General features: G+C 49.9%; 7 protein-coding genes and 1 long non-coding RNA gene across 25 annotated transcripts; 5 read left to right on the forward strand and 3 right to left on the reverse strand.

Moving 5' to 3' along the window:
- Window positions 1–2191: 2191 nt before the first annotated feature.
- Window positions 2192–12407, reverse strand: CDH16 (cadherin 16). Of its 3 annotated transcripts, none has more exons than XM_053603586.1 (18): window positions 12273–12407; window positions 11517–11574; window positions 11164–11247; window positions 9525–9680; window positions 9318–9456; window positions 8842–9000; window positions 7885–8081; window positions 7136–7258; window positions 6828–6978; window positions 6383–6610; window positions 6224–6300; window positions 5961–6149; window positions 5617–5858; window positions 4888–5021; window positions 3989–4231; window positions 3711–3818; window positions 3305–3421; window positions 2192–2531 (listed from the first exon to the last, which is right to left on the reverse strand). In XM_053603586.1, exons 2-18 carry the CDS (start codon window positions 11559–11561, stop codon window positions 2434–2436), a joined length of 2490 nt encoding a protein of 829 aa, XP_053459561.1. In that variant the 5' UTR covers window positions 11562–11574; window positions 12273–12407; the 3' UTR covers window positions 2192–2433. The 3 variants fall into 3 exon arrangements, with proteins under 3 accessions (XP_053459561.1, XP_053459564.1, XP_053459569.1); XM_053603589.1 differs by having other exon boundaries at window positions 12251–12355; XM_053603594.1 differs by lacking the exon at window positions 12273–12407 and adding an exon at window positions 12243–12263.
- A 2420-nt stretch (window positions 12408–14827) lies between these two features.
- RRAD (RRAD, Ras related glycolysis inhibitor and calcium channel regulator) lies at window positions 14828–18720 on the reverse strand. 2 transcript variants are annotated; one of them, XM_053603599.1, is made up of 5 exons: window positions 17894–18720; window positions 17307–17691; window positions 16610–16683; window positions 16291–16495; window positions 14828–15492 (listed from the first exon to the last, which is right to left on the reverse strand). In XM_053603599.1, exons 2-5 carry the CDS (start codon window positions 17674–17676, stop codon window positions 15215–15217), a joined length of 927 nt encoding a protein of 308 aa, XP_053459574.1. In that variant the 5' UTR covers window positions 17677–17691; window positions 17894–18720; the 3' UTR covers window positions 14828–15214. The 2 variants fall into 2 exon arrangements, with proteins under 2 accessions (XP_053459574.1, XP_053459576.1); XM_053603601.1 differs by lacking the exon at window positions 17894–18720 and having other exon boundaries at window positions 17307–17887.
- Window positions 18721–24516: 5796 nt separating this feature from the next.
- CIAO2B (cytosolic iron-sulfur assembly component 2B) lies at window positions 24517–26755 on the reverse strand. Its single transcript, XM_053603690.1, has 5 exons — window positions 26572–26755; window positions 26341–26418; window positions 25986–26111; window positions 25487–25532; window positions 24517–24728 (listed from the first exon to the last, which is right to left on the reverse strand). The coding sequence occupies exons 1-5, from the start codon at window positions 26713–26715 to the stop codon at window positions 24631–24633; spliced, it is 492 nt and encodes a 163-aa protein (XP_053459665.1). The 5' UTR covers window positions 26716–26755; the 3' UTR covers window positions 24517–24630.
- A 24-nt stretch (window positions 26756–26779) lies between these two features.
- Window positions 26780–45103, forward strand: LOC128594691 (cocaine esterase-like). Of its 7 annotated transcripts, none has more exons than XM_053603618.1 (12): window positions 26780–26826; window positions 38559–38763; window positions 40297–40438; window positions 40987–41120; window positions 41232–41490; window positions 41740–41838; window positions 42121–42261; window positions 42390–42470; window positions 42719–42848; window positions 43244–43381; window positions 43866–43938; window positions 44348–45100. In XM_053603618.1, the coding sequence occupies exons 1-12, from the start codon at window positions 26817–26819 to the stop codon at window positions 44532–44534; spliced, it is 1599 nt and encodes a 532-aa protein (XP_053459593.1). In that variant the 5' UTR covers window positions 26780–26816; the 3' UTR covers window positions 44535–45100. The 7 variants fall into 7 exon arrangements, with proteins under 7 accessions (XP_053459593.1, XP_053459605.1, XP_053459602.1 ...); XM_053603630.1 differs by lacking the exon at window positions 26780–26826 and adding an exon at window positions 26829–26844 and having other exon boundaries at window positions 44348–45099; XM_053603627.1 differs by lacking the exon at window positions 26780–26826 and adding an exon at window positions 26852–26972 and having other exon boundaries at window positions 44348–45099.
- A 4550-nt stretch (window positions 45104–49653) lies between these two features.
- CES3 (carboxylesterase 3) lies at window positions 49654–62525 on the forward strand. Of its 4 annotated transcripts, XM_053603639.1 has the most exons (14): window positions 49654–49816; window positions 52152–52356; window positions 52462–52600; window positions 52771–52904; window positions 53381–53534; window positions 53628–53732; window positions 55090–55191; window positions 55584–55724; window positions 58700–58790; window positions 60121–60264; window positions 61458–61607; window positions 61763–61841; window positions 61951–62147; window positions 62389–62525. In XM_053603639.1, exons 1-13 carry the CDS (start codon window positions 49735–49737, stop codon window positions 62144–62146), a joined length of 1722 nt encoding a protein of 573 aa, XP_053459614.1. In that variant the 5' UTR covers window positions 49654–49734; the 3' UTR covers window position 62147; window positions 62389–62525. The 4 variants fall into 4 exon arrangements, with proteins under 4 accessions (XP_053459614.1, XP_053459611.1, XP_053459616.1 ...); XM_053603636.1 differs by lacking the exon at window positions 62389–62525 and having other exon boundaries at window positions 61951–62311; XM_053603641.1 differs by lacking the exon at window positions 62389–62525 and having other exon boundaries at window positions 58700–58780; window positions 60123–60264; window positions 61951–62311.
- A 6307-nt stretch (window positions 62526–68832) lies between these two features.
- On the forward strand, window positions 68833–81985 carry LOC128594797 (cocaine esterase-like). 4 transcript variants are annotated; one of them, XM_053603658.1, is made up of 12 exons: window positions 68836–68993; window positions 74464–74668; window positions 75784–75925; window positions 76500–76633; window positions 76714–76972; window positions 77350–77448; window positions 77731–77871; window positions 78001–78081; window positions 78330–78477; window positions 79187–79324; window positions 79855–79927; window positions 80340–81985. In XM_053603658.1, the coding sequence occupies exons 1-12, from the start codon at window positions 68921–68923 to the stop codon at window positions 80524–80526; spliced, it is 1680 nt and encodes a 559-aa protein (XP_053459633.1). In that variant the 5' UTR covers window positions 68836–68920; the 3' UTR covers window positions 80527–81985. The 4 variants fall into 4 exon arrangements, with proteins under 4 accessions (XP_053459643.1, XP_053459633.1, XP_053459638.1 ...); XM_053603663.1 differs by lacking the exon at window positions 68836–68993 and adding an exon at window positions 69005–69090; XM_053603660.1 differs by lacking the exon at window positions 68836–68993 and adding an exon at window positions 73514–73565.
- A 3780-nt stretch (window positions 81986–85765) lies between these two features.
- LOC128594772 (cocaine esterase-like) lies at window positions 85766–105541 on the forward strand. Of its 3 annotated transcripts, none has more exons than XM_053603650.1 (12): window positions 85768–85921; window positions 98533–98737; window positions 99859–100000; window positions 100911–101044; window positions 101125–101383; window positions 101764–101862; window positions 102144–102284; window positions 102414–102494; window positions 102743–102887; window positions 103292–103429; window positions 104065–104137; window positions 104552–105541. In XM_053603650.1, exons 1-12 carry the CDS (start codon window positions 85840–85842, stop codon window positions 104736–104738), a joined length of 1686 nt encoding a protein of 561 aa, XP_053459625.1. In that variant the 5' UTR covers window positions 85768–85839; the 3' UTR covers window positions 104739–105541. The 3 variants fall into 3 exon arrangements, with proteins under 3 accessions (XP_053459627.1, XP_053459625.1, XP_053459630.1); XM_053603655.1 differs by lacking the exon at window positions 85768–85921 and adding an exon at window positions 93034–93188; XM_053603652.1 differs by lacking the exon at window positions 103292–103429 and having other exon boundaries at window positions 85766–85921.
- Window positions 91153–92924, forward strand: LOC128594848 (uncharacterized). Its single transcript, XR_008382639.1, has 3 exons — window positions 91153–91288; window positions 91578–91738; window positions 91820–92924. It is a non-coding gene; the product is annotated as an uncharacterized LOC128594848 (long non-coding RNA).
- Window positions 105542–116122: the final 10581 nt, after the last annotated feature.

Here is a 116122-nt window from a genome sequence, read left to right on the forward strand (position 1 = left end):
GGTTCGAATCCGGCCCAGGCCAGCTAAAACAACGACAACTGCAACAACAACGATGCAACAACAACAAAACATAGCCAGGCGTTGTGGCGGGCACCTGTAGTCCGAGCTACTTGGGAGGCTGAGGCAAGAGAATCACTTAATCCCAAGTGTTGTGAGCTATGACACCACAGCACTCTACCCAGGGCAACAGCTTGAGACTGTCTCAAAAAAAAAAACAACAAACTGAGCCCTTGTTCCTGGGGAAGGGCTTGGGGATCTTGTGGTCAGCTCCAGCGCTGACTCAATCAGGGAGTGGCCTGGGGCCTGGAAGCCCAAGGAAGAAGCCCTCACACTGGGGCAGATGCTTTCATTTAGCCTGGTATCCTGTCATCCACACTTTTCCTTTTTTGGTCCCCTACCTACATGCCCACCAACCCACTCATCCACCTTACTACCAGTCCACCCATTCACCTAGCCATCCATCTATCCCCTCACCCACCTATCCAGTTATCTATGTATCCATCCATCCAGTACAGAGTAGTTCCAGCTCAGGCAATACATCTTACTGACTGATAAACCTAAGAGGCTCCCTCCATCTCTGTGCAATTTACTTTCCTACCTATACAAGTTTGGGTGATCTCTAAAACTCTTCTGGGGGATTTTTTTTTTTTTTTTTGCCGGGGCTGGGTTTGAACCCGCCACCTCCGGCATATGGGGCCAGCACCCTACTCCATTGAGCAACAGGCGCCACCCCTTCTGGGGGATTTTGTGGGAGCCTGAAAATTGGGAGCCAGCTGAAGATTGTAGACATTTACAGAGAGGTAACATGGACCTTGGCAAGACAGTTCTATCTTGTGCCCTGGTTCCAAGACTCCCAACTACATCCCTTAACTTCCCTGATCTTCAAGATCCTCCATAGAAAACAGGGAAAATTAGCTGTCCTTGTAGATTGATGAGAGGATTAAATGAGTTGCTACCTCAAAAGTGCTTTACAGACTGAAGATTTTGGAGAGAGTGCAGGCTGATCAGAGGATTGGGGAAAGAGGCAGGGAAGGCCTGGTGGGGCTAGGGTAGCCAGGAGAGCCTCCGGGGTGGGGGTGGGGTGTTATGAGGGCCAGCCCCAGAGTTTGTCTCCTGAGCTGGGGATTCTGGCTGAGTCTCCCAGCCTCCCAGGCAACCAGGTTGCCTGGCCCCATCTCTCTCAGCTGGGCTTGGCCCCTCTCCCACAGAATCTGCCAACAGTGGGGAGATTATCTCCTAAAAATAGGGCTTGGGCCACACAGAGGTTGTTTTTCTCCCTTCCCCGTGATTTACCATCATCAGCTCAGGGTGCCTGGGATAGCAAGCTCCCCTCTGCCTCTCCAGAGATCTTATGGAAGGGGTCGTGGGGAATCAGCACATATCTAGGGTCAGTCAAGGGTCAGGAATTGGAGGTCAATCTGGAAGTATGGTCAGGGTTCAGCAGGGCAACAGGGACATGGCTTAATTTGGGGGCAGGGGCAGCGTTTCACCCTGGATAGGAGCATCTATAGGATAAGCCATGGTGATTCCTGTCCTTCTCCAGTGGTGTCCGTCTGAGGGACTGCCTGCCCTGACTTTCTGCAGATGCACCCATGCACTCACCAGCCTGTGTGTGAAACACAGAAGTGCCCTGGAGCCTGCGCTGGAGCAGAAGGACAAGTCCCCAGCTTCACCTCTCCTGTCCCAGCCCTGTGGGGCCCTCTAGACTTCTGTCCAGACCCCTCCCGAGACTGAGGACCTCTGACCACCCCTGTGTTCAGGCGACTCAAGCACAGGGACACAAGGTGTTCCCGCATGAGCAGAAAACACAGACTCATAGGTTGTGTCTATGACACAGGTGACATCCAGGAAGACACAGAAATGACACCCTCAAACACACCTCTTCTCAAAGATGCCACTTCTCGACTATCACCTGCAGAGTTAACCCACCTGGGGTCTATGGTTGGTAAGCTCTGGATGCCCAAGGAAATGGCCTGTCTTGCTGAGGCCCCAAGATCTCACCAACAGCCCATGTGATACCCCTATGTCCTTCCTCACAGGGGTCCCCAGTCTTGTTCTTCAAGCTCCCAGACCCTTTCTCAGCATCAGGAGATGGGGAAGGCATGAGGGGTCAGGTGTGGCACACTCACACACACAGTCACATGCACACATGCATGCTGGAACATGGGCAGAACAATCCTTAAGGCCCAGCCCAGCTCTCCGAGGTTTTATTATTGGACAAACATGCTGCCGTTTGGAGCACTCCCATGGGCATCACATTAAAGTCTGTGTTCAGGCTCTGGGATGTGTCTGGTTACAGTGTCTCCACCTGAGAGCAAGTGGTGAGGCTTCTACTCTGTCCTGGCCGCTGCTGGATCTCCAGCGCTCGACCTTCTCCCGTCCTTCTCAGATGGCGCTAGAGGCCAAGCTCCCAGCTAGGCGTGCCTGGACCATTCAGACGGCTGCTTTCAGGGGCACGCTGTCCGCTGGCTGATCTAGGTCCTTCTTCCTTGCCAGGGACAAGTAGCTGAAGATGAGGATGAGGAATAAGCCTGAGGGGCCCAAAAGAGATGGATCAGCCCTCACAAGAGGCTGTGGGACTGCTTATCATGAGGGACTCCCTGCCCTTGGTATTGATTTAATAAACAGAAGAAGTTCCTGAGGCTGGGCTGGGTATGACTCTGGTCCTGGTACTTAGAGAAGTTTGACTGCTTGGCCTGCTTGGTCCTCTCCAGACCCTCACCCCCACAAGGCCACTCCAGTATACCTCAGCCTCTAAAGTCCCCTTCTCTGTGGGACAGTTTAGGTGGAGCTCATCTAAGAGCCTCTAAGTTGTTTCCATGGACCTCCAAGAGAAAGGCACATCACAGCATTGTGCTAGAACCAGCAAGGAAAGTATTTAGAGGGGCTGAAAAAATAAAGGAGATGGAGAGGGTGGCTGAGACCAAAGGAATTCAGCTAGAAAGACCTGGGCTCTGCTGCAACCTGGCTGTGTAAACTTCAGCAAGTCACTTAACCTCTCTGGACCTCAACCTCATCTGCAAAGTGGGGAGATGCCAGGATTTACCTCGCAGGGTCAAAGGAAGGATTCTATGCAGTAATTCACATAGTGTGTGTGGTAAGGACCACAGAGTCCATGTGCCATCAGGTAACAGTAACACGGTTATCAATGATGAAATAATGACTATAATGACAGTGGGCAAAAACAGAGTTGGGAAGTCCTTTTTCAGACCTGGGGCACCAGGGGACAAGGGGCGCTGTTTATTTGGAGGCTGTGGCTCAATCAGCCATCACCCTCCCCTATGCATGTGCCCCACCTCCTTACCTATCCCTGCCAGGGTGCCCATGAGGATGCCCACTGCTGACAGCTTCGTGGGCATGCCCTTCAGGCGGCCCACCTTGCGCATGCACTGCCCCTCCACGTTGCAGCGACACACAATCACTGAGGGGAGAGGGAGAAAAATAAGGGTGGTGTGGGAGCCCCCAGCCTGGCCAGCCGGCTGATAAGTGTGCTTTTGTGTGTGTGTGTGTGTGAAGGCACGTGTTCCTCTGCATCTGTCCCTGTGTGTACTCGAGTCTAAGTGCCTGGCCACAAACGTGCAAGTGTGCACCGGCACATGTTGTCTGCGTGAGCCTGCATTGTGCGTACCCAACCAATCCCCCTGCATCCCGGTGGTCCCCTCAGGCACTGCAGGCTGCCAACCTTGCCTGCACTAGAGCCCCAGCCTCACCTCGAACCAGGAGCTGCCACATCCGGGCATTGTGTCTGACCACTACTGGAACCATGTGTTCACGTGGCTCCACCCAAAGCAGGGCCAGGGTGAGGTAGGCATGGGAACCTGTCAGGAGAGTGGGCAATGACCAGGGTCACTAGCCTGGACAGGCCCTCTGGTGGGTGCTCCCTCTAGGCCCAGATCCACCCCACAGTGGAAGGGCATCTCTCTTCCAAGTGTCCCCCATACCCCAGCCACCCAACCACCCAGCCTCCTTCCTTTCCCCCATCACACACCATTGAGAGGCTGCAGGCGCCAGTCCCGCTGCACCGTGGGGTTGGGCCCAAGGGCAAAGCTATAGGGACCATGCCCACTGGCCAGGTCCAGGTCCTCCCTGGGTCCACTGACAATCACCCCATGGTCCTGGCGGGGCGTGCAGAGGTGTTGGGAAAGCACAGGGGCTGGAGTCAGGGCTGGGGCAGGAGGGGCCTTCAGGAAGTGGACCACGAGGGTTGCAGAGGTGCTCAGACTTGGCTCATCTGCAGAGGAGGCAGTGCTGAGCTGACCCAGACGTTGCTAGGGTGGAGGTGAACTCCGGAGTCCTGGGGCTGATCTGTCTCCCTACATCCCACAAGACTCACCTGCCGCTCTCCCTCCATTCTTCTATCCATCCCTTATCATCCCCTGCTAATGTGGAAATGCCTGCACCACAGCCCAGCTTGGGCTGAAGCCTGCCTCCCTGCCTCCCTGACCTCCCCATCCGTGGGCCAGCTCTTCCCCTGTCAGAGCCAGTTCAGAGCTCAGCTCATCTCCAGGCACACTTGCCCCAGCTGCAGCCCCTGGACCTCCTTCCAGCTCCTTACCTCTGTACCCCCTCTGCCTCCAGCCTGGCCCTGCAGTGATAACCGGAGTGGCCCTCCTGGGGCTAAGGTGCAGGGCTGGGACTTGTGAGTGTCAAGCTAGGAGGTTGGTCGGGGAGGGTAGTAGGAGAGGACAGGCAGAGGCCAGGCCTGCCCACCTGGGGGGTAGACCCAGTCTCAAAGAGGGACACTGGACCCAGCTCCTTATCCCTTCTTCTGTCTGGCGCTTAGGGGACGTGGGCAAGAGCCCCAGAGCAGAAACTCAGTCCTGCCCATCTGTCTATCTGAGGTTTGTGCTCCCTCCTAGGGGGAGGCCGTACCTACAATGGCCATACCTGCATCCTGGACCTCCACAAGCACTGTGTATGTGTCCCTAGGCTGGGTGCCCTGCAGAGACTGAGCTGTGCGCACCTCTCCGGAGGCATTCCCAATGCAGAGCCAGCCCTCGGAGTCATTGACCAGGGAGAACCTAAGATCTCAAAGAAAGGGAGTGGTTGGAAGGTTCTGGGACACATATGGAATCTTGCCTAGAATCTCCTAGGGCCGTGTGACCTGTGCAAGCCCCACGCTGTCTCTGTGAGACAGCGCAGTTCCCCAGGCGCCCTGTTTCTCTCCCCAGCTTCAGGACTTGTGGTGGTGGTGGTGGTAGGGGTTTCAACAATGGGTAATGTGACTGGGGAAGGGACGGGGAAGGGACTGACAGAGCCTGGGGGGCTGGATTCAACTTCACTAATTTCAGGTCACCCTGCAAAGGGGTTCGGGTGGGTCAGAGCCTGGAAATAGCCTATCTGTGCTGCAGTGTGGGTGGGAGTTGGAGGAAGCCCTGGTCCTCCCTCCAGATGGTGAGGTATAACCTGAGCTCTCATGGAGTCCAAACACATGCCTCCATGCCCTGCCCAGTCTATCTAGCCCTCATGACCCCCAGGCGACACAACCTAGGAATCAGCCATAGTTTGAGAAATAGTCCAGGTCATAGATACTAGAAGTATCTTCCGAGGCCCAGAGATCAGTCCTGGGGAGCCAGAGAGATCCAGCCCAGATAAGGGGCCAGGCTTTCTGCTCACCTGAGGGATCTGCTCATGGGGTCTGCAGGCTGGACAGTCAGCAGGAGGAAACCAGCTGGGGTGCCGACTGGAACTGTGGTCTTGTAGCTGTCCTGATACAACTTGGGGGGTGGCAGTACTCTTTCCACCAGCACAGTCACTGTGGCTGTGGCTCCAGGGCCAGGGCCTGGTCCCACCAGCTCTGCCACGTTCTGCACTACAACTACCACCTCGTGACTTGGAGCTTCTTCATAGCTGAGGTTCTGGGACAAATGAGCCTTGGGTTACTGGTGGGCTGCAGCATAGTGCATTGTGCATGCACGTGCTCATGCGTGTGCCCCTTTACCACCTGCCCAGCCCTTTACCTTGAGGAGTCGGAGTTGGACGTGACTAGAGCCTGGCTCCCAATCCAAGCCAAAGATCCCATCCATGTTGCCCCCATCAATAGCAAAGTTCATGAGGCGGAAGGCAGGCTCAAGGTCAGCATCAGTGGCCATGAGTGTGGCCACTAGAGTCCCAGGTTCCACATCCTCAGGAATGTTGATAGGCCCAATCTGGAGAGATGGGGAGGGGCGGTGAGCACCTCATTAACACCCGACCCAAGATCTCCTCCCCTGCATCTGCTTACCTGGGAAGTGGTGAACTCAGGAGCGTGGTCATTGACATCTGAGATTGTGACTGTGACCTCACACGTGCTGCTGAGGCCTGAGGTAGGAAAGCACTTACTGGTGAAGCCAGGATAGGAACTGAGGGGCCAGGGGACCTGGGTCACCATCAGGGCACTTACCACCCTCTGCTCCTGCTAGGTCAATGGCCAGCACTTGAAGCAGGGTGTTCTGGCCAGCTTGAAGTGGAACAGACCCCAGTGTCACACTGCCTGAAGTGGGGTCCAGCTCAAAGGCTCTCCCTGCTGTCCCTTCCTCGGGTTCAAGGCTCAAAAGCCGATACTCAATGTGGGAATTGGGAGAGCTGGGAGCATCTGCATCCTCTGCAGACAGCCTGGTCACTTCAGTACCTACAAGACAGTATCCACCCAGGTGGAGGCCAGCCTGGAGGCCTTACCCTACCCACTCCTTTTTTGTGCTAAACCAAACTTGAGCTCTTATGTGTGTCTTGGGGAGGGACATTGATATGAGGGCCTGACACTGAGCCCCCATTGCAGAGAAGAGCAAAATAGAATGGTTTATAGGGACCCCACCCCTCCCCCATCCCTGATAAGGCACATAGCTCACCTGGGGGGCTGAGCTCAGGGATGTTGACTGGGGGGCCAGGTGGGGAGCAGACAGGCACATTGTCATTTTCATCCATCACCGCCACACGCAGTTCCAGTGGCTCTGCATAGTCCTCACCATGGGAATTCTGAGCCCACACTTGGAGCAGGTACTATAGTGGGCAGTGGCGGGGTGGGGGTGGGGGTTCAGGTCAGGCCTCTGCACTCTTCCACTGCCTCAGTATCTGTAGGGGATATGACATCCCCAAAAGCAACTGGACAGTGAGCAGGTACCCTCAAGCCTACACCCTGGCTCCCCTCTCACCTCACCTCAGCCTGGGCTTCTCGGTCCAGCTCACTGGTCACGTAGAGTTTCCCCTCTGAGTCCACATCAAAGGGCCCAGGGGGCTGGCTCTCCAGGCGATAGTGCACATTCCCCCCACTCCAGTGTACCTAAGAGGGGGGACACAGAATGAGGGCACCCTGGATCAAGGGGTGGGAATAATCCATGTCAGCCCTTGTGACCAAGCTGATTCTTAGGGGAGCAGCCTGGACTCAACTACTATGTGACCCCAAGCAAGTTGCTGCCCTCCCTGGGCTTCGAGTCCAGGTAGGATACTTCTGTGAAATGGGACACTCATTTGTGGTGGCAGCTCCATAGTGGGCTTGCCCTGGTCCAAGCCTGGACCCTGCCGAAATTGCCTGAATGACCAGGTTATTTTATTTTCTGCTCTATCAGCCTGGTCCGGACCCAGGGCATTCCTAGAAGAGGCCTGAGACATTCCTGGCCTAGGTGACAATCTTCATGACATCAGGAGGTGGCAGCTGTTCTCCCTGAGGAAGCCTTATGCACACTGGAAGGTCAGAGCGTAGAAACACGCCTATTAGAGGATGGCAGGTAGGGGATATAGGCCTGGTCCCAGGCCTTGAACACCCCACACCACAGTGAGAAGTGATGGGGAAAATGGAGGGAGGAGCAGAGATCAAGCTGGGTCTCAGAGCCATCCTCCAAATGTCCACAAGTATCAAGACCACCTTCACCATCCGTGAGGCTGCATCTGCTACTGATGGCCACTTACCTGGGCAATGTGGTGTGGGTAGGGGACTTTGAGATTCTCCGCCAGGTGGATAGGCTCTTGGGGCACCCAGGTATTCTCTACTATGGAGACATCTACGGTAGCTGTGGCCTGGTGGCCTGAGACCTGGTCACCCATGTCCTTGACCTGTACCAACAGCTGGTAGGGCCCCTCCAGGGCATGGTCTAGGCTGGTGCTCCCTAAAAGGGGTAGGATGGTCAACTGAGAAAGAGACCAGGGCATCATTCTGAGCAAGGTGCCAAACACAAAAGCAATCGTATGGCAATTGTTCAGGATGTTCTCTTGGCCAAGGGATGGGAGGGCTTTTTAGCACCATTGTGAGCATCCAGCCAGGACTTGACAATGTGCAGTCACTTCCATATCTGTCCGCATAGGGGATGGTTGATGGGCTGAAGGAGTAGGTGGATGATGAGGATGGGGAGGTGGGTAGATGATCAGCTGGATGAATGAATGGTTGACTAGGTGGATGGATGGGGGTTTAGGCGAGTGAATGGGAGTGTTTGGATGAGTGAGTGTTAGCAGATGGGCTGCAGGGGTGGTGCAGTGGGAGGTGGGTGGCTGCCTAGGCTGATGTCTGATTCACTTTTCTTTCAATCCCCAGCCTGTGGCTCTGGTCTGAGCTTCCAGATCCTTATCTTTCCTGCCATCAGTCCTGAGGTCTCCCGGCAATGTCCTAAGATATAACTCCAGAAACCACTACCATCCTTGTCCCTTTGGTCTGAGTCTCCAGAGTGTAGAGGTCAGGCACTCCATTCATACTATTTCCTAGCCCTCCACATGTGGTTCTGCCTCGGTGGTCTTCTGCTTTGCTTGTCTCCACCTACAACGCCCTTTCCTCCAACTTTGCCTCTCAAAGCCCATCTTACTCTCACAGCTCAGATGTCATCTTCTCCAGCTTTCCCTGACCCTCCCTCCCTAGCATACCCAGCTCAGAGTCACCCTTGGGGCTGAGGGCCAGAGCCCCCAGCTGAGGCTCCAGCTGGAACATGTCTGGGGAAGGCTGGGCTGGGGCCTGGCTCAGGATGTGGAATCGCAGATCCGAGTTGGCTGTGCCTGGTTCATCCCCATCTGAAGCCTCGAGGAAGAGGAAGGGGATACCTAATGGGGGTGGGGAGGACAGAGTAAAGGAAAGAGGAGGTGAGGAGAGTTTCCCAAGCCTCCCCTTCTCTCCCTGTTCCTTCCTTCCATGTCCATCATGTCAGGACCTTGGCAACAGTGTTTTATCTCACTTCACAGATGAGGAAACTGAGGCCAAGAGTAGACGGGGAATACAGGAATGGGACAGAAATGGAAGAGGACAGCTTAGACCCCAGCTGCCCTATCCCTGTGCCAACTGTGTGGCCATCTCTTTATTCTCTGCTGTCCCATCAGTACCCACCTGACCTTGTTGTAAGTTGGCTGCCCTGGTCACTCACCAGGCCTGGTGCCCTGGCTCAGCTGAGCTCTGTAGATGGCTTGGGAGAAATGGGGCACCTGGTCATTCTCATCCTTCACATGCACGTGCACAGCTTGTGGGCCCCACAAGACATGTCCATCCACGGTCTCCAAAGTGACCTTGCAGGGAAGAGTGATCAGTGTCTGGCCCTGCCTTGCCTGGCCTCCCCTGGCTGGCTCAGTCATACCTGTAACTGGTACTCTGCCTGTTCTTCTCGGTCCAGGGCCCTGGTCACCAGCAGGAAGCCAGACTCTGGATCCACTGCAAAGAGGTCCTCAACTGCCCTGCCTGAGTCCCCTGACAGCACAACCTGGCCCTCAGCCTCTTCACGGGGCAGTGGCAGCTGGTGGGGCAGAACAGAAGTGAAGGAAATGGTGCCCAGGCCTGGGGGAAGCCTCCTCCATGGATGGCTCCATTATATATGTGAAAAGACTGAGTCTCAGACTACCGAGCCTTCTCCCTGTCCTTCTGACTTCCGTTGACACCCCCACATCCCAGGGTTTTAGAGTGTTCTTTTCATTTTTTATAATAAAGTTTCAGGCTTTTCTTTCATGTAAAAAAAAAAAAAAAAGAGAGAGAGAGACTGAGTCTCAGAGATGACTGGCACCTGCCTGGGGTCACACAGCCAGTAAGCCCAGGACCGAGATTCAAAGCCAGAGCTCTTTGCCCTGTACATTCTTTCTGAAGCTCTAAACCTCACCACCAATATTCATTCTTTAACTTAAAACTCTACTGTCTGCTGGTATTAAAATCTTTTTTTTTTTTAATTTTTTTTTAAGACAGAGTCTCATTCTGTTGCCCCAGGCTAGAGTGCCATGGTGTCATAACTGACAGCAACCTCAAACTCCTGGGCTCAAGCAACCCTCTTGCCTCACTCTCCCCAGTCGCCGGGATTACAGGTGTGTGCCACATGTCTGGTTAATTTTTCTATTTTTAATAGCTCTTGCACAGGCTGTTCTCTTGAACTCCCGAGCTCAGGCGATCCACCTGCCTCAGCCTCCCAGAATCCTAGGATTATAGGTATGAGCCACCACATCCACTCCACTGGTATTAAAATCTTCTTGGTCATTCACACTACAGTTTGAGCATCCCTAATGTGAAAATCCGAGATTTTAAACTTTTCAGCACCAACATGATGGCTCCATTCAAAAATTCCACACCTGACTTTATGTGATAGGACACGGTCAAAACTTAGTTTCATGTGCACAATTATTTAAAACATTGTCTAAAACTACCTTCAGGATATGTTTATAAGATGTGCACAGAACATAAATGAATTTTGTGTTTAAATTTGGGTCTCCACCCCAATAATATCTCATTATGCAAATATTACAAAATCTGGGATAAATTCAAAATTTGAAACACTTGTATTTCCAAGCATTTTGAATAAGGGACACTTCACCTGTACAACACACAGTTACTCTCTGGAAAGCAGAGTTTGAAAGAGAAACAGGCTCGGCACCCATAGCACAGTGGTTACAGTGCCGTCCACATGCACTGAGGCTGGCAGGTTCGAACCCAGCCCAGGTCAGCTAAACAACAATCACAACTGCAACAAAAAAAATAGCCGGGTGTTGTGGTGGGTGCCTATGGTCCCTGCTACTTGGGAGGCTGAGGCAAGAGAATAGGTTAAGCCCAAGAGTTGAGGTTGCTGTGAGCTGTGATGCCAGGGTACTCTACCAAGGGTGACATAGTGAGACTCTGTCTCAATTAAAAAATAAAAAGAAGAAAGAAAGAGAAACACAGTAAAAAAGAAGAAGGGTGTCAGCAGCATGAGCAGCAGAACTTGGCAGAAAGGGCGGGCAGTCACAGGCCCTCAGGCTCACCTTGGTCAGGTACAAAGGGAAATTTCCACCATAGTTCTCTGGGACTTCCACAAGCAGCTCTGCAATCTGGGTCTCAGGGAGCACCTGCGGAAGGATTCTGCCCCTTCACCAAGCTCTAGGACCTCACAGAAGAGGAGAATTTCTGCCCCTTTCCTTGGCCTAGCCATACCCCATCCACCCTCTAGCCTTTGACCTCCTGATCCCACAATGGGCCTGTAGCCCCAGCTCTGGACACCCCACCCCAAGACCAGCACTGTTCCTGTGGTCAGTGAAATTGGTCCAGGTAGATTCAGGGGCAAGGGTGCCAACCCCCAAGGCCAGAAGCTAAAAGAGGGGCATGAGGTCCTGCTTACCTGGGGGACGGAGAAGCAAAGGAGCCATAGCCAGGCAGGGACCATGGTCAGTACGAGCCTGGGGGATGTGGGAGTGAAGTTGCAGCCCAGATCAGAGGGTAGGGGACTCCATCCCCTACATATAGCCAGAGTTGTCTCACTAGACACTAGATTTCTCTCCCTCCCCTGTGAAAGGCCTGTGGCTCCCTCATCACCCACAGGGTAGCATCAAGCTCTGCTGCCAGGCTCATGGAAACCCCAACCCTGCCTCTTGGCTCTTGTCCCTACAAGGATTCTGCTAGAGTTTTACCTCCAGACCTTTACTTCTTCCTGTCACAACCTAACCCAGCTCACAGACCCCAAAGTGGTAATTTTCCTAGCAGCCCCCCAAATCACAAAAGCTTGAGGCTAGAAAGACCCTGATGACTGCGAGGGTCACTTCCTGTAGTCACTTCATGTTGCAGGCAAGACCTGAAGGACAGAACCTGGCCAAGGTCACAGAGGACTTGACCCAGGAATGGTCTCTGGGACTGTCCTGCTTCCCCCTGCCACCCTCCAGATAAGGAATGCCTGCAAGGCAGAAGCCCTGCTCTCATCGCCACATTTTCCAGCACTCAGCATGGAGCTGGGCACACAAGACATTGACAAACTGACAACTACTTTAAGATGAATCCCTGGGAACTCTTCCCCAGATGGGGAGAACAGGGCAGTGTTCCGCCTCCACCCCCGCCAACCCCAGCCTCAGACCTGCCTACCCGGCTGCTCCCAGGCCCTCACCCGCTGGTACCAAGGCTGCCTCCCTTGGTCCAGCCACCAGGCAAGAGGGTTCCGTCTCCAAGGATCTCTGGCTAGGCTGGGCAGGGTGGAATAGGGCAAGGTGGACACTTGAGCTGGTAGGCGGTTCAGCCTCACTTGCTCAGAAGTGGAAAACACCGCTGGGTCCACAGCTACAGGCCTGGCTCCACCCAGCCCCCCAAGTTACTCATTGACTTTGGAAAGCTGGGTGCTGCTCAGCCTCCGTGACTGCTAGCCCAGGGAGGTGGGCAAATCATTGGCCTGGCGCTTTCTCTACCTCAATACAGCCAAGTGGGTGTTCCTTGGCTCTCTGGGCTTGGACACTACCTCTGTTTCTGTGGCTCCAGACTTGGTCCCACTCTTCCCCAACGTTCCAGCGTCTGCAGCTGCACCTCTGCTTGCTCTGTTCCTTTTACGTGGCATACTCTTCCCATCCCTTCATCTGTGTGGTGAGTACCTGCTCATGATTCAGTTCTCAGCTCACATATTCCTCCCTCTAGGAAACTTCAACTGTATTCACTGTATGGAATGCCCCCAACTCTGGGAGTGCCCCCCCATGCCATGTGCTACCTCTATAAATGCACAGAGGACACCAGATTGCCGCTGCCTATCTTCCATTAGACTGGGAACTCCTCCAGAGAAAGACTCAGCAATGACCTGGCTCTTGCCTTGTCCTAGCAGCTCCTAACTGGCTTGGGGAATTAAGATGAGGAGTCAGAGGTTGCAAAGGATGGATCATGACCTGGACCGGATATTTGGGGCTCCAGGTCACCCACCAGTGGGACCAGTAAAGGGGTAGTTAGCATCCTGGGAGCTCCCCTGTGTTCTCCAAGTCCTTATACTAGCCACTTAGCCCCAACAGGGCTGGGACAATGGGCTGTCTTCAGCCCCTGAAAGGCAAAGACAAGATTAAACCAGCTCAGGTGACCTTGAGGGAGTGGCTGACCAGGAGCCCTTCCCCCAGTGAGGCAGCCAAGCAGAGCCAGGAGAAGCTTCTGGGGCCTGGGAGAATGGGAGGAAGGGAGAGAGTGAGAAGGGTGGGAAGATCCTGGTCTCTAGGACTCCCTACCCTTGAAGCTGCCCATGTTCTCCCCGAGGTCTTTCCCACTGTATATCTGTTTAGTCTCCCCAGGCCAGGACAACTCAGTCCCTCACTTTGTCACATGCTGAGTGTCTGCCTCAGGGATCCTGGAGCAGCGCAGTGCAGGGATATTGGGGGGTGCACACATGTTGTTCTACTGTGCCCAGCACTGCTCTGAGAACATACTTTCATTACTCCACCCACTGCATTCTGAAGGGGCACTGTCACATACTTGGGCACAGGAAGGCTGTAGTTTCCTCTTCAGCCCTAGGGACTCTCACTTGCCCTCCACATGCCTCGAAGCATTTTAGGGGGAGGAGAAGAGTTGCAGCTGCTCCCAGCATTACACCACCCTGGGGAGCACGTGGGTGAGTCTCAGTGCATACTGAGAGGCAACCCTCAAACCTCCTCCTGCCATTCATTGAACAAGCTGTGGTCAGGATTCTAACCAGGTTGCAAGGGCTCTCCTGGGTGTGTGGAATGAATAAATTGAACTAAAGCAGGAATGTATGGACCCCTCCCCAAACCTGTTATTAGTGAGAAGAAAAAGAAAAAGGTACATATAAACCCTGACTCAGAACCTTCTAATAAACTGCTTTCATTGTGCCCCAAGCTGCCTCCAGGCTTTGGAGATGGGCAGACACAGCTGTACACCAGTCCCCACTCAGCTATTTCCATCACCAAATGGGGATGATCATTCCTGAAACCACAAAGTTCAACTCCTAACAAGCACTTGTACCAAAGGTGAGAGAGTCATAGGCTCCTGTTTACTGGGTGGGCAGGGAGACAGGTGTACCTCTAGCCACAAAGCACATGGGCACACAGTGGCAGACCTTTCATTCTAGGCAAAGAACTCCCTGGAGTTATTCCCACCAAAATCAAACTAGCCAATGCTGATCATGGAATGTTCTGGCCTGGCCCCCTCACTAGCCCAACTTTAGCCAAGAGATGTCATCAAGTCTGCCTAAGCATGCCTCATTTATATCCATGCGGACCAAAACATCCCACAGAATCTCTTAAGTCCCTCCCTTGACCCCCACCTCAGCTGATTCCCAGCCCCTCAGGAGGGAACAGGGCAGAAATACCAGTATGGAGCTCAACATGGAGTTATTGCTTGGCTGTGAGACCCAGGGCAGGATGTATTCTGTTAGGCAACCTCAATTTCCCTCTCTGTACAGTGGGATGATTAAACCCTCAATCATTTCGGCAATACCAGGTCCCAGTGCAGAAGAAGGATCTGGATAATAGATGCTGGGATGGATTTGTGTCTCCTCCTGCTCCTTGAGTCCCCACCTAACCCTCCCCACTGTCTTATTACAGCTGGCTATATCTGAGCCCAAACATTAGAACAGTCAGAGCCACACTTGGTGGGGGTAGTAAGATCCCATCCTTCAACTTCAGAAACCTTCCCTACTCCTAAGCTCTCAGACAGAGGACAAAGTCAATACCCCTGACATATCAGGAAATAGTCTTTATTACAAAAAATCTGTATGTAAACAAATACCCAGGACACTGAACAGCTTCCCTCCAGAACACCCCCATCCCAGGTATAGAAAAAGGCAGAGTCCTCTCCCCATACACAGGCTACTCCACCAGCTGGGTCGGGCTGCCACTTGGGACACACATGAGCCTGCACATGCATCTCTGTGGGCCCAGCCCTCACTGGCCACTAGGAGCCACCTCCCTGGGCAGCACTGTATGTCCATGACCATGAAGTGGGGGATGTCTGGCTGGCAGCTCTGAGGGGCTCAGAGCACTGGCCCCCAAGCACTTAGGACAGTTGGCTGGGCCAGCCCACCAACCCACCCATCCGTCTGCCCACCACAGTGAGAGCTCCCGGGGCCTAGAGAACTGAAAGGTCATGGCAGGACTTGGATTTGGCGCGAAAGGCCATCTTGCGGCTGTTGCGTGCTACAATGCGGCCCAGGAAGCGCTTCGCTTTTTTGCCAAGGCTCTCTCGTCGCCGGGTACCCGCTTGCCTTCTCGCATTGGCCTCTTTGCTGTCCCTTCTCAGGCGTATCTGGCGCACGACACCCTCAAACAGAGCCTGGACGTTGTGGTGCAGCGCTGCTGATGTCTCAATGAACTTGCAGTCAAAGACCACGGCGCAGGCCCGGCCCTCTGGCAATAAACAAAGGATTCGCAAGAGATGAGCCCTTTCAAAACCTGGCCACTCCATGACTGCTACCATTCAGTAATCTCCAGGATCTTCCCCAGATACACAGAGACCCCAGCTCCTGTACTGTACTGTACTGAAGGAACCAGGCACTGCTGGGTCACCCAAGAGGCAGAGTGTACCTCTCAAAAAGGTAAATCTTCCACAAAAGGCGATTCATTTATTGAAATAATCTTAAGTCTGATATTTAAATAAAGTACTGGAGAAATCAACAGGAAAATGAGAACTACGTTAGACAGTTTGTATTTGATGTTACATCATGATGAATGACCCGATGGACTGGGGAAGGGGAAGCAAGGTCACCAAGTCACTGCTGGGTTCCTTTGAGGGGCTCAGTCCTGAAGGCCACAGAGGAAGGTGCTGAGTGGGAAGGGTCCGACCAAGGCCAAGCCTATTCCAAGATGGGCCCAGGCCTGGAATCTAGGATCTGACCTCCTGGCTTGGTTCCCTGCACTCTCTGCCACCCACTCACCCTCCATTGGCCAGGCCAGGACCCAAAAGGGCAGGAGAGGAGGGCCCTGAGGTACCCCAGCTGCCCTAGTGGATCTGGTTCTCTCCCAGCCCTCTCAGGCCTTTGGGAGCCCTGAGGGCGGGCTGCAGCTCTCCCTCTTCCCTCCCCTCCAAGTTTTCTTCCTGAACATTTTTAGGCCTTGATGATCCCCCAGGGACTTGAGCTGGTCCAAGACTGCCTGGACCACAGCCCAGTCAGGCTCTCCTCCCTTCCCAGCCCGATGCCTACTCACCATCCACGGAGACCTCACGTGAACGCACCAGATCGCTCTTGTTGCCCACAAGAATGATGGGCACGTCGTCTGTCTGCCGTGCACGCCGCAGCTGGACCCGCAGCTCTGAGGCCTTCTCGAAGCTGCCCTTGTCCGTCACTGAGTACACGATGACATATGCATCCCCCATGGCCATGCAGTGACCAGGCAGCCAGCAGCCCCCATCCTGGGAAACACAGACATTTGTACCGCAATCCTCACGCCCCAGCCATAAGCCTGTCACTCCCAGTAGGCCCCTCCCCCTGCCCATCCCAACCCTGGACCTCAACCTGCAACCTACCTGCTCCCAAATGTCATAGACCATGAGAGATACCTCTTCTCCGTCCACTACGATGGAGCGATCATATGTGTGCCCTAGGTAGGAGGCCATAGCCAGGTTACCCGCAGGCTGTCAAAAGTCCCCACTGCCAGGTTTCCTGTTCTGGCCACACCCTCCAACTCCCCAGAGCCCCCTGACCCTCCTCTCCACCTGCCGGTGGCTGCTATAGGGCAAATGAAGTACCAGGGCAGGGAAGTGGAGGATGGGGGCCATGGCTTGCCTGACCTCCACCTACATGCCCTGCTCCCCAGATAATAATATCCTGCCCTTTGCCCTTCTGCTGCCTGGGGCCCAGGCTGGCCCTAACCACAGTAATTATCAAAATAGTGACTATCACACTTTCCGGGGTCCTTGGCCTCTGAGGGCTCTTCTAGAAACTCCCTCTGATTGTGTTCCTGCCAGCTCTGGCAGGGAGTGATGTCCTGTCCCAATCCCAGAGTGGTCATATCTATGCCCTGGGCCTTCTACTCTTGGCATTTCTTCTCCTACCAAAGACTTCTCCCTTAATTTCCCCTTCTATGAAATGGGTAGAGGCGTGATTCTGAAAGTGCCTTTAGAATCCCATGACATCTGCCGCTTTTAGTCCAAGTCCCCACCCCCAGAGGCCCCAGTGCAAACCCTGGAATCACCCCACCCCTGAATAGCCCCATCCCCTCACCTGCAGCCTCTGCTTCAGGCCCGTCCTCTACACCAGCGAAGATGCGTGCCAGAGCGCTCTTGCCCACGCCAGGTGCCCCCAGCAGCAGCACCTTGTAAACGCTCTCGTCTGAGTCGCTACCCCCTGAGCTGAGCGAATCCGAGGAGCCCTCGGGCCAGTCCGGCCTTGGACCCTCTGTCCGGGTCCCGGCCGCGGCTGCTGCCAGGGCTGCCGGAGCCAGTGCTGCCTGCAGGTCGCGCTCGTCCACCGGCATGCTCCGGCGGTGCAGCGGGAGCGCCGGGCCCCAGGGTGTGCTGCCCCGACGGCGCTCGCGCTCCCGGCCCCCGCCGCCGCTCCCGCCCGCTCCACTGCAGCCACCGTTCAGAGTCATCACGTCCGAAGCCGTCTGGGGAACCAGGAACAGGATGGTAGTGTAAACTGCGAGGGAGCCGGGACCTGGGACAACTTGCCGGTCCAGAGTCAGGCAAGATGCTCGCCCCTAGCCCTGAGGGTCCTGGCGTCCTAAGCCGTGACCCATCTATCTGGCCCTTCTATCTGCAACACAGACGGTGCGGCCACTGTTCACCCCGCTTCACCTGGACACTCACCCACTCGCACACAGGCACGGTCGGGACTAGGATCCGGGGTCGGATACAACCCACTCGCAGACCCGGACTCTCGGATCCTCGGTGCTGCAGCAGCTGCTGCCTTCTTACCCCGCTCTGGGTCGCGGCTGGAGAGCCGCCTATTTAAGCTTCTGCCCGCCCCCGCTCCCGCCCCCGCTGCTGCGGAGGCTGACGTGTCCATCCCCCTCCCCTGGGAATCCCCCGCCCTCCTCCTAGGTTCTCACACCCCCGCCCCGTAGCTGTCTGGGGGTAGAGGGGTTGAAATTGGGGGGATCTGCCGACCACCAGTGATAAAAGAATTGGGGGGCCTAGGGGGAGATCTTGTGAACGCGGGAGTGTGGTGATGGGGAGGCGGGCATGGGGTGAACGAGACCATCCAAGAGCCGCAGCTCGCCTCTAGGGAACTATTAGATCTGGCCCTTTAAGAGTGAATTCGCTCTCCCCTCTCTCCCAGTCCAGCGAGTGGACCGGTTTGGGGCTGGAGAGAGATTCAGCCTTCTTTGTCCAGACACCTGCTGTCCACAGACCCACGTTGAGTTAGAATTTAGAGGTCCTAAATCATACCCTAAGTCCTTCCCTCTGCCATCCGTGTTCTGGAGTTGAAGATTCTCCCTAATGAGCCTACCCTTCAGGGTGAAAATTAGTGTCACACCAAGGGGGTGGGGGTGTTGCAGGTGGAGGTACATGCTTGAACCTGGAGAGGAAACTCTGGCCCAGAGAAGGGAAAGGATGAACTCAGCCTCCACCCAACCTCCCAACACTCACCAAGCAGCTGCCAGCAACTCTGCTAAAAATATCTGCTCCTGGCCCTGGCCCTGGTCATTCTGCTGGTGGACTGGAGGTTGCCCAGAGTTGGGGAAATCCAGGCCACCCAGTGTTCCTGCCAGCAGGAACTAGTCACTTCAATCTTCAAGGTCTGCCTCATTCCCAGTAGCCCAAGCTCTGGGAATGAGGCAGACCTTTAAGGCCTGCTGTTAGGGTGCATGCAGGGCCTCCAGGTTCAGACTCCCCCCCAGGAGAGGCATAAATGCAGAATGTGGTCAAGAAGTGGGGAGAGACTTATCCACCCCTGGTGCCACCACTGCTCAGAGCTCACCCCCTCAATCTTAGACCAAAAATGGGGGCCCAGAGCAAGGAGGAAAGGAATGGAATGGGGAAGCTTTAGTCCTTGGCTTCTACTCCTGGCTCTGCCTCCAGCCTACTGAGTCTGGCCTCTCTCCCAGCTTCAGGGTGCCCAGCTATAAATTGGGCATCATGACCTATTCCCCTCTTACTCAGCTCTGAAGGGTGGGAAGGCTAGGGGTAGATAGACTGTGAAATATCTTGTAACAGGGACCTCCTAGGGGCTCTGACGTTTGATTATGACAAGTGTAGTGGAGGTGGGAAGGCACCCATTCTGGGCTCAGGTGACATCACAGATGAATGGACCCTGGTGGGCTGTCATAGGTTGTCATGGAGACCTGGGCCAGGCTCTCTGGCTGCTGCATCCGTTTCCTTGGCAACACCTAAGGAAGCCTTGGATTGAGAAGGGCCTGGCTCAGTAAGGTTAGGGGGTTCATGCAGAGCCCTTTTGTTCTTGAAGTCCCCAAAGTAGGCAAGAGGTGGGCTGAGGGGTGTTCTGCCCATTTATGTACTCCCCATGGTCCTGGGGATCTTGGAGGCCTGGGCAGCTTCACACTGGCCCTGGCTTCCTGGATGAGGTCTAATGGGAAAAGAGTTACGGGTAGAGCCTTCTGTTAGAGGACAGAAATCTAAAGAGCCAACACAGCACTTCCCATCAGGAATCCTGCCCTCTTCCCCCACTGTGCCACTGGAAAGGGGCCCTGGGTGCCCGGCAGAGGGTGGGGATTGGGGGGTAACTGTGGTCCTTCCCAGCAGGTGGCCATGCAAGGAAACAGGGCTGAGTTTCCCTTTTGGTAATCTGAGCTCTTGACCTCAGTAGTGTTTCTTCATTGCCAAGGGAACTGCATCCACAAAGGGCCATTTAGGTCCCAGGCATTCTGGTGGCTGCCCCAACAGGCCAGAGACACTCACCACAAGTCTAGGTGTGGTCAGGGGCTCCAGGGACCCAACACCAGGACATGACCTTTAGACACCCCCACTCCCACCCTGTGGTCCTCCCAGCTCTCTGGGCTGAGCTTGGCTGCCCAGATGAAACAAACTGAGGTTGGATCCAGTCCAGGACAGCCTGGGCTTCAAATCCCAGCTCTGCCCCTTGCTAGCTGTTTCCCTTTTGTCCATTTATATTAGCTAAGCCTCAGTTTCCTCCTGTGTACAACAGGAATGATGTCTTCCAAGGGATTGTTAGGACATAAATATCATGAAATGCAGAGGCAAAGAAATTGGCTCACGTCCACCACATAGTAATATCTCAGTAAAACTTTTTTTCTTTTTATTATTATTTTTTGTTGTTGTTAAATCATAGCTGTGTACATTAATGCGACCATGGGGCACCATACACTGGTTTTATAAACCGTTTGACACATTTTCATCACACTGGTTAACATAATCTTCCTGGCATTTTCTTAGTTATTGTGTTAAGACATTTATATTCTACATTTCAGTAAAACTTTTATTGTCATCCTTGGTGGGATGGAGTAGCTTGAGTGAATCAGAGGCTTCTCCTGCTTCTGCAGATGGTGGTCTGCCCAGGAGTGGGACAGATACCTCTCCCCTATCCCCTATTCCGATCTCCCTATGGGATCCTGCACCCTTCCTCCTCTCTCCAGTAACAAAATGTTGCAAAGAGAACTTAGCTGAGCTTTGGTATCCCCACTCTACCTCACACCACAGCCCCCCCAAGTCCCATGGCCTCTGCTCTCTTCTAAGGCTCCATTCATTCATTGCACTGACTTGAAGTTAAGTACCTACTGTGTGCCAGGCCCTTGTGCTGGGGGCAGGATGATGAGCAAAAATAGACATAGCTGACCATGGTCATGTGTCAATCACATTTAGCTGATTTGTTGTTCCCATTTTGTTGACTTGGTAACCAAGGCCTTAGGGGTCACAGACCTGAAACAGCAGAGCCAGACATACCTGGTGGAGGATTTCAGGGACCTCCCTGTAACTCTGTGTCCTCAGACAGCAGGTAGGGTTCCAGAAGATTCCCTGGGTGCTGGCCAAGTATGCATATATGGCATCCCTGCAGGCAGTCAGGATCCAGGCACTGATGAGTCAAGACTAACAACAGGCTTGATATGTCAGCTGTGGCATGAGCAGTTTGGTGTCCCTTACCCACTGTGAGCTGGCTGCCAGGAGGGCCAGATGAATGACTCAGTGACACCTGCCTCCCTTCTGACCCCCTCCAGCATCTCCAGCTGAACACAGACACCAAGGCTACCTCAGACAGATGAGGACTGTCAGGGCAAAGGTCTACAAATGGTGAGGCCTATAGCTCAAGAAAGTTCCTCGGGGTCTGACTAGAGCACTCAGCTTCATCTGTGGAAATGGGGGATATGATATTTGGATGATCATCTGAGATAGGGCCAGAGCCATTTTAAATCTCCATAGAGCAGTCCCAAGTGATTGCCACGACCGTGCCCATGTCACAGATGAAGAAACTCTAAGCAACCTGGGTTGATGGCTTCATTTCTCTGACCTTGGAAAGCCAGATCTGGAGTCTCTTCTTAGTCATTAGTAGTAAATCCACTCCCCATTCCCTCCTAGAAGTAATCTGGAATAGCAATGGGAGCTGGGGGTTGGGGTGGGCATAGGAAGGCAACAGCACCTCCTGCCAGCTGGGCAGCACCTGCCCAGGTTTCTTCCTTACTCCCTAGCTAGAAGTCTTGAGAAGAAGGAATTGTTTCTTGGTATCTGTGGGGGATTCATTCCAGGATCCCCCATAGATCCCAAAATCTAGGAATGCACAAGCCCTAATATAGTGTAGCATTTGTATATAACCTACACACATCCTCCCACATACTTTAAAATCATCTCTAGATTACTTATAGTACCTAAAACAATGTAAATGCTATGTAAACTTTGCTGTTTACAGAATGACAAGAAAGCTTGTATATGTTCAGTACAGAAACAACCATTGTAGGCCTAATTATTTTATCCACTGTTTGTTGTATCCAAAGATGTAGAACCCCTGAATATGGAGGGCTGACAATATTCTAGAAGCCCATTTCCTCATCAATAGCAACTGCTACACAGGGCTAGATGGACAGCTGAACAACTAGATGGCAAATATAAAGCCTAGGCCTAATGCCCACTCTCAGGACAGGCTCAATGTTGTCAGCAGGCCCTCAGTAACAGACATGCCAAGTGCCCAGGCTCCCTGATGAAGAGTTTTCAAGTGTCTGCTTACAATCACATCTGATCTTCAGCAGGGATGAGGTGGGAGGTTGGGTGAGGGACCTTAATATTTGTCCTCAGAATGAAGAATGAAGCAGAGAATCTTCCCCAGAAAGGGCTCCTAATTGGCTGAGCCAAGGTCTAAACCCCATGGTCCATCCAGGTGACCAAGTGCACTCTGGACACAGGACAAGGGGTAGGGAGAGGCCCCCAACCTGAGCCCGCTACTTCATGGTGCTGAGCTTCCCTGTTACCCAATACCTGGGAGACATATGCCTTTGAGAGGGCTGATGGAGAGGCTGCCTCAGATTCCCTTCAACAGAAAAATCTGATGTCACTATCTTGATCAGGGGACTAGTCTGAGCATCACTAACAGCTGAATGAGGTGGCATCATAGACATACTGGTGGGTTTATAGGATATATACGGTACTTTTGGGCAGGATTTTCATCAAAAATCTCAAACCCAAGCTCATTTAAGCCTTCAGACCAACTCCTAGTTTACATGCAATGCAGCAAAGAAACAGATCAAACTATGAAGTTGGGACTTCTCCAGGACAACTTTCCTGAACTTTTTAAAAAAACTTGGTGTCAAGAAAGACAAAGATGGGGGAAAGGAGAGACCATTTTTAAAAAGATTAAAGAGAGATAACAATGAAATGCAATACATAAACCAAATTGGAACTTTAAAAAAGAACCCAAAAACTATGAATGATATTTTAGAGAAATTCATATACAAGGTTAGACAATTAAGTTTGTGAATTCATCCTATAAAAACTGCTCCATACATCATTACGGAGTATCGCTATGGTCAGCAGATGGCCAAGAGAAATACTTTGAAAGTGACCACAGTGATATTCAGCAATGAGGTATGGAGCACTTTTTCTAGGATGAGTTCGAGAAATTATCAGACCTTGTATGACAACAACTCTAATGGTCATTCCAGAAAAAGTTTCAAAAATTGCCTTGAAGAGTGGGTTAGGCGCTGGCATACAGAGCTTCCCAAAAGTAGTACCTCAAAGGTGACTGTAGTGATATTCAGCACTGAGGTATGTAGCACTTTTTCTAGGATGAGTTGGCAAACTTAACTGTCTGATCTCATATGACTGGCTATTACGTGGTGTTGAGAAATTACTCACTTTCTGACCAGATAAAAGAACTATGGTTACGTAGACTTGCTCTTATATAGATGGAGGATGTAATCAAGGGTCATGTCACTCAATTATATATATATGTATGTGTGTGTGTGTGCGTATATATATATATATATATATATATTTTTTTTTTTTTTTTTTTTTTAAAACAAGGTATCACTCTGTTGCCAGACTAGAGTGCAGTGGTGCCATCATAGTTCACTGTAGCCTTCAACTCTTGGGCTGGGCTCAAACCATCCTCCTACCTCAGCCTCCTAAGTGGCTGGAATCACATATATGAACCACTGTGACCAGCTGACTTTTATTTCTTACAGAGATGGGTCTTGCCAGGTTTCCCAGGCTGGTTTTGTGAACTCCTAGCTTCAAGTAATCCTCTTGCCTTGGCCTCCCCAAAGGATTACAGGCGTAAACCACTGTGCCCAGCCCTCTCAAATATGATATATTTATATACACACAACATAAATAAGACTAGTGTTGCTATGTGTCAAAAGCTGGTCAAGCTAGTGGTGGTGGTAGGTCTACAGGTATATAGGAGCACACACCTGTAATCCTAGCTATGAGGGAGGTTGATATGGGAAAATCACTTGAGTCTAAGAGTTCCAGATCAGCCTGGGCAATAAAGTGAGATTTCATCTCTATAAAAAATAAAAATTTAGTCGGGCGTTGTGGCAGGTGCCTGTAGTCCCAGCTGCTCAGGAGGCTGAGGCAGGAGAATCGCCTAAGCCCAGGAGTTGGAGGTTGCTGTGAGCTGTAATGCCATGGTACTCTACCAAAGACGATAAAGTGAGACTCTGTCTCTACAAAGAAAAAAATAAATAAATAAAAATAAAAATTAGCCAGCTAGGGTCCCAGCTACTCGAAAAGCTGAGGCAGGAAGATAGCATGAACCGAGGAGTTTGAGGTACAATGAGCTATAACTATGCCACTGAACTCTAGCCTAGGTGACAGAGCAAGACCCTATCTCTAAAAAAAAAAAAAAAAAAAAAACAACTTTAAAAATACAGATATATTAATACACTACTCTTTCAATTTTTACTTTACTTTGATTAGGGAAAGTTGCTAGTATACCACCTTGCACAGGCACTCACTGCCACCACCCCCATCCCAAACTCCAAGTGATTCCACCAACATGAAAGACACTGAGGCATGCTGGGAAATGAATATAAATTAAAAGTTTATTACAAAATGTTAGTTTCTCATTGTCAGTGATTCAAGAGAACACAGCCATGAGCCAGGACACCGTTGTGCAAGCTGGGGGCCAAAAGCCAGACTCAGGAGCGGGCTGACAGGCACTGATTCACAACCTCCAGAAGGTGGGTATTCTCCAGAGCAGCTGCCACCCGCTCCTTATCTGCAAGCTGCTTGTTCACTGGGTGGAAATAAGAGAATGGGAAAGGCAGGGTCAAAACCAGGCTCTGTGGGGAGGTTATGGTGGAGGGAGGGTAATGGGTGGGGCCACACCTACAGTGCATCTTAGAATGGGTACAGGTGAAACTTACTAAATGCAGAATACAAATGCCTATGTACAGTGACTAAGAAAATGCCATGAAGGCTACGTTGAACAGTTTGATGAGAATATTGCAGATTGTATATGAAACCAGCACATTGTACCCCTTGATTGCACTAATGTGCACAGCTATGATTTAACAATAAAAATAAATAAATTAAACAACAACAAAAAAAGACCCCAGGCTCTGGCCAGGATGCTAGCCAGCTAGCCAGCCTCACCTCTAAGCCTTGTCACCTCCTTCTCAGGATCCCAAAGCTTGATCAGGCTACCCCAACCATCTGAGCCCACACCTATCCTGCTTTCTTGGAATCCCTCCCTCAGCTGCTCATGCCTGCCTCCTGTACTGCTGAATCCCAACACACTCTGTGTACTTGGTTCAGTGGGGGTGGGGTGGGGATGGAGGTGGGGGTGGGGAGTGCAGGAAGGGAGGACATTGTAAGCACAGGAGACTCAATTCAGCTTTGGTCTAGGATATCACCTTCACTAAGGAGTCTCTGGCAATTTCTCTCACTCAGTCTCCCATCCCCACTCATGCCCCATAGACCAATGTGGCAAGGGGGAAACTGCAAACAGCTTCCTGCCCCAGGCCAACACCCTCACCATCAGCCCAACCTTACCTGCATGTTCCGAGGCATGGGTACCTGGTGTAATGTGCACATCCATCTGGGAGGGAGAAACCAGAGCATGGCACCCACCCACTTGCCCACTCTTTTGCCCTCTCCCCCAGACCCTCAGGTACCACCTCCAGCTGATCTTTTCTCCTAACCATGCCTTTGGACTGTGGCCCTTCCATGATGCTCCAAACCCACCCACAGTCACTTCAACTCTACCCAAATAACTGGCCAATTACTACTGACTTAAAGGCCTGCCTATTCCCCATCGCTGGTCAAACCCATCTATAACTCCCCACCCTGCCATGCTCACTACTTTTCTATATTTTCCACTTCAGGTCTTTATCCTTGTTGTCACATCAACTTGTAACTCTTTCTCCCAGTTTCATCTCTGCTAGTTCCAGGCTGCACTCTGACATTCTCTCCATGTCCATGCTCTTTCTGTCCCCCTCCTCAGGAGCAGACTTTCATGGTTGTCCCACCCCAGGACTCAGCTTCAACTGACCTTGAAACGCTGGGGAAGGGAGCGAAGAAGTTTGACTTTGATGGACAGACCAATAAGAGTGGCCATGCTGCAATGTGGAATGGTGGGCGTGAAGGCCACAGCCACTGTGCTCTCGGGGTCGCTAACCTGGTTGTAGGAGGGAGATGTCAGGGGTCACAGCCACTCCCAGCCCAGAGTCCATCTTACGTTTATTACTTTGGACCAGTCATCAAATCTCTATGGGCCTGAGTTTCATCATTTATAAAATAGGCACAAAGATACCCCAAGGTGCCCTTAAGCTGACAGAACGCCTGCTCCTGGTGTTCAGTTGAACCTTTCTGACTCTCTCTCCCCTTAGACGCCAGGAATGACTCACCTGAACCCGGACTTGCTCTACTACGTTCAATTCCTCTAGTGTCAGTGGATGCTCCGGGTCATTGATGGAGCGAATAAGATGTGGCAAGTGAAGGAAAAGGCACGCCTCTGCCCACTCAGAACCCTCTGCCAGGAATGCCCGGCCCGAATACTGCTCCACCAGCTGTTGGACATCGCTTCTCCCACTTAACTCGAGACCCCACAAACCCGCCCGCGCCCAGCAGCAGTGGATATCGAAGATCTCACGTGCGTCGATGCTGTCGGGAACCTGCTCGTCCTCCTCGCCTGCCGTCACGGGCCGCTCCCCAGAACGCTCATAGATGAGCGGGTTGGCGTTCTCTAGGAGGCCGCCCCCAGCCCCACCGCCGCCCACCATCGCCGGACCGCAGCCTACAGTAGTCGACTCGCACTTCCGCTCCCACCAGAGCACTTCCGGAGTACGGGCTGGGGGCGTGGCGACGGGATCGCTCGAGGGACATGCACCGCTGTGGGTACTCGTCCTGAGGTTTGAAGGAAGCGATGACCTTGGAGTGTTGGCTACTCCAACTCAGGATAATGCTGATCGCAAAGGCGCAGAGAAGGGCTGGGGGCGTAGTTATGCGAGCTGGTAGAGTGTTGGACGCCGTGGCCTAGGTTGGTTCTCAGGGGGGTACTAAAGGCTGTCTGAGGTTGATCCCGACACCGTTTCCTCCGGGAAGCCAGACTGGCCAGGCGCCATGGCCCAGGCGGGTTGCCTCTAGCCTGGCAGAAACCTGTTTCAGAAACCTCGCTGGTGCACCATAGGTCCAGAATGCCCAGACCCAGCGCTCAGACTTGCAGAGGCTCGTTAAAGAGTTTGTCAAGTTGCGGCGCCCGTAGCTCAGTGGGTAGGGCGCTGGCCACATAACACGGAGGCTAGCGGGTTCGGGCCGGGTGAGCTAAACAACAATGACAACTGCAACAACGACAACAACAACAACAAAGCCGGGTATTGTGGCGGGCGCCTGTAGTCCTAGCTACTTGGGAGACTGAGACAAGAGAATCGCTTGAGGCCAAGAGTTTGGGGCTACTGTGAGCTGTGACTCCACGGCACTCTACTCAGGGCGACAGCTCTGTCTCAAAAAAAAAAAAAAAAAGTCTTAACACAATAACTAAGAAAATGCTGTGAAGGCTATGTTAACTAGTTTGATGAAAATACTTCAAATTGTATATAAAACCAGCACATTGTACCCCATGATTGCATTAATGTACACAGCTATGATTTAATTTTTAAAAAAATAGCAAAGAGTTTGTCAAGTGCGTAAATGACCATGAACTTGAAAACTGAAAGAAAGACAGAGGGTGGGGGAGGAGTCCTCGGAGACCTTCAGAGGTGGACTGCAAGGAGACGACAGACCATGAAAAGGGGACTCAGTAATTAGTGAGTCCTGAAAGCCAGGAGGAGTGTCCAGGATGAAGAGCACAGTTACCCCTTCCTCCCTTGGCTCAAACCCTTCTCTTCCCCAGGATCTCATGCCTGTAATCCTAACACTCTGGGGGGCTGAGGCAGGTGTATGGCCTGAGCTCAGGAGTTCTAGACCAACCTGAGCAAGACCCCATCCTTTTTTTTTTTTTTATTGTTAAATCATAGCTGTGTACTTTAGTGCAATCAAGGGTACAATGTGCTGGTTTCATATACAATCTGAAATATTCTCATCAAACTTCAACGTAGCCTTCATGGCATTTTCTTAGTTATTCTATGTAGACATTTATATTCTGCCTTTAGTAAGTTTCGCCTGTACCCATTCTAAGATGCACCATAGGTGTGGCCCCACCCATTACCCTCCCTCCACCCTAACTTACCCCCTCCCTTCCCCTTCTTTGGCCCTTTCCTCATAGTCTTGTGCTATTGGGTTATAGCCTTCATGTGAAAGCTATAATTTAGCTTCATAGTAGGGCTGAGTACGTTAGATATTTTTTCTTCTATTCCTGAGATACTTTGCTAAGAAGAATATGTTCCAGCTCCATCCATGTAAACATGAAAGAGGTAAAGTCTCCATCTTTCTTTAAGGCTGCATAATATTCCGTGGTATACATGTACCACAATTTGCTAGTCCATTCGTGGGTTGATGGGCACTTGGGCTTCTTCCATGACTTAGCAATTATGAATTGGGCTGCAATAAACATTCTGGTACAGATGTCTTTGTTATATTGTGATTTTTGGTCTTCTGGGTATAAACCTAGTAAAGGAATTATAGGATCGAATGGCAGGTCTATTTTTAGGTCTCTAAGTATTCTCCAAACATCCTTCCAGAAGGAACATATTAGTGTGCATTCCCACCAGCAGTGTAGAAGTGTGCCCTTTTCTCCATATCCACGCTAACATCTCTGGTTTTGGGATTTTGTTATGTGGGCTACTCTTACTGGGGTTAGGTGATATCTCAAAGTAGTTTTGATTTGCATTTGTCTGATGATTAAGGATGATGAGCTTTTTTTCATGTGTTTGTAGATCGTGCATCTGTCTTCTTTAGAGAACTTTCTCTTCAAGTCCCTTGCCCAGCCTGAAATGGGATCACTTGTTATTTTCTTGCTAGTACTTTTGAGTTCTCTAAGGATTCTGGTTATTAGACCTTTATCAGAGGTATAACCTGCAAATATTTTCTCCCATTCTGAGGGCTGTCTGCTTGCTTTACTTACTATGTTCTTGGCTGTGCAGAAGCTTTTTAGTTTGATCAAGTCCAAGTAGCGTATTTTTGATACTGCTTCAGTTGCCAGCCGATTCCTTCAAGAGTTTTCCCTGCACTTTCTTCAAGTATTTTTATAGTTTCATGTCTTAAGTTTAAATCTTTTATCCAGTGAGAGTCTATCTTAGTTAATGGTGAAAGGTGTGGGTCCACTTTCAATCTTCTACAGGTTGCCAGCCAGTTCACCCAGCACTATTTGTTAAATAGGGAATCTTTTCCCCACTGAATGTTTTTAATTGGCTTGTCAAAGATCAAATAACTGTAAGTAGCTGGATTCATCTCTTGGTTCTCTATTCTGTTCCAGACATCTACTTCTCTGTTTTTGTGCCAATACCATACTGTTTTGATCACTATGGATTTATAGTACAGTCTCAGGTCTGGTAGCGTGATTTCTCCTGCTGTGTTTTTTTTTTTTTTTTTGGCCGGGGCTAGGTTTGAACCCGCCACCTCTGGCATATGGGGCTGGTGCCCTACACTTTTGAGCCACAGGCGCCGCCCCTCCTGCTGTGTTTTTATTGCTGAGTAATGTTTTGGCTATTCAAGGTTTTTCTGATTCCATATAAAACGAAGTATTATTTTTTCAAGATCTTTAAAATATGACAATGGAGCTTTAATGGGAATTGCATTAAAATTATATATTGCTTTGGGTAGTATAGACATTTTAACAGTGTTGATTCTTCCCAGCCATGAGCATGGTATATTTTTCCATTTGTTAACATCTTCAGCTATTTCTTTTCTTAAAGTTTCACAGTTCTCTTTGTAGAGATCTTTCACGTCCTTTGTTAGGTATACTCCCAAATATTTCATCTTTGGCACTACTGTGAAAGGAATAGAGTCCTTGACTGTTTTTTCAGCTTGGTTATTGTTGGTATATATAAAGGCTACAGATTTATGGGTGTTGATTTTGTAGCCTGAGACATTGCTGTATTCCTTGATCACTTCTAAAAGTTTTGTAGTAGAATCCCGAGTGTTTTCCAGATATACAATCATATCATCTGCGAAGAGTGAAAGTTTGATCTCTTCTGACCCTATGTGGATACCCTTGATCGCCTTTTCTTCCCTAATTGCAATGGCTAAAACTTCCATTACAATGTTAAAGAGCAATGGAGACAATGGGCAACCTTGCCTGGTTCCTGATCTAAGTGGAAATGATTTCAATTTAACTCCATTCAATACAATATTGGCTGTGGGTTTGCTGTAGATGGCCTCTATTAGTTTAAGAAATGTCCCTTCTATACCAATTTTCTTAAGTGTTCCGATCATGAAGGGATGCTGGATATTATCAAAAGCTTTTTCTGCATCAATTGAAAGAATCATATGGTCCTTATTTTTTAGTTTGTTTATGTGCTGAATTACATTTATAGATTTATGTATATTGAACCAGCCTTGAGACCCTGGGATAAATCCCACTTGGTCATGGTGTATAATTTTTTTGATGTGTTGTTGGATTCTGTTTGTTAGGATCTTATTGAGTATTTTAGCATCAATATTCATTAGTGATATTGGTCTATAATTTTCTTTTCTTGTTGGGTCTTTCCCTGCTTTGGGGATCAAGGTGATGTTCGCTTCGTAGAATGTGTTGGGTAATATTCCTTCTTTTTCTATATTTTGGAAGAGATTTAGTAATATAGGTACTATTTCTTCTTTAAAGGTTTGGTAGAATTCTGACGTAAAGCCATCTGGTCCTGGGATTTTCTTTTTAGGGAGATTTTGTATAGTTGATGCTATTTCAGAACTTGATATAGGCCTGTTCAACATTTCCACTTCATTTTGGCTAAGTTTGGTAGGTGGCATACTTGCAAGTATTGGTCGATTTCTTTCAGATTTTCATATTTCTGAGAGTAGAGTTTCTTAAGTATTCATCAAGGATTTTTTGAATTTCTGAGGGATCTGTTGTTATTTCATCATTACCATTTCTGATTGATGAAATTAGAGATCTTACTCTTTTTTTCCTGGTTAGGTTGGCCAAAGGTTTATCTATTTTATTGATCTTTTCAAAAAACCAACTTTTAGATTTATTGATCTGTTGTATAATTCTTTTGTTTTCAATTTCATTTAATTCTGCTCTGATTTTGGTTATTTCTTTTCTTCTGCTGGGTTTGGGGTTAGAGTGTTCTTCCTTCTCCAGTTGCTTGAGATGTCCCATTAAGTTATTAACTTCCTCTCTTTCCGTTTTCTTGAGGAAGACTTGCAGTGCTATAAATTTCCCTCTTAAAATTGCCTTTGCAGTATCCCGGAGGTTCTGGTAATTCGTGTCTTGATTGTTATTTTGTTCCAAAAATTTGGTGATTTCCTTCTTAATCTCGTCTATAACCCATCTATCCTTCAGCATAAGGTTGTTTAGCTTCCATGTTTTTGTATGGGTATGTAGGTTCCTGTTGTTATTGAGTTCAACTTTTATTCCATGATGGTCTGAGAAGATGCAAGGAATAATATCTATTTTTTAAAATTTGCTGAGGTTAGATTTGTGGCCTAGGATGTGGTCGATTTCGGAGTATGTTCCGTGGGTTGATGAGAAGAATGTGTATTCAGTTTTGTTGGGATGAAATGTTCTGTAGATGTCTGTTAAGTCCAGCTGTTGAATGGTTAAGTTTAAATCTAAAATTTCTTTGCTTAGGTTCTTTTAGGAGGATCTATGCAGCATTGCTAAAGGGGTGTTAAAATCTCCAACTACTATGGAACTGGAGGAAATCGAGTTGCTCATGTCTGTTAGAGTTTCTCTTATAAATTGAGGTGCATTCTGGTTGGGTGCATAAATATTAATAATTGAAATCTCATCATATTGAGTATTACCTTTAACAAATATGAAGTGTCCATCCTTATCCTTCCTTATTTCGGTTGGTTTAAAGCCTATTGCACCTGCAAATAGGATTGCAACGCCTGCTTTTTTCTGCTTTCCATTTGCCTGGAGTATAGATTACCATCCCTTCACCTTCAGTCTATATTTGTCTTTTAATGTAAGATGTGATTCTTGTATGAAGCAGATATCTGGCTTGAGTTTTTGTATCCAGTCAGCCAACCTGTGCCTCTTTAGAGGAGAATTTAAACCATTCACATTAATTGAGAATATTGATAAGCCTTTCGAGAGTCCGGCGGACATTTTTTTTTTTTTTTTTTGGCTAGGGCCAGGTTTGAACCTGCCACCTCCAGTATATAGGACCGGCGCCCTACTCCTTTGAGCCACAGGCGCCGCCCTCCGGTGGACATTTTTAATCCTTTTGCGACTGTGGTAGTTGGAATTTGATCAAAATTTTCTGGGTGGGTTTACTTTTGTGGTGGAGGATTACGCTGGTCTTTATGGAGGATAGGTCTGAGAATATCCTGAAGAGCTGATTTAGTTACGGAAAATTTCTTCAACATGTGAATGTCATTGAAGTATTTAATTTTTCTGTCATAAATGAAACTCAGTTTAGCTGGATAAAGGATCCTGGGTTGAAAGTTATTTTGTTTTAGGAGATTAAAAGTCGATGACCATCCTCTTCTAACTTGAAGGGTTTCAGCAGAGACATCTGCAGTTATTCTAATATTCTTGTCCTTGTAGGTGATGGTTTTCTTTCGTCTGGCTGCTTTCAGAATTTTTTCCTTCATATTAACTTTAGTGAAATTGATTATGATGTGTCTGGGCGATGTCTTATTTGGGTTGAGTCATGCCGGAGTTCTGAAACTGTCTGCTATCTGAATTTCAGAATCTCTTGACATGTCTGGAAATTTCTCCTTCATAATCTCATGGAGAAGAGACTCTGTACCTTGTGAAGCAAATTCGTCACTTTTGGGGGTCCCTATAAGACGAATATTGGGTTTTTTCGAATTATCCCAGAGCTCTCTGAGAGAGTGATATATTTTTGCCCTCCATTTCTCTTCCTCTTTGAGAGTTTGGGAGCATTCAAAAGCTTTGTCTTCAGTGTCAGAAATCCTTTCTTCTGCTTGCTCCATTCTGTTACTGAGGTATTCTACTGTGTTTCTGAGATCTTTGAGGGCTGCAACTTCTTGCCTCAATGTGTCAAAATCTTTGGTCATTTGGTCTTTGAATTCGTTGAATTCTTGAGATATCTTTTGGGTTACTGCTTGGAATTCTAATTTGATCTTATTTGCTATCCAGATTCTGAATTCGATTTCTGACATCTCAGCTATTTGTTTGTGCATGTGATCTTGTGCTGTGTCTGTCCCATTGATCCTTCGGGGAGTTGATCTATTCTGATTATTCATATTCCAGAGTTTTTCTGTTGATTTCGCCTCATGATTGTTTTTCACCGTTGCTTCTGGCTGTCCTCAGAGTTGGGGAGGTGTCTCTCCAAGATTAGACCCCAGCGGGATCACTCTATTGTCGCTGGATCTTTGTAGGGAGTGACCCTGTGTAGTTCCTCTGGGGCTGCCACAGCCAGGGAGTTCTGGTTGTGGAAGCAGCTCCGGAGTGTGACACACCTGGATCCAGCAACAGGGCGGGAAGTGGTACGCACAGTTCTGGGAGTGCCTGGTGCCCAGGCACCAGCAGTCTCTGGCCAGGAGAAGGGCTCTGTGCAGAGACAGGGAGGGCTCCAGACGGCACGTGGCTACCAGAGTCCCTGGCCAGATGAGTGGGCCGGTGTGGAGGCAGGGAGGGTACAGGAGGGAGGACGCAGGGTTGCACAGCTCCCGCAGTTCGTGGTCAGGGCATGCGGAGGCCTGGCAGGTGCAGGTTGTGTGTTGGGGGGTCACAGCGCAGCTCTTACGGAGGTCCTGGCGGCGCCAAGCCCAGGAGTTTGGGGTTGCTATGAGCTGTGACACCGCGGCACTCTACCCAGGGCAACAGCCAGAGGCTCCAGTGTGCCAAAACCAGTCTCACTCTGCCCCTGAGGGTTAAGGCTGTAAGGCAGCTTAGTCCCCGCCTTTAGGCTGCTCAGTCACTAGGTTACTAGCTCTCACCCGATCTTTGCTGTGCGACCCTGAGGGTGGAGCTTGCCAGGGCAGTTCTCTCACAGTGGCTCCCTGCAGCCCACAGCCGAACATTATTAGCTCCGTCCGGCTCAGCGGCTCAGTCTGGGGCCCTAGACAATGCCCCAAGTTCTCCGCACTTCTGCTCAAGCTCTCCCCAAGGCAGTTCAACTGAGTGCCAAGTCCAAAAACACCGAAACAGTTCACAGGTAAGGCCTTTCCAGTTTGCAGTCTCACTGCTGCTTGTACTTATGGCTGCCAGTGGGATTAGATCGATCGAATACATGCAACCACTTGCCAGTTTTCCACTGTTTTTGTCCTCCTCTTGGGGTCCAGAAGTCCCTTGCTGACTCCCTGTATCCTCAAAGGGATGATTATAGGCAGATCCCACCAGCCAGAGATGCCTGGAGTCTTATCTCCCCTGACTCACCGTGCCCAGTTGCAGGGAAGCTGTTACTTGGCTGCCATCTTGCTCCACCTCCCCCAGGACCCCATCTCTTAAAAAAAAAAAAAAAAGCCAGGTGTTGTGGTGGGCACCCGTAGCCCCAGCTACTCGGGAGGCTGAGGCAAGAGGATATGATCACTTGAGCCCAGGAGTTTGAGGTTGTTGTGAGCTATGACACCATGGCACTCTACCTAGGGTGACAAAATGAGACTTTGTCTCAAGAAGGAAGGAAGGAGAGAGAGAGAAAGAAAAGAAGAGAGGGAGAGAGGAGAGGTTCCTATTTTTCCATCCATGGGGATCTTGATGTGCCTTTTCAGAGAAGCCCTCCTCTAATTACAGCTTATTGCTCCCTGTTCTTGATTCTCCAACATCCTCTTCAGGCCTGTGACTACAAGGATAGGAAATGTAGTGATGCCAGGTTTGAGAAGACTCCAGGTGTTGCAGGAGCTCAGGCAGAGGGGAAACGGCCACGTCTGCACCTGCTTCCACTGGCTCCCCATGAAACCTAGATGGCTCAGTCTCATCCTCCTTTCAGGCTCATCTTTCCCTGGCCCAAATCAGCATGCCCCACCTACTCTGGGCAAAGTCCAAACTCTGGGCCTGGGTGAGGCACTGTCCACCCTGTCTGGACAGACTGGGGCAGCCTCTTGGTGGAAAGCGCCGTGACCTCCAGCAGTGCAAAAAGACCTGTGAGCAGACTATGTGGCCGGACCAACTTTGCACGTGGCTGAGCACCATGGCCTGTGGGCTTCTGCTTCTCCTTGTTGTGGGCCAGGGTGAGGCTCCCAGGGAGGGAGGACAGGAACCTGGGTCAGATCTGCCTAATTCTGCAGAGGCAGAATCTGAGATAGTGGGAGGTAGAAGCTGATGGAGATGAGAGTGTAGGAACCTTGTGCCCCACCTGATACTTCCCCGCTGCCCAGGGTAGGCCCTTGAGAAGCAGGGGGTTGAGGCTGTTGGACACAAAGACCAGAGCCAAGTAGAAGTTCTGAGTAGTGCCTGGACAGGCCAGCAGGGTCAGCAGCCCAGGGACAAAGGGAATTCAGCATGTTTGTGGCTGGACCTGGTGCTGCCCATGGTTTGACTTTGAAGTATATCCTGTCCTTGGCCAGGGTGTTGTCCTGACCTCCTCCAAAGGGACCCCAAGCTTAGTGCCCCTGGGAGGAGTACAGAAGCCCATCTAAAAGGCTTCAGTGTCCTCTCACCCCATGCATGCTGTTGGGGGAGGGCACAGTGTGACCACAGTGTGGCATTCAGGGCTCCAGAGCAAAGGTGATGGCACTTTGTACTCGCCAGGCTTTCCCAGGCCCATACAGAAGCTCAGGGTACATCTGTGACCTTTGGTCTTTTTACCCAAATGAGTCTTTTAAAAATATGGGATCTGATTATCTCACCCTTTACCCAATCTAATCTGCCCAGGAGAAGTCCACACTCACTCCTCCCTCATGGCCCATCCCCCTTCCTCTCTTTACCTGCCAGGTTCTGGAGGTCACCAGAGCTTTCCAGGCAGAAAACTTCCCTGTGCCACTGAGCCTGGCTATACAGGGTTTCCTTTTTAAAAAATCAGGATTCAAATAAGGTCCGTATTTAACAAATTGGAAAATGTGTTTTCTTTTTTTTTTAAATAACATCTTTGAGATATAATTCACATATCACACATTTACCCATTTAGAATGTACACCTGGGGTCAGGCAAGGTGGCTCATGCCTATAATCCTAGCACTCTGGGAGGCCGAGGCAGGTGGATTGCTAGAGCTCAGGAGTTGGAGACTAGCCTGAACACGAGCGAGACCCTGTCTCTAAAAGCTAGCCCTGTGTGATGGCGGGTGCCTGTAGTCCCAACTACTTGGGAGGCTAAGGTAAGAGGATCGCTTGAGCCAAAGAGTTTGATGTTGCTGTGAGCTATGACAGACGCCATGGCACTCTACCAAGGGCAACTGAGTGAGACTCTCTCTCTCAAAAAAAAAAAAAAAAATAGGGCAAGGCGTGGTGGCTCACACATGTAATTCCAGCACTCGGGAGGCCAAGGCAGATGGATTGCCTGAGCTCACAGGTTCAAGACCATCCTGAGTCAGAGTGAGACCTCATCTCTGAAAACAGTAGGGTGTTGTGGTGGGTGCCAATAGTCCCAGCTACTAGGAGTCTGAGGCAAGGGAATCACTTTAAGCCAGGGTTTTGAGATTGCCATGAGCTATGATGCCATGGCATTCTACCACAGGCGATAAACTGAGTCTCTGTCTCGAAAAAAAAGAAAGTATACACCTCACAGTTTTTAGTATATTCAATTCCCTTGTCCCTTCAACCTCCCCCAACCTCAGCCCTAGGCAACCACCAGCCTGCTTTCTGTCTCTCTGGATGTGCTAATTCTGGAATCACAACATGTGGTCCCATCAGACCTTCATTACTTTTTTATTGCTGAATAATATTCCATTGTATAGATATATCACCTTTTATTGATACATTTATCAGTTGAAGAACATTTGGATAGCTCCTTCTTGGTTATTATAAATAATCCTGCTAAGAACATTAGTGTACAAGTTTTGGTGTGGACCTACATTTTCAATTTTCTTGGGTTTATCCCTGGGAGTGAAATTGCTGGGTCATGGGGTAACTGTGTCTGAGGAACTGTCACGCTGTTTTCTAAGGCAGCTGTACCATTTTACCTTCCCACTGCCAATGTATGCAGTTTCAATTTTCCCACATTGGAAAAAACTCATAAAATTCATTTTATATGTTTTTTGAGTCTCTTTCAATCTTCAGATTTTCCCTCTGCCTCTCTTTTATTTTCTTTCTAATTCTGTTGTTGTGTTGAAGAAACCAGTTGTTTGTTCTGGAAAACATGAGTTTTGCTGATTGCATCCCACAGGTGTCTTTCTTTCTTTTTTTTTTTTTTTTTTCCTTTGAGATATCCTCAGAAAAGAGACCAGTGTTGGCTTGGTGCCTGTAGCACAGTGGTTACCGTGCCAGCCACATGCACCCAGGCGGGTAGGTTCAAACCCGGCCCGGGCCAGCTAAACTACAATGACAACTGCAACAAAAAAAATAGCCAGGCGTTGTGGCAGGTGCCTGTAGTCCCAGCTACTTAGGAGGCTGAGGCAAGAGAATCGCTTAAGCCAAAGAGTTTGAGGTTGCTGTGAGCTGTGACACCACGGCACTCTACTGAGGGTGACATAGTGTGACTCTGTCTCAAAAAAAAAAAAAAAAAAGACAGAAAGAAAGAAAAAAAAAGAAAAGACCATTGGTGTCTTTTAACTATTTCTCTATCTGCTGTATAACCTGTAAGCTTGTATTTATATTTTAAAGGCTTAATCAGATTCAGGTTTTAGGTTTTGTTTTCTTTTGATTTGTTGGCAATACTTCATATGTGGTGCTATGTACTTCCAGTAGAAAATATATAATATCAGATTGTTTAGGGTTTTTGTGACAAAATAAGTCATTAACATCCAGTCAGATTTCAACGTGCTTTTCTGTTATCATGAATGACATAATTATCTCATTTGTTTAAGAGCCATTTATTCATATTATTTATTTTAAACGTGTTCTTACACTAATTTTTCCTATTGTGTGGCTGGCGTATTTCTTATTGTTTGTAGAAACTATCTATGAAGAATGTCACCTTTTCCCAGTAGGTAACTTTCAATCCCTCCCTCCCTTCCTGATCTTCATAGCAGGCAGGCTGGGCTTTGTGGGTTCCAGTCACCGCTGCTCCTCATTCATAGCTCTTCTCACCAAGATCATTTCTGGTTTGGAGGTTGCTTTCTTTATGTCATTTCTTGCCACCTGGAGCATGAGGTCCCTGAGGACAGGAAACCTGCCTGTCAGATTCCCACAATAGGAGCACTGCCTCACATGACCTGCCACAGCTGGTCAGGACACTCTCATCCCCACAAAGTGCATGTGACCATTGTTTGAAGCTCCGAGGGCTGAATGATGGTGGTCAGCCCCATAGAGCCTCTGAGAGCCTGGTGGGATAGGCTGGGGACATGCTAGGAAGGTGGGGCTCAGGGCACAGTGTTACAGGCAGGATGTTTGTAAAGCCACTGGTTTTGGATCAGGGTCCCTTGAGCGCAGCTGAGGATGGCAAGGAGGTGGCAATACCAGCATTCTGGGAGGGCTGCTGATGAGGCACACCTGATCTTTGTGTCTGTCTCTCTGCCCACAGGTCAGGACCCTGCCAGCCCCATCCGAACCACACACATGGGGCAGGTGCGGGGGAGCCTCACTCACGTGAAGGGCACTGACATGGGGGTCCACACTTTCCTGGGAATCCCCTTTGCCAAGCCACCTGTAGGACCACTGCGGTTTGCACCTCCTGAACCCCCGGAGTCTTGGAGTGGCGTGAGAGATGGGACCTCCCACCCGGCCATGTAAGCCCTTCCAGGATTTAGGGAGGTCTGTGGGGATTGGAGTACTCTGAGCTCAGCCAGGCTGCAATTGTGGTTTCACCAAAATCCTACAGCCAGCTTCCCTGTGAGTTTTCTTTCAATGAACACCCCGAAGCTTGGAAGGGAGGAAGCAACTTTCCCAGCCTCCTGGCTGATGGCTTGGCACTCAGGGGACATTAGCTCCAGGTGCTGAAGGGAGAAGCAGACACACATCTCCGCAGACTCTAGTGATGCCAACTGTTCTCTGCCACCAGGGGGCAGTGTCTCTGGGAGAGGTTCAGGTGTATTCTATGACCCTTGTAGGATCTCCTGCCTCTAGCAAGCAGATACTGTAGACCCCTGAGGAGAGCAGCAATGGTGGCTCCCTGGGGACCCCCACTCTCCACAGTCCCTGTGTCAACTGACAAGGCCAGGTGCCATTCGCCATGGGACATAGGTGTGCTCTTACAACTGAACACTGGGAATGATGAGGTTCCCTGAGAGTCTAGACTTGGGATGAGGGATGCCCCAGTGCCCTTCCCATGAGAAATTAGCACTCACTCATTCATGAAGCACATGTGTGTGGACTACACCCTGTTTAAGGCCGGAGGGGGTATAGGAATTCAGTGGTGAATGGGAGTTGGGGTACTGAGCTCAGCCAGGCTGCAGTTGTGGTTTCACCAAAACTCTACAACCAGTTTTCCCTGTGCGTTTAGTGGTCTTCACACATGTAGGCATACAGCCAGTGTTCTCATAGAAACCCTTAAGGGTCAAGTTCCTAGCCTCAGGAGGAGTGATATCCAAGGTCCTCAAGTGATATCCAAGCCTAGCACAGTGGTATATGCATATAGTTCCTGCTCCTAAGAAACCAGGAGTGGGAGACCCTCAACAATCCTGAGAGCCAGACACAGTGACCTATGCCTATAGTCCCATCTACTTAAGGGCTGAGGTGGGAGGATCCTTGAACTTAGGAATTTGAAACTATCCTGACCAACACATAAAGATCACATCTTAAAAAAAACAAAAATCTGCAGGGTACGGTGGCTCACACCTGTAATACTAACACTCTGAGGGTCAAGGCAGGTAGATCGCTTGAGCTCAGGAATTGGAGACCAGCCTAAGCAAGCATGAGACCCCGTCTCTAAAAACTAGCCCAGTATTGTGGCAGGCACCAATAGTCCCAGCTACTCGGGAGGCTGAGGCAAGAGGATTGCTTGCACCCAGGTGTTTGAGGTTATAGTGAACCATGATGCTGTGGCACTCTACCAAGTGACAAAATGAGACTGGTCAAAAAAATAAATAAATAAAAATAAAGTTTAAAAAGCAACCTTGAGGATTCCCTGGAAGTCCCAGTTCCAACTCAGCTTCCCCAGAGCCTTTGTCCTGTAACTTGGTGGGAAGGGACTTTAGAGGAGGACCGTGTGTGAGCAGGGTAACTGGGAGAAGGGAACTAAGGTGGCTCTGAGCAAGTTTGGACCTAGGGGCTGGTTTCACGCACATATGGCCCCTGAACTGATTTTCTGCCATGGCCACCAGGTGTCTGCAAGACCTCACTTCAGTGAATGCAGGGGTTCAGAGCCTGTTCAATGTGACCATGCCTTCGATCCCCATGTCCGAGGACTGTCTGTACCTCAGCATCTATACACCTGCCCATACTCACGAAGGCTCCAACCTATCTGTGAGTGTCAGGCCACAGACAGCTGGGGGATGGGAAGGCATTTCGTCTGCAGGAAGACTAGAAGGTGCAGTATTAGCTTGGGCCCCTGGCAGCGTAGATACTGGGCATAGGGTCACAGAGCTCTAGCTGCTCACAGAGGTCAAAGGCTATGTCCCAGGAATGGACCCAGGACTCGCCCAGTGAACATATGCCTAGAAGACCCATTTGGGTGCCTGACAGCTACACTTTAAAGTCATGAAAGACGCAGCCATGGATTATCTGTTGGGCCTATGAGAATGGAGGATGTTTTTGATTAATGTTCATATGGGACAATCTGAAAGACACCTCTTTTGTTTCCAGCTCAGGGTTCTGTGAGCAATGGAGCCATGCTTTGATACATAAGTTTTGGAGGCCCAGTTTTGGGTTCCTCACCCATGGCCCAGGTTAGGAGTTTTGCTGGAGCACTTTCTGTGTGGACAGGTGGACAAAGCAGTGGTGGGTCTAGGTAGCAGCCCTGGTGGGGTTTAGGCTGGGAAGGAGCCACACAGTATCTGCCTTGATTTCCCCAGGTGATGGTATGGATCCATGGTGGTGGGCTTGTCACGGGCATGGCTTCCATGTATGATGGCTCCATGCTGGCAGCCTTGGAGGACGTGGTGGTGGTCACTATCCAGTACCGCCTGGGTGTCCTGGGCTTCTTCAGGTGAGACTGGGGTTGGACCGGGCAACACGGGCTGAATCTGGGGTTGGACTGGGCAACATGGGCTGAATGGTGAAAGGACAGCCTATAATCCCTGTTCCTGATACTTCTCAGCACTGGAGACAAGCACGCAACTGGCAACTGGGGCTTCCTGGATCAGGTAGCTGCTCTACGCTGGGTCCAGCAGAATATCGCCCACTTTGGAGGCAACCCAGACTGTGTCACCATTTTTGGCGGGTCCTCAGGTGGCATAAGTGTGTCCTTGCATGTTATCTCCCCCATGTCCCGAGGACTCTTCCATGGTGCCATCATGGAGAGTGGTGTGGCCTTGCAGCCTGGTCTCATGGTCAGCTCATCTGATAAAGTCTCCATGGTGAGTGCCCTCAGCCACGGGAGCCCAGATGTGCTGCCTTGTCACCTCCCTCTCAGAGCCATTGCAGAGGTTAGGTACATTCTATAGCTAGCACCCTGCAGGTTCCCATCATGGGCAGAATCATGGAAGAGGTTGAAACAGTCTCAAAACTGCAGGAATCCACACATAATGCCCTGTGAGATTTGGGGTGTCCCTTGGGCCTCTCCCTACCTGGAAGGTTGAGCCAGCCACTCCCTGGTCCCTTTACAGATGGTGGCCAACCTGTCTGCCTGTGGCCAGGTTAATTCAGAGGCCCTGGTGGGCTGCCTGCGGGGCAAGAATGAAGAGGAGATTCTGGCTATTAGCAAGGTGTGGCTAAAGGGATGCGGGTGTGGATGAGAGGGCAGGTGGGGTGTGGGGCAGGCAGGCTGGATGCCCTTTGTACATCCTGAGCAAGTTTCCCCATATGCATGCCTTGGTGTCCTCATGGCCCTGGATGAAGCAGAAGCCAGGGTGTGCTAAGCCTGGTGCGGGTCTCCCAGTGTGAATGGGAACATCCTGGGATGAGCCAGGAAAAGGTAGAGGCGCTCAGAGGGCATAAGCAAATGTCTGCGAGCTGACCTTGCTCCCTGACTTTGAATGCTCTCTCAGGCCTTCAAGTTCTTCCCTGGTGTGGTAGATGGGTCCTTTTTGCCCAAGCATCCTGAGGAGCTGCTGGCCTCAGCTGACTTCCAGCCTGTCTCCAGCATCATCGGGGTCAACAATGACGAATATGGCTGGCTCATCCCCAAGGTGAGGCCCAGCCCTGAGCCCTCATGTGCCTGGGGAGTACATCCAGTCACAAGTGGGGGGAGGCTTCAGGGCTCAGTAGCTCCAGGCCAATCCCATCCCCAACTTGTGGCTCTCTCCCCACCACCAAGGCCTTGGGCATCTATGAGCCCTGGAAGGAAACAGACAGAGAGGCCTGGAAAGATATTGTGCAGAAAGCATTCCAAATATTGGTGAGACTCCTGAGAGCCTGCCCCAATAGAAAGGGAGGGACTTTTCTCATCCCTGAGGTGGGGAAACCAAGATGTCCTGCCATGAGGAAAAGCCAAGGTATGTGTGTGTTTGGGGGGATCACCTCAGAGTCTGGCCATTTTCCCCCATTCCCTGTCCCATCCCACGGCCTATCTCCCCAACCCTGAGGCTTCCGGCTCCCTGCCCCTGACATTGGCCTAACCTGCCTCTTCTTGATCCTCCTGAGTAGATGTTGCCTTCTGAGTTTAGTGGGCTGTTGTTGGAGGAGTACATGGGGGACAGTGGACATCCCCAGTACCAGGAGATGATGGAGGATTGCTTCTTCATGATTCCTGCACTCCGAGTAGCACATTCTCAGTGTGAGTATGTTTGTACCTGGGCCCAACAGGTACCGCAAGGCAGTAACTCAGAGCTGGGAATCCCAGGTGAGGTCCTTCAGTGTCCACATCCCCACCCACATCTTTACTGGACCCCTGGGAACTGGGCTTTTGATGTAAATCCTCATGGCTAGTCTAAGAGACAGATGTTCTCCCCTCTGTACAGGTGGGATAACTAAAGTTAGTGACCTTCATTCGGTGACTTGCCCAAAACCACACAGCTAGGAAATCCAAGGCTATGACTTAACCAGGCCCTTCCCACTGCCCCTGCTCCATTCTGGGGTTCCCCTCACCACATTTTCCAAATTCTAGCCAGATTTGAATATAGGAAAGTCCCAAGTGAGGGGCTGCTGTGTCACAGCCTGTCCACCCCATAGGTTCCCATGCCCCTGTCTACTTCTATGAGTTCCAGCATCGGTCCAGTTTCTTCACAGCCATCAAGCCACCTCAAGTGAAGGCAGACCATGGCGATGAAGTTTTCTTTGTTTTCAGAACCTTATTGTGGAATGAAGATAGTGAGTCTTTCTTCCTCCTAGGATGTGGGATAGGACCAGAGCTGCTGGGTCTCTGAGGGATGATTGTTCTCTCTATATCTGAGGAGACCGAGGCTCAGAAAGGACAGGATCAGGTGTCCAAGATTTTGTAGGTAAAAAAGGCTGATCCAGGATGAGAATCCAGTAATCCAAGACACCCCTCCCTTTCGTCCTTCCTTCCCCTCCCTCTATCCCTCTCCCCCTCTTTCTTTTCTCTCTTTTTTATTCCTTTTTTTGTGTGTGTGTGGGGGGGGAGGGGGTAGGATTAGTCAGCTAGAGGCTGGGCTGAAGAAAGAGAGTTTGGAAAAGGCCAGGGCCTGGCTTCCCAGGGTGGAGGGCAGAGAAGCAGGCCTATGGGAGTAGGGAGGCCGGAAGAGCTGCCCCTGGGATGGTGAGTGTGGTGCATGAACCGCAGCTAGACTGGGGTTGGCCCTGACCTGGACGTGGGTCCTCTTCCTCTCTGCAGTTGAAATCACTGAGGAGGAAGAGCTGCTCAGCAGGAAGATGATGAAGTACTGGGCCAACTTTGCCCGAAATGGGTGAGATGGAGCCCCACCTCCACTCCCTGGAACTCACACCCAGCCAGGGCTCCCCTTGTCTATGGCAAGCTCAGTAGCAAACACATGCCCTTCCTCAACTAATAGCCCCTTCCCCCACTCCAGGACCCACTCACTCCCTCCAGCCCCTCATGCTGCCTGGAGGGTGCACACCAGTGCTGGGGTACCCCTCTGAGAGGCAGGGGCAAACCAGACAGGGTGCCCGGCCCCCACATGGAGCTGACACTAGCGGGGGTGGTTTCCTTCCTGTATCTAGAAACCTCCCCCCTCATTCTCCAAGCCCACCTGGCCTGCTCAGCTGTCTTGCCTGACCCACTCAGGGAGCTCAGGTCTGGGCTGTGCAGGGCTCGGAGTGACCTGCTTTCTCCCGGGTGGGAGCACATGTCTGCAGGAACCCCAATGGCGATGGTCTGCCCCACTGGCCCGTGTTCGACCAGGAGGAGCAATACCTGCAGCTGGACATACAGCCCACAGTGGGCCGGGCCCTGAAGGCCCACAGGCTGCAGTTCTGGACGAAGACCCTGCCCCAGAAGATGCAGGAGCTAATGGAGGCTAAGGAGGAGCACACAGAGCTGTAGCTGCCCGTGTCAGGGCACGAGTGCCATGGGGGTCTGACTGATGTGCCCACACATAACTACCAAGGGGCTGCACTTCATTCCTTCACTCACATGGCCATTCATTCATTCTTCCATCCATCCACTCAGGAAACATTTCTTAAGAACCTGCTGTGTGTTCTAGCTGTCAAGCCTGCCATGCTTCCTTTCTGTACAAATACTCAATAAATCCTCCCACAAAGCTGTGGATGGACAAACCCTCTGGAAAACCACCTTCCCCAGTGCTCCACTGGACTCTGGGCCCATCCTCCCTTCCTCTCCTCCACCTTCTCCCCACCCACTGGCTCCTCTCTTCTGAACCCTTAGAAGGGAGGTGATTGGGGGAATGTTGCCCACACCTAGGTGTCAAAAGCTTCTGTTCCCCATCTCTACCACCCCACATGCTCTCCTATTTGTAGGTGGCCAATAGAAAAGTTGGTTATAATAATGCCTTGGTTCATTCAAGTGACTGTAACAAAAATGCCATACCCTGCGTACCTTACAAAGAAGTTTACTGCTCACAGTTCTGGAACCTGGGAAGTCCAGGACCAAGGTGCCAGCAGAGTTGGTGTCTGATGAGGGCTTAGTCTCTGGTTCATAGATGGTACCTTCTCTCTGTCTTCCCATGGTGGAAGGGCTGACAACATGAATCCCTTTTACCTCCTAAAGACCCCATCCCTGAAACCATCCCATTGGGGATTAGGTTTCAGCCTGGGAATGTTGAGGGGACACAACATTCAGACGACAGTACCTAGAGCTCCTGGTCTCAGCCACTGAGGTTGCCAACTACTGAAAAGGTACAAATTGCTGTCACTGCCTGTTGTCCTCCTAGACTAAATGTCATCTATCATTGACATTTAAAACAGCCCACCTACTCCCCTCTCTGTGTCTTACAGAGATGACTGACCCCTTTTTATGAGAAACAGGACTGGGCTTCCCAGCAGGTCCCTGGAGCCTGGACTGGCCCTGTGTGGCCAGGACAGCCAGACAGCTCCTTCTCTCACCCATATCCTGGGTTTGCTCTTATTTTTAGTGGCTCGGCAGACACGATGGTGCCCACACCTCCATGAGGACAGCAAACCCTGGAAGATGTTTATCCGTGGGTGTGTCCTGGAAGTGGGATTGAGGGGTCAGAAGTTTTAGACATATCTAGGAGAAGAGAGTTGTCCCTAAACACTTCTCACATTTTTTTTTTTCCAGGAAGGACAGATCTAGAGAAGTTCAGATCATTTCTCATCTTTAAGGGGGGAAAAAAATCCCCCTCTTACGTCTTCTCTCAGTGCGCAAAAGTGGCAAATTGTGTTCAATCTGCCATTGTTCCCCTAAAGCATTTCTGTCTGTCAGTAAGTGGCTGCATCTTTTGTCCTGTCGACCCTGACACTGCTCTTATGCCCCTCCATATTCCTACTTGCCCTCTGGGGCACTGATTTTCTCAGAGGAAGCCCTCCTTTCCATCCATTGCATTTAAGCACAACCACAGGGCCTCAAGAAGTTTGAGGTGAAAAAATGAAGATTCCTGCATTACCCTATATGGCCACTAGGAGACAGCCAAGGATAACCTTAAGCCTGGGGCTGCCTGGAATTCAGCAGAGGGAAGACGTCTTCCTTTTAGTGATCCCTGACTGGTACATAATGCTTCCACTGCACCCTCAACGCATTTATTGAGCACTTGCTGCATGCACATCATGCCTGTGTATGTTTTTCAGTTCTACAGATACATAGCACATTTTCCCAAAGTGGGTTCCCAGGACTATTTTGTAGGCATTTAATAGTTATTTAAAACAGCTTTTCTGTGGAATGATTTAGATCACAGTTAAATCCCCCCCCTTTAGGTGTGCAGTTTCATAACTTTCAGTAAGTGTATAAGACATGCAACCACCGCCATATCGAGGCTGAGAATGTTTCTATCTCTCCAAAAACTTCCCTCAGGCTCCTTTCCAGTCAGTCATTGTTATGATCATGATCCCAGGCAACCACCAAATTGCCCTCTTCAGTGCTGTCTGCTTTTTGAGAATATCCTATAAATGGAATCTGGCTTCTGTCACTTGCCATCATATTTTTGAGATTTAACCTGTAGTTATTTCTTGTTTTGGCTGAGTAGTATTCTGGGCATAGATCCTCACCAGTTCATGCACATTTGGGTGATTTCTGTCTTTTTGTTTTTGTTTTTGTTTTTTTGAGACAGAGCCTCAAGCTATTGCCCTGGGTAGAGTGGTGTGGCATCATAGCTCACAGCAACCTCAAACTCCTGGGCTCAAGCGAGTCTCCTGTCTCCGCCTCCCATGTAGCTGGGACTACAGGCGCCCGCCACAACGCCCGGCTATTTTTTGGTTGCAGCCGTCATTGTTGTTTGGCGGCCGGGCTGGATTCGAACCCTCCAGCTCAGGTGTATGTGGCTGGCGCCTTAGCCACTTGAGCCACAGGCGCCGAGCCGTATTTTGGTTATTTTTAATAATGCTGCCGTGAACATTTTCAGACAAGTCTTTGTGTGGACATCTGCCTTCATGTCTTTGGGGTGGATACCTGAGAGCAGAACTGCTGGGTCATAAGGAGAGTGTGTTTAGCTTTTAAAGAAAATGCCAAACTGTCCTCCAAAGTGACTGTGTTAGTTTTTCATCCCCATCAGCCATCTGTGGGTCCCAGTTGCTCCATGTCCTCACCAGCACTTGGCCTTTTTGGTCTCAAATCTGATTATTTTTAATGTGTCTGTAGTGGTATTTTATTGCAGTCAGTTCCCTGGACATTTAGCCTCTACTTCCATCTTCCTCTCTTTCTCTGTCTGTCTGTCTGGATTGATAGATAGATGGACAGATGATATATATGTAGTTTTTCTTCACAGGCACACAAATAGCCTCCTGAAACTCTTCCTTTGTCCGTTTCACTTTTGTACATTGCCTTGGTCATCATCAATGTCACAACCTCCAGATGATGGGGCAGAAGGGGACAGAGCACATGAGGACCTTCACTCCAGTAGCTGTGAACAGCAGCCCTGGGTTAGGAAGAAACACACTGGTGCCCAGTTAACATCGAGGAGCTTTGTGACATGACCCTGAGCTGGGAGGAGATGTGGACCCTGTAGCCCACACAGCCCAGGTATGAATTAGGTTATGAGGACTAAGGGCAGAGAGAGCAGGTGGCCAGGCAGGGGGCTGGGCGGGTAGCTTAGGCCAGAGTGAGTTGGACGAGAGACACCGAATAAACAGCAGGACTTGTTGATTGGGTGAAGGTCAACAACAACTTGTGGGAGAGACTGGAAGGAGAAGTGAGACAGCAAGGTTGTATGACTTTAGCTTTGCTAGAGACAAGAAGAGAAGAGGCTGGAGTTTGGGGCAGCGCCTATGGCTCAGTGGGTAGAGCACTGGCCCCATATATCAAGGGTGGTGGGGTCGAACCTGGCCCCGGCCAAGAGCTGGAGGTTGCTGTGAGCTGTGACACCACAGCACTCTACCAAGGGCAACGAAGTGAGAGTCTGTCTCTAAAAAATAAAGAAGAGGCTGGAGGTCAGAGTAGTCATAGGAGGTTTTGTATGGTGTTGGTTCTACTTGGGAGCTATGTTTCCTTTTGGTGGGAGGGGGATTCAGCAGAAGCTGATGGCACATAAGAGACAGCCCTGAGAGGGGACCCAGGTCCTAGTACCCAGGGGTGGGTCCCCGAGCTGGGACTTGAGTGAGGCAGGTGAAAGCATAAGGTACACATTTAGGAGGGCATCATTCTCAGGTACCACCCCTCCTCTCATCTGACTCTGGGGATGAATGACCCTTTAACTCTTACATTCTAGGCACCTTGCTGGCCTGTTTCACCCTGGTCCTGCTGGGCCCCATCTACAATGCTAGGCAGGAGGGCAGACTTAGCTTCAGGGAGTAGGGACATTTGGCCTTGGGAGGAAATGGATGCTCACTCCTGACAGCACCTATAGCTAAGGGATTGGAGGACGAAATTGTGGGATGAGAGCCACGTGCACTTATGTGAGTATTGAAGGCTGCAGAGGAAGTCTTGGTGGAAAGTATAGCAGAGCTAGCTTTCAAAATGTTCAGAAAATGATATTGGGGATGGGCTGTGATGGGAGCAAGGAAGACAGGTTGCAGTACAGCAGGACAAAGGTCTGAAGGCAGCTCTGAAGAGCAGAGGCTCCTAGCCCCAGAGGGCTGCCATAGATTCAGGAAGCTGCCCTGGTTATGTTTTTGTTTTTTATAAAGATAAGATCTCACTCTGCCTAGGCTGGAGTGCAGTGGCCTGATCATAGCTTGCTGTAGCCTCAAGCTCTTGGGCTCAAGTGATCCTTTGCTTCAGCCTCCCAAGTAGCTGGGATACAGACCCAGCTGTGCCAGGCTGGGGATGAGTATTTTGACAGAAGGTAAGTTCCATCCTAAGGCAGTGCTCTCAAGCTTGGGTGCCAGCTGGAATCCCAGAAGAGGATCTGGCATCTGGTGTAGGCATGACCCACACCCTGTCCCTTATTGAGCAACTAAATATCCACCAGCCTTCCACCCCCCACTCCTGTTCATCCATGTTCCTGACACTGTGTCCCAGTGGTTGAGTCCTGTCTCTCTTGGGGTGGAGTCTTGCAACCAGCAGGGAGGGACACAGACACTTTGATGGAACCCTGCCCAGAGGCAAGAACAGGCTTCCACTGGCTCTGGTTCCAAGCATTGTGTTATCTCTCTCTCTCTCTCTCTCTCTTTCTCTCTCTCTCTCTCTCTCTCTCTCTCTCTCTCTCATACACACACACACACACACACACCCTCACTTCCACCCTGTGAGGTGGGTCCTGTTATCATCACTGTTTTGTAGATGACAAATCTAGACCCAGAGCTATGAAGCAACTTGTACAAGGTCACACACAAGGTCTTTCTGCTGCCCCAGGCCCCCACCATCCTCACTCCTAGACCTCAATTTCCCTCGCCTACTATTTGGAATCCGTGTCCTTCTTCTGCCCTGTCACTTGAGGGTCCTTCAACAGAGTAGGCCTCTATGAGAAAGTCACTGTCATATCATCCCTCGCTCTGCAAGGCTGTCACCCAGCCATGCCCCTGAGCGTGAGACACTGGGTTCTGGGGCTGGTCACCAGCCAGATGGGGCGGTCCACAGAGACTTTCATAACACAGCCTTGAGAGACCAGTAGTGCCAAAGGGCAAGGAACTCATTCCAGGATTCTGCAGCTTCTGCCGAGTAACTTGTAAGGAGCATGGGGACAGCAGTGAGAGTGGAGCCCAGGGTCCTGGTCTGGGTGACCTGTCTGCTCCTGGCATCCCCTGCCACAGCCACTGGTAATGCACAACTGCTGGGCCTGCAGGGCTGGGAGCTCTTGGGTCTGTGGGGTGCCTCAGTGTGGTGTGGGGGGGCAAGAGTGACATAGGGACAGGGAGGAGTGGGCAGCCTGCTCGGGAAAAGAGTCCAGTGTGGAGCAATCCAGGGGTTGTGCGTCATCTCTGGGCAGGGTCCTGTCCCTGCTATCTTGTGAGATCCCCAGGACAGCCCTGCCCGGGGACATGACTGTCCATGTGTTTTAAGTGACTGGAGAATTGTTTTAAGCAGGTGTGGTGAGACGAGCAGTTTGCTAAGAATGACTGTGATGAAGGAGGAAGTTTCCTCACAGTTCTCTAGGAACAAGAGGCGCCAGGTCCCGCAGGGCCACCCAGGGAAGCACCTGGTCTGTCAGGAGGAAGAGGGAGTTAGAGGAAAACGTGGGCAGGAGCCTTTACTGATGTTTCCACGGGAAAGAACAAAGTCGGCTAAGCAGGCTTCGAATTGGCCGTGGGCGCTGGAGTACAGGGCTGCTCCTAGTCACCTAGTGCCTGACCCTGGGTGACGGTGGCCGGAAGTTTGAGAGCCCCACAGAGCAGCAGTTCTGAACCTGTGGGTCGTGACCCTTTGTAACATTAGGCATAACTGTAGGCATTAGGAAGGTTGAGAAGCACTGCCATAGAGGAAGAGGTTGGGGGTATGGCTCTGGGGTGGTTTGCATTTGAAAGACTTGCTTCCCACAGAGTTGTGTGCTATCCCTAGAGAGGGACCAGCCCTGGCAGGAGCAGTGTCCATCTTAGTCTATGGGTTGCTATAGAGCATTGTTTTTCAACATCTTTTATCTCACTGCACTTTTTTTTTTTTTTTAAGACAAGTCTCATTATGTCATCCTCGGTAGAGTGCCGTAGCATGACCGCTCACAGCAACCTCAAACTCTTGGGCTTAAGAGATTCTCCTGTCTCAGCCTCACAAGTAGCCGGGATTACAGGCGCCTGCCACCGCGCCTGGCTATTGCTTTGTTGCAGTTGTCATTGTTGTAAACCTGGCCTGGGCCAGGTTTGAACCTGCCAGCTTGGGTGCATGTGGCCGGGGCTGTATTCAGTGTGCTGTGGGCGCAGAGCCTCTCACTGCACTCTTGAACCTGTAGTTAAAGTTTTATGGCACACTTAAATTATGCTGATCAAGAAAAAAAGTAAGCAAAAACAATACACTTACTGTCCTCTGAACTTCTTTAGAAAATAATTTAATTAATGATCTTTAAACATTTTCACGGCATACCAGGGTGCTGTGGCAAACGGCTGAAAATCACTGCCTAGGCAGGAGGAAGGAAGGCCTAGGATTTCACCTAATATGCACAATGTAAGAGTGTTATAACTTGAACTTTACCTTGTTCACTCCCCTGCTTCCACTCTCGGTGGAAGGGGCAGGGGAGCTGGCGTGTGCAGGGAGGAGGAGGTGCCAGGATTTTCCAACCAAGAAGTTCTCCAGGGAACTGAGGGTGAGAAAGCACTCCCAGGAGAAAGGCAGCAAGCCGTCATGAGGGACCTGCCCCATGACCCATAAGCCTTCCACGAGGCCCCACCTCCAACACTGGGAAACCCATTCCAACAGGAAACTTGGAAGGAGACAAACAAACCATACCCAAACCACAGCACACACCCTGCCCCCCAGGCTCGGCAAGGGCCCAGGTGTCAAAGCCTCAGAATACAGAAAATAAAGATGTGTGGCCTGGCGCCTGTAGCTCAGTGGTTAGGAAGCCCATTACATACCCTGAGGCAGGCGGGTTCGAACCCACCTCAGGCCTGCTAAACAACCATGATGACTGCAACAAAAAAACAGCAGGCCATTGTGGCAGGCACCTGTAGTCCCAGCTACTTGGGAGGCTGAGCCAAGAGAATTGCTTAAGCCCAAGAGTTTGAGGTTGCTGTGAGCTGTGATGCTATAGCACTCTACTGAGGGTGACATAGTGAAACACTGTCTCAAATAAATAAATAAAGAAAGAAAGAAATAAAGATGCGCTTATCATATCTTATTTGGCAGATGAATAATCTGAGTTCCAAATGGGACAGTGGCTGGCCCACAGCTCAAGGCTCCAGGGCAGGTCTGGTCTGTCCTGGAAGGGAGTGTGGTGATGCCCCTACCAGACGGACAGGGTGGAGAAAGTCAGGGGTATCATGGGGCAGCTCACGCGCCTGCTGGGAAGGTGACCCAAGGTGCTGTGCGGAAAGTCCACAGAACGCAGCCTGGCAGAACAGCGCTCAGAGAGCAAATGTGTCGGTCACTCTGTGTGTCCCTCTTTTACCCCATCCTCACATGGAGGCTGCAAATTCACCCATGGCCCCTCTGTCCTGCCTTCAGGACACGGACTCACTCACCCTGAAGTACACACCAGCCTGGGCCATGTGCGAGGCCGCCAGGTGGGCGTGAAGGGCACAGACAGCCGTGTGAATGTCTTCTTGGGCATCCCATTCGCCCAGCCACCCCTAGGGCCTGACCGGTTTTCAGCCCCACACCCAGCAGTGCCCTGGGAGGGGGTGCGGGATGCCAGCACCGCGCCCCCCATGTGAGTAGTGCTGCTGGAGGTGGGCAAGGAGGCAGCTGGGCAGGGGTCCATCTGCCAAGGCATGCGGGGATGACCAGCTGGTCTGTGGGCTCATCCCTGGTACAGGTGCCTGCAGGATGTGGAGAGAATGAACAACCACAGATTTGTGCTCAATGGGAAGCAGCGGATCTTCCCTGTTTCAGAAGACTGCCTGATTCTCAACATCTACAGCCCAGCTGGGGCCACGGCAGGGGACAAGAAGCCGGTGGGCAGCCCAGAGGGCCCTGTCCATCTATCCAGCTCCACATGCCTGGCTGGCCCTTCCCCATCCCTGTTTCTAGACCATCTCAGAGGTCCTGAGAATGTCCTGGGCTTGTAGGTGGGCACCTGGGCTCCCAGGAGCTGGGGCTCACTGCCCCATGGGCTTCTCTGCAGGTCATGGTATGGATCCATGGGGGATCTCTCAGTGTGGGTGCTGCCACTTCCTACGATGGATCTGCCCTGGCAGCCTATGGGGATGTGGTCGTTGTCACAGTCCAGTACCGCCTCGGAGTGCTTGGCTTCTTCAGGTGAGATAGGAGGCCTGGGGACAGTGCCAATGCACTGAGAGGCCAACTCATGAGGAGATCTGGGGATCTAAGCAGGGCTCCAGAGCCTGCATGGAGCACCTCCTACCTGTGCTATCTTGGGCAGAGAAGGTGCTCCCCGAGCCTCTACCCTGGAGGATCAGCCCAGCAAAAGCCAGACTCATGCAGTGAACTTGGTCCCTTGAGCAAAAGGTATTGACACTTGGCTGGCACAAGAGCCAGCTGCCAGAGGTGAGGGCAAAGTCCTGTCCACTCTCACAGCCACCTGAGAGCCAACCCTGGCTGCCGCCCAGTCCAGCCTGCCCACACTGGGCAAGTGTAGTTCATAGCCAGGCCTGACCTTGGGAGCAGAGGAGGGTCCAGCACGCTGATGGGTGATTCAAAGCAAAGCCACAAAGACCAGGGAGAATCTTTTGTGGGAGCCAGCCTGCACTAACCACTGCCTCACCCTGCCCCAGCACTGGGGACCAGCACGCACCTGGCAACCAGGGCTTCCTAGATGTGGTGGCTGCTCTCCACTGGCTTCAGGCAAACATCAGCCCCTTTGGAGGTGACCCCAACTGTGTCACCATCTTTGGTGAATCTGCTGGTGGCCTGATTGTCTCTGCTCTGGTAAGTCATCACAGGGGTCTACCAATGATGGCCCCAGACCTCCCAGCTCCTCTGCCTTCCTCTAACAGCCATCATCTCTCTCCACTGCACCAGGTCCTGGCCCCCATGACTGCAGGGCTATTCCACAGAGCCATTGCACAGAGCGGGGTCATCACCACCCCAGGGTTTCTGGATTCTAACCCAGGACGCCTAGCTCAGGTCTACATTTCCTTCACTTCTTACTCCATGCACTCCTGCCCTGGGGTCTCAGAGTGGCAGTGTGCTCCCTGTTGGCATCTCACCAGGATGAAGGCAGCTGAGAGGAAACCACCACTGCTGCCCGGGGGTGGGCAGTCAGCAATGGCTTCCTGAAGGAGACCACCCCTGAGTGCACCACCTTAGGCCCCTTGCCCAGGGTGGGTCCTGAGGAGCACCCCTCTCTGTTCCAGGCAGCATGGGGGGGGAGGGGGAGCTCTCCACTCCCAGCCACCTGCTGCCTGAGCACCAGCCTAGAGCCCCATTGCAAGGTGCTGTGGACAGTGGCCTGGGGGAGCCCCAGACAGGGGGCCGCATCTGTAAAGGCTGCCGGTGTGAGACAGTGACAGGCCCTGGAAGCAGTAAGCTCTCAGGTGGGGACTGCAACAGGCTGGGGCAGGTCCAGAAATGAAGCCTCTGGGGAAGAAGGGGCTTTGCCTGGGACTCTGGGATTTCTCCTGAGGGCAGGAGGAAGCTGGGTGGTGAAGAGACTCAGCTCCTTGGAGAGTAAGGTGGGTTGCAGGGAGCCGTCCTGGAGGTTGAGAGGCCAGGGAGACAGTCCGTGCAGAGTCCAGGGGAGATAGGACAGTGACAGGTAGGTGCAGGCAGGACTTGGGAGAATGGGTCAGTGTCCCCATCTAGGCCCAGACCACGGCCAAGGCAGAGGAACAGGCTGGACACCCAGTTCAAGGTGGCTGGACACCTTCACTACCCAGTTCAAAGTGGCTTAGGAAGATCAGCCTGTGCACATTCCCTCTTGTCTGTGACCAAGAGAGATTTTCTGGATCACAAACCTTAGGTCCTTTCCTGTTGTTCCTGTGTCCCATGAAGGACACAGACCAGCCATTCTCTCCTCAAGCAAATATTCACAGGGCTCCTGATAAGGCCACATGGCCTGGCGTGGCTTTGTCAGCCTGTGAACTGGCCCGAAGGTCGCTTCCCACCCTCTTCCTGCCCCTCCTCCACCCCAACCTTTTCCTGCCAAACTGGGGCCCTTCTGGAAGCCCAAAATTCTCCTTCATTCCCTTATGTACTCTGCAAACTTTACTAAACTATGGCTTTGGGAACACAGCTGGTCTCAGAAGGGCAAAGTGAACACAGCCCCTCACCCCCAGATAATGGTACTGTGATGTAATGGAGAACAAATGGGGTCCCCGGGGACCCTATGGGCAGAACAGGCTTTGCAGGGGTGGTGGCAAGTCTCTGACCATTCTCAGGGCCTGGTCTGTGACATCACACCCAGCTGTGCCGCAGATGAGGGCTGGAAGATTGAGGTGAGTAGCTGAGAGGGAGGCAGGTCACTTTCTTCTTCTGTCCCCAGGACATGGCAGACGCCTTGGCCTGTGGCTCCAGCTCCCCAGCTGAGATACTGCAGTGCCTTCGGCACAAGGAAGGAGAAGAGCTGATCCTGACCTGGAAGTGGGTGAGCCCACCCTGCTGCTGGTGCCAGGCCATGGCACAGAGGGGTTGTGTCCACCTCCTGTGGGAGCAGGGGGGCAGTTTGCTCCTGGGTGAGGCTTGGGACAATCATTCAAGAGAGGAGGAGGCTGGAAGGCCCAACTAGGCCTAGGAACAATAATGAAAGGTGACTCCCAGCCATCAGGGCAAGCTCTGTCTTCTAGAGAAGAGACCTGCTTAGAACTGTTAGTGTTCTGGTCTCCTGACTCCCCCCATGCCCCCTAAACTTGGTGATCTCCATCCCCCCACTTTCCCTCAAGGCTTAGGCACTCAGGCACATAGCCAGGTGCATCCTGGGTCCCATCCTTAGAGCCTGGGTTCTGACTTGAGGGCCTCTCTCATTCCTTTCTCCTGTAGTCAGTTACTCGGACTGCTTTCACTGTCGATGGCGTCTTCTTTCCCAAAAGCCCCAAAGAGATCCTTAATGAGAAGCAAGTCCACTCTGTGCCTGTCCTTCTGGGTGTCAACAATGACGAGTTTGCCTGGCTCATCCCCAGGGTGAGTGTCCTCCAGCACCTGTGCCCTTGAAGGTTCTGCCCCAACCTGTCTTCCCAACCCGTCTTTTTTCACCTAAGTGTGGGCTGAGCCCTCTGATTCCCATTTCAGAGGTGAGGAAGTGGAGGCCCTGAAAGGTTTAGGAGACTTGCTCAAGGTCACCCAGCTACATTTTCACAAAGCAAGAAGTTCTGTTTGGGGATGAAGCTTTTGCACAAAGTGGCCTTGGGGGCATGGCTGATCCACATCATATCATATTTCTGCCTTGGTGTCTGGTGTATACATCAGGCTCTGAGAGACTTGTTAGTGTGACTCTATGTCTGAGAGACTGACTACCTAAGACTCTCATGTCTCAGACACCACCAAGCCACTGGTGACCTCATGGGCCATGTACCCTCTAGTCCCTTCCCAATGCACAGAACACCCATAAGGGGCAACATCATGCTTTCACCCCGAGCATCTGGTTATCTCATTCTCACTCTTCTATCCATTAATCATTTTGAATGGCTGCAAACCCTTCCACAAAGAGAGGGTCCCATCTTAATGTTCCTTCATTTGGGCATTTGGGCAGCTTCTAATTTTTACCACTGACGTATTAGTGCAGTGAATATCTCCATCTCCATATCCACAGCTTTCATCCTGACTCATGGAGGGCCATTTGCCTGCTATATAAGAGGCTCATACAATCTTGACACTCAGGACAAAGCCCATGGAAGTGGCCAGGCCAATGCCTAGACGCTGGTGGGCAGCCTTGTCCCCCACACTGTCTACCTGGAGTTGTATGTGCCACGACAAGGGAGAAACAAACAGGCTGCCTCTAACACCTGGGAAAACCTGCCCGATGTAACATGCTGTGCCCAGACTTGGAGCCAAGGATGTTTCTCAGGAATGGGTTCAGAGGGCTGCAGGCGTTCCTGCAGGCATGAGCACAGTATAAATATGTCAGCTCAATATCTATGGTGGCCAGGTGCAGTGGCCCCCGCCTGTAATCCCATCTACGCTGGAGGCAGAGGTGGCAGGATCTCTTGACCCCAGGAGTTTGCCACTGCACTCCAGCCTGGATGTCCAGCCTGTCTCTTTAAAAAAAAAGAAAAGAAAAGTTCTTGGTGACAGTTTTAGCCATGGATGCAAAATAATTCATGCCCTTACGGGAACCTCTCCACTGTTTACATATTGCTGTTGACACAGCACTTTCAGACATCACTGTGTCAATTTAAATTGCCACCAGCGACTTGAGTCTACACTTTTATTGCAACCTTACCAGCATTTGCTGACCATAATTTATATTTTTTAATATATCATCTTTATTGAGATATAATTCATATCTTTATTGAGATATAACTTACATAAAATTCACCCCTGTATAGTGTACAGTTCAGTGATTCTTAGTGTATTTACAAAGTTGTGCGACCATCACCACCATCTTACTGCAGAACATTTGCATCATTCTAAAAAGCAGGCCCATGGCTCGGCACCTGTGGCTCAAGCGGCTAAGGCACCAGCCACATACACCTGAGCTGGCGGGTTCAAATCCAGCCCGGGTCTGTCAAACAACAATGACGGCTGCAACCAAAAAATCGCCAGGAGTCGTGGCGGGCGCCTGTAGTCCCAGCTACTTGGGAGGTGGAGGCAGGAGAATCGCTTGAGCCCAGGAGTTGGAGGTTGCTGTGAGCTATGATGCCATGGCACTCTACCCAAGGCAACAGCTTGAGGCTCTGTCTCAAATAAATTAATTAATTAATTAAATAAAAAATTAAAAAAATAAAAAGCAGGCCCATTCCCAGTCTCCCTCCCTCTGACCCTGGCCTCCACTATTCTACTTTCTGTCAACTTTATTGATTTTCCTCTTCTGGGAAATTCCTGAATCATGCACACGTGGCTTTTTGTATCTGACTTTTATCACCAAACTTGGCCTTTTCCTGGTTCATCCATGTTATAGCAAATATCAGTATTTCACTTCTTTTTGTTGCTGAATATACCACCACATTTTGCTTATCCATTCAATAGCTAGTCAGCATTTGGGCTGTTTCCACCTTTTTTGCTATTAATGGATAATCGTGGATGACTATTCATGCATAGTATTTAAAAAAAACATGTATTTTCATTCCTGTTGGTCACAGATGTAGGAGTGAAATTACTGGTTGTGTAATGGTATCTTATTTTGATTTACATTTTATTATGTACGCCTTCATTCTTTTATTTCAACACACACTGAGGGATTCGCATTTCTTTAATGGCTAAAAATGTTGAGCATCTTTTCAGGTGCTTTTGGGCCGTTTTTCAACTTCTTTGGAGAAATTCAAATCCTTGGCCATTTTTAAATGGTATTATTTGTCCTTTTTTTATTTTATTTTTATTTATTTTTATTTTTTGAGACAGAGCCTCAAACTGTTGCCCCGGGTAGAGTGCCCTGGATCATAGCTCACAGCAACCTCAAACTCCTGGGCTCAAGAGAGTCTCCTGTCTCTGCCTCCCAAGTAGCTGGGACTGCAGGCGCCCGCCACAATGCCTGGCTATTTTTTGGTTGCAGCCGTCATTGTTGTTTGGCGGGCCTGGGCTGGATTCAAACCCACCAGCTCAGGTGTATGTGGCTGGTGCCTTAGCCGCTTGAGCCACAGGTGCTGAGCCTGTCCTTTTTTTATTAAGTTGTAGGAGTTCTTTATTTATTCTGGATACCAGTTCCTTATCAGATATCTGATTAGCAAATTTGAAAATGTTTGTCCCACTCTGGTTCCATTCTGTGGGTTGTCATCTTCTGTCTGTCTCTTTTTTAAAGAGACCAGGTCTTACTTTGTTGTTCAGGTTTTGCCCAGGCTGGATTCAATTTGAGGCTTATCTCAATTTGGGTCTGTGGCCTTGTGAATTTGGCCACGCTTGGCTCTGTAATGAATTTATGGGCACAGGGCTGCCCAGGGCTGGGAGTGGGGTTGGAGACAGGAGTCCAGCTCTACAGAAAGGGCTTTGGTGTGCCCCTACAGGGTTGGGGTTTACTGGATAAGATGAAGCAGATGAGCCAGGAGGACATGATGGACATCTTGAGGCCCTTCTTGATCAGTCTGGTGAGACAAGAGCAAGAGAGAGGTGACCAGTGAACATCCTACCCAGCACAGAGTCTGCTCCCACTCCCGGCACCCACAGCCCCCCACATAAACCCCCACATATCACCACACTCCTTGGGTCCAACTGCTAAACAATAGGAATCTCCTGGACATGAGTCAATGTAGTTCTCAAAGGAAAATTATTATCATCATCACCACCACCACTGTCAGGGTAGAGAGTGCCCATTAATGAGCACAGACTCTAGCTCGGCGCCCGTAGCTCGGTGAGTGGGGTGCCAGCCACATGCACCGAGGCTGGCAGGTTTGAGCCTGGGCCGAGCCTGCTATACAACAATGACAACTACAATCAAAAAATAGCTGAGTGTTGTGGTGGGCACCTGTAGTCCCAGCTACTAGGGAGGCTGAGGCAAGAGAATCACTTAAGCCCAAGAGTTTGAGGTTGCTGTGAGCTGTGATGCCACAGCACTCTACTCAGGGTGACAGCTTGAGATTCTGTCTCAAAAAAAAAACAAGAATGAGCACAGACTCTGTGCCAAGGATGGTGGTGTGAGCACTAGGAAAGGCATCCATCTCCTTCAATCCTCATTGCAACTCTGTAAAGTTACAGATGAGGACACTGAAGCTCAAACTTTCACAATAGGTAAGGGATGGAGTTTAACCAGCTCTGTCTGATCCCAGGGCCTCAGCTGTCAGATATGGAGCCAGGTGGGCCTGGGGTTCAATCCCAGCTCTTTCCACTTGTCCAGGTGTCCTAACACCTCTGAGCCTTGGTGAAGAAATGGATGTGATCCTTTCCACCCACCTCAGTTGTTGTAAGAATGAGACTGAACATTGAATCTGAAGAGTCTACCTGGAAGCTGGTACCCAGGAAGTACTCGATGTTTGAGCCTTTCCCTTCTTTGGAAGCCCCAGAGGCCTTCACACTCACATAACTTCATCGCTACTTTCTGCAGCTGTGGGGAGTCCCCATCATTTGCTCTCTCACTTATGTCCCCATTAACGTCCACTGAACATGGAGCACCTGCTTCTAGGCCACACCCCCCTGCTGAGACTCATGAAGCCAAACAACCCTGCTAGTCAAGGACTGACTTTCAGAGAGACTCAGCCAAACTGTCAGAGGTCACATAGCCAGGCAGTGGTCCCAGAGCTGAGATCTGACTCCAAACCTGAGCTTAGCTTGCTCAGCACCACCTACGACTCTCAGGGAGGCAGAGAGGCAGTGGCTGCCTGGAACATGAGCCTTAAACAGGAGGGAAGTCATGATGGAGGGTGTGGGGCTTCTTGGGAGGATCAGCCACAGCTGTAGGAACTGAGTAGGCCTGTGCCTGTCCCCCTGCCCCAGGATGTACCCCGTGAAATGACAGCCACCATCATAGATGAATACACAGACAGAGACTCAGATGCACAAGCCAAGGCCTTCCGAGAATTGATGGCTGACATATTGATCACCTTCCAGACCTTTAATTTCTCAAGAAACCTCCGAGGTAAGGCCATCCCTGGCCAGTTTCCCCTCTGACCTCGCAGCTGAGTCATCACAGGGCTATGGCTTCCGTAGGGTCAGTTTCCCCTGATTTCTTGTGCCCCACCCACACCCTGCTGCTCTCTCAATTCTGCTTTCTCTGGGATTCAACATCACAGCAATGAGAAGTGTCTCTGTCAGGGCCCTTTGTTTAGGAGAAAACTGAAGCTCAGAGAGGTACAGTGCCTTGCCAGAGGTCACCCAGCAGAGCCTATCACTATTTCTCAGGATTTCATTCAAATGACCAGGGAGTTCTTCCTCTTTAAGTGCTTCTCCTGGGATAAAAGTCTTGTTTCTGGGCAGCACCCGTAGCTCAGTGGGTAGGGCGCCAACCACATAAATCGAGGCTAGTGGTTCAAACCCAGCCCGGGCCTGCTAAACAACAATGACAACCACAACAACAACAACAAAATAATAATAAATAAATTAAAATGGCCGGGTGTTGTGGCGGGCACCTGTAATCCCAGCTACCTGGGATGCAGAAGCAAGAGAATCGCTTAAGGTTGCTGTGAGTTGTGACACCACGGCATTGTACCCAGGGACAGCTTGAGACCCTGTCTCGAAATAAGAAAGAAAGGAAGAAAGGAAGGAAGGAAGGAAGGAAGGAAGGAAGGAAGGAAGGAAGGAAGGAAGGAAGGAAGGAAGGAAGGAAGGAAGGAAGGAAGGAAGGAAGGAAGGAAGGAAGGAAGGAAGGAAGGAAGGAAGGAAGGAAGGAAGGAAGGAAGGAAGGAAGGAAGGAAGGAAGGAAGGAAGGAAGGAAGGAAGGAAGGAAGGAAGGAAGGAAGGAAGGAAGGAAGGAAGGAAGGAAGGAAGGAAGGAAGGAAGGAAGGAAGGAAGGAAGGAAAGAAAGAAAAAGAAAAAAGAAGTCTTGCTTCCTCTGAGACTGGTGGCAAGATACCTAACCCCTGCTGCCTCAGTTTCCTCCTTTCAGAAATGGAGATGATAATAGAATCTAAGCCATGAGGTTGTTATAAGGATGAAATAAATGATGACACAAAGCACATGGGAGACGCTTGACACTTAGCAAGTGCTCAGCAGAGACCTGCCGCTCATCACTGTGTCAACGTCATCATCGCTGGTATTGGTGTGATAAGCTTATGCTGCCAAAGGCAGGACCTAATGTGGGTGCCTAACTCTGATCCTGTCCTCTCTCTGCAGATTGTGGGAACCCCACCTTTTTCTATGAGTTCCAGCATCGACCCAGTTCTTTTGTGAAGTTCAAACCGGATTGGGTGAAGGCTGATCATGGGGCTGAGACTGCATTCATATTTGGGGGTCCCTTCCTCATGGATGAGAGCTCCCTACTGGGTGAGGACAGGGAGACAGACATGTCATCCCTAGGCTGCCAGACTCCAGGGGGTCAGGGCAGGGCTTGAGGAGCAGAGGGCTCTGTTCAGCACCAGAGGTCCTGGGTTCCCTCCAGGCCCCATGTGACTCTGACTCAGGTCTGTTTCTTTCACCAGCCTTTCCAGAGGCCACAGAGGATGAGAAGCAGCTGAGCCTCACCATGATGTCCCAGTGGACCCAGTTTGCCCGAACAGGGTGAGTGAGTGAATGGGTGGGCATGGCTGGGTGTGGGCCTGGGACACTGAGATCTACACATGGGGGACAGCGCAAAAGGCCTTGGTCCTCATTTATTCCTCCCACCTAGGAACCCCAGCAGTGAGGGGCTGCCTCCGTGGCCCCAATTCGACCAATCGGAACAATACCTGGAGATCAACCGGGTGCCACGGGTCAGGCAGAAGCTAAGGGAAGCCCGAATGAGGTTCTGGGCAGAGACACTGCCTAGGAAGATCCAGCAATGGTACCAGAAGCAGAAGGGGAGGAAGGCCCCAGAAGAGCTCTGAGGTGGGGCCTGGACCTTCTGGCTGGGGCCAACCCAAAGGGTGGCATATTCCTCCCAAACCCGGGCAGCCTCCTGCCTCCTTCCCACCTCCCACTGAGAGACTTTAACATACATTGGCTGACCTAGGCTTGTGTCCTTGAAAGCATCAACCACTGTATGACTGGCATTTTGGTATTTTGATTTATTTATTTAATTTATTTATTTATTAATTTATTGTTTTTGAGACAGAGTTTCACTTTATAGCTCACAGCAACCTAAAACTCTCAGGCTTAAGCAATCTTCTTGCCTCGGCCTCCCAAGTAGCTGAGATCACAGGCACCTGCCAGAACACCAGCTATTTTTTAGAGATGGGTTCTCGATCTTCTCAGGCTGGTCTTGAACTCCTGAGCTCAAGCAATCCATCCACCTCGGCCTCCCAGAGTGAGGTAAGATTACTCCTTATAGGCGTGAGCTAGGTTTACACCTAGACAATTTTGCTATTTTAAATGTCACCGGGCTGCTTTCCGCCTCCAGGCATTTGTACCAGCTCTTCCCTCTCCCTGAAGGACCTTTCCCACTTGCATCATGGCAAGTTCTAGCTCATTCTTCAAGCTCGCCAGGGAATTCCCTCCCCAAGGAAGCCATCCCCGCCTACTCTGGTCTGCATGGCCCTGAGTCTGTGTCCACTAGAGCACAGTACACCCTAAGCCAGCCCTGGGGCTATCTCTCTCTCACCCTCAGAAGAACTTTCTGAACATGGGGACCAGCCTGACCTCACTCGGTTGCCTGTATCACCATCAGGCAGTAAGTACCTGGAGTCAAGGGAAGTTTCGTGAATACATGAAACAGAGAGAGTGAGAGTGGTGGCTGCTGGACTTGAACCCAGAGCTTTCAGGTGCCAAAGCCAAGCTTAGTCTCCAACAGACATAGTCTGCCCTGGCCAGGAGTATCTGGGCAAAAACAGATCTTAGCCCCTGACTGTGGCCTCACACTAGAGGTGGGAAAGGTCCCCTAATCTCTGCTGCTCATTCCTGGACCCTGTACAACACAGCAGAATCCAGCAGGGCCACATGCACCAGACATGGCCTTCACCATTTAGAGCCCATGCCCTAGCACTGGACTCCTCTCTCCCTTCCTACCTGGGGAGGCAACTTCTGGGGGAGCTTAACACAATCTCAGAGCACCCATCAGGACATAGCAGTACAGGTTGGGAGAGAGTGTCTGGACTAGTGCATCACTCAGGCTGCTGTCACAGAGGAAAGAAGAGACTTACCCACTCAGGCTGAAAAGGTGAAAAGTGGCCAGAGGTTTGCAGAGGGGGAGTAAGCACTTCTTTTTTTGAAGATCAATACCCTATTCCCTTCAAACACCTGGATTTTGATACACATCCACTGTCTTCCGCTGCCACCACTATGACACCCATGAAGCACCAGGCCTCCATATCCCCTTTCTCAGTCAGACCAAGTTCCTGGCTGCTTATGGGCAAATGAAGAGCATCTGTCACTGGGACCAGCTCTGTTCTGGGAAGTCATTTTGAGTAGAAAGGAGAGACACAAAGCCAGAGGGGCTCTGAGTCATGTCATCCCACTGCTTCAAAGGTATTTGATTGCCTATCGCCCTTAGGACAAATTCAAGTTCTTCATGTGGCATTGAAAGCCTCCTGTTCTCATCCCCATCCCTGTGCTAGGAAAGTTAGTCCCCACAAGCTGATAGAGAGCCTGACAAGTAAACAGGCCTCAATAATGCAGTGTGTAACTGGGGGACAGAGAGGGCTATGAGGACATAGAGACTAGACTATTCCAGACTTAGGGGACAGGAAGGAGGGACATCTAAGCTGAAGCCTGAAGAACAAGCAGAGGTTACGCAGATGTACAGGCCAGGACAGCAGATTAAGGGAAGGGGAAGTGGGAAGCATGTGCCTGGCAGAGGGAATAGCAGAGGCAAAGGCCTGGAGGCCTGGAGGTTCTGAGGAAACCTAGTTCTGAGGGGTGCAGAGCCCCACAAAGGCCAGACTGTGAACCTGGCCTAGGCCTGCTAAGCAACAATGACAACTGCAACCAAAAAATAGCCAGGCGTTGTGGTGAGCGACTGTAGTCCCAGCTACGTGGGAGGCTGAGGAAAGAGAGTTGCTTAAGCCCAAGAGTTTGGGGTTGCTGTGAGCTGTGACGCCATAGCACTCTACTCAGGGCAAAAGTCAGAGATTCTGTCTCAAAAAAAGAAGATGATGATGATGATGACAGTAAAGAGGTCTGGAAAGCATCTTTTTTTTTTTTTTTTAGAGACAGAGTCTCACTTTGTCACTCTTGGTAGAGTGCCCTGGCATCACAGTTCATAGCAACCTCCAACTCCTAGGCTTAGGAGTAGCCTCAGTCGCCTGAATAGCTGGGACTACAGGCGCCCGCCACAAGGCCCGGCTATTTTTTTTTTGCACTTTGGCCCGGGCCAGGTTTGAACCCATTACCCTCAGTATATGGGGCCTGTGCCCTACCCACTGAGCCTTAAGCACCGCCCAAGGTCTGGAAAGCATCTTAGCTGAGCCAGATTTGAGATTCTAATGCCTATCTTGGGTCATCCTGACATCTTCTCTTTGGGGGAGTGACCAGGACCTCATGTGGTCCACTATTGGGCTTTAGACATATGGAAACATGTTTGACAATTGGCACTCACATGAGGGTAAGGCCCAGGTTCTGGAGAGAGGAGGGGCCTGATGTCCAGAGCTGGTCCAGAGCTGGGTCCAGACCAGAAAGCAAAGATGGTCGTTCTGGGCACAGCTGGGTCTGCCCTGACCTCCCAGCCTACACGAGGCTGGAAAGGACACCTACTCAGGTGGAAGAATCCTCTCACTGAGCTGAGACCCTAGGATAAGCAACTCCAGTGTGAGGGACCCTTGACTTAGCACAGTAATAAATAGGGAGATTACCTTTCTCCAATCCAAAGATACCAAAGAAAGTAGCTACAGACCCAGGGAATGGATCTGTCAACATGGCAGCATCAATGAAACTTCTGGGTCTTTAGGACAACAGAAATTAATAGATGGCCAGTACTGAGGAAGTCTAGAGGCCACTTTCCGGGTTGGAGGGGGTGTATCCAAGAGCAAGAGCAAAATCCCATCTCTACTAAAAAATAGAAAAACTAGCCAAGCGTTGTGGAGGACACCTGTCATCCTAGCTACTTGGGAGGCTGAGGCAAGAGGATTGCTTGAGCCCAAGAGTTTGAGGTTGCTGTGAGCTATGACACCACAGCACTCCACCCAGGGCAATTGAGTAAGACTCTACCTCAAAAAACAACACCCACAAAAACCCTATCCCAACTCCCAGTGGCATGGGTTAGCTTCTCCTGCCAAACAAAATCACACAGCATGTGATTCAACATAAATGAAGATAAATGGAATCGTGTAGTATGCAGTCTTTATGTATCAGGCCACTTCCACTCAACATTCTGTGAGATTCATCCCAGGTGTTGTGTGTGGTTGTAGATCGTTCAATCTCGCCATGGCAGAGAATTCCATTTGGGAATGTATCAAAACAGGTTTCTCCATTCCCCAGCAGTCACTTAGGTGGTTTACAGTTTGGAGCTATTATGAATAGTGTTAATAGGAACGTTCTGGAACACGTCTTCTAGGGGGCATATGGACACATTGCGCTCAATATATAACTAACAGAAATGGAATTTCTGGGTCATAGGATATTTTTGCAACCTGAGTAGTTACTGCCAAGCAGTTCTCCCGAGTGGTTGTACCAATTTACACTCCCTCTAGCAATGCCTGTGAGTCTTGGCTGATCTAAATTCATGCCAAAATATTGTCAGCCTTTTTCATATCAACTTTCCTCTTTCCTTTAACAGCTTTATTGAGATATAAGTCATATACCATACGATTCACCTAAAGTGTACAATAGAATGATTTTTAGTTTATTCACAGATATGTGTACCATCACCACGGTCGATTTTAGAATTCTTTTCACCTCAAAAAGAAACTTCATATAAGCTGGGCACAATGGCACATGCCTGGGAGTGCCAGGTCCGAGCTACTTGGGAGGCTGAGGTAGGAGGATAGATTGAGGTCAGGAGTTCAAGGCTGTGGTACACCATAATCACACCTGTGCATAACCACTGCAATCCAGCCTGGACCACACGATGAGAACCTGTCTCTTTAAAAAAACATACAAAATTTGACTGGGTGTGGTGGCTCACATCAGTAATCCTAAGACTCTGGGAGGCCAGAATGGGTGGATTGCTTGAGCTTAGGACCAGCCTGAGCTTGAGCTCAAGACCCAGCCTGAGCAAGTATGAAACCCATCTATACTAAAAAAAAAAAAAAGCTGGGCCTTGTGGCAGGCACCTGTAGTCCCAGCTACATGGGGGGCTGAGGCAGGAGGATCGCTTGAACCCAGGATTTGAGGTTGCTGTGAGCTAGGCTGACAACAAAGCACTTTAGCCTGGCAACAGAGTGAGACTCTGTCTCAAAAAAAAATAAAAAGTACAAAATTTTTCAATAAAATGTTTTAAGTAAAAAATAAAAATATCATATACTTTAGCTACACCTCTCAACCCTATTCTACCTCCAAGCTCTAAGAAACCACTAATTTACTTTTTGTCTCTACAGATTTCCCTATTACAGACATTTCATATGAACGGAAACATATATAGCCCCATGACTGGATTCTTTCACTTAGTACAATATTTTTAAGTTTTGTCCCTGCTGTGGCACACATCGGTACTTCATTCCTTTGGCCAAATAATCTTCTACTACATTTTTATACCACATTTTGTTGACCCGTTCATCAGTTGGTGGACATTGGGTTGTTCCCACCTTGTGGTTATTTTGAATAATGCAGCTATAAACATTTGTGCACAAGTTTTGGTGTGGATATATGTTTTTTTCATGAATATACGGTTGGTCCTTCCAGAACACAAGTTTGAATTATGTGGGTCCACTTATGCGTGGATTCTTTTCAATAAAAATATTTGAAGGTTCTGGGCGGCGCCTGTGGCTCAGTGAGTAGGGCACCGGCCCCATATGCCGAGGGTGGCGGGTTCAAACCCGGCCCCGGCCAAACTGCAACAACAACAACAAAAAAAAAATAGCCAGGCGTTGTGGCGGGCACCTGTAGTCCCAGCTACTCGGGAGGCTGAGGCAAGAGAATCACGTAAGCCCAAGAGTTAGAGGTTGCTGTGAGCCGTGTGACGCCACGGCACTCTACCAAGGGCGGTATAGTGAGACTCTGTCTCTAAAAAAAAAAAAAAAAAAAAAAATTTGAAGGTTCTGAGGAGATTAGCGACAATGTGAAAACTTAGCAGATGAACCACCATCCTTGAGGCAGCAAGACCAACTCGTCCTCTTCCTCCTCCTCCTCAGCTTGCTTCTTATGAAGATGATGAGACTGATAACCTTTATGATGACCTACTTCCACTTAATTAAAAGTAAATATATTTTCTCTTTCTGATCATTTTCTTTGATTATCAATATGATTATATTAGAGATAAGTTCTCTCTGTCACCCAGCCCAGAGTGCAGTGGTGTGATCCTCACTGCAGCTCCTAACTCCTAGACTGAAGTGATCCTCCCATCTCAGCCTCCTTGGGTAGCTGGATCTACAGGCCCGGACCACAGAGGTAATTGTTTTTATTTTTTGTAGAGATGGGGCCTCACTTATGTAGCCTATGCTGATCTCAAACTCCTGGCCCCAAGCAATCTTCCTGCCTCAGTCTCCCAAACTGTTGGGAGTCACAGACATGAGCCACTGTGCCTGGCCTCTTATGATTTTCTTTTCTTCTTTTTTTTTTTTTGAAACAGAGTCCCACTATGTCGCCCTTGGTAGAGTGCCATGGCATCACAGCTCACAGTAACCTCTAACTCTTGGGCAATTGTCTTGCCTCAGCCTCCCAATTGGCTGGGATTACAGGCGCCCACCACTACGCCCAGCTATTTTTTTGTTGTAGTTGTCATTGTTTAGCAGCCCTCGCAGGTTCCAACCTGCCAGCCTGGGTGTACATGGCCGGTGCCCTAACCTGTGAACTACGGGTGCCGAGCCATGATTTTTTTAATAATATATTCTTTTTCTTTCCTTTTCTTTTTTCTTTTCTTTATTTCTCTCTCTTTTTTTTTTTTTGAGACAGAATCTCAAGGAGCCCACCACAACGCCCAGCCATTTTTTTGGTTGTATTTGTCATTGTTATTTGGTGGCCAGGGCTGGATTCGAACCTCCAGTGTATATGGCTAGTGTTCTAGCCACTTGAGGTACAGGTGCCAAGCCATAACATTTTCTTTTTCTCAAGCTTACTTCATTGGAAGAATAAAGTATATAATACATCTATAACACACAAGTATGTGCTAATCATCTGTTTATGTTATTGGTAGGGCTTCCAGTCAACAGCAGTTTATTAGTAGTTAAGTTTTTCAGGAGTCAGAAGTCACTTGCAATTTTCTACTGGGTGGAGGGCAGCGGCCCCCACGCTCATGTTGTTCAAGGGTGAACTGTATACTACAGTGGAATTGCTGGATTATATGGTAACTCTATGTTTGATCATTTGAGAAACTGAAGAGGATTCCTGGTGCCCCAGGAGTTCAGGCACAGGGGAAGTGGCCATGCCTGGGCCTGCTTGCCACTGGCTCTCCGTGTGACCCAGGCGGCTCCCTCTCATCCTCCTGCCAGGCCCATCTTTCCCTGGCCAAGCCAGGACGTCCCGCCTACTCCCTCCCCAGTCCAAACTCCGGGCCTGGGCGAGGCACTTCTAATCCGCCTCTGGGTGGAGAGCATCGCGACCTCGGGCAGCGCAAAAAGACCTGCGAGCTGACCATGCGGCCGGACCAAATTCGGGCACAGCTGAGCGCGGTGGCCTGTGGGCTCCTGCTTCTCTTTGGTGTTCAGGGTGAGGCTCCCACGAGGGGCGAGAGGAAAAAGGGATCGGATCTGCCCAATTCTGCAGAGGCAGAACCTGAGACAGCGGAAAGGAAGGCGTCTGGGTGGTAGGAGCTGGTGGAGAGGAGAGCGCGGGAACGTGCCCCCACCTGACACCTCCCCAGATCGCAGCGTGGGCGCCTTGGGCACCAGACAGGGTCGGGACTGCCAGAAGGGAACCCAGGAGGAGGGGCTCTGAGGAGCCTGGACATGCCCGCTGGATCAGCAGTCTGGAGGAGGGAATTTAGTGCCTTTCCCTGTGTGTTTGTAGCTGGAGCTGGTGCTGTCCTGGCGTAGTAACACCAACAATCACACCTTCCTGCCACCGCTGGCTATGAATGCCTCTCCTCGGTAGCAAGGGCCCCCCAAGGCAAGCTTACTCGCCTGGGGGAGTATGTGAGCTTCAGGGCTTCACATCTTAAAGCCAATCTCCACTACAGATACCTGCCTGGGTGAGGCCATGGCTTGGATTCCAAGGCTCCAGGGCGAAGGTGACAGCACTTTCTACCTGCCAGGCTTTCCCAGACCCTTATCAGAAACTTAGGGCGAGTCTGTGGCCCTTGATTCTTTCATTAAAATGTCTTCTAAGTGTGGGAGCTGATCCCTCCCCTTTCCCAATGTGATCTGGAAGTCACCAGAACCTTCCAGGCAGATGTGCCTGGCCTCACAGATGGCTCCCTTTTAAAATGTCATTTTGGATTAGACACATATCCAGGGAGAATAACTGACAAGCCATAAGAGTGTGCAGGAGGTGGGTCCCACCCTCCTCTGTTTCACACAGTCCTGGCTCTTCTACAGGGGCCCGAGGTCCACAGGTCCTTACACACAGGAGGGATGTGTGCACTTGCCCTTGCTTTTCACCTCAGTGGTCACAGACACACCCACTACTGGTGTCAGGCTTTTCCACTTCCTGACATGGGTCTCTTCACACCCCTACATGGTAGAGCTTCCTTATACCATTTAATGGAAGAGCTTAACTTCAAGGACAAAGCATCCTTGATGTAACTTGTTCTACATCAGGCATCACTGGCCAGTGGCCACACTGAGCTACCTGGACAGACATCCCATCATAGAGCAAGGAATTGTGTGTAGGCAGCATGTTACAGGGGGCGGGGGTGGGCCTTTTGACTTGGAGAGACATTGCTAAGTTGCCCTCTCTGGTGTCTGCGAGTGGCTGCTGGCTCTGGCCTCACCCACACCTGGTTGCATCAAACTGTTGATCTCTGATAGGTGTAGGGTAGCATTAGCTCCTTCAGGCTCTTTGTTTTTTGCCTTTTGTTATGGAACTGGGCTCATAATCCCCAAATTCTGCAGAGGCAGACTTGAGACAGTGGAAAGGGGAAAGGTGCCAGGAAGGTAAGAGTTGGTGGAGATAACAACAGCTAGAGAATATCCCTGTGCCCTGAAGCACAGAGAGGGTTGGGGCTGCTTGAGGGTTGCACAGACCTGAGGGGTGAGCCAGTCTAAGGTAGAGAGAATAGTATAACAAATCCAATGCGCCCATCATCCACCTTCAACACTGATGAAGACTTAGACAACAAGTTTTTTTTTTTTTTTTTTTTGTAGAGACAGAGTCTCACTTTATGGCCCTCAGTAGAGTGCCGTGGCCTCACACAGCTCACAGCAACCTCCAACTCTTGGGCTGAAGCGATTCTCTTGCCTCAGCCTCCCGAGTAGCTGGGACTACAGGCGCCCGCCACAACGCCCAGCTATTTTTTGGTTGCAGTTTGGCCGGGGCCGGGTTTGAACCCGCCACCCTCGGTATATGGGGCCGGCGCCTTACCGACTGAGCCACAGGCGCCGCCCTAGACAACAAGTTTTATTTGACCTGCTACCTCTCCCTTGTACCATTATTTGAAGCACATCCCAGACATCATATTATCTATAAATTTTTCACCATGTCCCACTGAAAGAGGAGTGTGCGTGTGCATGTCTGTATTTCCACAATACCATAAGTGTCAGTGTGATCAAATATCTAGTCAAATGTACTTATTTACTATCATTTCATAAATGATATTTATCCAGGGTTTTTATTATATTACTTATTTATTTTGTTTTTTAGGGCAAGGGTCTCCCTACCCTGTTTCCCCCAAAATAAGACATCCTCCGAAAATAAGACCTACTTACAGGAAAGATAAGACGTCCCCTGAAAATAAGCCCTAGCGCGTTTTTGGGAGCACACCTTAAAATAAGACACTGTATTATTTTCCGGGAAACAGGGTATGTCACCCAGGCTGATCTCAAACTCCTGGAATCAAGCAATCCTCCTGCCTCAGCCTCCTAGGTATCTGGGATTACAGGCATGTGCCACCATGCCCGGCTATCTTTTTAAATCAAGATACCGATAAAGTTCATACTTTGCAAATTAATATATGTTTCTTTTTTTTGTAATAACAGCTTTGACAGCTCAGCGCTTAAGGCGCCAGCCACATATACCTGAGCTAGCAGGTTCGAATCCAGCCTGGGCCCACCAAACAACAATGACGCTGCAACCAAAAAATAGCCGGGCATTGTGGCAGGCGCCTGTAGTCCCAACTACCTGGGAGGTGGTGGCAGGAGAATCGCTTGAGCCCAGGAGTTGGAAGTTGCTGTGAGCTGTGATGCCATAGCACTCTACCCAGGGCAACGGCTTGAGGCTCTGTCTCAAAAAAATAATAATAATAACAGCTTTGAAATATAATTCACATACCAATTCACCCATCGGAAGTGTACACTTCAACAGGTTTTAGTACATGTACAGAGTTCACCACATCAATTCCTTTGTTCCCCCATTCTCAAACACCAACCTCAGCCTTCCACCACTATGATGTGCTAATTTATAAAATTTGTGACTGGTCTGTGTCATTAAGCTTGATTTTTCAAGGTTCATCCGTGGTATAGCTGGTACTAGAACTTCATTCCTTTTTATTGCTGAATAATATTCTAGCATGTAGAAATACCAAAATTAATCGATCCATTCATGAGTTCAGGGACACTCAGACAACCACTTTTTGGCTATTATTATGTAAAGAATCCTACTAAGAACATTGGTGTGCAATTTTGTGTGGACTAGTCATTTCAATTCTCTTGGGTTTTATGCCTACAAGTGGAATTGCTGAGTCATAGGGTAACTCTATGTTTAATCAGCTAAAGAACTGCCAGAATGTTTTCCAAGGAAGCTGTACCCTTTTACCTTCCTACTGGCAATGTGTGAGGTGCCAACTTTCCCACATTCTTTCCAACACTTTCTATTATCTCATTTTTATGTGTTTCTTGAGTCTCAATTTTTTTTTTTTTTGAGACAGAGTCTCAACTTGTCACCTTGGGTAGAGTGCCGTGCCGTTACAGCTCATAGCAACCTCAAACTCTTGGGCTTAAGCAATTCTCTTGCCTCAGCCTCCCAAGTAGCTGTGAGACGCCCGCCACAATGCCCACCTATTTTTTTTTCTTTTTTGGTTGTAGTTGTCATTGTTGTTTGGCAGGCCCCGGCTGGATTCAAACCTGCCAGTTCTGGCATACATGGCTGGTGCCCTAGCTGCTGAGCTACAGGCGCCGAGCCTAGAGTCTCAATCTTTGTATTTTTCCCTCTGCCTCTCTTTGATTTTCTTTCTAATTTTGTTGTTGTCTTAAAGAAACCAGTTTATTTGTTCTGGAGGTAAACCCACCCTTTTGGGTTTTGCTGAGTGCATCCCAGTGATGTCTTTCTTTTCTAACCCCCAGGTATCCTCAAAGAGAGCAGTGGTGTCTTTTAACTCTTCCTCTAGGCCTGAATACCCTGTAAGCTTGTACTTATGTTCTACAAGCTTAATCAGATTCATGTTTTAGGTTTTGCATTTTGTTTTTTCTGGCAAGACTACTTCATATGTGGTGCTGTGTACTTCCAATAGAAAAAAAATGTGTGCGGGCGGCGCCTGTGGCTCAGTCGGTAAGGCGCCGGCCCCATATACCAAGGGTGGCGGGTTCAAACCCGGCCCCGGCCAAACTGCAACCAAAAAATAGCCGGGCGTTGTGGCGGGCGCCTGTAGTCCCAGCTACTCGGGAGGCTGAGGCAGGAGAATCGCTTAGGCCCAGGAGTTGGAGGTTGTGTGAGCTGTGTGATGCCACGGCACTCTACCGAGGGCCATAAAGTGAGACTCTGTCTCTACAAAAAAAAAAAAGAAAAAGAAAAGAAAAAAATGTGTGATATCTGATTGTCTTGCTTTTTTGTTTGACAAAGTAAGTGGTTGACATCATAATCAGATTTCAATATGCATTTCTCTTACCTCGAGTGAGATGAACATCTCCCCATTTGTCGAACAGCCATTTATTTGCATTGCTTCTTATGAATGCCCTGCACTGACTTTTTTCTACTGTGCAGCTGGCATATGTTTTATTTGTTTGTAGAAACTGCCGGTTAAGAATGTTGGGGCCGGGAACAATGACCCACGCCTATAATCCCAGCACTTTGGTACACTTGAGGCCAAGAGTTCAAGACCAGCCTGGACAATATGGCAAGATCCCACCTCTATAAAAAAAAATTAATGAGGCATGGTGGTGTGGCCTGTGGTCCCAGCTCCTCAGGAGGGTAAGACAGGAAGATGACTTGAACCTGGGAGTTCAAGGTTTTAGTGAGCTATGATTGAGCCATTACACTCCCAAAAAATGCCACCTTTCTCCGACTTTCTTTTCTTTTTTTTTGAGACAGAGTTTCATTTTGTCACCCTTGGTAAAGTGCCGTGACATCAGCTCACAGCAACCTCCAGCTCTTGGGCTCAGGTGATTCTCTTGCCTCACCTCCCAAGTAGCTGGGACTACAGGTGCCCACCACAACCCCCAGCTATTTTTTGTTGCAGTTTGTAGTTTGGCCGGGGCCGGGTTTGAACCCACCACCTTCGGTATATGGGTTTGGCGCCCTACTCACTTAGCCATAGGCACCGCCTCTTTCTCCACCTTTCAATCCCTCCCTCCCTTCCTGATCTTCATAGCAAGCAGGCTGGGCTCTGTGGGTTCCAGTCACCGCTGCTCCTCATTCATAGCTCTTCTCACCAAGATCATTTCTGGTTTGGAGGTTGCTTTCTTTATGTCATTTCTTGCCACCTGGAGCATGAGGTCCCTGAGGACAGGAAACCTGCCTGTCAGATTCCCACAATAGGAGCATTGCCTCACATGACCTGACACATGGTTAGTGGAAGGGACACTCTCATCCTACGAAGTGCATGTGACCATTGTTTGAAGCTCCGAGGGCTGAATGATGGTGGTCAGCCCCAAAGAGCCTCTGTGAGCCTGGTGGGATAGGCTGGGGACATGCTAGGAAGGTGGGGCTCAGGGTACAGTGTTACAGGCAGGATGTTTGTAAAGCCACTGGTTTTGGATCAGGGTCCCTTGAGTGCAGCTGAGGATGGCAAGGAAGTGGCAATACCAGCATTCTGGGAGGGCTGCTGATGAGGCACACCTGATCTTTGTATCTGTCTCTCTGCCCACAGGTCAGGACCCTGCCAGCCCCATCCGAACCACACACATGGGGCAGGTGCGGGGGAGCCTCATCCACGTGAAGGGCACTGACGTGGAGGTCCACACTTTCCTGGGAATCCCCTTTGCCAAGCCACCTGTAGGGCCACTGCGGTTTGCACCTCCTGAACCCCCGGAGTCTTGGAGTGGCGTGAGAGATGGGACCTCCCACCCGGCCATGTAAGCCCTTCCAGGGTCCAGGGAGGTCCAGGCCCTGGGGTGGGAGTTGGGGTACTCTGAGCTCAGCCAGGCTGCAGTTGTAGTTTCACCAAAACTCTACAGCCAGTTTCCCTGTGAGTTTAGTGGATTCGCACGTGCATTCCTTCAATGAGCACCCCGAGGCTCAGAAGGGAGGAGCAACTTTCCCAGCCTCCTGGCTCAGGGCCTGGCACTCAGGGGGCATTAGCTCCAGGTGCTGAAGGAAGGAGCAGACACACATCTCCGCAGATTCTAGTGATGCCAACTGTTCTCTGCCACTAGGGGGCGGTGTCTCTGGGAGAGGTTCAGGTGGGTTCTATGACCCTTGTAGGAGCCCCTGACTCTAGCAAGCAGATACTGTAGACCCCTGAGGAGAGCAGCAATGGTGGCTCCCTGGGGACCCCTACTCTCCACAGTCCTTGTGTCAACTGATAGGGCCAGGTGCCATTGGCCATAGGACATAGGTGTGCTCTCACAACTGAATACTGAATGATGAGGTTCCCTGAGAGTCTGGATTCAGGGTGCAGGACGTCCCACTGCCCTTCTAATTAGAAATTAACATTCATTCATTCATGAGGCACATGTATATGGGCTACTCCCCTGTTCCAGGCCTGAGTGGGTACAGGGATTCAGTGGTGAATGTCAGTACATAGAGGCATACAGCCAGCATTCTCTTAGAGACCCCTAAGGGTCAAGTTCCTAGCCTCAGCGGGAGTGATAGACAGGGCCCTCAACACCCTGAGAGCTAGTCACGGTGGCCTATGCCTATAGTCCCAGCTATTTTAGGGGATGAGGATTCCGTGAGCCAGGATTTTAAGACTAGTCTGGGCAACATAGTGAAGACCCCAGCCCCCATCTCTATAAAACAAAAATAAAAGTTTAGAAACAAACTTGAGGACTCCCTGGAAGTCTAAGCTCCATCCCAGCTTCCCCAAGCTCTAGTCCTGAAACTTGGTGGGAAGGGACGTTAGAGGAGGATCACGTGTGAGCAGTGTATTGGGAGAAGGGGGTTAATGGTAACCGGGAGCAAATCTGGCCCTACAGTCTGGTTAAACCAGACCACAGTCTGTGAACTGACTTTCTGCCACGGCCGCCAGGTGTCCTCAGGATCTCACTGCAATGAATGAAGATTTTCTGACCACGTTCAATATGACCATGCCTTCCATCCCCATGTCCGAGGACTGTCTGTACCTCAGCATCTACACACCTGCCCATAGCCATGAGGGCTCTAACCTGCCTGTGAGTGTCAGATCACAGTTAGCTAGGGGATGGGAGGACATTTCTTCTAGTCTAGGAAGACTAGAAAAGGCAATATTAGCTTAGGACCCACTGCAGTGTGAGCCCTGCTGAGAAGCCTCTCTGACTAACACAGCAGTTCTCAACCTGTGGGTCATGACCCACAGGAACTGTATTAAAGGGACGCAACATAGGAAGGTTGAGAACCACTACAAGGGTGCTTTTTACACAGAGTGGGCAGCTGACACCTGGGCATGGGGTCATAAAGCTCTGGCTGCCACCAGAGATCAAAGGCTGTGTCCCTGGGGGTAGAGGCAGGACTCATTCAATGAACCTATATCCCAGAGACCCACTTAGGTGCCTCAGGACTTCCCTTTAAGGCCACAAAAGACTCAGCCATGGATTATCTGTTGGGCCTATGAGAGTGAAGGACGGTTTGGTTAATGTTCACATGGGACGATCTGAAAGACACCTTTCTGTGTGGACAGGTGGACAAAGCAGTGGTGGGTCTAGGTAACAGCCCTGGTGGGGTTTGGGCTGGGAGGGAGCCATACCGTATCTGCCTTGATTTCCCCAGGTGATGGTATGGATCCATGGTGGTGCGCTTGTCATGGGCATGGCTTCCATGTATGATGGTTCCATGCTGGCAGCCTTGGAGAATGTGGTGGTGGTCACTATCCAGTACCGCCTGGGTGTCCTAGGCTTCTTCAGGTGAGACTGGGGTTGGACTGGGCAACACGGACTGAATGGACAAAGGACAGCCTGTAATCCCTGTCTCTGACACTTCTCAGCACTGGAGACAAGCACGCAACTGGCAACTGGGGCTTCCTGGATCAGGTAGCTGCTCTACACTGGGTCCAACAGAATATCGCCCACTTTGGAGGCAATCCAGACCGTGTCACCATTTTTGGCGAGTCTGCAGGTGGCACAAGTGTGTCTTTGCATGTTATCTCCCCCATGTCCAAAGGACTCTTCCATGGTGCCATCATGGAGAGTGGTGTGGCCCTGCTGCCTAGTCTCATGGCCAGCTCATCTGATAAAGTCTCCATGGTGAGTGTCCTCAGCCGCGGATCCCAGATGTGCTGCCTTGTCACCTCCCTCTCAGAGCATCTGTCTGTTAAATGGGGACAGCAAAGACCATCAGGGTGCCCTGGGAAGTGCTGCCTACCCTTGATTGCTGAGGAGCTAATTGGTCAGAACCCACACACCTCTGCCATTGCAGAGGCTGGGTACATTCTGTAGCCTACAGAGCTACCACCCTGCTGGTCCCCATCCTGGGCAGAATCATGGGGGAGGTTGAAACAGTCTCCAAACTGCAGGAAACCACACACAATGCCCTGCATTTGGGGTGTCCTTGCCCCCAGCCAGGGCCTTGGGCCTCTTGCCTACCTGGAGGATGAGCCAGCTACTCCCTGGTCCCTTTACAGATGGTGGCCAACCTGTCTGCCTGTGACCAGGTTGATTCAGAGGCCCTGGTGGGCTGCCTGCGAGGCAAGAGTGAAGAGGAGATTCTGGCTATTAGCAAGGTGTGGCTAAAGGGATGCGGGCATGGATGAGAGGGCAGGTGGGGTGTGGGGCAAGCAGGCTAGATGCCCTTTGTACATCCTGAGCAAGTTTCCCCATCTGCATGCCTTGGTGTCCTCATGGCCCTGGATGAAGCGGAGGCCAGCGTGTGCTAAGCCTGGTGCAGTCTCCCAGGGTGGACAGGAACATCCAGAGGATAAGCCAGGAAGGGGTGGAGGCACTCAGAGGGCATCAGCAAATGTCTGCGAGCTCACCTTGGTCCCTGACCTTGAATGCCCGCTCAGGCCTTCAAGATCATCCCTGGCGTGGTAGATGGGTCCTTCTTGCCCAAGCATCCTGAGGAGCTGCTGGCCTCAGCTGACTTCCAGCCTGTCCCCAGCATCATCGGGGTCAACAATGATGAATATGGCTGGATCATCCCCAAGGTGAGGCCCAGCCCTCAGCCCTCATGTGCCCAAAGGAGTCCATCCGGTCACAAGTGAGGGGAGGTCTCAGGACTGAATAGCTCCAGACCAATCCCATCCCCAACTTGTGGCTCTCTCCCCCCCACCCAGATCATGGGCATCTATGAGCCCTGGAAGGAAACAGACAGAGAGGCCTGGCAAGAAATTCTGCAGAAAACGTCCCAAGTGTTGGTGAGACTCCTGAGGTCCTGCCCTGATGGAGAGGGAGGGGCTTCTCTCCTCCCTGAGGTGGGGAAACCAAGATGTCCTGCCATAAGGGAAAGCCAGGGTATGTGTGTGTTTGGGGGATCACCTCAGAGCTTGGCCCTTTGCTCCCATTCCCTGTCCCATCCCACAGCCCATCTCCCAAACCCTGAGGCTGCTGCCTCCCTGCCCCTGACAGTGACCTAACCTGCCTCTTTTTGATCCACTTGGGGTAGATGTTGCCGCCTCCTGAGATTGGTGACCTGTTGTTGGAGGAGTACATGGGAGACAGTGGGGATGCCCAGACCCTCCAAGCCCAGTACCAGGAGATGATGGCAGACTCCATGTTCGTGATCCCTGCACTCCGAGTAGCACATTCTCAGCGTGAGTATATTTGTACCTGACCCCCAACTAGCAAGGCAGCATCTCAGAGCTGGGAGTCCCAGGTGAGGTCTGTCAGTGTCCACATCCCCACCCAAATATTTATTGGACCCCTGGGAGCTGCTATTTTGATGTAAATCCTTATGGCTAGTCTAATAGACAGATGTTCTTCCCACTGTACAGGTGAGAAATTGAAGTTAGTGACCTTCATTCAATGAGTTACCAAAAACCACACAGCTAGAAAATCCATGGCCGTGATTTATTTTTTGTTTTATTTTTATTTATTTATTTATTTATTTATTTTGAGACAGAGTCTCACTGTGTCAACCTTGGTAGAGTGCTGTGGCATCACAGCTCACAGCAACCTCAAACTCTTGGGCTTAAGCGATTCTCTTGCCTCAGCCTCCCAAGTAGCTAGGACTACAGGCGCCCACCACAAGGCCTGGCTATTTTTTCATTGCATTTGTCGTTGTTGTTTGGCAGACCCAGGCTGGGTTCGAACTTGCCAGCTCTGGTATATGTGGCTGGCACCCTAACTGCTGAGCTACAGGCGCCGAGCCATGATTTAACCAGGCCCTTCCCCCTGTCCCTGCTCCAGTCTTGGGCTCTCCACCACATTGTCCAGATTCTAGACAGATTTGGACCTTAATGTCTTGTCACCATGAGTGATACAGGAAAGCCTCAAGTGAGGGGCTACCATGTCACCCCACAGGTTCCCACGCCCCTGTCTACTTCTATGAGTTCCAGCATGAGTCCAGCTTCTTGAAGGACGTCAAGCCACCTCATGTGAAGGCAGACCATGGGGATGAGATTTTCTATATTTTCAGACCCATTATGGGGGACAACTACAGTGAGTCTTTCCTTCCCTAGGGAGTAGATTGGGACTTGGGCTGGATCCCTAAGCAGAGTTTATTCTCACTGTACAGATGAGGAAACTGAGGCTCAGAGAGAAGATGGGATCAGGGTCCAAGATATTAAAGCTCAAAATGCTGAGCATTAGAACCCAAGGGTTTTTAGACTGTGGCCTGTGTTCCATTCACCTCTCTCCACCAAGCATGGGTGTCTGCCACGGGTCCAGTGGGGCATGTTTCAAAGGCATATTTGTTACTTAAAGACTTCCAGTGTCAGAAGAAAGAAGGTGACTTCTGGGGCCGCAATGAGCACACTGTCCAGTCAGCTAAAGGCTGGACTAAGGGAAAAGTGTTTGGAAAAGGCCAGGTCCTGGCATCCCAGGGTGGAAGGACAGGGGGCAGAGAAGCAGGCCTGTGGGGGATGAGGAGGCAGGAAGAGCTGCCCCTGGGAGGGTGAGTGTGGTGCATGAACCGGCAGCTGGACTGGGGTTGGCCCTGACCTGGACGTGGGTCCTCTTCCTCTCTGCAGTTGAAATCACTGAGGAGGAAGAGCTGCTCAGCAGGAAGATGATGAAGTACTGGGCCAACTTTGCTCGAAATGGGTGAGATGGGCCCCCACCTCCACTCCCTGGGCTAATCCCCAGCCAGGGCTCCCCTTGCCTGTGCAAGCTCAGTAGCAAACACATCTCTTTCCTTACCTGATAGCCCCTTCCCAAGCTCCAGGACCCACTCAGACCCACTCCTCCAACCCCTCACGCTGCCTGGAGGGTGGGCACCAGTGCTGGGGTACTCATCTGAGAGGCAGGGGCAAACCGGACAGGGTGCCTGGCCCCCACATGGAGCTGACACTAGCGGGGGTGGTTTCCTTCCTGTATCTAGAAACCTCCCCACTCATTCTCCAAGCCCACCTGGCCTGCTCAGCTGTCTTGCCTGACCCACTCAGGGAGCTCAGGTCTGGGCTGTACAGGGCTCGGAGTGACCTGCTTTCTCCCGGGTGGGAGCACATGTCTGCAGGAACCCCAATGGCGATGGTCTGCCCCACTGGCCCGTGTTCGACCAGGAGGAGCAATACCTGCAGCTGGACATACAGCCCACAGTGGGCCGGGCTCTGAAGGCCCACAGGCTGCAGTTCTGGACGAAGACCCTGCCCCAGAAGATGCAGGAGCTAATGGAGGCTAAGGAGGAGCACACAGAGCTGTAGCTGCCCGTGTCAGGGCACGAGTGCCATGGGGGTCTGACTGATGTGCCCACACACAGCCTCCAAGGAGCTGCACTTCATTCCTTCACTCACATGGCCATTCATTCATTCTTCCATCCATCCACTCAGGAAACATTTATTAAGAACCTGCTGTGTGATCTAGCTGTCAAGCTACCTAGGCATCCTCTCTGTACAAATACTCAATAAATCCTCCCACGAAGCTGGGGATGGACAAACCCCTGGGAAACCCACCTTCCCCCATGCTCCACTGGGCTCTAGGCTCTTCCCTTTCTCTCTTCCACTTTCTCCCCACCCAATGGCTCCTCCCCTCTGAGCTCTCAGGCCTGCCTCACTTTGAGGGAGGTGCTTGGGGAATATTGCCCGCATTGGGTGTCAAAAGCCTATGTCTCCCATCTCCGCTTCCCCACGTGCTCTCCTGTCTGTAGGTGGCCAATAGAAAGCTGGTCACCATTAGCCCTAATGCCTTGGTTCATTCAAGCTGCTATAACAAAAATACCATACCCAGGGTATTTTACAAATGGCGGAAGTTTACCACTCACAACTCTGGAAACTGGGAACTCCAGGACCAAGGTGCCAGCAGAGTTGGTGTCTAATGAGGGTTTAGTCTCTGGTTCATAGATGGCACCTTCTCTCTGTCTTCCCATGGTGGAAGGGCTGACAACATGAATCCCTTTCCCCTCCTAAAGACCCCATCCCTTAAACCATCCCATTGGGGATTAGGTTTCAGCCTGGGAATATTGAGGGGACACATTCAGACCACAGCACCTAGAGCTCCTGGTCTCAGGCACGGAGGTTGCCAACTACTGAAAAGGTACAAGTTCCTGTCACTGCCTATTGTCCTCCTAGACTAAATGTCATCTATCATTGACATTTAAAAATCCCCCACTCCCCTCACCGTGTCTCACAGAGGTGACTGACCTCTTTTTCTGAGAAACAGGACTGTGCTTCCCAATAGGTCCCTGGAACCTGGGCCAGCCCTGTGTGGCCAGGACAGCCAGACAGCTCCTTCTCTCACCCATATCCTGGGTTTGCTCTTATTTTCAGTGGCTCTGCAGACACTATGGTGCCCACACCTCCTTGAGGACAGCAAACCCTGGATGATGTTTATCCGTGGGTGTGTCCTGGAAGTGGGATTGAGGGGTCAGAATGTCCAGGAACATCTAGGAGAACAGAATTGTCCCTAAACACTGCTCACCTTGAGGAGGGAAAAAAAAACCCTCTTCTGTCTTATCTCAGTGTGCAATGGTGGCAAGTTGTGTTCAATCTGCCTTTGTTCCCCTAAGGCAGTGGTTCAAACCTTCCTAATGCCTCCTAATGCCGCAACCCTTTAATACAGTTCCTTGTATTGTGCTGACCCCCAATCATAAAATTATTTTCGATGCTACTTCATAACTGTAATTTTGCTACTGTTGTGAATCGTAATGTAAATATCTGATACTCAGGATGTATTTTCATTGTTACAAAGGGGTCGCCACCCACACGTTGAGAACCGCTGCAAGCATTTCTGTCTGTCAGTTAAGTGGCTGCATCTTTTGTCCTATAGATAATCACACTGCCCCTGTGCTCCTCCCTTTTCCTACTTGCCCACTGGGGCACTGATTTTCTCAGGGGAAGCCCTCTTTTCCATCCACTGCATTTAAGCCCAACCACAGGGCCTCAAGAAGTTTGAGGTGAAAAAATGAAGATTCCTGCATTACCCCATATGGCCACTAGGAGACAGCCAAGGATAACCTTAAGCCTGGGCTGCCTGGAATTCAGCAGAGGGAAGAGGTCTTCCTTTTAGTGACCCCTGACTGGTACATAATGCTTCCACTGCACCCTCAACGCATTTATTGAGCACTTGCTGCATGCACATCATGCCTGTATATGTTTTTTGGTCCTACAGATACATAGCACATTTTCCCAAAGTGGGTTCCCAGGACTATTTTGTAGGCATTTAATAGTTATTTAAAACAGCTTTTCTGTGGAATGATTTAGATCACAGTTAAATCCCCCCCCTTTAGGTGTGCAGTTTCATAACTTTCAGTAAGTGTATAAGACATGCAACCACCGCCATATCGAGGCTGAGAATGTTTCTATCTCTCCAAAAACTTCCCTCAGGCTCCTTTCCAGTCAGTCATTGTTATGATCAGGATCCCAGGCAACCACCAAATTGCCCTCTTCAGTGCTGTCTGCTTTTTGAGAATATCCTATAAATGGAATCTGGCTTCTGTCACTTGCCATCATGTTTTTGAGATTTAACCTGTAGTTATTTCTTGTTTGGGCTGAGTAGTATTCCGGGCATAGATCCTCACCAGTTCATGCACATTTGGGTGATTTCTGTCTTTTGGTTATTATTTTATTTCATTTTATTTTGTTTTTTTTGTGGGTTTTTTTGCAGTTTTGGACCAGGGCTGGGTTTGAACCCGCCACCTCCGGCATATGGGGCCGGTGCCCTACTCCTTTGAGCCACAGGCACCGCCCTTTTATTTTATTTTATTAGAGACAGACTTTTACTTTGTCACCCTCGGTAGAGTGCTGTGGTGTCACAGCTCACAGCAACCTCCAGCTCTTGGGCTTAGGCGATTCTCTTGCCTTAGACTCCCAAGTAGCTGGGACTACAAGCACTCTCCACAACGCCTAGCTATTTTTTTATTGCAGTTTGGCCAAGGCCAGGTTCGAACCTGCCACCCTCAGTGTATGGGGCCCCTGCCCTACTCACTGAGCCACAGGAGCTGCCCACGTCTTTTGGTTATTTTTAATAATGCTGCCGTGAACATTTTCAGACAAGTCTTTGTTGGACATCTGCCTTCATGTCTTTGGGGTGGATACCTGAGAGCAGAACTGCTGGGTCATAAGGAGAGTGTGTTTAGCTTTTAAAGAAAATGCCAAACTGTCCTCCAAAGTGACTGTGTTAGTTTTTCATCCCCATCAGCCATCTGTGGGTCCCAGTTGCTCCATGTCCTCACCAGCACTTGGCCTTTTTGGTCTCAAATCTGATTATTTTTAATGTGTCTGTAGTGGTATTTCATTCCAGTTGGTTCCCTGGACATTTAGCCTCTACTTCCATCTTCCTCTCTTTCTCTGTCTGTCTAGATAGATAGATAGAGATATAGATAGATAGACCGATGATATACATGTTGTTTTTCCTCACAGATACACAAATAGCCTCCTGAGACTCCTCCTTTGTCCATTTCACTGTTGTACCATTGCCTCAGTCATCATCAATGTCATGACCTCCAGATAATGTGGCAGAAAGGGACAGAGCACATGAGGACCTTCACCCCAGTAGCTGTGAACAGCAGCCCTGGGTTAGGAAGAAGCACATTGGTGCCCAGGTAACATCAAGGAGCTTTGTGACACGACCCTGAGCTGGGAAGAGATGTGGACTCTGTAGCCCCCACAGCCCAGATATGAATTAGGTTATGAGGACTAAGGGCAGAGAGAGCAGGTGCCCAGGCAGGGGGCTGGGCAAGTAGCTTAGGCCAGAGTGAGTTGGACGAGAGACACCAAATCAACAGCAGGACTTGCTGCTGATTAGGTGGAGGTCAAGAACAACTTGTGGGAGAGACTGGAAGGAGAAGTGGAGAGAGTGAATTTGTATGACCTTAGCTTTGCTAGAAACAAGAACAGAAAAGAGTGGAGGTCAGAGTGGTCATAGGAGGTTTTGTATGGTGTTGGTTCTACTTGGGAGCTGTGTTTCCATCTGGTGGGAGGGGGATTCAGCAGAAGCTGATGGCACATAAGAGACAGCCCTGAGAGGGGACCCAGGTCCTAGTACCCAGGGGTGGGTCCCAAGCTGGGACTTGAGTGAGGCAGGTGAAAGCATAAGGTACACATTTAGGAGGGCATCATTCTCAGGTACCACCCCTCCTCTCATCTGACTCTGGGGATGAATGACCCTTTAACTCTTACATTCTAGGCACCTTGCTGGCCTGTTTCACCCTGGTCCTGCTGGGCCCCATCTACAATGCTAGGCAGGAGGGCAGACTTAGCTTCAAGGAGTAGGGACATTTGGCCTTGGGAGGAAATGGATGCTCACTCCTGACAGCACCTATAGCTAAGGGATTGGAGGACGAAATTGTGGGATGAGAGCCACGTGCACTTATGTGAGTATTGAAGGCTGCAGAGGAAGTCTTGGTGGAAAGTATACCAGAGCTAGCTTTCAAAATGTTCAGAAAATGGTATGTGGGGTGGGCTGTGATAGGAGCAAGGAAGACAGGTTGCAGTACAGCAGGACAAAGGTCTGAAGGCAGCTCTGAAGAGCAGAGACTCCTAGCCCCAGAGGGCTGCCATAGATTCAGGAAGCTGCCCTGGTTATGTTTTTGTTTTTTATAAAGATAAGATCTCACTCTGCCTAGGCTGGAGTGCAGTGGCCTGATCATAGCTTGCTGTAGCCTCAAGCTCTTGGGCTCAAGTGATCCTTTGCTTCAGCCTCCCAAGTAGCTGGGATACAGACCCAGCTGTGCCAGGCTGGGGATAGTATTTTGGCAGAAGATAAGTTCCATCCTAAGACAGTGCTCTCAAGCTTGGGTGCCAGCTGGAATCCCAGAAGAGGATCTGGCATCTGGTGTAGGCATGACCCACACCCTGTCCCTTATTGAGCAACTAAATATCCACCAGCCTTCCACCCCCTACTCCTGTTCATCCATGTTCCTGACACTGTGTCCCCGTGGTTGAGTCCTGTCTCTCTTGGGGTGGAGTCTTGCAACCAGCAGGGAGGGACACAGACACTTTGATGGAACCCTGCCCAGAGGCAAGAACAGGCTTCCACTGGCTCTGGTTCCAAGCATTGTGTTATCTCTCTCTCTCTCTCTCTCTCTTTCTCTCTCTCTCTCTCTCTCTCTCATACACACACACACACACACACACCCTCACTTCCACCCTGTGAGGTGGGTCCTGTTATCATCACTGTTTTGTAGATGACAAATCTAGACCCAGAGCTATGAAGCAACTTGTACAAGGTCACACACAAGGTCTTTCTGCTGCCCCAGGCCCCCACCATCCTCACTCCTAGACCTCAATTTCCCTCGCCTACTATTTGGAATCCGTGTCCTTCTTCTGCCCTGTCACTTGAGGGTCCTTCAACAGAGTAGGCCTCTATGAGAAAGTCACTGTCATATCATCCCTCGCTCTGCAAGGCTGTCACCCAGCCATGCCCCTGAGCGTGAGACACTGGGTTCTGGGGCTGGTCACCAGCCAGATGGGGCGGTCCACAGAGACTTTCATAACACAGCCTTGAGAGACCAGTAGTGCCAAAGGGCAAGGAACTCATTCCAGGATTCTGCAGCTTCTGCCGAGTAACTTGTAAGGAGCATGGGGACAGCAGTGAGAGTGGAGCCCAGGGTCCTGGTCTGGGTGACCTGTCTGCTCCTGGCATCCCCTGCCACAGCCACTGGTAATGCACAACTGCTGGGCCTGCAGGGCTGGGAGCTCTTGGGTCTATGGGGTGCCTCAGTGTGGTGTGGGGGGGCAAGAGTGACATAGGGACAGGGAGGAGTGGGCAGCCTGCTCGGGAAAAGAGCCCAGTGTGGAGCAATCCAGGGGTTGTGCATCATCTCTGGGCAGGGTCCTGTCCCTGCTATCTTGTGAGATCCCCAGGACAGCCCTGCCAGGGGATATGACTGTCCATGTGTTTTAAGTGACTGGAGAATTGTTTTAAGCAGGTGTGGTGAGACGAGCAGTTTGCTAAGAATGACTGTGATGAAGGAGGAAGTTTCCTCACAGTTCTCTAGGAACAAGAGGCGCCAGGTCCCGCAGGGCCACCCAGGGAAGCACCTGGTCTGTCAGGAGGAAGAGGGAGTTAGAGGAAAACGTGGGCAGGAGCCTTTACTGATGTTTCCACGGGAAAGAACAAAGTCGGCTAAGCAGGCTTCGAATTGGCCGTGGGCGCTGGAGTACAGGGCTGCTCCTAGTCACCTAGTGCCTGTCCCTGGGTGACGGTGGCCGGAAGTTTGAGAGCCCCACAGAGCAGCAGTTCTGAACCTGTGGGTCGTGACCCTTTGTAACATTAGGCATAACTGTAGGCATTAGGAAGGTTGAGAAGCACTGCCATAGAGGAAGAGGTTGGGGGTATGGCTCTGGGGTGGTTTGCATTTGAAAGACTTGCTTCCCACAGAGTTGTGTGCTACCCCTAGAGAGGGGGCAGCCCTGGCAGGAGCAGTGCCCATCTAAGTCTATGGGTTCCTAGCAGGCGTCCTCAAACTTTTTAAACAGGGGGCCAATTCACGATCCCTCAGACCATTGGAGGGCCAGACTATAGCTTAAAAAAAAAAAAAATCTATGAACAAATTCCTATGCACACTGTACATATCTTATTTTGAAGTAAAAAGCAAAATGAGAACAAATACAATCACAGTGTCTCATGTGGCCCGTGGGCCGCAGTTTGAGGACCCCTGCTATAGAGCATTGGTTTTCGACCTCTTTTATCTCACTGCACTTTTTTTTTTTTTTTTGAGACAGAGTCTCACTATGTTGCCCTCCGTAGAGTACATTGGCATGACAGCTCACAACAACCTCAAACTCTTGGGCTTAAGCGATTCTCCTGCCTCAGCCTCCCAAGTTGCTGCTCAGTTATTTTTTTGTTGCAGTTGTCATTATTTAGCTGGCCTGGGCTGGGTTTGAATCTGCCAGTCTCAGTGCACAGGGCAGACACTGTAAGCAGTATGCTGCGGGCGCTGAGCCTCTCACTGCACACTTGAACCTGTAGTTAAACTTCCATGGCACACTTAAATTATGCTGATCAAAGAAAAAGTAAAAAAAGAGAATATAATTACTGTTCCCCGAACTTCTTTATTCTTATTTTTAAAAATTATTTTTATTAAATAACTTTGTACATTGATGCATTTATGGGGTTCAGGGTACTGCTTCGATATACAATATGAAATGTTTACATCGAACTAAGTAACACATTCTTCACAATTATACTCATTTCTTAATAGTTTTGAAATGTACCATTGCATCGTGTACATTAGGTGAGGTCCCCCCAAATACCCTCCAGCCTCCCATATTCCCCTTCCCCTCCCCTCTCTCCTCTCTTCCCTGAACTTCTTTAGAAAACAATTTAATTAATGATCTTTAAACATTTTCACGGCATACCAGGGTGCTGTGGCAAACGGCTGAAAATCACTGCCTAGGCAGGAGGAGGGAAGGCAAGGGCTAAGATCTCACCTAATATGCACAATGTGAGAGAGTTATAACTTGAACTTTACCTTGTAAATGAGAACAATATAACCTAAAAATTCATGCCCTCATATTAATTTCAAATAAAATAAATAAATAAATAAACAATAACGAAAAGAAAATCAGTGTTCTCGAGGCTGGTTTCCTTGCCTTAGGGCTCTGCAGGCTGTACTAGAAGGACTGCATCAGCATCTCCGTCTGGTGAGGGCCTCCATGCTGCTTCCACTCTCGGTGGAAGGGGCAGGGGAGCTGCCATGTGCAGGGAGGAGGAGGTGCCAGGATTTTCCAACCAAGAAGTTCTCCAGGGAACTGAGGGTGAGAAAGCACTCCCAGGAGAAAGGCAGCAAGCCATCATGAGGGACCTGCCCCATGACCCATAAGCCTTCCACGAGGCCCCACCTCCAACACTGGGGATCAGATTCCAACAGGAGACTTGGAAGGAGACAAACAAACCACACTTGAACCACAGCACACATCTGCCTCCCCACCCCAAGCTCAGCAAGGGCCCAGGTGTCAAAGCCTCAGAATACAGAAAATAAAGATTTGTGGCCTGGCGCCCGTAGCTCAGTGGTAACGGCGCCGGTCACATAGCCTGAAGCAGGCAGGTTTGAGCCCAGCCAGGGCCAGCGAAAAAACCATGACAACTGAAACAAAAAAATAACTAGGCGTTGTGGTGGGCATCTGTAGTAGGCCCTATCCTTTCTTCTTCTTTTCTTACCTCCTTCCATCTGTGGCAATGCACTTTGCATTGCCTTGGCCAAGTCATTTCTCCATTCTGGGTCTCAGTTTCCTTATCTGTACGATAAGAATGATGATAGTGGGGTGGTGCCCGTAGTTCAGTTGGCAGGGCGCCGGCCACATACACCTAGGGTGGTGGGTTCAAACCCAGCCCAGGCCTGCTAAGCAACAATGACAACTGCAACCAAACAATAGCCGGGCATTGTGGCGGGCGCCTGTAGACCCAGCTACTTCGGAGGTTGAGGCAAGAGAATCGCTTAAGCCCAAGAGTTGGAGGTTGCTATGAGCTGTGATGCCACAGCATTCTACCCAGAGCAACAGCTTGAGACTGTCTCAAAAAAGAAAAAAAGAATGACGATAGTGATGATACTGCTGCTGCTAATGACAGTAAAGAGTTCTGGAAAGTGTCTTAGCTGAGCCAGATTTGAGATTCTGGCATCTACCTTGGGTCATCCTGGCATCTACTGTTTGGGGGAGTGACCAGGACCTCATGTGGTCCACTACTGGGCTTTAGACATATGGAAACATGTTTGACAAGTGACACCCACATGAGGGCAAGGTCCAGGTTCTGGAGAGAGGAGGGGCCTGATGTCCAGAGCTGGTCCAGAGTTGGGTCCAGGCCAGAAAGCAAAGATAGTCGTTTTGGGAACAGCCAGATCTGCCCTGACCTCCCAGCCCACACAAAAGGACACTGATCAGGTAGAAGAATCCTCTCACTGAGCTGAGACCCTAGGACAAGCAACTCCAGTGTGAGGGACCCTTACCTTAGCACAGTAATATCAAAATAGGGAGATTACCTTTCTCCAATCCAAAGATATCAAAGAAAGTAGCTACAGACCCAGGGAGTGGATCTGTCAACATGGCAGCATCAATGAAACTTCTGGGTCTTCACGACAACAGAAATTAATAGATGGCCAGTACTGAGGAAGTCTAGAGGCCACTTTCCGGGTTGGAGGGGGTGTATCCAAGAGCAAGAGCAAAATCCCATCTCTACTAAAAAATAGAAAAACTAGCCAAGCGTTGTGGAGGACACCCGTCGTCCTAGCTACCTGGGAGGCTGAGGCAAGAGGATTGCTTGAACCCAAGAGTTTGAGGTTGCTGTGAGCAATGACACCACAGCACTCCACCCAGGGCAATTGAGTAAGACTCTACCTCAAAAAACAACACCCACAAAAACCCTATCCCACCTCCCAGTGGCATGGGTTAGCTTCTCCTGCCAAACAAAATCACACAGCATGTGATTCAACATAAATGAAGATAAATGGAATCGTGTAGTATGCAGTCTTTATGTATCAGGCCACTTCCACTCAACATTCTGTGAGATTCATCCCAGGTGTTGTGTGTGGTTGTAGATCGTTCAATCTCGCCATGGCAGAGAATTCCATTTGGGAATGTATCAAAACAGGTTTCTCCATTCCCCAGCAGTCACTTAGGTGGTTTACAGTTTGGAGCTATTATGAATAGTGTTAATAGGAACGTTCTGGAACACGTCTTCTAGGGGGCATATGGACACATTGCGCTCAATATATAACTAACAGAAATGGAATTTCTGGGTCATAGGATATTTTTGCAACCTGAGTAGTTACTGCCAAGCAGTTCTCCCGAGTGGTTGTACCAATTTACACTCCCTCTAGCAATGCCTGTGAGTCTTGGCTGATCTAAATTCATGCCAAAATATTGTCAGCCTTTTTCATATCAACTTTCCTCTTTCCTTTAACAGCTTTATTGAGATATAAGTCATATACCATACGATTCACCTAAAGTGTACAATAGAATGATTTTTAGTTTATTCACAGATATGTGTACCATCACCACGGTCGATTTTAGAATTCTTTTCACCTCAAAAAGAAACTTCATATAAGCTGGGCACAATGGCACATGCCTGGGAGTGCCAGGTCCGAGCTACTTGGGAGGCTGAGGTAGGAGGATAGATTGAGGTCAGGAGTTCAAGGCTGTGGTACACCATAATCACACCTGTGCATAACCACTGCAATCCAGCCTGGACCACACGATGAGAACCTGTCTCTTTAAAAAAACATACAAAATTTGACTGGGTGTGGTGGCTCACATCAGTAATCCTAAGACTCTGGGAGGCCAGAATGGGTGGATTGCTTGAGCTTAGGACCAGCCTGAGCTTGAGCTCAAGACCCAGCCTGAGCAAGTATGAAACCCATCTATACTAAAAAAAAAAAAAAAAGCTGGGCCTTGTGGCAGGCACCTGTAGTCCCAGCTACATGGGGGGCTGAGGCAGGAGGATCGCTTGAACCCAGGATTTGAGGTTGCTGTGAGCTAGGCTGACAACAGAGCACTTTAGCCTGGCAACAGAGTGAGACTCTGTCTCAAAAAAAAAAGTACAAAATTTTTCAATAAAATGTTTTAAGTAAAAAATAAAAATATCATATACTTTAGCTACACCTCTCAACCCTATTCTACCTCCAAGCTCTAAGAAACCACTAATTTACTTTTTGTCTCTACAGATTTCCCTATTACATACATTTCATATGAACGGAAACATATATAGCCCCATGACTGGATTCTTTCACTTAGTACAATATTTTTAAGTTTTGTCCCTGCTGTGGCACACATCGGTACTTCATTCCTTTGGCCAAATAATCTTCTACTACATTTTTATACCACATTTTGTTGACCCGTTCATCAGTTGGTGGACATTGGGTTGTTCCCACCTTGTGGTTATTTTGAATAATGCAGCTATAAACATTTGTGCACAAGTTTTGGTGTGGATATATGTTTTTTTCATGAATATACGGTTGGTCCTTCCAGAACACAAGTTTGAATTATGTGGGTCCACTTATGCGTGGATTCTTTTCAATAAAAATATTTGAAGGTTCTGGGCGGCGCCTGTGGCTCAGTGAGTAGGGCGCCGGCCCCATATGCCGAGGGTGGCGGGTTCAAACCTGGCCCCGGCCAAACTGCAACAACAACAACAAAAAAAAAATAGCCAGGCGTTGTGGCGGGCACCTGTAGTCCCAGCTACTCGGGAGGCTGAGGCAAGAGAATCACGTAAGCCCAAGAGTTAGAGGTTGCTGTGAGCCGTGTGACGCCACGGCACTCTACCAAGGGCGGTACAGTGAGACTCTGTCTCTAAAAAAAAAAAAAAAAAAAAAAATTTGAAGGTTCTGAGGAGATTAGCGACAATGTGAAAACTTAGCAGATGAACCACCATCCTTGAGGCAGCAAGACCAACTCGTCCTCTTCCTCCTCCTCCTCAGCTTGCTTCTTATGAAGATGATGAGACTGATAACCTTTATGATGACCTACTTCCACTTAATTAAAAGTAAATATATTTTCTCTTTCTGATCATTTTCTTTGATTATCAATATGATTATATTAGAGATAAGTTCTCTCTGTCACCCAGCCCAGAGTGCAGTGGTGTGATCCTCACTGCAGCTCCTAACTCCTAGACTGAAGTGATCCTCCCATCTCAGCCTCCTTGGGTAGCTGGATCTACAGGCCCGGACCACAGAGGTAATTGTTTTTATTTTTTGTAGAGATGGGGCCTCACTTATGTAGCCTATGCTAATCTCAAACTCCTGGCCCCAAGCAATCTTCCTGCCTCAGTCTCCCAAACTGTTGGGAGTCACAGACATGAGCCACTGTGCCTGGCCTCTTATGATTTTCTTTTCTTCTTTTTTTTTTTTTTTGAAACAGAGTCCCACTATGTCGCCCTTGGTAGAGTGCCATGGCATCACAGCTCACAGTAACCTCTAACTCTTGGGCAATTGTCTTGCCTCAGCCTCCCAATTGGCTGGGATTACAGGCGCCCACCACTACGCCCAGCTATTTTTTTGTTGTAGTTGTCATTGTTTAGCAGCCCTCGCAGGTTCCAACCTGCCAGCCTGGGTGTACATGGCCGGTGCCCTAACCTGTGAACTACGGGTGCCGAGCCATGATTTTTTTAATAATATATTCTTTTTCTTTCCTTTTCTTTTTTCTTTTCTTTATTTCTCTCTCTTTTTTTTTTTTTGAGACAGAATCTCAAGGAGCCCACCACAACGCCCAGCCATTTTTTTGGTTGTATTTGTCATTGTTATTTGGTGGCCAGGGCTGGATTCGAACCTCCAGTGTATATGGCTAGTGTTCTAGCCACTTGAGGTACAGGTGCCAAGCCATAACATTTTCTTTTTCTCAAGCTTACTTCATTGGAAGAATAAAGTATATAATACATCTATAACACACAAGTATGTGCTAATCATCTGTTTATGTTATTGGTAGGGCTTCCAGTCAACAGCAGTTTATTAGTAGTTAAGTTTTTCAGGAGTCAGAAGTCACTTGCAATTTTCTACTGGGTGGAGGGCAGCGGCCCCCACGCTCATGTTGTTCAAGGGTGAACTGTATACTACAGTGGAATTGCTGGATTATATGGTAACTCTATGTTTGATCATTTGAGAAACTGAAGAGGATTCCTGGTGCCCCAGGAGTTCAGGCACAGGGGAAGTGGCCATGCCTGGGCCTGCTTGCCACTGGCTCTCCGTGTGACCCAGGCGGCTCCCTCTCATCCTCCTGCCAGGCCCATCTTTCCCTGGCCAAGCCAGGACGTCCCGCCTACTCCCTCCCCAGTCCAAACTCCGGGCCTGGGCGAGGCACTTCTAATCCGCCTCTGGGTGGAGAGCATCGCGACCTCGGGCAGCGCAAAAAGACCTGCGAGCTGACCATGCGGCCGGACCAAATTCGGGCACAGCTGAGCGCGGTGGCCTGTGGGCTCCTGCTTCTCTTTGGTGTTCAGGGTGAGGCTCCCACGAGGGGCGAGAGGAAAAAGGGATCGGATCTGCCCAATTCTGCAGAGGCAGAACCTGAGACAGCGGAAAGGAAGGCGTCTGGGTGGTAGGAGCTGGTGGAGAGGAGAGCGCAGGAACGTGCCCCCACCTGACACCTCCCCAGATCGCAGCGTGGGCGCCTTGGGCACCAGACAGGGTCGGGACTGCCAGAAGGGAACCCAGGAGGAGGGGCTCTGAGGAGCCCGGACATGCCCGCTGGATCAGCAGTCTGGAGGGGGGAATTTAGTGCCTTTCCCTGTGTGTTTGTGGCTGGAGCTGGTGCTGTCCTGGCGTAGTAACACCAACAATCACACCTTCCTGCCACCGCTGGCCATGAATGCCTCTTCTCGGTAGCAAGGGCCCCCCAGGCAAGCTTACTCGCCTGGGGGAGTATGTGAGCTTCAGGGCTTCACATCTTAAAGCCAATCTCCACTACAGATACCTGCCTGGGTGAGGCCATGGCTTGGATTCCAAGGCTCCAGGGCGAAGGTGACAGCACTTTCTACCTGCCAGGCTTTCCCAGGCCCTTATCAGAAGCTTAGGGCGAGTCTATGGCCCTTGATTCTTTCATTAAAATGTCTTCTAAGTGTGGGAGCTGATCCCTCCCCTTTCCCGATGTGATCTGGAAGTCACCAGAACCTTCCAGGCAGATGTGCCTGGCCTCACAGATGGCTCCCTTTTAAAATGTCATTTTGGATTAGACACATATCCAGAAAGAAGAATGACAAGCCTTAAGAGGGTGCAGGAGGTGGGTCCCACCCTCCTCTGTTTCACACAGTCCTGGCTCTTCTACAGGGGCCCGAGGTCCACAGGTCCTTACACACAGGAGGGATGTGTGCACTTGCCCTTGCTTTTCACCTCAGTGGTCACAGACACACCCACTACTGGTGTCAGGCTTTTCCACTTCCTGACATGGGTCTCTTCACACCCCTACATGGTAGAGCTTCCTTATACCATTTAATGGAAGAGCTTAACTTCAAGGACAAAGCATCCTTTTTTTATTATTATTAAATCATAGTTGTGTACATTAATGCAATCATGGGAAAGCATCCTTGATGTAACTTTTCTTTTTTTTTTTTTTTTTTGGTAGAGTCTCGCTTTATTACCCTCGGTAGAGTGCCGTGGCGTCACACAGCTCACAGCAATCTCCAACCCCTGGTCTTAAGCAATTCTCTTGCCTTAGCCTCCTGAGTAGCTGGGACCACAGGCGCCCACTACAATGCCCAGCTATTTTTTTTTTATTTGTTGCAGTTTGGCTGGGACCAGGTTTGAACCTGTCACCCTTTGTATATGGGGCCAGCGCCCTACCCACTGAGCCACAGGCGCCGCCCCCTTGATGTAACTTGTTCTACATCAGGCATCACTGGCCAGTGGCCACACTGAGTTACCTGGACAGACATCCCATCATAGAGCAAGGAATTGTGTGTAGGCAGCATGTTACAGGGGGCGGGGGTGGGCCTTTTGACTTGGAGAGACATTGCTAAGTTGCCCTCTCTGTTGTTTGCGAGTGGCTGCTGGCTCTGGTCTCACCCACACCTGGTTGCATCAAACTGTTGATCTCTGATAGGTGTAGGGTAGCATTAGCTTCTTTGGGCTCTTTGATTTTTGCTTTTTCTTATGGAATTTCCCCAAATTCTGCAGAGAAAGACTTGAGACAATGGAAAGGGGGAAGGTGCCAGGGAGGTGAGAGTTGGTGGAGATGACAACAACACGCAGAGAATCTCCCTGTGCCCTGAAGCACAGAGAGGGTTGGGGCTGCTTGAGAGCTGCACAGCCCTGAGGGGTGAGCCCAGTCTAAGGTAGAGAGAATCGTATAAGAAATCCAACATGCCCATCATCCACCTTCAACATTGATAAAGACTTGGACAACTAAGTTTTTTTTTTTTTTTTTTGAGACAGGGTCTCACTATGTCACCCTAGATAGAGTGCTGTGGTGTCACAGCTCACCACAACCTCAAACTCGGGCTCAAGTGATGCTCTTGCCTCAGCCTCCCAAGTAGCTGGGACCACAGGTGCCCGCCACAACGCCTGGGTTGTGCCATGGGTGCTGCCCATGGACAACTAAGTTTTATTTGAACTGCTACCTCTCCCTTGTACCATTATCTGAAGCAAATTCCAGACATTATATTATCTGTAAATTTTTCACCATGTCCCACTAAAAGAAGAGTGTATGTTGGGTGGTGCCTGTGACTCAAAGGGATAGGGCGCTGGCCCCAGATGCCGGAGGTGGTGGCTTCAAACCCAGCCCCGGCTAAATACTGCAAAAAAGAAGAGTGTGTGTGTATTTCTGTATTTCCACAATACCATAAGTTTGTGTGATCAACTATCTAGTCAAATGTCATTTCATAAATTATATTTATCCAGGCTTTTATTATATTATTTATTTTGGTTTGGTTTTTAGGGCAAGGGTCTCCCTATGTCATCCAGGCTGATCTCAAACTCCTGGATTAAAGCAATACTCCTGCCTCAGCCTCCCAGGTATATGGAATTACAGGCATGTGCCACCACGCCCAGCTACATAGGATTTTTTTAAATCGAGAGTCCGATAAAGTTCATACTTTGCAAATTAATAGATGCTTATTTTTTTGTAATAACAGCTTTGAAATATAATTCACATACCAATTCACCCATCGGAAGTGTACACTTCAGCAGGTTTTAGTACATGTACAGAGTTCACCACATCAATTCCTTTGTTCCCCCATCCTCAAATCCCAACCTCAGCCCTACCTCTATGATATGCTAATTCTGGAATCATATAACTCGTGGACCTTTGTGGCTGGTTTCTGTCATTAAGCTTAATGTTTTCAAGGTTCATCCATGGTATAGCAAGTATTAGAATTTTATTTCTGGGCGGTGCCTGTGGCTCAGTTGGTAAGGCGCCAGCCCCATATACCGAGGGTGGCAGGTTCAAACCCGGCCCTGGCTGAACTGCAACCAAAAAATAGCTGGGCATTGTGGCGGGCGCCTGTAGTCCCAGCTACTCGGGAGGCTGAGGCAAGAGAATCGCTTAAGCCCAGGAGTTGGAGGTTGCTGTGAGCCATGTGACGCCACGGCACTCTACCGAGGGCCATAAAGTGAGACTCTGTCTCTACAAAAAAATAAATAAATTAATAAATAATATAATTTTATTTCTTTTTATTACTGAATAATATTCTAGCATGTAGACATACCAAAATTGATTGATCCATTCATGAGTTCATGGGCACTCAGATAACCACTTTTTGGCCATTATTATGTAAAGAATCCTACTAAGAACATTGGTGTACAAGTTTTTGTATGGACCTGTTTTCCATTATCTTAGGATTTATGTATAGGAGTAGAATTGCTGAGTCATAGGGTAACTCTATGTTTAATCACCTAAAGAGGGCGGTGCTTGTGGCTCAGTGGATAGGGTGGCGGCTGTGAACCTGGCCCTGGCCAGGTGGCTACTGCAACAAAAATAGCCGGGCGTTGTGGTGGGCACCTGTAGTCCCAGCAACTCGGGAGGCTGAGGCAAGAAAATCGCCCTAGCTCAAGAGCTGGAGGTCGCTGTGATCTTTCGCCCTATCGAGGGCGACAAAGTGAGACTCTGTCTCTAAAAAATAGATAAATAAAATAATAATAATCACCTAAAGAACTGCCAGAATGTTTTCCAAAGAAACTATATCATTTTACCTTCCAACTGGCAATGTATGAGGTGCCAACTTTTCCACATTCTTTCCAACACTTCTTATTATCTCATTTTCATGTGTTTCTTGAGAATCTTTATATTTTTCCCTCTGTCTGTCTTTGATTTTCTTTCTCATTTTGTTGTTGTCTTAAAGAAATGAATTTATTTGTTCTGGAGGTGAACCTACCATTTTGAGTTTTGCTGAGTGCATCCCAGTGATGTCTTTCTTTTTTACCCACCAGGTATCCTCAAAGAGAGCAGTGGTGTCTTGTAACTCTTCCTCTAGCCCTGAATACCCTGTAAGCTTGTACTTATATTCTACAGGCTTAATCAGATTCGGGTTTTAGGTTTTGCATTTTGTTTTTTTGGCAAGACTATTTGATATGTGGTGCTGTGTACTTCCGATAGAAAATGTGTGATATCTGATTGTCTTGCTTTTTCATTTGACAAAATAAGTGGTTGACATCATAATCAGATTTCAATGTGCATTTCTCTTACCTCGAGTGAGATGAACATCACTCCATTTGTCCAACAGTTCAAGACCAGCCTGGACAATATGGCAAGATCCCACCTCAAAAAAAAATTAAAAATTAATGAAGCGTGGTAGTGTGGCCTGTGGTCGCAGCTCCTCAGGAGGGTAAGACAGGAAGATGACTTTGCATTGCTTATTATGAATGTCTTCCTGCACTGCTTCTTTTTCAGACTGTGCAGCTGGCATATGTCTTTTATTTGGGGGGGGGACAAAGCCTCAAGCTGTCGCCCTGGGTAGAGTGCCATGGCATCACAGCTCACAGCAACCTCCAACTCCTGGGCTCAAACAATTCTCCTGCCTCTGCCTCCCAAGTAGCTGGTATTACAGGTGCCCGCCACATGCCTGGCTATTTTTTTGGTTGCAGCTGTCATTGTTGTTTGGTGGGCCCAGGCTGGATTCGAACCTGCCAGCTCAGGTGTATGCGGCTGGCGCCTTAGCCGCTGGAGCCACAGGCACCGAGCCCCACCTCAAAAAATTAAAAATTAATAAGGCGTGGTAGTGTTGCCTGTGGTCCTAGCTCCTCAGGAGGGTAAGACAGGAAGATGACTTGAATCTGGGAGTTCAAGGCTTTAGTGAGATATGATTGAGCCACTACACTCCAAAAAAATGCCACCTTTCTCCAGTAGGTAACTTTCAATCCCTCCCTCCCTGATCTTCATAGCAGGCAGGCTGGGCTTTGTGGGTCCTAGTCACCGCTGCTCCTCATTCATAGCTCTTTTCACCAAGATCATCTCTGGTTTGGAGGTTGCTTTCTTTATGTCATTTCTTGCCACCCGGAGCATGAGGTCCCTGAGGACATGAAACCTGCCTGTCAGATTCCCACAATAGGCTCACTGCCTCACATGACCTCCCACATGGTTAGTTGAAAGGACACTCTCACCCTACGAAGTGCATGTGACCATTGTTTGAAGCGCCGAGGGCTGAATGATGGTGGCCAGCCCCAAAGAACCTCTGTGAGCCTGGTGAGATAGGCTGGGGATGTGCTAGGAAGGCGGGGGTCAGGGCACAGTGTTAACAGGTTGTGGATCAGGGTCCCTTGAGCTGCAGAGTATACCAAGGAGGTGGCAATACCAGTGTTCTGGGAGGGCTGCTGATGAGGCACACCTAATCATTGTGTCTGTCTCTGCCCACAGGTCAGGACGCTGCCAGCCCGATCCGAACCACGCACACGGGGCAGGTGCAGGGGAGCCTCACCCACGTGAAGGGCACTGACGTGGAGGTCCACACTTTCCTGGGAATTCCCTTTGCCAAGCCACCTGTAGGGCCGCTGCGGTTTGCACCTCCTGAACCCCCTGAGTCTTGGAGTGGCGTGAGAGATGGGACCTCCCACCCGGCCATGTAAGCCCTTCCAGGGTCCAGGGAGGTCCAGGCCCTGGGGTGGGAGTTGGGGTACTCTGAGCTCAGCCAGGCTGCAGTTGTAGTTTCACCAAAACTCTACAGCCAGTTTCCCTGTGAGTTTAGTGGATTCCCACGTGCATTCCTTCAATGAGCACCTGAGGCTCAGAAGGGAAGGGCAACTTTCCCAGCCTCCTGGCTCAGGGCTTGGCACTCAGGGGGCATTAGCTCCAGGTGCGGAAGGGAGGAACAGACACACATCTCCGCAGACTCTAGTGATGCCAACTGTTCTCTGCCACCAGGGGGCGGTGTCTCTGGGAGAGGTTCAGGTGGGTTCTATGACCCTTGTAGGAGCCCCTGCCTCTAGCAAGCAGATACTGTAGACCCCTGAGGAGAGCAGCAATGGTGGCTCCCTGGGGACCCCGACTCTCCACAGTCCCTGTGTCAACTGATAGGGCCAGGTGCCATTAGCCATGGGACATAGGTGTGCTCTCACAACTGAATACTGTGGGAATGATGAGGTTCCCTGAGAGTCTGGACTCGGAGTGCAGGACGTCCCACTGCCCTTCTCATGAGAAATTAACATTCATTCATTCATGAGGCACATGTATATGGGCTACTCCCCTGTTCCAGGCCTGAGTGGGTACAGGGATTCAGTGGTGAATGTCAATACATAGAGGCATACAGCCAGCATTCTCATAGAGACCCCTAAGGGTCAAGTTCCTAGCCTCAGCAGGAGTGATAGACAGGGCCCTCAACACCCTGAGAGCTGGTCACGGTGGCCTATGCCTATAGTCCCAGCTACTTTAGGGGCTGAGGATTCCTTGAGCCCAGCATTTTAAGACTAGTCTGGGCAACATAGCAAAGACCCCAGCCCCCATCTCTACAAAACAAAAATAAAAGTTTAGAAACAAACTTGAGGACTCCCAGCTAAGTCTAAGTTCCATCCCAGCTTCCCCAAGCTTTAGTCCTGAAACTTGGTGGGAAGGGACTTTAGAGTAGGATCATGTGTGAACAGGGTATTGGGAGAAGGGGGTTAATGGTAACCGGGAGCAAATCTGGCCCTACAGTCTGGTTTTAACCAGACCACAGCCCCTGAACTGACTTTCTGCCACGGCCGCCAGGTGTCCTCAGGATCTCACTGCAATGAATGAAGAGGTTCTGACCATGTTCAACGTGACCATGCCTTCCATCCCCATGTCCGAGGACTGTCTGTACCTCAGCATCTACACACCTGCCCATAGCCATGAGGGCTCTAACCTGCCTGTGAGTGTCAGATCACAGTTAGCTAGGGGATGGGAGGATATTTCTTCTAGTCTAGGAAGACTAGAAAAGGCAGTATTAGCTTAGGACCCACTGCAGTGTGAGCCCTGCTGAGAAGCCTCTCTCACTAACAGATTCAAGAAGTGCTTTTTACCCAGAGTGGGCAGCTGACACCTGGGCATGGGGACATGAAGCTCTGGCTGCTACCAGAGATCAAAGGTTCTGTCCCTGCAATGGACCCAGGACTCATTCAATGAACCCATATCCCAGAGACCCACTTAGGTGCCTCAGGACTGCCCTTTGAGGCTACAAAAGACCCAGCCATGGATTATCTCTTGGGCCTATGAGAATGGAGGACGTTTTGGTTAATATTCATATGGGATGATCTGAAAGACACTTCTTTTGTTTCCTCCTCAGGATACTGTGAGCAATGAAGCCATGCTTTTTTTCTTTCTTTCTTTCTTTCTTTTTTTTTTTTTTGGAGACAGAGTCTTACTTTGTTGCCCTTGGTAGAGTGCCATGGCATCACAGCTCACAGCAACCTCCAGCTGTTGGGCTTAGGCGATTCTCTTGCCTCAGCCTCCCGAGTAGCAGGGAGTACAGGCACCGCCACAATGCCCAGCTATTTTTTTGTTGCAGTTTGACTGGGGCCGGGTTTGAACTCGCCACCCTCGGTATATGGGGTTGGCGCCCTATTCACTGAGCCACAGGCGCCGCCCAGAGCCATGCTTTGATACATAAGTTTGAGAGGCCCAGTTTTGGCCTCCCCAAAAAAAAAAAACTCCAGGTCAGGAGTTTTGCTGGAGCGCTTTCTGTGTGGACAGGTGGACAAAGCAGTGGTGGGTCTAGGTAGCAGCCCTGGTGAGGTTTGGGCTGGGAAGGAGCCACACAGTATCTGCCTTGATTTCCCCAGGTGATGGTATGGATCCATGGTGGTGCGTTTGTCATGGGCATGGCTTCCATGTATGATGGTTCCATGCTGGCAGCCTTGGAGGACGTGGTGGTGGTCACTATCCAGTACCGCCTGGGTGTCCTGGGCTTCTTCAGGTGAGACTGGGATTGAACTAGGCAACACGGACTGAATGGACAAAGGACAGCCTGTAATCCCTGTCTCTGACACTTCTCAGCACTGGAGACAAGCACGCAACTGGCAACTGGGGCTTCCTGGATCAGGTAGCTGCTCTACACTGGGTCAAGCAAAATATCGTCCACTTTGGAGGCAACCCAGACCATGTCACCATTTTTGGCGAGTCTGCAGGTGGCATAAGTGTGTCCTTGCATGTTATGTCCCCCATGTCCCAAGGACTCTTCCATAGTGCCATCATGGAGAGTGGTGTGGCCCTGATGCCTGGTCTCATGGCTAGCTCGTCTGATAAAGTCTCCATGGTGAGTGTCCTCAGCCACGGGAGCTCAGATGTGCTGCCTTGTCACCTCCCTCTCAGAGCCTCTGTCTGTTAAATGGGGACAGCAAAGACCATCGGGGTGCCCTGGGAAGTGCTGCCTACCCTTGATTGCTGAGATGCTCGATGGTCAGAACCCACACAAACCTCTGCCATTGCAGAGGCTGGGTATATTCTGTAGCCTACAGAGCTACCACCCTGCTGGTCCCCATCCTGGGCAGAATCATGGGGGAGGTTGAAACAGTCTCCAAACTGCAGGAAACCATACACAATGCCCTGCATTTGGGGTGTCCTTGCCCCCAGCCAGGGCCTTGGGCCTCTTGCCTACCTGGAGGATGAGCCAGCCACTCCCTGGTCCCTTTACAGATGGTGGCCAACCTGTCTGCCTGTGACCAGGTTGATTCAGAGGCCCTGGTGGGCTGCCTGCGGGGCAAGAGTGAAGAGGAGATTCTGGCTATTAGCAAGGTGTGGCTAAAGGGATGCGGGCATGGATGAGAGGGCAGGTAGGGTATGAGGCAGGCAGGCTAGATGCCCTTTGTATGTCCTGAGCAAGTTTCCCCATCTGAATGCCTTGGTGTCCTCATGGCCCTGGATGAAGCGGAGGCCAGCGTGTGCTAAGCCTGGTGCAGTCTCCCATGGTGGACGGGAACATCCTGGGATGAGCCAGGAAGGGGTGGAGGCACTCAGAGGGCATCAGCAAATGTCTGCGAGCCGACCTTACTCCCTGACCTTGCATGTCCCCTCAGGCCTTCAAGTTCATCCCTGGCGTGGTAGATGGGTCCTTCTTGCCCAAGCATCCTGAGGAGCTGCTGGCCTCAGCTGACTTCCAGCCTGTCCCCAGCATCATCGGGGTCAACAATGATGAATATGGCTGGCTCATCCCCAAGGTGAGGCCCAGCCCTCAGCCCTCATGTGCCCAGAGGAGTCCATCCGGTCACAAGTGAGGGGAGGCCTCAGGGCTGAATAGCTCCAGACCAATCCCATTCCCAACTTGTGGTTCTCTCCCCACCACCCAGGCCTTCGGCACCTATCAGCCCTGGAAGGAAACAAACAGAGAGGCCTGGCAAGAAACTCTGCAGAAAACATCCCAAGTGTTGGTGAGGCTCCTTAGGTCCTGCCCTGATGGAGAGGGAGAGGCTTCTCTCCTCCCTGAGGTGGGGAAACCAAGATGTCCTGCCATAAGGGAAAGCCAGGGTATGTGTGTGTTTGGGGGATCACCTCAGAGCTTGGCCCTTTGCTCCCATTCCCTGTCCCATCCCACAGCCCATCTCCCAAACCCTGAGGCTGCTGCCTCCCTGCCCCTGACAGTGGCCTGACCTGCCTCTTCCTGATCCACTTTGGGTAGATGTTGCCTCCTGAGATTGGTGACCTGTTGTTGGAGGAGTACATGGGAGACAGTGGGGATGCCCAGACCCTCCAAGCCCAGTACCAGGAGATGATGGCAGACTCCATGTTCGTGATCCCTGCACTCCGAGTAGCATATTCTCAGCGTGAGTATATTTCTACCTGACCCCCGACTGGCAAGGCAGCATCTCAGAGCTGGGAGTCCCAGGTGAGGTCTGTCAGTGTCCACATCCCCACCCAAATATTTATTGGAGACCTGGGAGTTGGTATTTTGATATAAATCCTCATGGCTAGTCTAATAGACAGACATTCTCCCCACAGTACTGGTGAGAAAACTAAAGTTAGTGACCTTCATTCAATGAGTTGCCCAAAAAACATACAGCTAGGAAATCCATGGCCATGATTTAACCAGGCCCTTCCCTCTGCCCCGGTCCAGCCTGTGGCTCTCCACCATGTTGTCCAGATTCTAGACAGATTTGGACCTGGGTATCTTGTCACCGTGAGTGATATAGACAAGCCTCAAGTGAGGGGCTACCATGTCACCCCACAGGTTCCCACGCCCCTGTCTACTTCTATGAGTTCCAGCATGAGTCCAGCTTCTTCAAGGACATCAAGCCACCTCATGTGAAGGCAGACCATGGGGATGAGATTTTCTATATTTTCAGACCCATTATGGGGGGCAACTACAGTGAGTCTTTCCTTCCCTAGGGAGTGGATTAGGACTTGGGCTGGGTCCCTGAGCAGAGTTTGTTCCCACTGTACAGATGAGGAAACTGAGGCTCAGAGAGAAGATGGGATCAGGGTCCAAGATATTAAAGCTCAAAACGCTGAGCCAGTATTAGAACCCAAGAGTTTTTAGACTGTGGCCTGTGCTCCATTCACCTCTCTCCACCCAAGCATGGGTGTCTGCCACGGGTCCAGGAGGGCATGTTTAAAAGGCATATTTGTGGGGGCAATGCCTGTGGCTCAAAGGAGTAGGGCACCGGCGCCATATGCCAGAGGTGGCGGGTTCAAACCCAGCCCCAGCCAAAAACTGCAAAAAAAAAAATAATAATAAAAGGCATATTTGTTACTTAAAGACTTCTAGTGTCAGAAGAAAGAACCTGACTTCTAGACCTGCAATGAGCACAGTGTCCAGTCAGCTAAAGGCTGGACTGAGGGAAAAGTGTTTGGAAAAGGCCAGGTCCTGGCATCCCAGGGTGGAGGGACAGGGGGCAGAGAAGCAGGCCCGTGGGGGATGAGGAGGCAGGAAGAGCTGCCCCTGGGAGGGTGAGTGTGGTGCATGAACTGGCAGCTGGACATGTGTCCTCTTCCTCTCTGCAGTTGAAATCACTGAGGAGGAAGAGCTGCTCAGCAGGAAGATGATGAAGTACTGGGCCAACTTTGCTCGAAATGGGTGAGATGGAGCCCCACCTCCACTCCCCGGGCTAATATCCAGCCAGGGCTCCCCTTGTCTATGGCAAGCTCAGTAGCAAACACATCTCTTTTCTTACCTAATAGCCCCTTCCCCAGCTCCAGAAGCCATTCAAACCCACTCCCTCCAGCCCCTCATGCTGCCTGGAGGGTACACACCAGTGCTGGGGTACCCCTCTGAGAGGCAGGGGCAAACCAGACAGGGTGCCCAGCCCCCACATGGAGCTGACACTAGCGGGGGTGGTTTCCTTCCTGTATCTAGAAACCTCCCCCCTCATTCTCCAAGCCCACCTGGCCTGCTCAGCTGTCTTGCCTGACCCACTCAGGGAGCTCAGGTCTGGGCTGTACAGGGCTCGGAGTGACCTGCTTTCTCCCGGGTGGGAGCACATGTCTGCAGGAACCCCAATGGCGATGGTCTGCCCCACTGGCCCGTGTTCGACCAGGAGGAGCAATACCTGCAGCTGGACATACAGCCCACAGTGGGCCGGGCCCTGAAGGCCCACAGGCTGCAGTTCTGGACGAAGACCCTGCCCCAGAAGATGCAGGAGCTAATGGAGGCTAAGGAGGAGCACACAGAGCTGTAGCTGCCCGTGTCAGGGCACGAGTGCCATGGGGGTCTGACTGATGTGCCCACACACAGCCTCCAAGGAGCTGCACTTCATTCCTTCACTCACATGGCCATTCATTCATTCTTCCATCCATCCACTCAGGAAACATTTATTAAGAACCTGCTGTGTGTGGGCGGCGCCTGTGGCTCAGTGGGCAGGCGCCGGCCCCATACACCAAGGGTGGCAGGTTCAAAGCTGATGCCAGCCAAACTACAACAAAAAAATAGCCTACAGGCGTTGTGGGTGCCTGTAGTCCCAGCTACTCGGGAGGCTGAGGCAAGGGAATCGCCTAAGCCCAGGAATTGGAGGTTGCTGTGAGCAGTGTGACGCCACAGCACTCTACCGTGGGCAATAAAGTGAGACTCTGTTTCTACAGTAAAAAAAAAAAAAAAAGAACTTGCTGTGTGATCTAGCTGTCAAGCCACCCAGGCATCCTCTCTGTACACCTACTCAATAAATCTTCCCACGAAGCTGGGGATGGACAAACCTCCTGGAAACCCACCTTCCCCCATGCTCCACTGGGCTCTAGGCCCATCCTCCCTTCCTTTCTTCCACTTTCTCCCCACCCACTGGCTCCTCTCCTCTGAGCTCTCAGGCCTGCCCCACTCTGAGGGAGGTGCTTGAGAAATATTGCCCACACCAGGGTGTCAAAAGCCTATGTCCCCCTCTCCACTGCCCCACGTGCTCTCCTGTCTGTAGGTGGCCAATAGAAAAGCCGGTCACCAGAAGCCCTAATGCCTTGGTTCATTCAAGCTGCTATAACAAAAATACCATATCTGGGTTTTTTGTTTTGTTTGTTTGTTTGTTTGTTTTGCAAATGACAGAAGTTTACCACTCAACAGTTCTGGAAACTTGGAACTCCAGAACCGAGGTGCCAGCAGAGGGCTTAGTCTCTGGTTCATAGATGGCACCTTCTCTCTGTCTTCCCGTGGTGGAAGGGCTGACGAGTATGAATCCCTTTCCCCTCCTAAAGACCCCATCCCTGAAACCATCCCATTGGGGATTAGGTTTCAACCTGGGAATGTTGAGGGGACACAAACATTCAGACCACAGCACCTAGAGCTCCTGGATCTCAGCCACTGAGGTTGCCAACTACTGAAAAGGTACAAGTTCCTGTTATTGCTCATTGTCCTCGTAGACTAAATGTCATCTATCATTGATATTTAAAACAACCCACTGTATCTCACAGAGGTGACCAACCCTTTTTTGTGAGAAACAGGACTAGGCTTCCCAATAGGTCCCTGGAACCTGGGCCTATCCTGTTTTGGCCAGGACAGCCAGGCAGGTCCTTCTCTCCCCAACTGGGTTTGCTCTTATTTTCAGTGGCTCTGCAGACACTATGGTGCCTCCACCTCCATGATGACAGCAAACCCTGGAAGATGTTTATCCATGGGTGTGTCCTGGAAGTGGGATTGAGGGGTCAGAAGGTCCAGGAATATCTGGAGAAGAGAGTTGTCCCTAAACACTTCTCACCTTAAGGGGAAAAAGTCCTCTCTCTCTCATTTTTTTTTTTTTAAGATAGTCTCAAGCTGTCACTCTGGGTAGAGTGCCATGGTGTCATAGCTCACAGCAACCTCAGACTCTTGGGCTTAAGTGATTCTCTTAAGCCTACAGGCGCCTGCCCCAACACCTGGCTATTTTTTGCTGCAGTTGTCATGATTGTTTAGCTGGCCTGGGCTGGGTTCGAACCTGCCAGCCTCAATGTATATGGCTGGCACTGTAACCACTGTGCTACAGGCGCCAAGCCAAAAAAACCCTCTCTTATGTCTCATCTCATGTGTAAAGGTGGCAACTTGTGTTCAATCTGCCATTGTTCCCTAAAGCATTTGTGCAGTAAGTGGCTGCATCTTTTGTCCTGTAGATCCTGAAACTGCCCCTATGCCATGCCCTTTTCCTATTTGCCCACTCTGGTACTGATTTTCCCAGGGGAAGCCCTCCTTTCCATCCACTGTCTTTAAGCCCAACCACAGGGCCTCAAGAAGTTTGAGGTGAAAAATGAAGAGTCATGCATTACCCCATATGGCCACTAGGAGACAGCCAAGGATAACGTTAAGCCTGGGCTGCCTGGAATTCAGGAGAGGGAAGAGGTCTTCCATTTAGAATCCACTGACTGATACATAATGCTTCCACTGCACCCTCAAAGCATTGGTTCCATCCTGACCTTTCCCTGCCAATCTGGGGCCTCTGCTGCATGCACGTCATGTTTGTGTATGTTTTTCATTTCTACAGGTACATAGTACATTTTCTCAAAGTGGGTTCCCAGGATTATTTTTTAGGCATTTAATAGTTATTTTAAATACCTTTTCTATGGAATGATTTTTTTTTTTTTTGAGAGCTATTTCCATCTCGTGGGAGGGGGGTTCAGCAGAAGCTGTGCCTGCAGGCCTGTTTCATCCTGGTCCTGGCCACGGGGGCTGGGGGGGCATGCACAATGCTAGGAAGACCTAGCTGCAGGGAGTGGGGAAGTTGGCCTTGGGAGCAGGTGGACGCTCACTCCTGACTGCACCTATAGCAGCACAGAGATCTTGTCCACCCGTCCAGCTCCAATTGTCTCCCTGGGACTCCAGGCTTTCTCCTTAGGGCAGGAGGAAGCTGGACAGTGAAGAGACTGAGCTCCTTGGAGGGAAAGGTGGGTTGCAAGGAGCCATCCTGGAGGTTAAGAGGCCTGGGAGACAGCCAGTGCAGAGTCCAGAGGAGATAGGACAGTGGCAGGCAGGGGCAGTGCTGGGGGTGGGGGTCAGGGGGGCATGAGCTGGACGTGGGAGGCTGGGTCAGTGTCCCCATCTAGGCCCAGACCACAGCCAAGGTAGAGGAACAAGCTGGGCACCTTAACCACCCGATTCAAGATGGCTCAGGAAGCTCAGCCTGGGCACATTCCCTCTTGTCTGTGACCAGAAGAAATTCTCTGGATCACAGATCCTAGGTCCTTCCCTGTCGCTCCTATGTCCTATGAAGGATACAGCTCAGCCATTCTGTCCTGAAGGTAATATTAACCCTGGCCTGGATTTGTCAGCCTGTGAACTGGCCTGAAGCCTCACTTCCTACCCTTTCCCTGCCCCTGGTTCCATCCCAACCTTTCCCTGCCAAACTGGGCCCTGCTGGAAGCCCTCCACCCCACCCCCGCCGAAATCCTCCTTCATTCCCTGAGGTGCTCTGTGAATTTTACTGACCTATGGCTTTGGGAACACAGTTGGTCCCAGAAGGGCAAAGTGGACACAGCACCTCACCCCTGATAATGACACTATGGTGTAATGGAGAACACACGAGGTCCCCAGGGACCCCATGGGCAGACACCCCATGCCTTCTCAGGGATGGTGGCAAGTCTCTGACCATTCTCAGGGCCCGATCTTTGATCTCACATCCAGCTGTGCCGCGGATGAGGACTGGAAGGTGGGGGTGAGTGGCACTCTGTTGCCCTGAGTGCCATAACATCAGCACACAGGAACCTCAAACTCCTGGGCTCAGGCAATCCTCTTGCCTCAGCCTCTGGAGTAGCTGGGACTATAGGCACCTGCCATGATGCTCATCTAGTTTTTCTATTTTTAGCAGGGTCTCACTCTTCGGCTGGTCTCAAACTCCTGAAGTCAGGCAATCCTCCCACTGAGGTCTCCCCGAGTGGTAGGATTTTAGGTGTGAGCCACAAAACCCTGCCCTTCTATGACTTCTTTCACTGTTGACAGCATCCTCTTTCCCAAAATCCCCGAGGAGCAAGACTGTCTCAAAAAAAAAAAATTATTTTACTTCTTCCTTCCAATCTAGGTACCTAGATTTTGGGGTTTTTTTGCCTAATTTCCTTGGCTACAACCATGATAGCATGTTGAATAGAAGTGCCAAGAGGGAGGGCGGTGCCTGTGGCTCAAGGAGTAGGGCGCCGGTCCCATATGCCAGAGGTGGTGGGTTCAAACCTAGCCCCGGCCAAAAAAGAAGTGCCGAGAGTGGGCATTCTTGTCTTGTTTCCAATCTTAGTGGGAAAACATCTAGTCTTTCACCATTAAGTGAATGGATGGTAAATGTTTTTCATAAATGCACTTTGTGAGATTGAAAATGTTCCTGTCCATTCATAGTTTGCTAAGTATCTTTTCATGAAGAGTGCTGGGTTTTGTCAAACTTTTTCTGCATCTATGAAAATTCTCCTGTGATTTTTGTTTTGTATTCTATTTTTGGGGGGGTTTGTTTTGAGAAGAGTCTCATTCTGTTGCCCTGGGTAGGGTGCTATGGTGTCATAGCTCACAGCAACCTCAAACTCTTGGGTTTAAGAGATCCTCTTACCTCAGTGCCCCCTCCCCCTTTGCAGATAGCTGAGACTACAGGCACCCACTTTTGCAAAACAGTGCAGAGAAGAAATAACCTGAGCGGAAATGGTGGGAAATGAGAAAGAGGGACACAAGAGACAAAAGATGGGATCAGGAGGACTGGTGCAGCTGATGACTGCAACCAGCACTGGACTGTGGAAACAGCTTTATTTATAAAGTATCTTTTTTGAGGTTTTTTTTTTTTTTTAGAGATGGAGTCTCACTTTATGGCCCTCGGTAGAGTGCCGTGGCCTCACACAGCTCACAGCAACCTCCAACTCCTGGGCTTAGGCGATTCTCTAGCCTCAGTCTCCCAAGTAGCTGGGACTACAGGCACTGGCCACAATGCCTGGCTATTTTTTGTTGCAGTTCGGCCAGGGCTGGGTTTGAACCCGCCACCCTTGGTATATGGGGCCGAAGCCCTACCCACTGAGCCACAGGTGCCACCCTATTTACAAAGTATTTTTAACAACGTAAATCTTAGCACCTGGGATAAAGATCAACTTTAAGGAGAAAAGCTGTGTACTTGCCAATAATAAGCAAAGTATGCATGGGCTACGTGACTTCTGGCAGGTGAAAAGAATGTTGTTAAAGGAGGAGAAGCAGCTGGTGGGGGGGTCATTCCCTGAATGTCCCCCAAGCTGTAGAGGCTCTGGCACCTCACAGCCCATTCCCCACAGCCCACCATGACACCTGGCTAGTTTCTCTATTTTTTTAGTGAAGACAGGATCTCGATCTTGATCAGGCTGGTCTCAAACTTCTGAGCTCAAGCAATCCACCACTTCAGCCTCCCAAAGTGCTAGTTTTGGGGGTGTTTTTGAGACAAAGTCTTACTCTGTTGACTCAGGCTAGAGTGCCACAGGGTCAGCTTAGCTCCCAGCAACCTGAAACTCCTGAGTTCAAGCAATTCGGCTTTAGCCTCCCAAGCAGCTGGGACCTCAGGCTGACACCACCACACCCAGGTAATTTTTCTATTTTTAGTGGAGACAGGGTCTTGCTCTTGCTTGTCCTGTTGTCAAACTCCTGAGCTCAAGGGACCTATTGCCTCCACCCAGAGTGCTGAGACTACAGCCATGAGCCACAGCACCTAGCCATGTATTCTATTGGGATGATGCCTTTCATTAACTGAATGCTGATGCATTCCTGGGCTAAATCATAGCACAATTCATTTTGTATGTTGCTGCTTCAATTTGGTAGGGTGGTGCCTATGGCTCAAGGAGTAGGGTGCCGGCCCCATATACCAAGGGTGGCAGTTCGAATTGGTAGTGTAGCTGTTAAGGATCTTGGCACCTATAGTTATAAATGATATAGGTCTGACGTTGGGCCTGGTGGCTCATGCCTGGAATCCTAGCACTCTGGGAGGCTATGGCATGTGGGTCACTTGAGCTCAGGAGTTTCAGACCAGCTTGAACAAGAGTGAGACCCCTGTCTCTACAAAAAATCAAAAAACTGCCTGGGCATTGTGGCAGGTACCTGAAGTCCCAGCTTCTTGGGAGGCAAGAGGATCACTTAAGCCCAAGAGTTTGAGGTTGCTATGATGCTATAGGACTCTACAGAGAGTGACAAAGTGAGACTCTGTCCCCCCCCCCAAAAAAAGATATTGGTCTGTAGCTTTTTTTTTCACCCTTGGAGACAGAGTTTCAAGCCATCATCCTGAGTAGAGTGCCGTGGCATCACAGCTTGCAGCAAACTCTTAGGCTCAAGCGATCCTCTTGCCTCAGCCTCCCAAGTAGCTGGGACTACAGGCGCCTGCCATAATGCCTGGCTATTTTTTTGTTGCAGTTGTCATTGTTGTTTTAGCTGGCCCATGTTTGAACCTGCCAGCCTCGGTGTACATGGCCGGCGCCCTACCTACTGAGCTACGGGCGCCTCCCAGTCTGTGCTTTTTGTTAGTTTGTTGGTTGGTTCATTTCTTTCTTTTTATTTTTTTTTTTTTTTTAGAGACGGAGTCTCACTTTTGTTGCCCTTGGTAGAGTGCTGTGGCGTCACAGCTCACAGCAACCTCCAACTCTTGGGCTTAGGTGATTCTGTTACCTTAGCCTCCAGAGCAGCTGGGACTACAGGCACCTGCCACAATGCCCGGCTATTTTTTGTTGCAGTTTGGCTGGGGCCGGGTTTGAACCTGCCACCCTCAGTATATGGGGGGGACATAAACTCATATCACTGAGCCACAGGTGCCGCCCTGTTTGTTCATTTCTGTGATAGGTTATCACATTGTCCCCCAGACTGGAGTATAGTGGCGTGATCTTAGCTCACTGCAACCTCGAATTTCTGGGCTCAAGGACTCCTACTGTTTCATCCCCCGGAGTAGCTGAGACTACAGAAATGTGCCACCCAGCTCAACTAATTTTTTTATTTTTTTGTAGAGACAGGGTTAGACAGGCTGGTCATCAACTCCTGGTTTCAAGTTATCCTCCTGCCTTGCCCTTCCAAAGTGCTGGGATAACAGGCATGAGCCACTGCACCCAGCCATATAGTTTTCTTTTGATGTCTGGTTTTGGTGTCAGGCTAATACTGGCCTCATAAAATGAGTAGGAACTGCTCCCTTCTCTTCTATTTTTTTGAAGAATTTGTGAAGATTTGGCATTAACTTATGTTTTAATGTTTGAAGCCTTCTAGACCGACCATTCGCAGGTATAAATTTCCTTCTAGGCTACAGCTGTGTCCTGTAAGTTTGGGTATGTTATGTCTTCATTTTCCTTCATCTTAAAGTTATTGTCCAGCTCCCCTCTTGATTTCTTCTTTGTTATTTAGCAGTATTGTGTTTAATTTCCATATATTTGTGAGTTTTTAATCATTTTTTTCCTATTCTAATTTTATTCCATTGTGGTCAGAGAATATATTTTGCATTTTTCTATTCTTTTTCTATTTTTTTCTATTCCACATTTAAATAGTGAGGTTTGTTTTATGGCCTCGTATATGGTATATCTTGGGGAACTTTCCATATGTACTTGGGAAGAATGTACACTCTGCTGTAAGGTGAAATGTTCTTCAGATGTTAGATCCAGTTGGTTTATAGTGTTACATGGTCTTTTTTTTTTTTTTTTTTTTGGAGGCAGTGTCTCACACTTTTGCCCTCGGTAGAGTGCTATGCTACTATAGCTTACAGCAACCTCAAACTCTTAGGCTCAAGCAATCCTCTTGCCTCAGACTCCCGAGTAGCTGGGTCTATGGGCACCTGCCATAACACTCAGCTAGTTTTTCCTGTATTTAGTAGAGACAGGGTCTCCCTCTTGCTCAGGTTTCAAACTCCTAAGTTCATGTGATCCACCCACCTCAGGCTCCCAGAGTGCTAGGATCACAGGCGTGAGCCACTGCACCCAACCACCATTGTACACGTCTTCTATTTCCTTACTGGGCTTCTGTTTAGTTATTCTACCCACTATTGAAAATGACATATTGAAATTTCCAAATATTGAATTATTTATTTCTCCTTTCATTTCTGTCCGTTTTTGCTTCATATATTTTAATTTTCTGTTATTCAGCATATATATGTTTATAATTACATATCTTCCTAATAGACTGACACTTTTATTATTATAAAATGTTCTTTATCTCTAGTAACTATTTATTTATTTATTTATTTTTTAGAGACAGAGTCTCACTGTGTCACCCTCGGTAGAATGCCGCGGCATCACAGCTCACAGCAACCTCCAGTTTAGGTGCTTAGGCGATTCTCTTGCCTCAGCCTCCCAAATAGCTGGGACTACAGGCGCCCGCCACAACACCCGGCTATTTTTTTGTTGCAGTCTGGCCAGGGCCGGATTCAAACCCGCCACCCTCAGTATATGGGGCCGGCACCCTACTCACTGAGCCACAGGTGCTGCCCCCGTCCTCTTACTTTCAATTTATTTGTCTCTTTGCCTTTAAAGTCTGTGTCTTATAGACAGCATTTAGGTGGGCCTTTTTAAAAATCCAGTCTGACAGGCCTTGCCTTTTGATTGGATTATTTAATCCACTCAAATTTAATGTTGTTATTGATATATGGTAGAATTTCTGTAAGTTGACCAGCCAAGGGACTGTAACAAACTGGCCAACCTACAGGGGTGGTCAACATAAGGAAGTAGGCCTACTATACTGGCACGTAGTGTGGTACGTGTCTGGTCTATGAAAATTAGGTCGACTTAAGGAGGTGGTCAGCTATGGCGGTTCTACTGTATGGATTTACAGCTGCCAGTTTACTTTTTGTTTTCTATGGGTCTTGTGTCTTTTTTGTTCCTCTGTTTATCCTTTAGTGTTTTCTTTGCATTAAGTAAATATTTTCTAATGATGTATCTAAAAATATTTGCTGGTATTTTTTCTCTATATATTTTTTAGGGTTTTGTTGTTGTTTTCAGTAGTTGTTCTAAGGCTTAGGACATACATTTTACCTTATCAGAATCAGCTTCAGATGTATGCTAACTTAATTTCAATGCGATAGAGAAACATTATTCCTATATATTCCTACTTCCTTCCCCACCTTTTTGTGGTATTACTGTTATATGTATACATATTACATCTGTTAATTTTTTTTCTTTTTTTTTTTTTTTTTGCAGTTTTTGGCTGGGTCTGGGTTTGAACCCACCACCTCTGGCATACAGGGCCAGCGCCCTACTCTTTTGAGCCACAGGTGCTGCCCATATCTGTGTAATCTTAACAAACCCCAAAATACATTGTATAATTATTACTTTATTGTTTTCATTTTTTTTTTTTTTGTAGAGACAGAGTCTCACTTTACTGCCCTCGGTAGAGTGCCATGGCGTCACATGGCTCACAGCAACCTCCAGCTCTTGGGCTTACGTGATTCTCTTGCCTCAGCCTCCAGAGCAGCTGGGACTATAGGCGCCCGCCACAACACCTGGCTATTTTGTTGTTGTTGTTGTTGCAGTTTGGCCGGGGCTGGGTTTGAACCTGCCACCCTCGGTATATGGGGCCGGCGCCCTACTCACTGAGCCACAGGCGCCGCCCTTGTTTTCATTTCTTTAGCTTTGGTTCCACTCACCTCCTTTGTGCTCTTATTAACTAATATATTACATTTCTATATATCATAGGCCCACTATGTATGTATTTTTTACTCACTTGTTATTTAAATAAGTTAAAATTTAAAAAGGGGGAAAGGTTATTTGTACTGTCTTTTATAATTACAGTTTTCCTCTTTAAATAGTAAAATAGCCACAGATATGGGAAACTGCCCACTGTAGTTACAATAATTTGTTTAACCCTCACAATCCCCTATGTTAGCTCCATTGTACTGATGGGACAACTGAGCCTCAGAAAGATACTTTTAGGACGTATGAATGGTAAGAGACTAAGTCCACTTGGGGTCCTCATCTCTCAGACTCAGAAATCAGTGCTTATTTGAAGTCCTTTATTCAAGAAACTTCGGAATGTTCTCAAGTAAACTATGCTAATAGACCTAGGAAAATAACATCCAGACTTGGAGAGTTGATTCTTACCCTTAAGATAATATGGTATTAGGGCTGCCTGGTTGACTGCTGCCCATTCACTATCCTCTATGCCCTACGTGAGCACAGGTGTCCTGGCCTGGCACAACTGTGGGTTGGGTGAAAGGTTGTTTCACCCAACCATATGGGCTGGGTGAAAGGTTGTTCTCCCCTAGGGAGAGAAGGCAGGAATTGAGCCAGCTGTTGGCAGAACTGGTCCTTGGGGCCCACACAGAACTGGCCAAGGTGATGCACAGCTGGGTGAGAATGTCTATGTGTAGTTGGCCCCTAGGCCCAGCAGTGGACTTACAACCTCATCTGTCTTCTCTACCACCCCCTTCCCCGCCCTCCCCTCCACAGCTTGTCCTGTGCTTTGAGTTACACATTCTAGGGTGCTTGGTGCTTGCAATTAAGTCAATTTTATCAGAGCCTGGACAGCAAAAACAAGGAACTTCCAGCTTGACATCTATATCATGGGGGCATAGCTCGTGGGGGAAGGCTGGCAGAATGAGCCTATGAGGAGAAGAAGGCAGTCAACACAGAGGGATGGGGTCCAGGCCAGAGGCAGCAGCTGGTAGTCTCTACTTCCCTGGCCTGACCTCCCTGGCCTCCCATCTTTGCCCCTTTAAACCTTACACTGGCTGCCACTTAATGTTCATATGAAAAAATATGGAAAATATAGAAAAGTTTTTTAAAAAGAAAAGAAAATCAAGGTCACTGATGACTCTGCAACCATAGGCCAACCAGAAACACCATGTGGCATCAATCTTGTCTTAGTTTAGACTCTTTGGAGTATTTTGATGTGTACTTGCTGTGGCTGATCTGGCCATAGTCAATATGCAATTTCAAATCCCATGTTTTTTCAAGTTAGTGAATTGCATCAGCCTTTTCTCAAGTACTAGTAATGCAATGGGCCTGGCCATATGTGAAATGCTTTACCTATATTAACTCTTTCAACTCTTGCTATAAGTACTATTTTTTTTAAACATTGGATTTAAACTTTAGACAAACAGACCTAACAGATTTTTACAGAACATTTTATCCAACAACTGTAGAATACACATTCCTTTTTTTTTTTTTTTTTTTTTTTTGAGACAGAATTTTACTATGTCTCCCTGGGTAGAGTGCCGTGGTGTCAGCTCACACTGACCTCAAACTCTTGGCTCAAGTGATCCCCCTGCCTTCAGCCTCCAGAGTAGCTGAGACTACAGGCATCAGCCACCATGCCCAGCTAATTTTTTCTATTTTTTTAGTAGATACATGGTCTCACTCTTTGCTCAGGTTGGTCTCAAACTCCAGAGCTCAAGTGATCCTCCTGCCTCAGCCTCCCGAGTGCTAGGATTATAGGTTTGAGCCATGGTGCCTGGCCCACATTCTTCTCAAAAACAAAAGGAATTTTCTCCAAGATAGGTCATATTTTAGGTCACAAAACAAGTGTTCTCAAATTTTTAAAAATAAAAATCATAAGGCCGGGCGGCGGCTGTGGCTCAGTGAGCAGGGCGCTGGCCCCATATACCAAGGGTGGCGGGTTCAAACCCGGCCCTGGCCAAACTGCAACAAAAAAATAGCCGGGCGTTGTGGCAGGCGCCTGTAGTCCCAGCTACTTGGGAGGCTGAGGCAGGAGAATCGCCTAGGCCCAGGAGTT

This window comes from Nycticebus coucang, chromosome 2, assembly GCF_027406575.1.
Source record: "Nycticebus coucang isolate mNycCou1 chromosome 2, mNycCou1.pri, whole genome shotgun sequence".
NCBI lineage: Eukaryota > Metazoa > Chordata > Mammalia > Primates > Lorisidae > Nycticebus > Nycticebus coucang.

Coding starts and splice junctions, on each gene's coding strand:
- CDH16 (XM_053603586.1), bottom strand. CDS start 11,561: ATGGTCCCTGCCTGGCTATGGCTCCTTTGCTTCTCCGTCCCCCAG. Junction 11,248..11,516: donor TTTGCTTCTCCGTCCCCCAG/GTAAGCAGGACC, acceptor ATCCTTCCGCAG/GTGCTCCCTGAGACCCAGAT. Junction 6,301..6,382: donor CCTAGCAGGAGCAGAGGGTG/GTAAGTGCCCTG, acceptor TTCCTACCTCAG/GCCTCAGCAGCACGTGTGAG.
- RRAD (XM_053603599.1), bottom strand. CDS start 17,676: ATGACTCTGAACGGTGGCTGCAGTGGAGCGGGCGGGAGCGGCGGCGGG. Junction 16,496..16,609: donor TCTATGACATTTGGGAGCAG/GTAGGTTGCAGG, acceptor TGTGTTTCCCAG/GATGGGGGCTGCTGGCTGCC. Junction 15,493..16,290: donor ACGTGAGGTCTCCGTGGATG/GTGAGTAGGCAT, acceptor GTTTATTGCCAG/AGGGCCGGGCCTGCGCCGTG.
- CIAO2B (XM_053603690.1), bottom strand. CDS start 26,715: ATGGTGGGCGGCGGTGGGGCTGGGGGCGGCCTCCTAGAGAACGCCAAC. Junction 25,533..25,985: donor CCCTTCCCCAGCGTTTCAAG/GTCAGTTGAAGC, acceptor TCTCCCTCCCAG/ATGGATGTGCACATTACACC. Junction 24,729..25,486: donor CCATGCCTCGGAACATGCAG/GTAAGGTTGGGC, acceptor ATTTCCACCCAG/TGAACAAGCAGCTTGCAGAT.
- LOC128594691 (XM_053603602.1), top strand. CDS start 34,960: ATGCCCCACCTACTCTGGGCAAAGTCCAAACTCTGGGCCTGGGTGAGG. Junction 40,439..40,986: donor ACGAAGGCTCCAACCTATCT/GTGAGTGTCAGG, acceptor TGATTTCCCCAG/GTGATGGTATGGATCCATGG. Junction 43,382..43,865: donor CTTATTGTGGAATGAAGATA/GTGAGTCTTTCT, acceptor TCCTCTCTGCAG/TTGAAATCACTGAGGAGGAA.
- CES3 (XM_053603639.1), top strand. CDS start 49,735: ATGGGGACAGCAGTGAGAGTGGAGCCCAGGGTCCTGGTCTGGGTGACC. Junction 52,357..52,461: donor GCCAGCACCGCGCCCCCCAT/GTGAGTAGTGCT, acceptor TCCCTGGTACAG/GTGCCTGCAGGATGTGGAGA. Junction 55,192..55,583: donor TGATCCTGACCTGGAAGTGG/GTGAGCCCACCC, acceptor TTTCTCCTGTAG/TCAGTTACTCGGACTGCTTT.
- LOC128594797 (XM_053603658.1), top strand. CDS start 68,921: ATGCGGCCGGACCAAATTCGGGCACAGCTGAGCGCGGTGGCCTGTGGG. Junction 68,994..74,463: donor GCTTCTCTTTGGTGTTCAGG/GTGAGGCTCCCA, acceptor CTCTGCCCACAG/GTCAGGACCCTGCCAGCCCC. Junction 79,325..79,854: donor CATTATGGGGGACAACTACA/GTGAGTCTTTCC, acceptor TCCTCTCTGCAG/TTGAAATCACTGAGGAGGAA.
- LOC128594772 (XM_053603650.1), top strand. CDS start 85,840: ATGGGGACAGCAGTGAGAGTGGAGCCCAGGGTCCTGGTCTGGGTGACC. Junction 102,285..102,413: donor ATGGCTGGCTCATCCCCAAG/GTGAGGCCCAGC, acceptor CCCACCACCCAG/GCCTTCGGCACCTATCAGCC. Junction 103,430..104,064: donor CATTATGGGGGGCAACTACA/GTGAGTCTTTCC, acceptor TCCTCTCTGCAG/TTGAAATCACTGAGGAGGAA.